This window comes from Chelonia mydas, chromosome 23 (assembly GCF_015237465.2).
Source record: "Chelonia mydas isolate rCheMyd1 chromosome 23, rCheMyd1.pri.v2, whole genome shotgun sequence".
Taxonomy (NCBI): Eukaryota; Metazoa; Chordata; order Testudines; family Cheloniidae; genus Chelonia; species Chelonia mydas.
In genome coordinates, this window is record NC_051263.2 from 2,826,733 (window position 1) to 2,967,588 (window position 140,856).

Here is a 140,856-nt window from a genome sequence, read left to right on the forward strand (position 1 = left end):
AGTGAGTATATGCTTGTGAATGGCTGTATGCCCACACGTGTGAAGTGTGACTGTGCGTGTGATGGGACTCTATTTCTGAATGCGTGTGAGAGAGAGAAGGGTGTATGAGAAATACGACTATATTTATGAATCTACCTATGGGCCTCATACGAACCCTGTTACCGCAGTATCACAATCATCTTCACAAACCCCCTATGAGGTAGGGCAAGGCTCCTACCCCCATTGTACAATGGGCAACTGAGGCACAGAGAGGCTAAGTGACTTACCAAGGTAACATGGTGCCTCCGTTTCTCCATCGGTGGCTGAGCAGGGAACTGAATGAGGGTTTCCCCAATGCCAAGTCAATGCTCTAACCACTAGGCAGTCCTTCCTCTGAGCATGTGTCTGTGAATCTGTGTGTGTTTGTGAATCTGTGTGTGTGTGTGTGTGTGTGTGTGTGTGTGTGCAGGGTGCACAGATGTGTGTGCATGCAAAGGGCCATGACTATGTCAGAGACACAACAATGTATTTATGAATACGTGTGGGTGACAATATGGGGCTTTGGGTAAAGATTTGCATGCGCCTTGTTAATGCTTATGACATACACATTGCGGTATAAACCTATTCCAAGGGGTGACCTCAGAGTAAAACCCACCTCCCCTCCCAGCCACTCAGCACTACCACCACGCCTCAGCTTATTGTCATGCCACAAACTTGCCCGCTTGAAGCCCACATGGGTCCAGAATGCAGCCATACAGAGTTTGCTGTGAGCCCCAAGGGATTGGTCAGAGCTTCATTCCTGGGCCTGCAGCCTCAGGGTAATTGCTGTGATAGAGGGCAAAGATGACTGCTCAGTCACGGAGCCTGATCATGGGAAAACTGCTTCCTTTCTGAGTGCAAACTGCGGTTACAAATTAGGGAACCTGTGGGCAGACCAAGGTTTTTTATATTAAGGCAGTTCCCCTCTCATCATGGCTTGGAGCCAGGCGTGAGCTTGGGTAGGCTACTCGGGGGCAGGGCTATTTCTATTTATAAGGCTGATGGCTGCTTCCGCCCATTGTTCCAGAAGAAGGCAGCTCCCAGGATTCATGCTGGGGCTGGAGGGCAGGAATCCGTCAAAACGGCAAGTGGAATTTTAATGACAATTTTCCATTCCAGTCATTTTTTCTTTGCTCTCGATGAGAGACCTATACACAAGAATGACATGGTGAGAATTAATAGTAAATACCACAAACTGCCTGTACTCACCATTGACCTTGCTGAATGGAATCAGAAATGTCCAGCTGTGCACCATAGGGCCTATACTGACAATTGCTAATGGAGATTCCCCTTCTGCGCGAAAGGCTGGGCACTGGGCTTTCAGAGCACAAGTTTCAGAGTTCTGTTCTTGCCTTTAGCTCTGGCTTGAGACAATCTAGATTAATGAACGGAACAGGGAGCCAAGAGCGCAGCTGGGCTTCGTCCATCCTGCGAACAGGATCCACTTTTCTCTGGTCCAAATACTTCTCTGCTTTCGTGCTGCGGCATGAGCTCAGCCATGCCAACTCGGGGATGAGCTGTTCCATTTGTGCTCACTCTTGCCGCCAGTCTCTTCTCGCACGTATTCTGGTGGGACTTTCTGCAGCTGCAGTGGATCGGATGCTAAGCTGGGAGCCAGGACTCGCTATTCCAACCTCTGCCACTGCTGCGTCGCCGTGTGTAAGGCACTTGCCTCGGTTTCCCCATCTGTCCAATGGGGTTCATGGTACTTGGCCTCCTTCGCCAAGTGCTTGGAGCTTGAAAGCTCAGGGTTATTACGGAGCCTGCTGACCCCTGCCCAGAAACGGCTCGGAAGGGGCCTTGAGGTAGCGGCCATTCTGCCGACAGGAGGGTGGGCGTCGGGCCCACCCGCAGACAGGGGCTCCTCACGCAGGCTCCCTGACCCGGTAGGGCCCCCTTTCCAAGGGGCTGGCTGCGATGCCCGGGCGGAGCGAGGCCGGGGCAGGGGCAGCCCCCAGGTGAAGCCAGAGGCCAGGCGGGCTGAGGGTGGCTTTGTCGGGCTGGATGTTGGAGCCGTGACACCCCCCCGACCCCTGCAGGGCAGGAGGCCGGCACTGTCCAAGGGGCGCTCACCACTCTGGGGCCCCCACATGGGGCAATGTCTGTCTCCTGCCCCCACACACACCAAGGGGTGGAGGGGCACAAACTCCACCCATACTATGAATATTCATGAGGATGAGAAAGTAGACACCCTGCCATCATGAATATGCATAATGCAACATCACCACCCCCCACTATATGCGCACACACTTTATTCCTTACCTGCTATTTCATCTCAACCGTCCTAATATGCCACGAAGGGGTGGAAATACTATTCTGAATATTCATGAGGAAGGTTTAAACTCCACCCACAATATGAATATTAATCAGAGGACACCGCCCCTCCACCTTATGAATGTTAACAAGGGGTTACACCGCACATAAATATAAATATTCATGAGGGAGGTGGAGGAGGGGCTAACCACAATATGAATATTCATGAGGTGAAGACAATGTCACGTGCAACCCCTACTCAGGATATGAATATTCATGAAGCAGCGACGTTGTCACGCCCTTAATATGAATAGTCATGAGATATCACAACAATCCCACCTCTCATATGAATATTCATGAAGGAGGGCAGGCTCCATGAACAATATGAATATTCATGAGAGGGAGGTGCCATCCCACCCCACACATACAGAGGGCATTGATTGTCATTGGCCACACACACACACATACTGAATATTCATGAGGGGAGAAGCAGGCGCGTGGCTCTCAAGAAGCCGTTGCGGGGAGATGCGCACGCGCAATGCTACGGCGCTGGGGGGGAGCGGGAAAGATGGACGCAGGCGCACTGTCGCACTGTCAGACCCCGAGAGGGCGGGAGAGGAAAAGGGAGGAGAGAGCGCAGGCGCAGGGGGGCCCGAGGACGTGGACGGGGCAGGTAGTGACGTCCCGCGCGGGGGGAACAAGGCGTTTTCAGCGCCTGCGCCGTGAGAGTTTGAGCCTGGTGGACTGGGTGAGGTCACCCGTCGCGCCGGCCGGGCGTACGGCGCAGGCGCCCTGAATCTCCCCGTCTCGGGCGCAGGGGGCGGGGCTCGCTTCCGGCCAGCCGCGCCCCGGGCGGGGCCCGGGCGCCGCGCAGGCGCCGCGCGCGCCGGCCCCTCCCCGCGGGGCGGGGCGGCCCCGCGGCGCGGCTCCTCCCCTCAGGCGGAGCGGCGGGTCGGGGCGCTGGGCCGGGAGCCGCGCGGACCATGGTGGATTACCACGCAGCGGGGCAGCCCTATCAGTACGGCGGCAACGGGCCCAGCTCGGGCGGCGGCGGCATCGGCGACTACATGGCGCAGGAGGACGACTGGGACCGGGACCTGCTGCTCGACCCCGCCTGGGAGAAGCAGCAGCGCAAGGTGAGGCGGGGCCGGGGGGCGGGGGTGAGGGGGGGTGGACTGGGGTCGGAGGGACTGGGGGGACCGGGTCGGGGGTGAGGGGCGGGGGGGGCCGAGGGGGGGCAGCGGGAGAGGGGGGGTTGGGGGGACGGGGTCAGGGGGTCTGGAGTCGGGGGTGAGGGGCGGGGGGGGCCGAGGGGGGGCTAGCGGGAGGGGGGGGTTGGGGGGACGGGGTCAGGGGGTCTGGAGTCGGGGGTGAGGGGCGGGGGGGGCTAGCGGGAGAGGGGGGGTTGGGGGGACGGGGTCAGGGGGTCTGGAGTCGGGGGTGAGGGGCGAGGGGGGCCGAGGGGGGGCTAGCGGGAGGGGGGGGTTGGGGGGATGGGGTCAGGGGGTCTGGAGTCGGGGGTGAGGGGCGGGGGGGGCTAGCGGGAGAGGGGGGGTTGGGGGGACGGGGTCAGGGGGTCTGGAGTCGGGGGTGAGGGGCTGGGGGCGACTGGGGTCGGAAGGGGCTGAGGAGGAGGGGAGAGCGGGGTCGGAGGGACTGGGGGGACCGGGTCGGGGGTGAGGGGCTGAGGGGGCTAGAGGGAGAGGGGGGTTGGGGGAATGGGGTCAGGGGGTCTGGAGTTGGGGGTTGGAGGGGCTGGGGGGGCCGAGGAGGGGGGGATTGGGGTCGGGAGGGGCTGAGGAGGGGGGGCTAGGGGGAGAGGGGGGTCGGAGGGACTGGGGGGCTGAGGAGGGGGGGACTGGGGTTGGGAGGGGCAGAGGGGGTGGCTAGCGGGAGAGGAGAGTTGGGGGGATGGGGTCAGGGGGCCTGGAGTCGGGGGGGGGGGTCGGAGGGGCTGGGGGGGCTGAGGAGGGGAGGCTAGGAGGAGAGGGGGGTTGGGGGGACGGGGTCTGGAGTCGGGTGTGAGGGGCTCTGGGGAGGCTAAAGGAGGAGGCCTGGGAAGGCAGGATTCAGACTGGGGGCTGAAGGGGGCTCTGGGTGTGAGGGGGGGACTTGCTCTGGGGGGGTGGCCTGGGTTGCGGGGGCTCTGGGGCTGAGGGGAAAAGCGGGGTTGGGGGGCCGAAGGGGGAGGCGTGGGCTGAGGTGACTCGGGGGAGAGGGGGACTGGGGGAGAGGGAGACCTGGGCTAAGCAGAGGTGCAAGGCGAGGGGAGGGTGTCTGGGGTGAGGAGACAGGGAGGGTCTGTGGGTCTGAGCGAAGAAGTGAAGTCGTCGTGAAAGGGTGCCCGGAAGGGTGGGGAGGGAGTGGCTCTCGGCCTTAGGGGCAAAGGGAGTGGTGAGTGACAGGTTTGGGTGGGGGCTGGGGGTGTCTGGGGAGGTGAGGCTGGGACTCGGGCTGGGAGATGCCTCAGCGCAAGGGGAGGGGTGGGCGCTCCATGAAGTGGGTACTTAATAGTTTGGGTTGTGGGTCCTGACTGGGGAGTCTCTAGGAGGGGATTGGGGGTGTGTGGGGGGGGGGTCGGGGGAGGTTAGGGACCTGCTACTGGACCCTGCCTGGGGAGGCATCAGACAGGTGAAGAGAGAGCTTGGTCTTGCGGGGAGGGTGCTTGTTGCTGACTTTGCGGGGCTGTGACCTGGGAGAAGCAACAGTGTTGAGTAAGAGGGAGATTCAGGAGGGGCAGGGGTAGGAAAGGGATCTCTGCAGGGGCTGAAGACCTGCTGTTGAACCTAGTCTGGAGAAACATCAGCTCAGAGTGACGGGGGTTAGAGAGGTATAAAGGGGGAATGGGCTTTGGTCCTGGGTGGTCGGGCAGAATATAATGGAGAGCCTGGGTGCTTGTGGGAAAGAATGGCAAAGAGTCCTGTAGACCTTATTGACTAACAGATGTGTGGGAAAGAATGGAAGGGGATGGGGTGGGCCTGGGTGTCAGTAGGTGTTGGTTGCAGGAGGAAGCAAGAGTCATGGGGGTTGGGTGGGGCAGGTTGAAATGTATGTGATGTTGGGTGGAGAACAAATTCCTAGTCACTGCTTTGAGGTGCTCCCCTTTGAGTAATCTACCATGGGTGGGGAATGCTGAGAGCCCTGGAAGGGAGGTGCCTGTTTCCCAAACCCCTTCCCTGGAATCTCCTTGAGATCTCACTACGGTGCCACTGGGAGCTGTTGACCTATGGAGTTAGTGGCTTCTGTAATAGATCCCTAATGCATCCCTGCCCCTTTGAAGCAATCTTCTCCACTGGCTGAGTTTCATTCCTTGCTCTTGTCTGGTCAGCTGAGAGAGCCAGATATGGAGTGACATGGAGGTGAAGACTCCAATCTATATGCTTTCCTTGTATGTCTAAATAGTTTTGTGTAAAAATTGATTGGCCCCTGCTGCACCAGCTATCTATACTAATATACAAAAATGCACCTATTGTGATCTCTAGCTGCATGTACAAAAACGCTGCAATGCACAGACATTCATTAATAGGCACATGGTCAACCATGGACAGCCTTAAAAATGCCGAGGGTGTTACCCTGCCTCTTATAATCACTCCTGAGGCCAGCTGTATGTCTGCTAGCAATAACTGATGTGGTTCTGTGAATCCTGCTGGGTTGCAGGAATCCTTCCTTCCATTTCTGTGGCCTGTGATTTGGAAATATTTGCTTGGGTGGACTAAACTTGCTGTGATGGCATCAGAATCCTCTCTGGTTTGTTCAGTGTTCAAGGTATATTGGGGTAGTTGTCGTCAATTCACGCATGGCTGAGCTCTGTGCTTCGGGCACCTTTTTGTGCCCGATGCATCTAAAACCATGCGCACATTTTAATGTGTGTGTGACACTTGCAATTCATGTAGCTTTTGCGTTCCTCAGGATGAGAGGATATATTTGAATGAGAACCCATTTTACAAAACTACACCCTTAAATTTAGCAGGTCTTGTCTTGCAATGACTGCAACTGTGAATTCAGTCAACTGAAGCCAGGGACTATTAGGACTGCAGCAGTATTAACACTTGCCTTCTTATATAAATCTGATCTCCCTCCCCCAACCTCATCTGATTTTATATTGGGAGTGTCACAAAGCTGGGTAGGGCACACCTTTTTTTCCTCTCTCCCTTCAAGTCATAGATGACTCTGGTAATTAAAAAATCCTATCATCACAACAGGGCAACACCTTGCTTGTAAGACTCAATTGATTGTGAAGAACATGTGCCATTTTCTCTGCCAGTTTTTCCATAACCCTGGAAAAGTAGTAATACATTGAGCATTCTGACCTATAGCTGATTTTGCATTCATGTTGGTTAATAATTTGAAGATTATTTGTGTTGTTTCAGATTTGTTTCTTTAGGCAGGCAGCGGAGAATTCAAGGTGGCCATCTGCTATTTTGTTTAATTATCTTAATTGCATCCTATTTAAGACAGAGCTAAGAATATCAGAACAAAATTCAAGGAGGTGGAGGAATTTTTAGACTCCATGCTGGCAAGAGAAGAAACTTTCAAAGGGAGTATTTTATTCTAAATGTAACAAGTATGTGTTTGTCAAAACTATGTAACAAGTCTGTGCTGTCAAGCTTTGTGAGTTTAGGCTGAAATCAGACCAAAGATATTTTAAAAATAGCCAGTAGGCTGTTTCAACAGCATGTAAAAGCCGACTCACATTGGTAATGATTTTTCCATATTTTGAGGGATAGTGAAAATGGCTCACTTTTAAATCATGCTGATGCATTACTATTAAGAAAAGGTTCTGCCCTCTCTCAAGCATTGAACAATAGCTTAGTTCCACTTAGAACACCTGGCTAAAGGTTTTATCACTGTGACGTGGCACCTTAGCTGCTGTTCTTGTGGGAGAACGCTATTAATGCTCACTGTTTCAGGGTGTGTGATTTCCATGATGTAGAACTGCATGAAGCCCATCCCATATTCTCTCCCCCTGCATCCATTTGTCCTTCACACTTCACTGAAACTATTTTACTATATGAAACAAGCGGAGACACCTTTTCGAAATTGGGCTACAGCTCTGCAGTCAACTGGAAATTGTTTTAAATACATCTGAATTCCTCTAAGAATTGTGTGATAAGAAAAATTGATCCTTCAAGGCCTTGTTGATACTGGGCTTTGAACCACCATTCCAGCTAAACTGGCTTCAAATATGGGTTGACTGATGTGAATAGGACCAGATTCTCAAATCAGTTCTCCAAAAGTTGGTTTCCAGTCAAACTTTTTTTTGAAAGCTATCTTAGAGCAAATCTACACTAGAAAGAATTGTTGATTTTAATAATGCTGGCATAGTTAAGCTGGCAAAATCTTCCTATTGTAGATGTAGTTTATATAGGTATGAAATTCACAGCTCAGGGAACCAATATAAGCCATACTACTGTAAGCAATCTTACACCTGTATAACACTTTTCAGAGTAACAGCTGTGTTAGTCTGTATTCGCAAAAAGAAAAGGAGTACTTGTGGCACCTTAGAGACTAACCAATTTATTTGAGCATGAGCTTTCGTGAGCTACAGCTCACTTCATCGGATGCATACTGTGGAAATTGCAGAATATTATATTATATTCTGCAATTTCCACAGTATGCATCCGATGAAGTGAGCTGTAGCTCACAAAAGCTCATGCTCAAATAAATTGGTTAGTCTCTAAGGTGCCACAAGTACTCCTTTTCTGTATAACACTGTGTGTAGTAGGGCATGTAAGTAAAACTTTACTGGACACCAGGCCTTAGGCACTGTGGTTCCATCTATGCAGCTCAGATCATGTTTGGAACCGTATTTAAACCAGATCCAGGCTTTGTTTTCAAATGTGGTTAAAAGCCCAGTGTAGACAAGGCCCTTGGTGTGGGGAAACCAGAGTGAGACTTGACCAAGCAGGATGATTGTTATAACATGATAGAGCCCTGATCATGCGATTTGGCCCTGTTCATATAGGCAATATCAGGGCACTGGTAGCTTGTTTTATGTAGTAAAAGATGAGAAGTCATAGAACTGACTGACTTGGCCTTAAATGTGGCTGTTTTTTTTTAAAGTCATTTTGGCTGTATATTATATATATTAGATGCTTAATTCAATTAGGACCAAGTTAAGAGAATGTTCTAAGAGAACTATGGTGACGGATGGGGAATGTCAAAGCACAGTCTAGACCAGTGCCTCTCAACCTTTCCAGACTACTGTACCCCTTTCAGGAGGCTGGTTTGTCTTGTGTACACCCATGTTTCACCTAACTTAAAAACTACTTGCTTACAAAATCAGACATAAAAATACAAAAGTGTCTCAGCACACTCTTACAGAAAAATTGCTTACTTTCTCATTATTTTTTAATTATAAAATCAATTGGAATATAAATATTGTACTTACATTTCCTTGTATAGAGCAGTATAAACAAGTCATTGTCTGACATTTTAGTGTGTACTGACTTCACTAGTGCTTTTTATGTAGCCTATTGTAAAAGTAGCCAAGTATCTAGACGAGTTGATGTACCCTCTGGAAGACCTTTGTGTACCCCTGGTCAAGAACCAACTATCTAGACTGATACAAGCCCAATAAATGGGGAGGGGAGGTGACACTTCATAGTTTAGTGGTCACTGTGATCTTGATATTTGAACAGTTCAGTTTGGTGTTTCATTTTCACACCTTATAGCGAATGAAAATGCTGATGTATACATAGCAGCTGATGTATACATGCCATTGCATGCTATTTTGGCTGTTGTACTGATTTCTGAAAGTTTAGTACATTGCCTAAAGGTATCTAATCCTTCTCCCTTTAGCTGTATCTCATCTCATTTTGCCAGATTTCAATGCGAGTTGCTGCAAGCTTCACTCAAACTTTGAGGAGATGATAAAATGTAGTTAATACTTCCTTTTACAAAAACAGTTGGCACTTCTAAAATAGCTGGAATGTTTGTGCTTGGAAAATCACAAACAAGTGTTAAGCTAGTGTTTGAGAGCTGAGCTTTCTGGCAGCTGTGGAAGGACAGGGAATCCTGGAGAAAAACGACATTTACTTTTGCTTTGAGCTTGTGCTTGGAGATCTGGTGCCACCTTTGATTAAAAGGAGGTGGAACAAGTGTTGTAGCCTAATTTTGGTGGATACTTGTCCACTATCACACAGTGCACTTGTGCCCAGGACTGAAATAACAGGGTTATATGGCTTGAGCTGCCTCACTGGAGCTGTTTGAGGTAGGGACGGGACCGGAATATTAGGAAGGTTGAGATGAAATAGCAGGTTAGGAATAAAGTGTGTGTGCATGGATTTGTGGGGATTGGGTGCATTATAAGAATAATCGAGGGCACTGAAAATCAAGGATGAGGTGAATTGGAAGAAATTAAGGGATTGTGTCAGGACCAAAATAAAAGGCTCTGGCAGCGCAGCAGTTCTGAATTATGTGCATGGGCAGAGCTCTGCGTGGAGAAACTTAAATAGTGTAGTACCTGCTAAAAACTTAAAACTCACTACATTTACTCATATCCTGTGTTCAGGGATGTTTTACAATTGTCTTCTATTGACCAATTTAAAACCTGAAAACCATGCACTTTTCCTGCATGTGAAAATCTCTAGCAAGTGGTCAGATTCAGGAGTGGTAACTGAAATGTTTGACCTGTTCATCTGAACTGGTGGAGAGTCGGCTTCTTATTCTTGTAGCTGGTGCTGAATCTTGTAATCTGTGGAGGTTTGAAGAAGGTATGTATAGCAGGCAGGATTGAATTGATAAGCTTTTTCAGCTCTATCTCTTCCATGCGCTGTCCTGTTTGCAGCTCTGTGTGTGTGTGTGTGTGTATATATATATATTTGTGTGTAGTGTGGTCAACAAGACATTTGGACAGCATTTAGGTATTTGTGTGCTTCATTATATCATAATGAAACTGCTTAGTCTTAATGTTAGAGTCAAGGTGGGTGAGGTAATATCTTTTGTTGGCGTTTACACAGAACTCTTTTTCCGGGCTTTCTTCAGGTGATTTGAAGAAGAGCTCTGTGTGAGCTCGAAAGTTTCTCTCTCTCACCAACAGAAGTTGTTCCAGTAAAATATATTCCCTTACCCACCTTGTTTCTCTAATATTCTGGGACCAACATGGCTACAACACCACTGGATAGTCTTAATGTTAACATGTCCCTGGGCAGTGCTTATATTTCAGCAACCTAATGTAACTTACCAAGATGCACAAAGAAAAACTGTTTGTCCGATCTTCACTTGAGGTGGTGAGGTTTGCTCAGTAAAGAAATGCTGAATGTTCTTGCGGGTTATGTTTAAATTGGCATGCTAGTGGAAGTACAAGGTTCACTGATTTCAGAGCAGAAGCAGCAGTTTCAAATTCCAGTCTGCTCAAAGGCTAATCTAGTTTAAAAAAAAAAAAAATCCCTTCACCCTCCCCAAAATAGTTCCTGCTTCTTTCTCAAAGAAATCTTTGCTGTATTTAACTGCATCAGTACAGAATAAATCTCTTAACCAGTGGTTTCATCAAGACCATAAAACAGAGAACTCAGCCTCTAACTTATTGAAATACTTTAGCTGTGTGTCCTTTTAGGTTTTTTCTTGCAGCACAATGCTTGGAGCAACTGACTGTACAGAGAAGCAGAGAAATTAGCTCTGCTGAATGTTAATGCTTAGCACTTGTATAGCAGTTCACTTCAAAGTGCTGTACAGAAATTAGTGCTGTAGCTCACGAAAGCTCATGCTCAAATAAATTGGTTAGTCGCTAAGGTGCCACAAGTCCTCCTTTTCTTTTTGCGAATACAGACTAACACGGCTGCTACTCTGAAACCTAACAGAAATTAGAGGCAGTTTGCTCTAGTGGATTGAGCTCAGGACTAGGAGCCAAGAATGGATTCTGCCACTGGCTTACCGTGTGGCCTTGAGCAACACTAAACCTTTGCCTCAGATTACCTGTCCTTAAAAAGGCAATAATACCGAACTTCCTTGTGTGGGGTGAGGACTAATGCTTACAGAGCACCTGCACAATGTGCATTAGAACTGTTAGGTGTTTTAACTTCTCAGTGAGGCTTCAATAGCATGCCGGAACACCCACACATCAGAAACTCACTTTCATTTTATTGGTGTCCGAGCAAAAGGCAAAGACCACTTTGGCATACGCTTCTCTGTATTCTTGGATAGTCCCCTTAGCAACTTGGTCACATTTATTTGAAGAGGGCCGCAGAATAAATATCATGAAGCAGAAACACGCTTTCCTCTATAGGATGCTTTCAGCCATTATTGGTTCGTTGGTCATGTTCATTCAACCATCTTGCATTAATGTCAATCCTTATACTTGTAGTTAGTTTACTTCGTGCCATTTCTACACCTGTTGTTAGTGGGCCCAAGAGTTCAAATTTGTCTGGAGTAGTATATCAGTGTGAAGTGCTTCAATCATTTCTTTAAATTGCTCATTCTGTGCTGCATGGACAGTGATGATTTTTAGTATCAAAGAAGGTTGTAACTTACAAAGTTCAAGACTTTGCCTTTCAGTTTTACGGCATAATCACAGACTTGATTTTTGACAATTTTGGGATTTCAAAGATGAACATAGACCATTCCTATGTGAAGCTGATATTGAAGAGTTGCTGGAAGGTTTGAAACAGAGATATGAGTTGTCATGGCTATGTTTTGATGCAGTTGTCATCAAGTCTCATTTCCAGGGTGATGAGTCATCACTCTTCCATTTCAATAGACAAAGTTTCATTCAGTAGCAAATTTGAGCTTGAAAAATGCAAATAAACTGATTTTTCTGCTGCTCTTGAGACTCTGACTTCCTATTTAACTTGTGATGTTTACACTTTACTGTAAAAGAATGATCTAGTTCCATTATTTCAATTCCTTCAACTGCTTATTTCCCACTATTTTAGCTTTAGCAACTTGAGTCAGATAAATTCATACACTGGTGTGTGATCACTGAATACTAATCACCAACTTGCAATATTGACCAGCAGGTTTCATATTTCCTGTATTTGAAGTGAAAACAACCTCCTGTGTTCTGTCTGCATCAGATTTAAAACCACATTAATTAAACCCATCTACAATGGAATTCCCACTGGTGCTGTTGGGAAACTTTCTGTAAAATTCCCTAGTGTAGATAAGGCTCCAGTGAATTCAACAGTGAAGACTGGAAAACAAGATGAGCTTGGCAACTTTATACATAACCACAGGATTGAGTGCTTTGTCCACCTGCTAGTATTTGCTAGATCCTAGCAAACCAAGTCATCTAGCAGTTCACTACTCCACCCACTCCCCTTTCTTCAACATCTAAAGGCTGAGCAACATCCAGAGTGACAGAATAGTGCTCAATGACTGTTCTCCCTGTGCTTTTAAGGAGCAGCGGTCATTGTTTCTGTTGATTCATTGCTAGTAACAGGCTTCTCCTATGTCTTTTCTGATCCATCAGTAACAATTGAATGGCTTTGAGCTCCTGGCTGACCTGATGTACATTGGACTTCTAGTTTATTTCCTGCCAGTTAAACCACTTACAGGGATTTGGTGGCCAAGGCTTTCCTCTTCAGAAGTCACTTTTCTCTTTGAAAGAGGAAAAAGCTGCAAGTTTTATTTACCGAGCAAAGAATTTTGACTAAAAAGCATCTGTTATAGTGAAATGCAAGTCATCAAGGCTCTCTGGTTCTGAGAGGGAAAACTCTAATACAAAAAATATATAGGGAAGGTAAAATTTAAACTCAAATATTTTGTTGTAAGGATGGTGAAGGATGTAGTAAAGGTGGCAACCTCATGTCTTATTGCTCTGTTGAGTAACTACGGAAAATTCACTGTGTTGTAGCTCCCTGCTTTGGACTCATTTCTAATGAGCAGCCCCACTGTTTAAACATATCTCATCTGTTTTTGTTGGGGGGGTGGGGGGGGTTGCACTAATGAATTCCTTGTAAACTTAAGAAATCACCGTACTAGTAACATGCTAGACTGAATTCAGTCATGTCTCTGAACTAGAAGGAGAAGCAGAAATGGCAGTGGCAGGCCACAGGGCTACTTAGATTGCAGCAAACACTGCAACACCACAGGGAGTCCCTGACATTTAAACACTTCAGCATGCTATAGAAATAAAACTGTCCTGTTAGAGGGTTTACAGTGGATTAATGCATTGCTCAGTATGAATACTGACTCCTGTAGGGAAAGGGCAAGGGATGTTACAGTTCAGCAAAAGACTACATAAGGCCATTTCACTGGTATTGAATAGGTGTATATCTGTGTGCATACACAAGCCATCCAAACAGTTGCGGTTTTACTGCTGGTATGTGTCCAGTCTCTGGGGTTTCTGTGGTGGAATCTCAGCTATGTGACATTAACAGCAGGGCAGAATCTGTCTGCATCCTCTGCGTCGTTTTCCAAACACTAGCAAACAAAAAGCAAATGAGTGCCAGTATTCCGCCTTAATGGAAATGTATATCCTAGCCATATGTTCTGCACACTTATTTCCTGTTGTGTTGATGCTGGAGAGATCACTATTTTCACAAGAAGATGGTATCTTTGAGTGAGTCAGTGGAAGCCATCTCCTTTGCTGCGCAGGAAAGCAAAGTTGGAAAACACTGAGGCTTGTTTTACAAGTTAACTTGGTTTTCTTGTTCTTCCACAAGCTTGGAGTGTAAATCCAAATTGTGTAACATTGGATTTAGCTTCCAAGGTCTTAGGCTTGGAGACATACCATTTTTGTACAAAAGCTACCTGCGTCCTTGAGCTGGTTTGAAGGGCATGCTAATGATTCAGCCTTTATTAAGTTGTCTTGTAACCATGATTTAAACTTCCTTTGGACCAAATCCAGAACGTAAACATCCCATTGATTCTGAAGGTGGTTACATTTTTGTATTGTCTCGATTTAGATGCCAAGTTACAGACAACACGTTTAGTCTACAGTATGATGCTGTGCTGTGTACGGGAGAATGTTTGTGAAGGATTACTGTTAGTAACTACCTTACCTAACTGTGCCTTCTCACTCTGCATCGATAGGGCATTTGCCAGATTGAAACAAGTGCATATGCATAACTTCTGAAGAGAGGATTAAATTGAAATAAACAAAAGCTCTACTCCAGACAAAGAACCTAGGACTTACATAAAGAATGAAGAGACTGTAAACTCCCTTATCCATTAGCAATCATAGAATAGCAGGGATTTCTGTTTCTTCTGCTCCTTGCCTCACCATATCTTTTCATAAGGTTTTATGACACTGTGAATATGATGTAAGAGTGGCTACTTGTTCAGCTATTAAAGATTCTCAATCTTTCGCTAAAAACATTCAGCTAAAAAGAGTTCTGGGTGATGGAAAATCTTCCAGTTTGTTGAGCTCCCTCAGCTCCCATTGGCTTTGGGATCTAGGGGTGCTCAGCACCTCAAAGAATCAGGCCATAGGAAAACTTAATACACGGAGGGTTGACCTTTGAACCATTCTCTCTGGAAGAAGTTACCCACTGCCTGTTTTAAATAGTGGATAATCCTCATTATACTGTCTTCACATATCTTCATCTGTCACCAGTAAAACAGGTCCTCGTGTCAAAGGTATGCTGGACACATAATAGCAGTTATATTTGCAATCATCATGACAAAATCTTGTGAAAGAATGCTGAAATTCAATCTTGAAGAATCGTGCTCTTACAATGACTGCATTTTTGCTTTGAGTCTCAGTGTCCCATACCTCTTGCTGACCAAGTGTAATAGTAGTGATCCATTCAAATGGTGGTGTGATGTAACAGTCAACTGTGGTATCGGTGCCCGAGAGGGTACACGAGATGTAAAAGGTTTCACTAGGAGTACTCTTCTCAGGGCATAACAGCGGTTCATAGTTAGCTGTAAGAAATACTTAAACTGTATAATGGCTTACTTTCTAAATGTATAAGAGAGGATTGCAGAATATTAAACAAGGCAACAGCTTAATTATACCACCACCCATGAGGCATCTACTTTATTGGAGGAGTTGGCAAGTGTTGGGTTTAATAGCTAGCTTTATTATGCTGGATGATCTGCCAAATGCTTTGTGGTATGGCTACATACCTAGCAGAAAGTTAATGGCATTTACTCCACATGGCACCTGTCTGTATACCAGGACTAATAACAAGGCTATCTGATTCCCACTTGGCTCAAATTCCTTTTGCCTCACTTCAGAGCTACAGTGGGAACACATGCTTCTTATTGTAATGCCAGTGTTAAAAGAAATGCCTCAGTCTTGCTCAGTTTGCATTATAGGCCTTGCTGTAAGACATGACTTACCAAATACCATCTGCGTGTGTGGTTTCTGGGGGCGGGAAAGTTCATAGTTTAGAGCATGGCTTAAGTCTGAAAAGGCTGAAAATGGCGTGATGGAGTTCCATGTTTGTCACAATGTTTCCAAATCAAATGTGTTTTGTTCACAAGTAAAAAGCATTTTCTAATTTCCTGCCCTGCTGACAGGGATCTGTGAGTCAAGCTGGATTCTTCCCTCTGGATCTGTAGTAAAGATTCTGCAGGCCAAATCAGACGGTTGACACCTGTGTAACCTCATTGTCTTCAATAGGCATGTACAAGTGTAACAGATTGGAACATAATAAACTTCTCTCAACAAGGAGTTGTGCTGTGTTAGATTTATGGAGGCAAGTTAGGGCTGGTCTGTACTAGGTTGACATAACTACATTGGTTGGAGTGTGGAAAAATCCGCATCCCTAATTGCCATAGCTATGCTGCCGTAATCTCCAGTGTAGACGCAGCTATGTTGATGGAAGAATACTTCTGTCAAGCTACCTACCATAGTTCAGAGAGGTGGGTGGCTTAGTCTCAGTAGTGTCGACATACCGTCAGCTGAAAGCTTTTCACTCTACTGGCAGAAATACATTTCCTGCACAAACAAATGTCAAATTAGACTTTGAATGCATGCAACTTTTTACACAGACATTCTTGAGCCTTTGCTGAAGATGTAGCCAAGTAAACAAGATGGCCATTTCTGACAGCTGCACTTGGGATCTAATCTCTTGACTGTCAGGGGTGAAGAGAGTTGTAAGATCCCTTTCGGTCGGGAGGAAAAGTGGGAGCAGTATAACTTAAATACAGTCTGTCAAACTAATTCACTTTTTTCTTAGAGTCAGAAAAATTTCACTCAGTGAGCGTTTCTTTTTGTTTAGAGAATAAAAATATTCAGTTAGTATTGAACTAGGAAGGAGCATAGAGGTGTATACTAGTACTCTGTTGTAGATGCAAAGAGTTAAATCAAATGCTGTATTTAAAAGATGCAGTAAGTAGCTGTTCTGGTAGTTAGTTGTCCAGCAACAGGAAGATATAAAACAGATACAAAGTTCATGTTACATTAGTATCATTAACTTGAAACTTGTCACATGCTTTTTGTGACAGAGGATGGGAAAGGGTTATGAAATTGTAGGCGGAGACTTTCAAAGCTGCCTATGGAATAATCAGGCATCCAGATTCTCTCTAGATAGCCTTGAAAATCTTTAACTATAATCTTAGTGAGTTTTCTCCAAGTTCTGCCTACATTGGGGTAAAAAAAATAACAAAACAAAAGGCTGTCTTTGTAAAGCATCTATCTAGGAGTGTTACCCTGACCTCTAGGTTGCTACCATAATACAAAAAATAGAAGGCCGTCGAATTGAAAATAGGTGTTCATATGAGCTGTTTGGTCACTTCAGAGAGCACTTACTGAGATGGCTAAGGACTTCTCTATGCTTAAAAGGCTGAAACAAAGACACTACCTATGCTGATGGGAAGGCTTCTCCCATCAGGGTAGGTAATTCATCTTCCTGAGAGGCAGTAGCTATGTCAATGGGAGAAGTCCTCTTGTCCGCATAGCACTGTCTACACCGGGAGCTAGGTCGGTATAACTGTGTTGCTCAGGGGTGTGGACTTTTCCACACTCCTGAGTGGTGCTGTTATACCGACATAAAGTCTAAGGCTTTCAAGCCTGGTAATGCACCCGTGTGAACTTGCAGGCTCTTAATGTTTTTGTGGCTGAAGTTGGGATTTAAATATAGTATAAAACTCCCCTGATTTTAAGACTTCTTCTGAATGAGAGGACTTGAGTGAAGGGGTTGCTGAATGGAAATCTTTCTTGGATTTCTTGGAGTCATAGATACCCCTTGTAGCAATACAGCAGTAAACTTCTATGGTAGGTGGCTTATTGCAAACTAATTGTGGGGCAGAATGCTTCCAGCCTTGCCCTTTTAAATGATAAAAGGTTTTCATTCTCTCCTGTTCAGTAACTTTTCTAATTCTTCAAGGTCTTGCGAAGGATGCAAAATCCTGCAACTCTCAAATGATCTCTGTTAGAATGACAGTCTGGTGCGCATAATAGTGAGCTGTGGTGTCAGTTACTTATATAAACAAAACTTCAGTCAATTCGGGAGTGAATTCCTGCACATGATCATCTTACTTGAAAGTCTTAATCTCCATCTGTTTTTCTTGGTTTCCTTTCCTTATAAGTGGAGTTTGTTTGCAGAAAATGTGGTACTGAGTTCTGTCAAGATGACTGGGATGGGCCACTTGTCATGGTCAAGGTGCATAGCAAACCTGAAATTACAAGTTTCACAGTGATTAATTAAACATTATCCCACTGCATTGCTGAGCAAGTTATTGGAGAAACTGATGTATGCTGGTCACTGTACAAATGAATCTGAATTCTTTGTGTCTATATCCCAGAAGAGCCATAAATTTGTCTCCTTCCTTTGACTTTGTCACCGGTCTGAGCCTCTTTACCATGTAAGGACATGATAGCAACAGCAACAAACTTTAAGAGCAGCGTCTGTTCACAGGACAGGTAGAACAACTTTTTAGAAGGATCAGGTTTGAATACTCTCAGAGCTGAGAGTCTCTCTTTTGTTTTGATGAAGGTTCTCATCTTCTGCAATGTTCGCTGGTATTCAATAGTTTGTTGCAATGGAAGAAACAAAATCTTACCATTGAATTGGGGAAGAAAACAACTGCTAGCAAATCAAGTGACCGATCAGCCTACGTCTCCCCTTGTGGGAATTGAATCTAAACTTGCTTATTAGTACATCTAGTCCTGTAGTTCAGCTTTAATAGCAGTCTCACTTATAGAGGCATTATTTCTAAAATTCCCTGAAGGATAACTTTGACCTAAAAAAGAAAAGGAGTACTTGTGGCACCTTAGAGACTAACCAATTTATTTGAGCATAAGCTTTCGTGAGCTACAGCTCACGAAAGCTTATGCTCAAATAAATTGGTTAGTCTCTAAGGTGCCACAAGTACTCCTTTTCTTTTTGCAAGTACAGACTAACACGGCTGTTACTGAAACTTTGACCTACTGTTCAAGCAAAAGTAATCAGAATGGGTCTCATGGGGTCTCAGCTGAAGAGTCTTGAGACCGTCACAAAAATTCTCTTTAAAAATCCTACTTTTATTGACTGTCCAGTACACCAGAGCAATAGTGAGCAACAAAATTCAGAATAAAATAAAACCAGAGAAGAAATAAGAACAGGAGCTAGGAAAGGGGGAAAAAGATTTGAGTAAAAGTACGTGGAATGGAATGGTATGCCAGCCTAAGTGATGATGTAAAATTGGTTGCAAGGCTTAGGTGTTGAAGTCCTTGGTTAAGTCTGGAGTAACTTTGACCATGGGAGAACCAAACAGTAATAAATGGGATTAGAAGAATCCTGCATGAAGTTGTTGGAACTCATCTTGAGTATGACTTTGGGGGTTTTATAATACAAATATGCTTCACTGACTCATTTGGGTCAGGATTATATACATATCTGTTTCAATCAAATCGACTTGATACCAATCGGAAGCTATTATAATTGTGCTTTTGCCACAAGAGCATGATCAGATCTAGATTCTATTCTCTGCTCAGCTAGGTCTTGGATTACTGATGCTTCATTTTTTACTGAGTGTACTAAAACATTTACTAATATATTGCCAGGTAAGATAAGCAGTGTGAATAGGTCAAAATAGTGAACAGTGTATCTTGTGGTATTCACTTATGATAATTTGCAAAATTCACCAACAGTGTGAATTAGTAAATTGCTAATATATCGTCAATCCCATGCTTTCCAGGGAAAACTCCAATAGACTAAAGCCTATTCTACTAAATCTTTCATAGCTTTGAATTAAACATCCGGCTATCTTTCCCTAGTGCTTTGTAGCGTAAATCTGGATGTAGTTTTTTTTTCAGAACTCAAGATTGCTAAGGCGTAAATTGCTGTTTTATATTGATTTTAACACTTCTGGCTTTTTGGGGGAGGGGAGAAAATTACCTTAATTTCCTGTGACATAAATGGGGCAAACTTATATTTAGATCTAGAAATCTGGCACTGGAAAAAACATCTTGAGGAAGATTGGACATGCTGAGAATTTGGAAGCACAAAAATAAACTTTTTACAGCTCTGAATGTCTGCTTCTGTGCCTCTAACTGGTAATTAAGTCATCAAATGACACAGCAAGCATACCAAGGTTTGAAAGAGGTGTGTCTGTTCAGACATCCGTTCATCCCTAGCTGGAATATACAGTACATATTACATCTATTAGACTATAGTATGAGTCATCTTCAGTGGTGGCTTCATATGTTTTGTATTGCTGCTTCTTTGGATGAAAAGCATACCCATTGCAATAGCATACAATACCAAAATCCACTGCTGCCTTGCAATAATGGATGCCTAGGCATTTAGCCAGAAGAAACATGACTGTGAATGTGCTTTCCCCAACCTTCATGGATCTTGTAAAATCTTTCCCTTTTAAATATTCATATTTTAATTTTTAAAGAGAGCAGCATTAAACCTGTAAGAATTAAGTTGAGAACCTGTAACTTAAATCTCAGCCCTTTTGCCTCCAAAGACTTTGCTCTCAAACACCTAATTATGTATCTCTTCTTCGCTACATCTCTACTGATTGATAGGCTAGGGAAGTGGAATCTGCAACATTGTAATGAGTGCCACTTAAAAGCTAAATACAAGAATAAACTTGCTAAGTGACTTGGCCAGCAGCACTGAGTGCTACCCAAGTGGCATGTCTGAGCTCACAAGTGCCTGTGGATTCAAGCTTCCTAGGCTAAAGGCATTGCAGAGATTCTTCTTGTGAGGAAGAATAGCAAATGGCCACGAACAGGTGACTGCAGATGCAGTCAGGCTGTGCATAAAAATGTGTATCAACTGTAGAGAGGGGAAGTGGTTACAAAAACCTTGAGGTAGGATATAGGCTCATAGGGAAATCTCTGAAAACATCAGCCCGCCTCAGCCCTAGCCCATGTCACTTACGCCACACAGCCTTTAGTAGATCCTGTATATTTATGGTAAAGCATCCTTGCTAATGGAATAGCCCGACTGCCTAATTGACTGATCCTCATAGAATCTTAGAAATGTAGGGCTGGAAGGGACCTCAAGAGGTCATCTAGTCTATCCCCTGTGCAGAGACAGGATTAGGCATACCTAGACCATCCCTGACAGGTGTATGCTTGACAAGTCCTTAACTACCACTACCAATGACAAGTGAGTTGTAGCTCACGAAAGCTTATGCTCAAATAAATTTGTTAGTCTCTAAGGTGCCACAAGTACTCCTTTTCTTTTTACAACTTCCTTAGGTAATCTCTTCAGTATTCAACAACCTTTAACTTTAAGGATATATTCTTAATATCTAACCAGAATCTCCCTAGCTGCAAACTAAGCTGATTTCTTGTCCTACCCTTGAGTTCTCAAAACTCAGCCTGATCAAATAATACAGCTTCACTATTTTAAAATCCTCATCAATCCAGATACTACATGGCTTAATTCCTTCTTCCCAGCTAAGTGTGAAAAGAACAGGAGTACTTGTGGCACCTTTGAGATGAACAAATTTATTAGAGCATAAGCTTTTGTGGGCTGCAGCCCACTTCATCGGATGCATAGAATGGAACATATAGATATATACATATAAGTTGGAAGTTACCATACAAACAGTGAGGCTAATTAGTTGCGCTATTATCAGCAGGAAAAAAAAACTTTTGTAGTGATAATCAAGATGGCCCATTTAGACAGTTGACAAGAAGGTGTGAGGATACTTAATTTAAGGAAATAGATTCAATATGTGTAATGACCCAGCCACTCCCAGTGTCTATTCAAACCCAAGTTATTGGTATCTAGTTTGTATATTAATTCAAGTTCAGCAGTTTCTCGAGTCTGTTTTTGAAGCTTTTCTGTTGCAAAATTGCCACCCTTAGATCTTTTACTGAGTGGCCAGGGTGGTTGAAGTGTTCTCCTACCGGTTTTTGAATGTTATGATTCCTGATGTGAGATTTGTGCCATTTATTCTTTTGCGTAGAGACTGTCCGGTTTGGCCAATGTACATGGCAGAAGGGCATTGCTGGCACATGATGGCATATATCACATTGATAGATGTGCAGGTGAATGAGCCCCTGATGGCGTGGCTAATGTGATTAGGTCCTATGATGGTGTCACTTGAATAAATATGTGGGCAGAGTTAGCATCAGGCTTTGTTGCAAGGATAGGTTCCTGGGTTAGTGTTTTTGTTGTGTGGTGTGTGGTTGCTGGTGAGTATTTGCTTCAGGTTGGGGGGCTGTCTGTGAGACTTGACATTAGCTCTGCATGTGACATAATTGTGCCATTTTCCAGTAACTTGAAAGTTACTCTTTACTAAGGCACCCCTTGAATGACTGTTTCATTCTTAGGTTTGGATGATTTGTCTGAAATGGTTATTCAGCAATGCAAAAGCTTTTAAGCTTTCTGTTAAAGCTTCTGCAGCTTGTATGAGAGGTTAGGTTTGTCTATCAAATTTAGTTACTACATAACCACTGTGGGCTCTCAAAAACAGATCGGAAGAGAAAGTTGTAAAATCATCCGTATCTCAATCCAATATCTTGCGATCAGGTTGGCGTATGGCTGCCTCAAACTGTTCTGAACTGTTCTTTCCCTGCATAGGGAGAATTGGTTTTGTTCAAGTAGGCAGGTTACCTAAACAATCAGAATTGAAAATACTATGCTCAGACAATCGTACAACCTACAGGTAGGTGAACCTGATCCGAGCTATCGCAAGGGTTTGTTATAAAGATGAAAGATTGAAGTCATTCTGAGAAGTGTGGCAGGAAACCAGCAGCAGCATTTATTTAGGTGCTGCTTGTCCTAGACTCCATCCGTCCCACTCCCCTCGCTTCCCCAAAGGCCACTTCCTGCTGTCATTCCTCCTCCAAGTTAGCTTCAGTCTCACCAAACAAAATCAGATGAACAGCCTAATAAGGCAAAAGAATGATGAGAATCTCCCTGGCCGCGCTTCTTCCTAGTTTTTCTGTGTGGCAGCAAATTAGGAGAATCTTACCGAAACAAGTGACTCAGACCAATATGTGAAGCTTCCATTAACTGCCCCAGGAAATTACTAACCAACTTCTGGTGGCTTTGTGCAGCAAAACCCAGCTGACACTAAACTGCTTAAATCAGAATTAACAGAGCCATAGTCTCTAAAACTGGCTGCTACTTCAGTTTCTTTTATACACTGTATTGAAAGCCCAAGGCTGGCTAAATGTGCTGAGTACTAATTTGCATACTTGCTAACAAGGGGCGAAGAGCTTGAAAGGGACTGGTCATTAACATAAGTTCAAGGAAGGCAACATCAATCACAACTGGAAATCCACAAATCACAACACTTCTAATAATTTTGCCTGTTTCCTTTGCCTAGGTGAGCATTAAAGCTTGTCAACACTGGAGCTAAAGCATAGGGAAATGGTCACACACACTTCATCTGATTCTAATCAAGCCAGTGTAATACACAACTTCTATAGCACCTTTCATCCAAAGGCCTTAAAGCACTTTACAAATGTTAGGTAATCTTCACAACACCCTCTGAGGTGGTATTGCAGATCGGAAGTGCGAGGTAAAGAGGAGAAAGACCTGACCAACATCACACGGTAAGTCAGTAGTAGAGTTGCAAGTAGAAACCATTGTTCTCTTCCTAGGCTACTGTTCTAACTACTAAACACCACTTTCTCTACAACCTGAGATAAACCTTGGGTCTCCTGACTCCCCATCCTATGCTTTAGTCACGAGATCCTCCTTCCTCAAACATGAGGATAACAGTTCTCAGGAGTCTAGTTCCTCTTAAGCCAACTTGCAGAAGTTAGTACGTTGAGTGTGCATTTTCCAATTGGTTGCAAAGTTGTAAGAAGACTGTGATGCCCAATAGCATGAAACTGATGCCCTAAATTAATCTCATTATCCAAGTAGTGTTTCTCTCTCTCTCTCAGCTACCTGTTTATCTGGAAGGCCATGTCTTGTAATTGCCTTGGTGGGACAGTTATGTAAATTAATTGCTAATTATCAGTGAAGAGTGAGGTAATGTGTAACTTGATTTTTCAGCTGTGCAATTAAGAATATGTTGAAAAATGTCTTACTCTTATTTTAAGGCCTATGATGAATATTGCTGAGACATCTACGAACAGGCTGATAACTTGAAGCACAGGAGCCGTTTCCTGTCTTAAGAGCTTGCACAGGAAGTTTGTTAAAGATGATGTCGGTGACCCTGCCAAAGGGGAGGAGGTTAATTTTTTGAACTGTACCACTGGTATGTTAGACCAAGAGCTTGGCTACAGGGTTTGTTAAGCCTGTTTGGTAATCCAGTTTTACCGTTAGCCAAAGTGATTAACCTTCCATTAATAATAATCTTCAATTGTCTCGTGAACTGGTAACCCATCCTCTCAAATCATCACTGATTCCTAATCATGTCACTTGCACTCCTTACTGCATTGGGTGGGTTTCTGATCTATAATCAGACTACATGGAAAATCCTCTTTATCCCCTCCTGATATCTCCCAAATGGAGAGATCTTGAAGCACAGAAATCATGGCTTCTGCCCGACTGGAAGGCCAGCAGCTGAACTGGAATCCAAAGGTATTTGAAACGTTGTCTCACTTGATAAGACTTAGTGGTCAAACTAGTAGTCTGTCATGGATTAAAAACTTGTTGACAGTGTTCTGACCCCACAACGAGCTTCCTGCTGTTTACACTGAGTCTTTAAAAATTCCGTAATGGATAATGTGTCATGAAGTCAACTGGCACTTGAATACTACAGTGAATGTGGTATAGGTGCCTAGACAGGTCTTTTGCTGTTCCAGAGCATTGGTTCTCCAACTCTTCATTCCATGGACCACTTTGTAAGAGACCTTTCAATGGGACACATCCCTACTATGTTGCCAGTGTCCCTGTTCTAATGACCACAGGCCAGTTTAAGAGCTAATACTTTAGAGAAGTCTTGCTTGCTGTAAGTGCAAAAAAACTGTTTGGGAGGTGTCAGACTTTAGGTATTGTCAGATGGTTCCATTGGTATCTGGGGAAGAGTTTTCAAAGGCACAAATGAGTTGTGTCCAACTCCCATTGGCTTTCACCCTGTCCACCCAGTTGCCCTTTGTCCCTTTGAAAATTTCCCACAAGGTGTTCAGTTTTTGGAATGAGTTGGTTGAAGGAAAAGCACAGACAAAACATTAGCAGATATCGATGAAGTGAGACCCATGAGGAGGTGAGATTCTGAAGAGAGATCAATAAACTAATATAAAAGAGGGATACAGTTTTGGGAGGGAATGTGGGTGAGGTACTGTCACTGCCCCTCTTTCACATATGCTCTGGTATTGGCTGGAACCCTACAATAACCACAGCACGCTTGTGTAGAATCTTCTCTACCTCTAGGCTCTGCCTGTTGAAAATTTCACAAGAATGGAAGTTTGAAGCAAAATTCTTAAGTGTCCATTTCCTGCCAGGGTGGTAGAATGGGGCATACAGGCATGGTGGGTGGGGATGTCATTATGTGCCTGAACTACAGATGTAGTAAGAAGGTTGAGGATGTTCTTAACAGCTCACCCTGTGTTTGACAGACTACAAATTGGTGGCACTTCCATACCAGACAGATCTTGGCACTTCTCAAAGCAGGAACTGTCTCAAATACAGCATGGTCATCATCCTGCCTCAGTGAGTTCAGCGTGGCCTACCAGTTTGACTTTGCCTTAGGTGACTGTTTACTTGCACTCTTACTATTACTTGACCGAACTTTAGGTATAATGATTAGGTTAAATGTTTCAGCTAAAAGGGTGGTTTGCTCAGTTGGGTAGAGATGATGTGGAAACAGATGAAATACTGGTAAAGCAGGGTTATACATTTGCATTTTTCATAGGATCCACTCTGGAAGAACACCCATATGACAACATTCATCAGAGCCTGCTTATCCCACAGTTTCCCATCTGCTTCCCAAAGCTTTTAAGGGCTTGTCAGGAAATTGATCAGCAGACCCATACCACTGTAGAATTTCCCATGTGGACACTTTTGGAATAAAAGTTTTTTTATGTAGAAGTAATTTATTAGGGAGTTGTATGGTATCGCTGTAACAGTATAATTATTCCGCTGTAGTTTAGTTGGTCAGTTTCTCAGTGTAGACAGGGTTAGCCTTTAAGTATATAAATGGATCTTAGTTTGCATGAATTCTTCTGTCTTCAAGAAGTCAGCATAAAGTCTGCTCTCATACACACTTGACTTAAAAGGAAGGTTACAAAAATATGAAAAAAAACTATTCATGTCTTGTGTCCACATAAAATAAGCAAAACTGTACGCACAGCAAGTTGCATCAATCAATAGCTAAACAAATTCAAATTCCCTCTAAACAAAATACATGGAAAATGATGGCTTTCCATCTGCATATCAGCTCTGTCTACATTTTATGCCAAGAGTAGTGTCTAACAGTTGTTAGTATGTGTACAGACTTGATCCAAATCACTAGATTTTACAAGCAAGCGGCATGATCAGAATCCAAGACTAGAAGCCAAGAACTCTTGAGAGCTAATCAGTCTTCTGAGTCCCTCTATGACTTTGGGTGGTAAGTACCTTATGGTTTGACTCTTAATGAAAGCTAGCTAGTATCCACAATTTACATTGAAAACCATGTCGGTTGAGGCCACTGAGCAACCTGCATATCAGGCACTCAACTTCTGACTCTATTTGCCCATGTGAAAAATGGGGATAAAGTCTGTTGTAAAGCAGTGTTGGCATCCGTGGCCTTTGACGTGTGCACATGCTGCAAACTTTATGGTGTGTTGGGGAGCCACATGAAAAGTCTTCCCTGAACATCATTGGTTGTCGGGCAAATACTTGGCTAAAACAGTGTCTTATTTCAAAGGTCAAATTTAGAGCTCTGGATGGCCTAGTGGAGTAAATTCCACTGCATAGGAAATACCCTGAAAACCTGTAAGAGGCCGATACAACTTGACTCACTTTTAAAACTTTTTAAATTTGGTAGCAAACTTTTTTTTATTTTTTAAAAAAGGTTCCTTTGAAGTCTCATAAACCACAAGGTGCAGTTTATAAATGGATCCATGTTTCCATCTCCTGCGTATTTGAATGGTCTCTAAATTTCACAGCTGTCTTTATAGCACTTCCTGGAATTCAGACAACATTGAGTCTCTGCATGCGTCACTTGCACTGTCTCTAAAACCAAACTCATAATGCCAGTTTTGTGTCTTCTGGCTTTTCTTGCTACCTTTAAACCTGGGCTGTCACCTTGTGTCACTTGACAGAGATGTCACCTTGGATGTCATCGTGTGTCACTTGACAAAAATCAAACAGCTGTGACACAACTGCCACTGCCGCATCAATTCACTGTGGGGCCAAGACTTGTTTTGTGTTAACCCAGCCAATGTTTGTTTTATGGTAGCACCAGTGTTTTAGATCAGATTAGGTTATAAGCCCTTCTAGCATCCATGGGAATGCTTCCAGTGTTTCTCAACCTCTTAATACTGTGACTAAGCTACAACAGAAGAGTTGCGGGGACTGCCTTCCATCTAGCTATAAAGAGGGCGATTATGAATCCCTGAAACCTGGTAACTCATCAGGTTGAGAACCTATGATTTAGTGTACTCCGTTCACACTGCACAAACTACTGTTAATTCTATAGCCACCTCCTCCCCCAGAACAAAGCCAGCTTTGATACAATGCTTGGAAAGCACTTCTCCAGGGCCTCACTGGGAGGGAAATTCTAGGAGCACATGTAGACTCTGCAGTTCCAGTAATGTTTAGTCACAACATAGTGTTTGTGTGGCAGCTCTTTTGTCCGCAAACTGCTCCTCTGTGAATTTAGATATATTATTAAATCTTACTCATCTTGTTATTGTGCATGCTCAGTAGTGTCTGGCCATCTTTAATATTGGTAATTTAAATATTGTTGCAACTGGCAGAAACATATAGTTACGTTGAGATTGGTTGATGTTTTCAAATTATTTTAATGGTTACTGGCTAGTTCATACCTTTATGAACTCTACCAAATTCCAAATACTTGCCCAGTTTGCTGCTGTTTGTGGAGGAAGAGTTGGTTTGTAAAGCGATCAATGGTGTCTTGAACCTTGTTTACATTTGGGTAGCTAATGAAACCTTTATTCCTTAGTGACAGAACTCCTAACCCTAAATGCCCCAGCTACACTCCAAAACTGTGAAGGAATATATTTGTATATGTGGATCTCTGTTGAAATCCTGACAGGGAAAATTAGTGTTTTCTCACTACATATGTTTAGTGACCGGTACCGCCTTCTGGGTGTTCCTAACTACACTCCTCTTCAGACAAGCAAGAACAAGAAGTTGAATTATTAATGTCTGAATAGAAAGTACTTTCCTAGATTCTCAACCTCTGCTGAGGTGTTGTCCTGGTTTTGTTGGTTTTAGGACTTGAAAAAAACCTGAAGCAGTAATAAATACATTGATGAACATGCTCGTAGCTTCTGTTTCTCAGTGGTTTATCTGTCTGGCACTCCTCACAGCATGAGGGCTGGAATTCATATTGCTATCATATGTATTACAGTATACATATGAAAGTGGCTAAAGCCTTAGTTCTCAGCCAAGCATTTCTATTAAAGGTCTTCACTCTTTACATAAAGCACATACAGCCTACTTCTCACACTTCACTGCCGTCAGTGAGACTGAAGTTATATAAAATGTTGTCTGCTTGCAAACTGTCTTGTTTACTAATTTTTGAGTGAGGACCGGACCTAGTATTGTGATGCCAGTGGCTAGTTCAACATGTTATGAAGCTTTCTCCCTAGAAATTGTATGGTGGTGAGCAAGAGAAGCTAAACAAATTGGAACTGCACTATTTAACCACGTAACTTGTGGAGTCATCGTGCATGTTGTTATTCCCCAGTGGACAACTCAGCAGATTCACTTTGTGATGTTGTACAGATTCTATTGCTGCTAGAACATTCATGAAGATGACTTAACTTTGGATAGAAGTTGTCTCCAAACTTCATGGAAGTTGCAGCACCTTATTCTCTGTGTTGCTACTTTTCTGCTATGGTTAGAAAACATTTTGGGTTTAAACATTTTGGTCCCTGTCTACAGTGGAGCTTCTAAAACTCATTTTATGCACAGTTGGGCCCCATCCAATCACGTAGACCAAATGTCCAAATCAGATTAGCCTGAATTGGGTTTTAAACCAGTCTGGCAAACTTTGGTTGAATCCCATTGTAGCTGGAAGCTTGTCACTTTGATTTACAGCAGTGATATAGTAATTGAGTCTGGCCCTTTAATTTTAAACTTAATTTAATTCGTTAGATTAGATTAGTCTAGATTAGAATTTAAAGGTACCGTAACACATAACACTTTGTAAAAATCGAGTGTATGCAAGGCAGCATGTTTAACATGTGATGAGCTGGTCAAGTTGGCTTGAATTCATTCAGCTTTGTACACGTTAAAGCAGACGCTGCTTTTTCTACATTAGAGATTTAAAATATATTCATTAACATGTTCTAACACACACTTTTTCTCCTCCTCAAAACAAAACAACCCTATTTACTGTTTTTTGGCTACATGTTGTGACAATGTTAAGTTTAACATTAACTACACATCAAAGCCAGTGTGCCCATTAAGCTAAATGAAAAGAGCTGGTGCTGTTTTTGAAAGTAAAGGTTACCTTCTGCCCGAATGAGGGGAATGTAACAAAGTGAATGCTAAACTTTGAATAGTGTAGTAAGAAAATGCTAATCTTGAAGAAAGCAGACCTTTGGGGTTCTGGGTGTGCCAAAGTGATTGAGCAGGGAATTCCTGTTTAGAGAAACTGATGTGGTGAATTTCTGTTGATTGCAGATTGATGATAAATATCTTTCAAAACTAGTATCGTAGCTCATTACAAAAGCACTTCAGACTGGTAGCAGATTGTGCTACAGGATAAGAAAAGTAAACAGTTTTTGTCCTGTGCCATTACTGAGCCTGGAAGTGCTACAGTTGTGGCCCCTTTCATCTTGGAAGGCTTAATGGCCTCACTGTTTCCTATGAAATGACTTTGTTACTTGAAAGCTTTGTAGCCACACTGACTTAGATGTTGAATGACATCGCTCCCCTGCTCCTAAGAAAGGCTTGAGTCAATCGTAAAAGCCACAGTACAACTCTTTGAAGAGCTAAGGCTATTGCCTGCAGGATAATGGCATCCTGTTAACCATGTTTACCATTACTTGTGCAAACTGAACTTCCCGCTCATCTTATATTAGTTGTGTAGACACATGCAGCCTTGAGGCAGAGGTGTCAGGAAATCTATATTTAGGTAACGATAAACCAGTAACTGAAGCTAAGCAGACGCCTGTGTAGTTTAAAGGGTTGGCTTATATTTGGGTTTGGCATCAGGATTCGTTTCTCATACAGTGAGTCTCCCCATACAGGCACTAACACATCCTCCTAATGCTCCTCTGAAGCAAGTGTTGTCTTCATTACCTGTCTGTCCATTTCTTCATCTGTGACTTGCCCCAGGCCATAAAAGGAGTGGATGTTAAAACCAATATTAGAACTTGGGGTTCCTGTCTTTGAGTTGTTTCCATGTATAGTGCCTGCATTGTGTCCCCTTTTTTCCTCAGCCTTAATGTGATTCTATTTGTACTTGGATTCTGCATGGCTTTCTTCTCTGGGTTTTCTGTGCTGTAGCAGGATTTTGGCCTGCTTCACTGATGAAGCACATCTGGAGATGGATTGAGTCAATGACTTGAATTAAAGCAGTTGGCCGTCTGATTTGGATAATGAATCTGCACTGTCTAGTGATGGTGAAGGAAGGGTTAAACAAATGCCTCTACTTTTAGATTCTCTAACTCCAGTTTGCATTTGGATGTGGCAGAGCTTGTTTTTGAAGCAAAAGCTCTTCGTGAATGGCATTAGTGATACATTGGAGAACTGGCTGCCATCCCAGTTCATGTGTCCGCACAGCCTCTGCACAAACCAGCCCTAACCCAAAAGGCCTGCTCTCCGGAGGCAAAAATAGACACAATTAGAGGCCTTTTCCTTTCAAATGCAGTCTTGTTAATGTTGTTGCGTGTGTGGTTTGGGGGTGGGTGAGAAGAGGGAAACACAACTTGTTCAACAGAGGCAGTAGACTCACTAGCAGTGCAGACAGGAGCCTTTTAAGACACAACGTTTGTTCTAACAGCTTTTAATGGGTAAGAGAAGAAGGTTGAGTGAAGAAGTAAACAGAGTTCAGGGTCAGGGGATTGAAATGGAAAGAACTCTTGATTACCTCAGAGCAGTATAGGTGGTGGCAGCTGCCTCATTTTGCACCACACCAGCGCAAAAGGACCTTGAGGGCTACATGCTGCCAATAGACAAAAGTTACCAAAGGTACTTTAACCTTCAGCAGCAATTGGCAGAAGGAAAGCTAGAGCTGAGAGTAGGAGAGGCATGGGCTTTTGGTATAAAGGAAGCACTCATGCATCTTAATGTGCCTCAGACACAGAGTGGGGTTTAGGGCCTTGACTGTACTGATTAAATGGAAGCTGGGAATCTAGCTGCCATTAGGTTTCAGAGTGGTGGCTGTGTTAGTCTGTATCAGCAAAAACAAACACAGCTACCACTCTGAAACCTAATGGCAGTTAGATTCCCAGCTTCCATTTAATCAGTACAGTCAAGGCTCTAAACCCCACTCAATGTATCTGAGGCACATTAAGATACATGAGTGCTTCCTTTTTATATATATATAAAAATATTACAGCACATGAAAAGATGGGATTTGCCTTTAGTCATGCACCTTATCTATCTACCGTCACTGCTAATTATCAGGCTAACTATCTAAATGGCTTTCTCCACTTATCTGACTGACCCAGTCAGGAGCTGTCAGAAGGTGGTGTTCTTGGCATCCGTCACTCCCCTGTTAACTGGATGTAATGTCAGACCTCGGTACGTTTCCTCACAGAAGAAACTGGCTGCTGGGCTATGATCCAAAGTCAGAGACTTATCAGACTCTGCCTGCTCCCCTCCCTTCAGAGAGGCTGGCTCAGTACCTGCTTGGCTGGTTTCCTGTCTAAAAGTGGCTGAGGTTCTGGCCAGCCAGTTCACGTGGAAGGAGGGACGGCGGGCGGGCACACACTGAACTGTAATGTGCTTAGAAAAGGGAGTGCTTCTGTTAAGAGATTTTGGCAATCAGCAAGATTGAAAAAGGAAATGAAGCATGCACTAGGTGTAATGGAGTTTCAGTAAATGGATCTGAAGTGGTATGCTCTCACCGCCAGAACCTCAGCTCCACTTGTGGATATCTTGCTTCCTTCTGTTATATAGTAAGTGGCACAGGGAGCTAGGACCTAGGCAGCAAGGATTTTCACCTCATAGCTATTCTTCCTTTTCCCTCCTGCTTCTGCCATGGACTGTCTGGAATACAATTATGTCTGGGTTAAGGGACCAACACAGTTATTACAGTAAAAATCGTAGTGTAGATGGGATCTAACCATGGACTGACAAAGGCTTTAACCAGTGTAAAAGGGCTCTTGAGTAACTATTAGGTGTAGACCCAGACCCATGTAAAAACCGGTCTCATGACTTGGTATAACCATAGTGTTAAGGAATATCTGTGGGTTTCTATCAAGTCTGCTTGGTGGCAGCAGGGAAAGGGATCCCAAACGGCTTAGAACGGAGCTGGAGTCTCTTGAAGAAATAAGATTATAGTGGAGGCTTTTAATTATTCAGCTCCTGCTCTTTATAACAATTTTTAAATCGTATTGGCTGTTTCGTAGTATTTCTGTAATGATCACTGGGTGAGTCCTGCCAGAGAGTAAGTCTAGCTTGTCAGACTATTGTAAGGGTGGGGTTCCTCTGAAGGCAGTTAAAACGCTGCTCAAAAGGTATGGCCAAGCTAGCTGGCTCTTGTACATCTGCTTTGGCAATCAGCAGCCTTACAAGCATGAAGGGAACAAAGACTATAGTGAGGACAAGTGAAGCTGATCAGAGAGCCCTTTCTGTACAACAGTTTGACAGTTACTTGGAGCAAAAAGCCAGTCTAATGTGTAACGCAGCAGTTAGAGAAGTAGCCGCTCTTAAAACTAATATCATGCATGGAATAGTCTTTGTGGTGGTGTTTGGTAAAACTGTAACAAGACAAACTACCATTGCAGTGAACCCAAGTAGTAAGACTAGCCCTCGAGTTGGACAGCAGGGCTAGAATTCTGAAGTCCCAAGTGTATTTTAACCCATGTGCCAAACATAGCTTGAATTAGTCAGAATATTACATGGAAAAATCTGTTTGCATTTTGAATTTTACTCCTTTCTTGTACTTTGCTTAGGGGTTTTTGATGGGCAGTGGTTCCTTGTCTTCTCAGGTCTGATTCAGATTTTGACTCTCCTTTTCCATGTGCTTGGAATAATTTAATTGGAGATGTCTTGGTGAGAGCACTTAGGGTTTTTTTGTTTGTATGCATGGCCATCAAAAAAACAAAAACAAACAATGACGGGGCAGGCACTGGTGCAAGACTGCTTTTAGTTCCCACCTTGTTTGGTGATGAAATTTTGGGTAAGGGTGGAATGGTATGTCGAGCAAACTTCAGGTGGCTTTCTCTAGTGGAACTCTGAATAGAAAATACTTTACTTCCTGCATGAATCCCCAAGACTTGACTAGCTCAAGAAAGCCGTCTGTATCATGAAATGGAATTTATGATGGGCTATAACCTATATCGGCCCATCGGCAGTCAGAATCTGCTTATCGGATGACTTTCGCGCGGTACTGGAACACCTTATTCCACCTTTGTAATTGACTCTCTTGAAATCTGTCATCCTGTCCATATAAGGTAATCTCTGAGTTCCTTTCTGTTGGCACAGTGGCAGGAATGTCAAGGTAATGCAACTGCCTCAAGTAGCCCATTCTCCTCCTCCTCGACACAGGAGCTAGTCACGTGGCTTAGAAATGTTTCAGCATGTTCAAAGATCAGCTACCATTTCACTCTCCACCTTACCCGTAGGAATTTTGGGCTTGATCCTGCAAATGCTGAGCAATTCAGGAATGTGTTCATCTTACTGACATCAATGGAAGTATAGGGTGCACAGCACCTTCGAGGAGGCACTCTGCCTCTCATTGCATCGGGGAAATGGTTAGCAAGTTGCTGCTTTGATGTGGACACACATCGCAAGTTCATTTTTCTCTGCGTATATGCTAGGGGTGTTACGGATCCACAGGATCGGTGCTACATCCCGAATTTTAAACACTCTCTTGGAGGAACCCCTGCTCCAGACCACCGGAAGGGGTCTTGCTCTTCTTTCAGGGTGGGCCACACAGTCTCGCCTCCTCCAAGTCTGATCCTCTGGACTCCAGCACTCCTGCTTCATGCTGTGAGCTCTGCCCAGTAAGTCCAGTTGAAATAGACTCCTTGTTAGCAACTTGTACACTCTTCAGTGACTAGTGCACCTTAGTAAGTTCATGTTTGCAGTGACACCAAGCAACAGTTTAAAAACAGTGATTCATTAGTCAACTGGAACGCAGCATTGTTAGTCCTTGCGTTAGAATAGAGAATGACGATTAAAACATAGTCCATCTGATCAAGCCAGAGGAATCCATCAGCCATGTTGTAGCAGATTCCATGTTGTGCCCTTTCTCTCTGACGCCTTAGTCCTGGCTGAGAGCAGCCAGCTTCTTCCAGAAGCCAGCTCTTTATCCCCTGCCGTTCACCTCCCAGTCCTTTGTCTCCAGGCAGGGCCATGCTGAGCTCACCACTCCACCTGCTGGCGCTTCCTGCTCTTAAGTGTCAAGTGTTCAGTTGTTACTGCTTCCATTGTCTCTCTAGACCCTCTGTTTTGAGTCAGTTTCAGTTAGTTCCTTAATGAGCCTATTCATTGTAGCCAAGACAGCAAGGTGACCACCCACACTGCCCCAAGAACTTCCACTGGGTAGCAATGGAAAGTACAGAGAAACTGAAGCATAGGATTCATAAAAAATATTACAGAAAATTCCCACTTTGTCCCGATGAGCTAACTTAGGTCAGTAAAAGTCTTGTATTAAGGCATACTGTTTTGTAGTGTTTATTTAGTTCTTAATAAAGAACTAAATACCAATCATTGTCTTTCTCTGCGGTTCAATACCTTTATGAAATTTGCAAATACATGGCATAAGATTTAAAAAAAAAAAAAGATTGTGATCATACCACAACTGGCACTCATTGACCCCCTTGCTGGCAGAGACACCAAGGTTTGACTGTGCCTGAAGCTGGAACTGCTCCTGCAAGCCCAGAGTCCTTCCAAGTCAGGTTTTGGGGCGCACTGGCAGGGGTTACCATATGGAGGAAGCTTGTTCTGTCACTGCCTTCCCTGTTCTGGGCCGTCACTCTCCAGGGCTGACAACTTGGCAGTTCTCAGCAGCATTACAATTCAGATTTTTTTGTGGGTTTTGGTGGAGGGAGGCAGTGAATTGAAAAGCTTGACTCTAAAGTTTTACAGCTTTCTGATTGCATCAGTTTTGGATTACCAGTAACAGGCCATCTTTTGCTGGCTAAGAAAGGTGCAGTTATAACTCTCTGCCCCCACACATCCTGTGTTGCAGTTGCTCTTCAGATTGAAAATTTTAATGTGAATGTGTAAAATTAAAATATCCTGAATCGGTCTTCCAGGTTTTTTGTGTGCATTGGCTTGATCCCATGTTGAAGGAGAACACCCAACTTCTACAGCCGCTTGTATGGCTTGGCAAGAGGCTAGTTCCTGTGCCAGGCCAAGCCCTTGTGAAGCAATTGAGTCAGACGTTCCAGTCCCTTTCATCTTGCTCCTCCCATCCTATACTTACACTAAGCAATGTTGAAGGAGGGAGAAGGACTTAGAGTTTCCTTAATATTGTCCCCCTCTTGAGTACACAGCACTTGTATTTGTTTAGCATTACACCCTAATTTGATAGTAAGGACCAAGGCGTCCGAATAGGGATTCTAGTTTATTGGCATTCTGTCCTCCGTGTAGTCTTAAAGGTGTGTGAGGTTGCTGGGAAACCTGAGCTGATTATCGTCAAGCTCCTGTTCTGACCCATCAGGTTAATGACACTTGAATAACGTCAGCACTAAGTAGCATAGCCTTCACTGTCTGGGTTTTCCTTCTTCTCCATAGCTGCTGCTCCAAACTCTGTTCTTAAACCAGGAAGGGTAGTGCCATGCTGCACATCCTCGCTGGGACTTGACCCAGCAAGCTTCAGGGCAGAGAGAGAGAGTGAGTAATGGCAGCAATAAAGGGCTGAGATTAACATGCTGCTCCTCTCATTCTGGATTAGAGTAGGAGTGACGACAGTGTGGCTAACTACATCTACTACACAAACATCTCTGTCTTCCCCAGGTCAGTGGGTGACTGTGTTTCTCTGAGGCCTCAGCACTAGGACAGTGTAGCACATGGTGGCTTTACAGAGCTTAATTCTGTTGAGTTTTTCTTTGTTCTGAGAAATTCAGGTGTTTAACCCGTTAAACTAGAGCCAAACACGAACAGGTCACTTGCTGTATAATAACTGAACTAAGATGTTCATGCAGATACTGAGAGCCCGTGAGGTAATAGGTAAAACTTAAGGTACAGAAGTTAAATGCCACCTGTCTCCATAACCCATAGGATAAATTCCTTTGTTTTTATTACCAGTTTAGGGTTGAAGTGTGGGCATAGAACATAAGCAGTTAGCAGGATTGGGGGAACGACGGTAACAAAGCAAGGCGAGAGCTACTAAATCTAGGGTCCCGAGTCTACTTTAGTTAGGCTTATATTACACTTGGCTATCAGTCAAGTTCTTAACTGTTACAAGGCAATTCCAAACCAGCAGCCTGTGGGATTAGTATTAGGGTGGCATGGCTGTTTGTAACAGCAACAGACTATGCATGTTCACAAATTCTGTGTAAGGCTGTCGCTGCTATGGCCTCCCTAACTTATCTGCAGGCTTCACTCACGTGGTGCTGGGGAGCCCATTTTACTTGTGACGCTGTCATTCAGCAGTCCCCAGTCTTTAGCCACTCTCTGTCCTCAAGGAGACTGACTCATTAGACTCTAGAGTGGCTTTTTACCAGTGTAAATATTACTCTGACACGTCACCTTTGAAGGTGACCCAGCTAGATTCCCATTTAAGGTCAGTCCTGGCTTATTTGTATTTCTGCAGTGAAAATGACATGTGGCACATGCGAAGAGCAGCAAATGGTGAGCGTCCTGATAGCTGCTGGGAGGAAGGTAGCGGGATTAATGTGCAGGAAGAAAGTGATCTTATTTTCCACGTCAGAATCTAGCTCATGGAGTGCTCCTGCCTCCACTGTAGTGCCGAGGAGCCCGAGTCATGGACCAGAACCGCACCATGCTAAGCGTACACAAACACGCTCCCTGCCCCAGAGTTTACAGTCTAAGCACAAGAGCCTACAGATGGGGAGTATAAGGAAACTGACAGTACTTGTCAGCATGATCGGCAGTGGTCTCAGCCTGTCAGCAGCCTAGCCATTGTCAAGGATGCTGATGAAATTGCTTTGAAGATGTTAATGGGGAGCTCTTCCCAAGGGCCTAGGACAGGGGTTCTCAAACTGGGGGTCGGGACCCCTCAGGGGGTCATGAGGTTATTATGTGGGTGGTCACAAGCTGTCAGCCTCCACCCCAAGCCCCGCTTTGCCTCCAGCATTTATAATGGTGTTAAATATATACAAGTGTTTTTAATTTATAAGGGGGGTCACATTCAGAGACTTTCTGTGTGAAAGGGGTCACCAGTAGAAAAGCTGAACATCACTGGCCTGGGAGAAAGCAGGAAGGTGCTTGTTTGAAAGTTTAACAAGTGGCCAATGGAGACCGGCGTCACTGCCCGTTGGATATGTAACTGTAGTTGTAGTGTGGGCTCAGTGGGATTTGGTTCCTGCCCTTGTGTCTCTTCGCTTAGGATTAACTGGTACCATTAAGGAAAAACGGGCGCAAAGGCTCTTTACAAGGTTCCACTACAGCTTCTAATCATATTGTATCTGGCCCCTGTGTCTCACTTATAGTTGCAGTGTAGATGGGGTCTCAACAGCACTGAGTGTATTGTGAGGTTGGCTGTGAAAAATACTTGAGTGCAGTCCATCAGGATTTAGCTAGGTGCTGTACAAAGGGCAGAATGCTAGCCTTAGGGTGCCGCCACATCATGCTTGAACATGGAGTCTGTTGGGAACTCTCTGCATTTTCCCTAATGGTCATTTTTGTCCATAGTACAAAACTACTGGGTGACTCTCCGTCCTCTGATAGTCAGTGCTAGGACTGAAATAGCAAGGCGTCCAGTTCCCTGGCAGTGCTGTGGAAAATTTTGCATGGTACTTGCTCAGACTCAGTCTGGCTGTAACCAGTGCTGCTTAATTCGTTCCCTCACTTTCATAAATGCCAAATACACCCATTTATGTGTGGAGCTGGGTTCCTAATTGGAAATGGTGCATTTCTACAGCTTGGCTTTACAACACAGTTTGCTTGGGAACAAATTAGCCTCTCAGGTTGGTCCTAGTTTGACTCTTCTTAAGGATCAAAGTTTAAACCAAATAGTCTTTAACCTGTCCCCAAAAAGGTATAGGCCATAAGGGGTGGCTTGTACAGGTCAAGCTAAAATCACTGACTGGGGTGTGACAAAATAAATTGAACAGACAAAACCGAATACAGTGGGGTAGTAGTGTAAGGGCAAGTGTTCAATAAAAGAAGCTCTCCGGGTGCTTCGCCTGTGCTACCAAAACACGGAATTATATATTTGATGCAGACCAAGTCACATCTGTATTTATTTCTTTCTGAAAACTTCTGCTTGAGGAACATGTGCATATAGGAGGCATTTTGCTTGCTCCATCTTTTGTCCATATCCAGAACAAATACATCACTATGCAGACTAACAGCACAGTACAAGAAACTGAAAGGATCTTAAAGCATTAGATGGGGCATGAAGATACTTCAAACCTATATAGTCTCCTTTAGTTGGGGATTCTGCATAAATGCAGTGGTGGCCATAATTCATTACCTTCTAAATATATATGGAATATCCACTGTTCCTTGGACCCGTAGCTTCAGTAGCATTTTATATTTTCACAGCAGGATTATTACTTAAAACACTCTATCATGAAAGTAACTTTGTGGAAATTAGAGGTTAATTGAGTGAAACAAAAATGTTTAGAGTGCAAACTGGAGGCTTTCCAGATGCAATACAACTGAAATCTATACCACTGCGCCTCTCAAGGTATTTGCCTTTTACCTACCCAAACACCAGAGCTTTTTCTTGTGTGTAGGAATGACTGAGTAAGAAAACAGGATTCTACTTCTAGGTGCTAGAATTTGGGAGCAGTTTGAGTGAATCAAACTAATTTATGCTATGACTAGGGACTAAAAATCAACAAAAGAAAGTATTATCTAGTGGTTAGAGCAGAGGACTGGGAATAGTCTCTTGAGTTCTGTTCACAACTCTGCCGCTAATCCAGCGTAGGGGATCAGGGCAAGTTGCTTCCTTTTTCTGTGCCTCCGTTTACTAATTCACAACATGACTGGAGTGGGAGGAAAAGGGCAGAGAGCAGAAAAAAGCAACTCTTTATTGATATTGAGGCTTAATGTATGTGAACCATGCTGAGATTTTTGAGACTAATATGCACTGCTATAGTTACTAACCTGCAGTGATAATCACTGGTCTCTTGTAGGGCACATTTTTCTTTGCTTTGTCTAGTGAGTCAAGCCAATTCAACTAGAAGTGTAGAATTCAGGTGTCACTGAGTTGTTGCTGCAACGTGGGTCTCTGGTCAATGTTCCATGACGCCCTGGAGAATAAATTGCTCTTGGCCTCTGGAGCTAAAACCTCACTCAATATGCTTATGTCAAGAGACCTTGAAGCATATCCTAACTGCATGGCCTTCTTAATCTCCCATGAGCAATAACCCTTTGAGCTTTCAGGTTTTACTTTAGTAATGCCTGGATTCAGACCACTGCCCAGAAAGAAAGTGCTGAGTCAGTGGAATCTACCAATGGAGATTTTTCTTATAACTCAGATTTAATCAGTTTTGTTGACGTGCATAGAGTCTGTTTCAGAGGTGCTTTGATTCAAGGTGAACTGGAAGTCCCAGAAGTAACAGTTGGTGGAACAACAACTACCCAAAGTTTTCTGTAGCCAATTTTAACACTCTTAGTTACTTGCAGTAGTTCTGTTGTACTGTACTTGGTGCCATGATTTCCAAGGAGCTGTGAATGGTGGTGCGCTGCCCTCGAGTCAGAATTGAGTTAATGCCCTGTGATTGTGCTATCAGGATGTTCTACTATGGGAACTCCTGTCTGATCTCATGCCAGTCCTTGCAAGTCTACTTACTAGACTAAACTGTCGTTTCACATCCAGAAATCCAGCTTGTGTTCCTCTTGGCCACTTTTAGGACCAAGCATGTTAATTATTTATCCATTGTTGCCAGAATAGCATCCATTGGTGAGGATAGCCAGATCCACTTCCCTCCATGCAGAGTATTTTGGCTGAACCTATCAGAGGTTGTCCCTGACGATGTCATCCATAGGCTCTTGTGACGTGGTTGGCACTAATTTGTTAATAGCTATAACAGAAATTCTGACATCCGTGTGTCTCCATCTGTTGGCAGGAAAGGGTAAATCAGTCCCGTGGTTGGTAGAGGAATGTCCAGGAATGGAAACGTCCCCTCCCCTGCAGATCCCAAGGTTACAAAATGTGGGAGGAGGAAGCTTGAATGGAACACAGATTGGATAAACTTTGTCTATTCAAATCATGTGAAGACCAGATGGTTCTGAAGCTGGCTTTCATATCCTCCTTTTCATTGCTATAACAGGAAATGCAATTCAGTGATTAGGAGCAAGGGAGTGAGTCAGAATTCACGGGTGCTGTTCCAGGCTGCACAGCTAACTTGTGGGGTTCTGTTCACCCCTCCATAAAACTGGGCAATATGTACATTAGAAGGGTTGTGTGGCTTGGTGTTTATAAATAGCTTAGTCAGCGGTTCTCAAACTGGGTTGGGGCCCCAAAGTGGGTGACAACCCCATTTTACGCTTGCTGGGACCCGGGCAGCAGCTGAAGCTCCACCCCCACCCAGGGCAGTGGGGTTCGGCCTGCAGCCCTCTCTTTCCCCCACCCAGGGCAGCGGGGCTTGGGCTCTGACCTCCCCTCCCCCCAGGGTCACGTAATAACTTTGTCAGAAGGTGGTTGTGGTGCAATGAAGTTTGAGAAACCCTGACTTAGATTAAAGATGCTAAGAGTGGAGTATTCTAATAGAAAAATAACTCGTCCTCTGAGTCTAGGCTGGGGCGGGCAAACTGCAGCCTGTGGGACGGATTTGGCCCACCAGCCATTTTAATCCGGCCCTCGAACTCCTGCTGGGGAGCGGGGTCTGGGGCTTGCCCCCTCCAGCCAGGGAGCAGGGTCGGGGGCCGCTCGACACAGCTCCCGGAAGCAGTGGCATGGCCCTGCTCAGGATTCCACTGAACATGGAGGTAGTAATTGTTTACTTGTCTGTCCTCAGTGGCCATGCTAAAATCCCTAGAAATTCAGTGCAAAACCAAATGGCTCTGTACCTTTACTGTGTGGCATAAAGTGTCCCTTTTCAATGCTGTCCTGTGTAACTTCCCTTGGTACTTGCAGTGCTTTGGGAATGCTTTTTTTGAAGGAAAAAAATAAATACTAGAACTGGGTTTACCTTTTTTCATGTGCAGCATCAGAATCTGCATTCGTGAACTTGGCTTGCTTACCATTCCCTTATTTTTCCCAAATTCTAAGTGTATCTTTGGTTCTGTTTAGTTACACAACCGAGAAGATCCTTCTCAGACACTGTTAATGCTTTCAGAGCTGCAGCTGTAGTTCAATGGCTTTGAAGGTCTCCACTCTCCTACCTGAATTAGAGCACACTGTGTTCCCAGACGCTGTCCCCCTGCTGTTTAGTGAAATAAACTTCCATTGTTGAGAGCTTACAGGATTGCTTCCTCATGACGTAGCGCAACCTTTGATTTCTGTCTTTGAAAGTCCTTTCCTCCCTTCACCTCCCCCCATCGCTTTGAAGATCCTTATGAGATGCTGATTTACCTTCCTCTCCTCCTTTGAGGTCATTAAGCACATGTTTCACAAGAGTAAGGTGGGGGGAAGGCACTTAAAATGTATAATTCTTGGTAAACTGTATTTCAGTGAGTGGCAACGTTTGAAATCTGGTGCCAGTTTATCAAGTGGGAAAACAGCGCTAGTGTAGTTCTGGGGTTTCTTTTAAAAGCTTACCTTCTAATTCTCTCATTGAAGGTGGGGGGGGGGGGCTTTTTTTCCCCTCTCATCCTTATCAGATGAATGGCTCATTAAAAACTGTCATTGAAACATTCCCCAGCAATGAACTCACCAAAGCCACCAGGGATTGGCCAGCAATGTTTGGGGTAGAACAATACTTTCCGTTCATTCATTCTGCTTCCTGGCTGTCCAGAGGTGTGTCACAGCAGTTTTAGGAGGGGCTGTGCTGTGACACACATGGATGGATTTTGATCCTCATCCCTTCCCAGCAGCCACGGACTCTGCCTTGGTCTGAGAGCACAATGTGTTGGTTGTGAAAGTTAATCATAAAAGGCACAGCTCCCCATAGCTGGAACAAGAGGTTCAATTGCTTGTGGATGCAACAGGTCTTGGAAAGGGGATTCCACCCTGTAACTTCCCATCCCTTCCAGGAAAATGTGTGGAAGAAAGGTGGCAGGCTTGCCTCAAGCCACGAGGAGGTCTGTTATGAGTCATGCGTTTTTGAAACCTTGTCCTTGGAAGCAGGTTTAAGTGCTAGTGTTAAGGAAAGGGTATGGGGGAGTTGTAATTGATCTGCAGGGAGGCAGAATAGAATGTCACTTGAAGGAAATAAGTGATCAGTGTGCTCTTAACTTGCCAAGAATCATTGATATTTCTGCAAATTTCCCTTAAGACCTAAGTTATATTTGATTCAGCTGAACTGGTGGGTAGCATCAGAGGGATTCCCCCGCAAATTCTATGGTAGAGACAGGACTGGGAAAGCAGGTGTGCTGAGAAATCTAGAAGAGGGACTAATATATCTATTTTTATGGTGAACTGAGTTCTGTGCTAAACCTTTTGGAGAGGAGGACAGTGGGCCTTAGCTATAGTAAAACGAGGCTTTTCCACTGTGGAAGTAACTTTCTCCAAAGCAGCATAACTAGTGGCTTATTCTGAAAAGTCTTTAGGGCATCACTTCGCAACTGCTCTGAATAAGTACTGTGCTACTCACTTCCTGAGAAGGCAGAGCAGTTTGTGAATTTGATATCAATGGGTGTAACTCTGTATTACAACAAAAATGTTTGCCATTAAATCAGAGAGTAAACTTCCAGGAGGAAAGGGATGGCTTTTTATAGCATCAAACACGCTGGAGTTCAACAAATATTAAACTACAATGAGACAGCGGCTTCCTGTGACTACAACTCATCACCCCAGCTGAGGAGGCAGGCTGGGGGGTGGGTGTAGTTACATGACCACAATTTGCCACTTGCTTAATTGCCTTTCTTTAGTGTTCCAGGAAGTGTAGCCCATGTGCCTTACCCTGGCCTTTAGCAGTCTTAACTACTAGGAACACAGAGTCTGAGGTTAGTTTTTTACACTTGTAATAAAAATGATAAGTTCAGATCATAATTCATTTGGGTAAAAGGCAGCACGAATGAGTTTAGACTAAGCAGCAGGAGATGTTTCTTACATTAGATGTGGTCTGGGTATTTAGAGGAGCTGGAAGTTGGGCTGAAGAGGTGCCTTTGTATCAGGCTGAGTGTCAGACTAAAACAGGGCAAAACTCATGGGAAGGGGTCTAAATTGTAGGCCACGCTGTAGTAAAATGGGAAATGGCTGCATATGAAGAAGAAATTACACCTCAAGCATTAGAGCTTCCTGTGCCTCTGTTCATGATATGTGGGGATCTTCACTGCACTAATTCTCTAGAACTACAGCTTTCAGCTGTGATAAGAATTTTGTGTATCTAAACTAAAAATACTTGTAAAACTGCATGGAGTCTCGCTAACTGCTGGTAAAGCGGAGTCGCTTTCTATTCCGTTACCTGGTTGCTTCAGGAAATGCACACTTATATCTAAAGCACATAGCTGATACCTAAAGCTACAAGAATATGAAACATGTTCCATGTTTAGTGTGTCACATAGTTTTCATTTTACGCTCTGAAGAATGTTTTATGATGCTGAGTATCTAATTCCTGGACAAAGAATGACGTATGGTCAACAATCTTGCATAGACAGTGGGGGGGAATGGAACATTCATTTTACTTTGATTGTGTGAGTGTGCAAAATGACCAAATCCTCTTCTTCCCCACAGTAGACTCTCTAGTAATTCCTAATGCATGTTCTTCTGTCCCACTCTATGCATTGGGCATGCTGTCCTCTGGATGAATGGAGGAGAGCTGTTAGAGTGAATTGCCATTTCTAGATTGTAAATTTCTACCATTGGTTCCATTACACTATTGTTTCCAAGCGCACACAATCAAGACGGATGGCTATGTAAGTTCTCAGACTTGCCAAAGATCATTCTTCATCCTTGCAGTCTCGCTTCCTTTGCTATATAGTCGTGTCACTTTCCACTTTCCAAGTGCTCTTCATCAGATAAAGAGGGTAAATCTGTGGCAGCTCTTGAAATGGGCATATCTAAATCCTTAGAGTTTCACATTTTAACCTTGCCATATTTGCTGTCTGAAGGCTGTGTGTAGGGTAGAGTGTCAATTCAGCAGCTACTGTCTAGGAGTTTTTGAATGAACAGGGTTAGTAACAGTTGCCAAAACAAATGGTGACTGGCTTGAACACTCTTTTGCCTACTGCTTCTGACTTTGCAGCTGTTCATTGTGTTCGTCTGGTGGCACTAATCTTGTTTTTTTGGATATGTGGAATTGTTAATGTAGTGTTCCTAGTGACAGATCGTAACATCTTCACTAAGAGCGTCTCCCATCTGAACAACAGCTTGCAATATTGCATGTGTTTAATATTGTTCCCCATAGCAGGGGTCGTTGTGATGTTTGTGTGGGGGCTAATTAAATTGACACTAAATTGGAAGGATTGAACTCCTACAGCGCAGGAGCTAAGCCACACCGTGCCATTTAGCGTGTGGTGGTTTTCACATCGGAGTTTTGGTATGTTACACAAATAAACTCATGCAATTTTAAGCTCCATAGCTCAGTGTTTAATTGTTTGCCACAGCGAGGAGGCCACAGGAAGCCAAGAATAGACCGAAGGCGTCCAGCTAGAGCCAGAAAGATCTTTCTGTTGCTCAGTGCAAGAATTGCTTGGGCGCTCTGCAGCAGTTTTTTCGTTCCTGTTAACCACATACCTCAGCAGCGTAACAAGGACCTGGTCATATGTATTTAGAAATGCTCACCATATTTAGCAATGTCCGCTAAATGCGATTCTGTCTTGAAAACCACTCAAGCTCCCTCTGGTTCTACAAACGCCATATTGGTACTTGGTCAAGTCTAAAAGGTTGGGTCAGGCTGTATTCTACTGCAACCAGTTAGTCTTGCCACAAAGCAGAATAAAGTGGTGGTTCTTGGAATAAGTTTAGGGAAACGATAGCAGAGCTAAAATCTCTGTAAGATGGTTATGATCCTGAAAGGGGGAGAGCTGACCTAGAGATGAAGAGTGAGCCCAGTGAATATAATCACCAAAGAGAGTGAATTAATGTACATGTGCATTAATGAAACCTGCACCACGTTTTGGTGTATTGGATCCAAATAGGTTAGTTCGTGTAAAGCTGGATGGCTTGTCCATTTCTAAACTGAATGCTGCAATATCACACCCTCCTTATCTTATTCTTCCAGACTTTTACAGCATGGTGCAATTCTCACCTGCGGAAAGCTGGCACGCAGATCGAGAACATAGATGAAGATTTCCGCGATGGCCTCAAACTCATGTTGCTCTTGGAGGTCATTTCAGGTGCGTCCCTGACACTCTACTGCTACTGTACCTGGTACTTAAAGAATCCCTGGACCTTGTGCTCCCTCCCAATCTGTCACTTATGCTTGGGTTGTAAGTTTTTTGGCCTAGGACTGTTACCTTGTTTTGTGTGGAAAATGGGGCTCTTCTCTTCTCTTAGGGTATGTCTACGCTGCAGTGAAACACCCATGGCTAGCCCCTATCAGCTGTCTTGGGCTGTGGGACTATAATATTTCTGGGGTGTATGTTCAGGTTCAGGCTGGGGTCCCACAGCTCGGGGTTCCACAGCTCAGGGTTCAGCCTGAGCCCAAACATCTACACCGCAAGTTTACAGTCCTGCAGCCTGAGAGGCACCTATCACAATGTAGGTTAAGTATAATGCTGTCTTTGTAAATATTTGTATTACTGGAGGGCAGGGGTGGGCAAAATTTTTGGCCCAAGGGCCACATCTGGGTATGGAAATTGTATGGCGGGCCATGAATGCTCACAAAACTGGGGGTTGGGGTGTGGGAGGGGTTGAGGGCTCTGGCTGGGGGAATGGGCTCTGGGTGAGGCCAGAAATGAGGAGTTCAGGGTGTGGGAGGGGACTCCAGGCTGGGGCAGGCTGTTGGAGTGGGGGGGGGGGGGAGCTGAGGGCTCCGTCTGGGGGTGTGGGCTCTGGGATGGGGGGGTTTGGAGTGCAGAAGGGTGCTCTGCGCTAGGATGGAGGGGTTCGAAGGGCGGGAGGGGGATCGGGGCAGGCTGGGGGGTGGAGCTCAGGGGTGCAGGCTCCGGGTGGTGCTTATCTCAAGCAACTCCCGGAAGTGGTGGCATCCCTCCTACAGCTCCTACGCAGAGGCGCAGCCAGATGGCTCTGTGCGCTGCCCCATCCGCAGAGGTCGTCCCTGCAGCTCCCATTGACCGTGATTCCTGGGCAATGGGAGCTGCGAGGGCAGCACTTGGGGAAAGGGCAGCGTGTGGAGCTCCCTGGCTGCCCCTACGCGTAGAAACTGGAGCGGGGACATGCCACTGCTTCCAGGAGCCACGCAGAGCCACAGCACGCGTGGAGCAGGGCAAGCCCCTGACCCCGCTCCACAGCTGGAGCGCCAGAGCAGGACAAGCCCTGGATCCTGCTCCCCAGTGGGAGCTCGAGGGCCAGTTTAAAACATCTGAAGGGCCAGATGCAGCCCCCGGGCCATAGTTTGCCCACCCCTGCTGTAGGGCCTAGGAGCCCTAATAATGGAATCAGGACCCCTTTGTGCCAGGCATTGTACAGACACAGAACAAGGAGACAGCCCCTTCCCCAATAGTCAGGTTTATAATGCATGTTTTAACAAATTATTCAAGTATGAGTAACCTTTGCAGCAATCTAGAAACAGATCTTCTGCCCTTGACATCATGGTAAAGGGACTAGTTTCATATTAAACTTCTTCACTTGTCTTTCCTACCGGTGATTTTAGCTCTCACCTGAGACTGTAAAGAGAAGCTGTAACTTTTCTGTTTCCTTTAGGAGAGCGATTACCCAAACCAGAACGAGGGAAAATGAGAGTGCATAAAATCAACAATGTGAACAAAGCTCTAGACTTCATCGCTAGCAAAGGAGTGAAGCTGGTCTCTATAGGAGCTGAAGGTATGTAATTTAGGCTTCTGAATGTATCAGCAGCCAGCCTCAACTCGTGACTACAGTAGAACCTCAGTTACGAACACCTCAGAAATGGAGGTGGTTCGTAACTCCGAACAAAACATTAGGGTTGTTCTTTCAAAAGTTTTCAACTGAACATTGACTTTATTCAGTTTTGAAACTTTACAATGTTGAAGAAAAAACGTTCCTTTTAACCCTCTTAATTAAAATGCAATGAGCACAGAAACAGTTTCCTTACCTTGTCAGATCTTTTTTAAAGGGAAAGGGTTTTTTAGTAGCTTATGTTTAACACAGTACAGTACTGTATTTGCCTTTTTTATGTTTGCTGTCTGATTGCGTAATTCCAGTTCCAAATGAGGCGTGTGGTTGATCGGTCAGTTCATAACTCTGAGGTTCTACTGTATTAGGAGTCACAGGTCATACCATCTAATTGGAAGAGTTATTTTCTCTATGCAGTAAAGTGTTGGAACATTTCAGCCCTCCTCTCTGTCAGGAACTAAGAGGAGACTGGATTATGCAAATAACTTGAATGACACCAAACGCCTATAATTCAGTCAATAGAAAGAGAGAAATTGGGCCAGAGGTTCATATTACTGGGAGCCTAACTGCATTCAAACAATGGTAGTTGGTTGCAATTGCTGTAGTTTTGCTAACATGCGGGATAAACACTTTTTAGTAGAACTCATTCATTTCTAAAATGTAACTTGATGCTCACCATGCCTGTTTCTTAGATGGCAAGAATAACACTTGGAGAATAAGAGTTATAGACAGCTACAGTCAACTCCAAATTCTGGGTGTCCAGACCTTTGGTAGGCAAATCACCAGGAGTGCAGTAAATGTCAATTCTGGTGTGGGTTCATCCATCTCATCAGTGGTGGAGTTACTTCTCTCCTCCCTCTATTTTGGATTAATGCATTAAGCTAAAACTCACCCCCTAGGTAAAAAGAGCTATCCTTCTGTTATATGTACAAGAGCATATTTGGCGAGGGAGGGGACATTTATCAGGAGTTATTACCACAGTTGGAAATAGATGCTGCTCTTTAATAGATGAATACGGTATGCATGGGGCTTTACAGACAGACATGGCCACAAAGCAGGGCTTATACTTGCCATGATAACCATAAATATCATCAGTGTTGATACCTGCCATAAAAATACTGAAGAGACCTTGATCCCACCTTACTGTTGTCTGAATGCTAACGGGGTGGGAAAGGAAAAAATCTCAAACTTATGGCTCATCCTGGGAATTGTTATGCAGTCAAGTGTCAGTGGAATCAGCAGCAATGTTGGCTTAGAGTATCTGAGCGTAATGCACATGGTCTTAGCCCTGGGTGAAGAATGTCTTGTACTGAACAAGGCTTGTAAGTATCTCCTCTTCTCCACGGTTAGGTCCATCCAAGGGAAATCAAGGATGCTCAAGGCAATTTAAAAGCTTTTTGGGAGCTTGGAAATTAATATTGAACCGTGGTGACTGCCTATAAAGCCGTTTGAACAGTTAGTTCAAGGCATAATTCTTTCTCCATGGTCAGTTGAATGGCGGCATGCTGCTGTTTTTTAAACTAATTGCCATTACTTCTTGGATCAAAGAAAGTGCCCAGAAAAGCAAAATATTTGTATTTGCATTGTTCCAAGTCTCCAGGCCTGGTATTTCTTTGAGCTTTGCCAAACATATATATGCTGGCAGTCAACTTGTTATGATTTAAAAAACAAAATTCCTGCTCTCAGATCAGAACCTCAGATTTTCTTTAGTGGTTCTTTACAGCTGGACCCACTCCTGGCTCTGCCTCTCCTAGCTGCATTTATTTAATTTGTCCAAAGAAAAACACCCTGGTTAAACAGACCCCCCAGAGGAGCTTCACAGAATTGCAGAATAGTGAGAATTTCCAGATAGATGATCCATTAAAATGCTATTAATGGTGAGTTCACTTTGGAAAACTATTTCTCCATTTACACAGACCAGAGTTTTTTGGATATTTCCATAATGAAACTTTACAATAAAGCCTGATAGCATGAAAAACAAAATAGTTTTTATCCTGTTTTTTTTACATTTGTCTGTCTCTCTGCAGTTTCTAAATGAGAAGTTTGAGGGAGAAGTACTGTATTTTCTCTCACTATTGCAAATAACTTAAAATCTGTCAGTTTAAGATAACTAGTTTGAATGCAAAGTATCTCTCCTCTCTTCCTTCCCAAGAAGGATAGTCTAGAAGAGAACTAAATTCTTCCATCTCCGTATTGGTGGTTTCTGTACGTGCATCAGTACTCATCTATTTATAGTTCTCTACCTTTAGATTGTCCAGGCTACTGCCTTTTTAAATGTTTTTTCCCTTGATATTTTTCTTGGAGTTTAGAATGTGGGACTAAATTTGGTTAAATTAAACACTGAGGAATATAGTTACGTTAGACAGAAATATTTTATTAGCGTATTTGAATCCCTTATGCCTCAGGGTATAAGCAAACCACCGAGTGGTGGTGGTTCGGAAGAAACTCCCCTTGGAGCAAGAAACCTCTGCCTATTTCCTCCCTCTAAAGCATCTGGCACTGGCCACTATTGGATAGGATTCTGGGCTGATCTGATATGGCAGTTGGTTCCCCAGGAATGCAAGCTGCAGCTACTTTCTCTTTATAGAACCTGTCCTTGCTCACAAGAACCATGACCTGTTCCTTGGACTTGTGAAACTCCCACTGTTGCTTAGACACCGAGGGATGTTGCTAGGACATCACTTGGCACTAGGCTACCTTGCAGAGCCAGTTTGAATTAATCAGGTAACATGGCTTGCACTGAGGTTACATCTCTAAATCTAGTGACTGGTGTCTTTTCTCGTGACTATACCTGAAACCAGTGCATGTTCCAACTAGTGCCATGTTGCAATTCAAGATGTAGGGGTGGGGTGTTCAATTTACAAAAGCCAACTTATCCACTGAGCTCTCCTCCTAGACATCAGCTGTTGCTGTGACTGTTCAACAGCCCCCTTGGTACCAGACTTAATTCTCCATGCTTCCAAGGATTTATTTGGTTTGGAAGAGGCTTTTAGCTGCTCAAGAGACGTGAGAAATTCCATGTCTAGTTGTTCAAAGAAATCATCATCTTGCTATCACTGTTTAACTAAAATAGGGTCTCTTAATCTCCATAATCACACAGGTTTCCCACTCTCCTTCATTTCATACGGTTGAAAGTAATGGCTGCAAACTCATTATTTTGAGGGGGATTGAAAGAGGCTTTCTTGCTGTATCTAGATGGCTCCTGGCATTGACTAACTAGCATTGTCACATGCTGAGTGCAGATGTAGTTAGCTTTGTCCACATGGCAGTGGGTGTTGCAGCCTATTACTCTAGAGAGCTGGGTTTAAATATAGGTTTGTGGTGAGGTCATTAATGAAATCTCATGTGTCCTTGCATGGTGATGCTGAGGTGTCAGTTTTGTAGCCATTAGCCTTGGCTGCTCATGGAATCTGGGGGAGTGGAGTTTGAGTGGGGATGAACTGTGCGTGACAAGCTTGTGCTGTCGGGGTGTCCCAGTGCTGTCTGACTCTTTGAAAATTGCCAAATGTACCCGGGTATATTAGACACAAAGTCTAAAGTCTGGATTCCAGAAACTCCATGAGTGTTGCTAGTGAAGCTTTGAACACTGGTCTGATACCTCTGCTCCACTGTCTAGTATGGGAATGCAAAGTGGAGGCCTTCTCTCATTGCTCCTTATTTGTCCTTCAGAGATTTGAATCCTCAGATGTGAGCTCCAACTTTGAATGAAAAGATGAGCCTCCATATATCCTTTATTCAAGTGTTGTCCCTCTGTCCTCTCTAGAGTAAAATGTAAACTGGTTAAGGACACACCAGAACTTAAAATCCTGAAGTGTTTGAGTCAGAAAGCAATAAACTCTTTCTGGATATGCGGACAGTGCAATGAGCTCAGTATTTGGCTTTAAACTGGACCCCAGGAAAATTCTAGGTGTTAATGGCTGTTTACTGTAGTGCCTCTTGAAATCCTTCTCCTAGCTTGCTTGCACCTGGAAGTTGTTTGCTGATGTGTCTATATTAAGAAAGTGAGGTTTTCCTCCATCCCTGGTGAGTTTAATGTCAATGTTCTTCTCTCCACTGTTGCTTTCACAGAGATTGTAGATGGCAATACAAAGATGACATTGGGAATGATCTGGACAATTATCCTTCGATTTGCCATTCAGGACATTTCTGTGGAAGGTAAGAGCCAGGCGTGTGCAAGCTGTGTTCTTACGGTCTGCTTCTTTGCTCTCCAGCACATTAGAGGGATCTGTGTAACTACAGCACAAAGAATGTATGATGGGGAAGATAAAACTGGTGCAGTGAGTTGATGCAGTTTTATGGTAATCCAGGACAGCTCATGCATCTGCAAGTCACGTTTCCTATGCATACTACTTTTGCATAGCTGTCGGTTTCAGTAAATCAGTTACTGTGCTTCTGCTTCACTTGGTCTGTTGGCCGTTAGTGCTAAATACCCGATCCCTGTGAATCTGGGACTGCGTGGTGGGTGGCCGGTGTTTTTCCCCTGTGCTGTTCCAGATTTTGGGATAGTCCCGCCAACCACCTAATGGTAATAGAAGGAAGATGAGCTTTTTTTACCCCATACTTGCAGCTGTCTTGACTCAACACGCCAACTGGAGACTGTCCTTCCTAGTTGGAGACAACCACAGTGGAAAATAAACTACCCTGAGATCACCCTGAATATGAATTGCAATACTTGACTTGCATGTTTGTGACCAGGTTGGCTTGTGACTCAGACACATGCTGTAACACTAACACTAAACAGGGGGCAGGTTGCATCCTTTACTGTCTGTGGATAAGTCTGTCATCTGTTGCACTCTTGTCTCATGTTCTTGGCTTAAAACTCTACCAGGAGAGAGATGCTCCTGGGCACAGTCCCTTAATTGCCCTGTGCCTTTTGCAGAGACCTCTGCCAAAGAAGGCCTGCTGCTGTGGTGTCAGAGGAAGACGGCGCCCTACAAGAACGTCAATGTACAAAATTTCCACATCAGGTAACTGCCTGTCAGACCCCCTCTTAGCAAGTGCTCGACTCTGTCTGCTCCTTTACACACTTCAGAAAGAGCTCTCCATGTTGGCAGGCTCTGCTGCGTGTCTTGAAGACAGCAAGAAATAGCCCATTCCCTCGGCCTCACAGGCATCTCCATGAAATATTCAATGGGTCTGCCATTAGGGAAACGATGCTTGTAGCGTGGTTTGGCCGGAACAAAACCCCCAAATTCATGCATGTTTTGCTCTTGTTAAATCTGCAATTCCAGCCATGGCTGCCTCTTATCTGGGCTGTTATTCTCAGGAGGGCCTGGGGGTGGAAGAACCTGAAATGCCCGATCTAAAGGAAGCATGCAGTTAACTGTGCATAGTATTCAGTCCTGCTACTTCTAGAGGCATTAAATCAAGGTGAACGGAAAAAAAATAATCTGTTGGACTCTACTGTGTATTGGTGATCGTTTTCTGTAGTGTATTATACAGATACATGTATCTAACCCCACGCACCAAAGCCATCTAACTCTGATCTCTTTTGTAGCTGGAAGGACGGTCTTGCTTTCAATGCCTTGATCCACAGACACAGACCAGAGCTCATTGAATATGACAAGCTCAGAAAGGTACATCTCTGCGGTGGCCATGTTATCCTTTCTGCAGAAGCTAAGCTGTGCTGCTAGACGCACCCCAGGGAAACACACGTCCCACTTAACCTCTCGGACCCCATTGTCGCTGCGAGCTGTGTGTCTTATTAGAAGGCGAATTCAATGCTAGAAGGCAGGATTTGAAAAGATCGTCCTGTCACAAGTTAGACTCTGTTCCATTCAGTGAGACAGGAATTTGAGTCTGGCAGGGAATGGTCAGCTAATGGGAGCAGGTGACTAAGGAACTTTTGGGTCATTGGTGGAAAAGGTTAGACATGAATGCTACAGCAAGTCTGCCTTCAAGAGGAAATAAGGGAGATGTTAGGCCTCCTGCCAAGCAGCCCTTGGGGCAGCCATGCCATCTGTGTTAGAGGGAGCTGTCAGAGACTCAGATTCATAAAACCCTCACTCGACTTTTTACAACTGTCCTTTTCCCAGGATGATCCTGTGACGAACCTGAACAATGCCTTTGAGGTGGCCGAGAAATACCTGGACATCCCCAAGATGTTGGATGCCGAGGGTAAGCTTTCCAGGCACTCGCAGCAGGAACCACCTGGGTCAGTGGAAGTTCCTGCCATTGTGGTGGAGATGACCCAGTCCCATGAACAACTTGCTTGTCAAGGCAAGAGGAAAGTGCATTTCCTCCATTGCTGTGTCACGTAGGACTGGGCATCAGGTGGTCTGATCTGACAGGGCAGCCAGCCTGGCTTGTGTTTAAAAGTCAGAATTGGCCTTCCATACAGCATTCACATCTCCCACCCTTTCCATGACTAGGCTTATCTTTGAAAGGCCACGTAAGGCTCTGTAAACACATGATGGACCAGAAATTTGTTGTCAAATGCATCTTGCCATATTCTGTTTTCACTAGCAGTGAAGCTGTCCCAACCGGAACAAATTGCCCTCTGTTACCTTGGCCTTTTCCAGCTATTCATTCACATTTGTGAATGTAATGCTCACGGAACATAGTGACCTTTCCTGGGTAGGGCCGTGGTGTGTACTGAACAAGAAGTGAGACCACAATTGAGAAACAATTGGTTACTTTGGGTAAAAGTGCACCCCACTTCCTGTTTTGTGTGGTGGTAATCTCACTTGACCATCACCACCACTAAATCCTGGGGCCAACATTCCCTTTTTAAAACAGTCGCAAAAACAGTAATAGCTGCCCTATGTAAAATGCAGTACCCATAGCTGCAAATGGCTTGTGTTCAGTCTTGGTTGACAAGCTTATCTTTCACGTTCTGTAGTATATCCAGGACAGTTTTGATGTCCTCTTCTGCCCATCCAGATATTCTGGCACTTCTTTTTTTAGACAGCTGCTTATCTACAGGACTCCAGAATGGTGAAGAGCGGGTTTCTTGAGATGATGTGCAAGATGTGCCTTGGCAATCAAGTCTGACTCAGTGTGAAACCAGGCCCTGCCCGTGAGGGCATTAACACTTATTGTTCGCTTGCAGACATTGTCAACACAGCTCGCCCTGATGAGAAGGCCATCATGACCTATGTATCCAGCTTCTACCATGCATTTTCTGGCGCGCAGAAGGTACCGGAGGCAGCTGTGTCCATCTCGTTATAACTCTTCGAACTGCAGCATCCTACGCTGACCCAGTTTTTCTTGCAGATGGCAGTGGTCTCTTGCTGACTGGAAAGCAAACCTCAGCTAGTTCATACATGCTCCGGGAGCTGTCCAGCTTCCATGGCTCCAGCTATTATGTAACACTGGAGGGACCAGAAAAATCATCTTTATAGAGTAGGTGACTGGGCTATATCATTAGTGGCGGGGGGAATTACGTAGCAATAAACAGCAGGAGAAATCAGCTTTTCAACCAAGAGCTTTGTGAAGCTGAATACCAAGACCGATAGCCAGTGTCTCAAATCAAGGGCTGCTAGAGGAGTGTAGCTACTCATCTTGGGAGAGTCTCAGACTTTAAGGGACAGGAACTCTGAACTGAGTGGGAAAGATTTAAAGCCGCAAAATAGCCCATTTGGCTGAGTCACGCTCCAGCTTAGGTTTGGATTCCAGTCTGAAGCAAGTGCTTGTTCCCCCTCAGCTGCATGCCAGAGGGGCTGGGAGGTTCCCACGCTGCTCTCTTCACTCTCTCCTCCCTTTCTTTCTGCGCAGATATTGTAGGCACTCTCAGGCCCGATGAGAAGGCTATCATGACATACGTTTCCTGCTTCTACCATGCTTTCTCGGGGGCTCAAAAGGTGAGCTTTTGGCAGGTGGAATTGCTTCTGCTTCTACGCATGTTGTGTCTGGTTCAGCTGCCACTAATCTTGCACACTAAGCAACTCACTGAGGCTTGTTACACTGGCATGAAGGGCTTATGAGAAACGTGACGAGTGAAAACGGCTGGAATGATCGCTGGCCACTGAGATTGGTGGAGAAACAAAAACATAGTCACCGGCAATAATAAAAATCTGGGGTGGTTTGTACTTTGTACGTAGCGCGGCCAATGAAGGGTCACTACTTCCAGCAGCCAATGGGGGTGAGAGAAGAGAAGTAATCACTCAGTTTTTAATTGATCGTTTCACTGTCCTCAAAACACTGGTGTTAGATTCAAGATCTTCACAGTAGCATTTTATGGAGCTGGAAGGGAGTAAGCTAGCACTGTACTGGCTTACGTTATGGCAAGCCATTCTCTGTGACAGTTACAGGGCTGCTTGCCATAATCCCCTGGCTGAGACTCGTTTAACACGCTTGATACAAAGATGTCTAAACTCAAACTGCTGGCCCAATAGAAATTTAAAAAAAATATTCAAGCTGGGGATGTGGGGAAGAGGCATAATTAAGTGCCCAAATAACAGCCCCCAGTGGCTGTTATGGTGCAGGAGGATAGCTGACAAAGTGCTCAGCTGAAATTAGCATGCAAGTATTTATGATCGTAGTGGGACTCTTGGATCGCTAGCATAATGAGCACAAATCTGGATGACTCTGCTGACTTAATCAAATTTGATTCTGCATTAGGCTTTTCATTTCCCATGAAAATGCCATGTCTGTGCAAATGGCACTGCTGTCAGTTGATTGGTGCGTAGGATAACGGCATCACCAAAATCATTTGAAAGTCTTTGTGATGAGTTTTAACCTTGTGTATATCCCGTTTGCTTTCTCATCCCCTTCCTGAACTCTGTCTCATGCGCGGTTACAGTTCTTATCCAGAACTCTTATCACTGCTGTTAATATGCCTCTCATACTAGGCACGGCAGCAAAAGTCATGCCAAATGAGATTGGCATCAGCATTTCTATTAAATGCTGGTTTCCCTTGTTTAGCTAGAATATTCTTCTCAGCCCCATTTCATCTTAAATATTGCCATTTGGGGTGGTTTTGTTTCTTTGGTGGTGGAGAATATCACTAGGAAGGTTAGGTCTGGGAACACAGACTTGTTAAAGAGTTCTGTCAATCAGACATTGCTTAAACACTGCACAAGCAAACTAAACACTCAACTCTTTGAAGAGTTTACCTGACAATGCCCAAATCCATAATAGGTTAGCCTTGCTGTTACCCTCTGCTATTGTAGGGGAAAGGACAGATGTTCTCTGAAACCAATATGGCTTTTAATGTAGACAACTGATTGGGAAGAACATCTTTCAATGGCAGCTAGATACCGCCACTTGATGACTTTTACTGTCATACCATTTTCAAGAGCGTCTAAGTCCCATTTTCAAAAATGACTTTGGTTCTGGGGTCCTGACATGCCTCTTAATTTTCAATGAGACTGTCTCCCAAGTGCCTAAGTCACTTTTGGAAACGGGACTTACGCTCTCTGGAAAATCTTACCTTAGACTCTGGCATTGCCCTGGCTCACTATGATCTCAATTGTGGTAAGTCATTATACCTCTGGTTCTTGGAATCAAGCACCTCTGTTAATATCAAATCTACTATGGTTACACTCTTGCCGGGACTCTGCTGACTAAAATCTGAAACTAGATTACAAGCAGGAATTTCTGTGCTGCTTCCGCTCTTGGTGTTCTTAAACTGTGGTTTTGCCTTCCTTCCCTTACCACACTAAATGCTTGCATCTTTTTTAGCATTTAGAATGCAAATCCAGGTCAGTTGGATTGTCTTTAATTGCTTGTGTAGCTGCTGTAGTTTAGACGTTCGAAACTCATCTTTACTTGCTGATTCACTTTAAATGCCATTTTAGTGCTAACTGGGTTTCAGGGGATGAATGAGCCATTTCGATGCCTTGCTGCAGACCAAGGGTGTCTGTCCGGCTTTGATTTTTAAAGAGAACTGTTGAGTAAACTCTTTGGGGGCAGGGACCATGATTGCCCTCTAGGCTTGTACAGAAGCCAGCACCACTGGGGCCTTCTGATGCTACTGAACCAAGTTTTACTGTAGGATCTGTATTACTTGTTAAACCAGTACTGGAGCAAGGCTGAAACTAGTCTCCATTCTGACATCAGTAACTGAGGCCCAAGTCCAGATTAAGTGCCTGGCCATTACACCCATGTAAAATGGCACTATTCTAGTTTGGTAGTGTTTCCTCCCGCCTTTTCACTGGTGTGAATGATTACATGCAGCACAGGGGAACAGAGAATCTGGCTATGAGAGTCCAAGAGGGGCTCAGGCAGAACTAGAAACATTCAGTTTCAAATGCGAGGCACCAGACATGCTACACCTGGGAGTTCTTGGACCAAAGATGGGGGGTAGCTTCCTTTATTGCTTGTTACCCTAGTTCTGAAGAGCCCCATTGTGCTAGGCACTATACAAACACAGAACAAAAATGAAAGTCTGTGCCCCGAAGAGCTCACAGCCTGAGACAACAGATGAATACAGACACATGGGGGAGTACAAGAGAACAATGAGACCGTATTAGTCAGCGGGATGGGCAGTGGTCAAAGCACACTAGTAGCCGAATCATTCATGTGTTTTGTAGGCATCATGGCTTCCTTGAAATGCATTCTGGATTTGAATGGTTGTTCTCTTCGTTAGGAATTGATTTGCCCATAGTAGCAGATATTGATCTAATCTGTTGTATAGTCTAGGGAAGAGCTGGGGATCCTTACGAGGGCTATTTTATGCAAAGAGTAGCCGCTTGCATCTTGACTGCCTATCAGTTTTGAAGGAGTTTTACTCAGCTAAAGGCAGAATGGCATAGCTGTACCTAATCAGTAAATTACCTCATCCACAGGCACTCTGATGACTGATGTTTTAAGGTTCATAGATTGAGACTAGAGGGGACCTTTGTGACATCGCGTCCAACCTGTGTAACACAGGCCATAGAACAGGGGTGGGCAAACTACTGCCCTGGGGCAGCATCCGGCCCTTCAGACGTTTTAATCTGGCCCTCGAGCTCCTGCTGGGGAGCAGGGTCTGGGGCTTGTCCAACTCTGGCGCTCCAGCTGGGGAGTGGGGTCGGGCTTGCCCCGCTCCGCACGGCTCCTGAAAGCAGTGGCATGTCCCTGCTCCAGCTTCTATGCGGAGGGGCAGCCAGGGGGCTCCACACACTGCCCCCGCCCCAAGCGCCGCCCCTGCAGCTCCCATTGGCCAGGAACCACGGCCAATGGGAGCTGCAGGGGCGGCACCTGCGGACAGGGCAGTGCACAGAGCTGCCTGGCCGCACCTCCGCTTAGGAGCTGGAGGGGGGATATGCCGCTGCTTCTGGGAGCTGCTTGAGGTAAGTACGGCCTGGAGCCTGCACCCCTGAGCCGCCCAGCCCAGATTCCCCTCCAAAACCCTGCATCCCAGCGCAGAGCACCCTCCTACACTCCAAACCCCTCATCCCCAGCCCCACCCCAGAGCCCGTACCCCCGGCCGAAGCCCTTTCTCCTGTCCCCTACACCCCAACCGCCTGTCCCAGCCCAGAGCCCCCTCCCACACCCTGAACTCCTCATTTCTGGCCCCACCACAGAGCCCGCTCCCCCAGCCAGAGCCCTCACTCCCTCCCGCACCCCAGCCCCCAATTTCGTGAGCATTCGTGGCCCGCCAAACAATTTCCATACCCAGATGTGGCCCTCGGGGCAAAAAGTTTGCCCACCCCTGCCGTAGAACTTCCCTATAGTAATTCCTAGTGCAGATCTAGGATTCTGGCCTAACATTTTCCACATGCTGCATAAGTTTGTCAGCACTAGATCCTGTTCAGCTATAGGATATGATTATTAAAGATCAGGATTAACTTGGTTCGTAAAGTGTGAAACTTTTATAGGCTGGAAGCATTAACCTTGTTTGTTAGCCAATGTTTGAAAAACACACTGGATACGTATTCCATCTGGACTGAAATTTTTCTATTAAAGTCTGAAGTTGAGTGTATTAGCTAGCACTTCTCCCAGGCGCTCCCTGGGTGGGTGTAATGTGTGAAATTCTGGCCTGGCCAGTATTTTTTATTGTTCTTTGTCTGATCCCAATCTTTAGGAGCACAGCTGGCATGTTCGTGGCATCAGCTGGTATTTATTAGCTTCTCGTAGCATGCGGTGGTTTTTCCAATGTTCTTGTGTGTCGTGCTCTTAATTCCAGTCCCAAGTTTGAGGTGGCAACTGATGTGTGCTGCATCGTGAGCATGTCTAATATGTTTAAGTGGTACCCAGCAGTGTGAGGAGAAGCATACGGCCTAGAATCCAGACTGCTTATCGCTTATGTTTTGATGCTAAAGGGAATCAAACTTCTGATGTCTAGTCTTTTTGGCAATTCATTTCCCCAGCTCTGTTTTCCTCTCCCCATCCTCCTATAGACCCTCTTCACTATTTCTGTTGATGTCTGGCTTTCAACTCCTCCTCTTGGACTCTTTCTGTGCTGCCTACAAGGTACTTGATCTCTTGACTTTCCTTCTTTGCATCCACGTATCCCACTCTCCTACCTAATACACAGGGGAATTTCACCTTACCCCACCTGCCTCACAGATGAGGAAGGGGCAGAAGGAAGGCGTGTGTACAGTACGGAAGGCTGCAGTGAAATCACAGTCAGCAAACAGGGGCTTGTTCTCATTCTCAAAGAGAAATGATTGATAAACACGTGGATGCTTATGGCTCAGTGCCGTAGTTCTGGGAAGACCCAAACCCAAAATGCAGCTGCTGAAATGCTGTGGAACACTACCCAGGCAGTGACTTGACAAATAGCTAATTCTGGAGCTAAATCCTGAGTTTGTTAATTATTAGGAGTCAACGGGTGTTGAATAAGGAGTGGAATACACAAAGTGGAGGGATTCTGACACTACTACAAACACACTTACTTGGCAAAATACTAATTTACGAACTCTGCGTTAGTCCAGCCAGTTAACACTCCAAGTGAGAATGCAGCAATCTGGTCTTGTACTGTTGGCGGGTGCAACTGACCATGTGCTCCATTCTTATAAACCAGAGAGCCAGGTGCGGTGCCTAGGGGAAGATATGGGAGTCTCAGATGCTGGGGAGGGGTTCTGGGAGCAGCAGTGGGAAGGTGCCAAGTCAGAGACTTTCACAATTGGTGTAGGCTGGCGCCAGAGTCTTGCAGTGATGGGCAGATCCTCACTCTGGTAGCTAGCAAGCTGCTTTCACAAGGCCCTGGGGATGGGTGGCCTTGGAGATACAGGCACATGAGGAGCAGTCATGAGATCTAGGTCTTTCTCCTTGCTTTGCCCCAGTCTCAGTGGCATGTCACTTCCATTTCCCAGTCTGTAAAATGGGGGCATGCCTACCTGACTGGGGTGCTGTGGAAATGCACATTAATGTGCAGAGGGCTTAATCTTCCCCCTCAAGGCAGTGGAGGGGCTCTGGCCAATAGCCATTCAGATATCACCTGCTTATGCTGAGCTTGGAAAAAATCTTTGATCAGTTGGATCCAACCGAGCCCGAAGACCCAAGTGCTGTTGGAGGCTCCCAGGGCAGGTGAGGACGCAGGGGTACATCTGTAACATGGCACCTACATTCCAGTTAGTCCCACTAGCACAGGCAATGCCAGTCTGGGCTTTGGGAGCCGGAGCTACGGGAGCCTCCCTGGTGGGTGAGTTGCGCTGTCATGGCAAGTTATGCAAGGGGCATCCTCTAGCTGATGAAGCCTCAGGGTAAATCTTCCACATGACATGGCAAGTGCGGATTAAACCTGTCAGCAAGTCCTTCTGAGGGGACTGGTCTAGCTTCAGAGTGGCTTTCCTTTCCTCTCTGTGGGGGCTGGACAGATCGTAACACTGCTGGCTTCTCCTTTCATGCATTGTCCTTGCTGCTCTGCTGCAAATGGGTCTAAAATCTCCCCCTCCTCCCCTTTTGCCTCCCCCCCCAGGCTGAGACAGCAGCAAACCGGATTTGCAAAGTGCTGGCTGTGAACCAGGAGAATGAGCACCTGATGGAGGACTATGAGAAATTGGCATCTGATGTGAGTCCCCCTGCCTTCTGATTACTCTCCTGTGTGGAGGGGAGCTCTGAGCTGGAGGCCGACAGGGATCCTGGCGGTTTATTGTGGAGGGTGGCCTACGCTTCTGGGATGTGAGAGATCAGGGATGTCAATAGCCGGAGAGACATGGCTCCCTGGCACATTCTGTGTCAGTTGGTACATTCCCCAGCATGACTGCGACTTCCCCCTTGAAGGGCCAATGACAGGTATGTTGCTGCTGTTCCTCACGTCCCACTTAACCAGTGTCTGCTCGCCCCGCAGCTGCTGGAGTGGATAAAACGCACTATCCCCTGGCTGGAGGACCGGGTCCCACAGAAGACCATTCAAGAGATGCAGCAAAAACTGGAAGATTTCCGCGACTACAGGCGTGTCCATAAGCCTCCCAAAGTGCAGGAGAAGTGTCAGCTGGAGATAAACTTCAACACCTTGCAGACTAAACTCCGGCTGAGCAACAGGCCTGCCTTCATGCCCTCGGAGGGCAAGATGGTCTCGGTGAGTAACGGTGTTTGTCTGAAGCAATGAGGCACTGAGGGGAAAGGGTAAAGCAGAGTGAGGCCGTTAGCACAGTGGAGTGAGCAGAATTGAATTTGGCAGAGATGAGGAGGGAGCGGTCTGTACCGAAGGCTGACTTGAGTCTGCTTACTAGCTCCTATTAACAGTCCAGAAGCAACTTCCTCTTGGGTGACCTGCTTATGGGGTACTGCAGCCAAATGTTGGATGCCTTGTGGGTGGTCCCTCCGTACTCTGCACGCTTCCTGGCAGTGCTAACACGAGTGTCTGGAGGAGAAGGACTTGTGTGCTCATGCTGGAAGATTGAGGGCCAAATCCAAATCTCACTCTCACCTACAAAACCCTGCTTGGGTGTGCATGGGTGTAAGTGAGGGTCCTCAGCAGTCAGCTTCTCCCTTCATGTGCGTTGGCTACTATTTCAGAGCCTAGTGTCTCCTCAAGGCCTGCAGTGTAACCGACCTTACTGCATACTCCTTGCCTATGCCCAATGTAACAAAGGGTACGTCGGCACAGCAGAAACTGTGTGTGGATGGGTCAGCCTACCCGAGCTAGCGTGAATCCCGCAAGCACGGCTAACGGCCGTGAAGACAGCACAGCTTGGGCTGCAGGCCAAGTAGAACAATCCCAGCATATGCCCTGAGTGCCAACTCTGCTCGCTCTGAAACCTGCAGGGCAGTGGCCTTCCTCTCCTCATTATCTGTGCTAGTCGGGTTCAGGCAAGCTCAAGTGGGCTAGCTCTGGAACTGTTTTGACCATGTAGTCGTACCCTAAGCCAGTGGTTCTCAACCAGGGGTCCAGGGCCCTCTGGGGTCCGTGAGCAGGTTTCAGGGGGGCTGCCAAGCAGGGCCAGCGTTACTCACTGGGCCCAGGGCAGAAAGCCGAAGCCCCACCACATGAGACTGAAACCCCTGGGGCTGAAGCCTGAGCTATGGGGGCCCCTGTAGTGTGGGGCCCCAGGCTACTGCCCTGCTTGCTAATGCCAGCCCTGGCTTTTATATGCAGAAAACCAGTTCGTGGGCACAATGGGCCATGGAGTTTTTATAGCATGTTGGGGTGGCCTCAGAAAGAAAGGTTGAGAACCCTTGCCCTAAGCAGTGAGGTCTCAGTCCCGTTTCTCAGCTGTATGTGCCAGAGATGCACATGCTCTTTTGTTCCTGGTAGCAAATATTGTGTGGCATTTAACTTCCCCCAATGACTGGTGTTGCTGGTCTGCCAGTCTCCCAAGGGTTAGTTATTACATATATACATGCATATGGCATGGCAAACGCTAATGTTATAACGGAGATGGTGTTAACATCCAGAATGGGAAAGGGAAAACCTGATGATGTCACCCTGGAAGTATGGGCCATTCATAGATTCTGAGGCCAGAAAGGAACCATTGTGATCATCTAGTCTGACCCCCCTGTATTACACAGGCCCGAGAACTGTCCCAAAATAATTCCTAGAGCAGATCTGTTAGGAAAACACCCCATCTTGATCTAAAAATTGTCAGTGATGGTTAATTACTTGTACTGTTAAAAATGTACATCTTATTTCCAGTTTGAATTTGTCCAGCTTCAACTTCCAGCCATTGGACTGTTCGATCTTTCTCTGCTAGATTGAAGAGCCCATTAAATATTTGTTCCCCAAATATGTTCCCCGTCATGTTGAGATTCCCCTTAGGTGCTTCATAATCTTGCTGGCAGTCTGACACAGCCGTTTCTTGCTCTAAACGCCTTGTTTCCTATATTTCCCCTTCCCCCCACAGGACATTAATAATGGCTGGCAGCACTTGGAACAGGCGGAGAAAGGCTATGAAGAGTGGCTGCTGAACGAGATCAGGAGGCTAGAGCGACTGGACCACTTGGCTGAGAAGTTCAGACAGAAAGCCTCCATCCACGAGTCCTGGACTGAAGGTAGTCACCTCTTTCTGAGGCCAGAGAAAGGCTGAGGGCGAGCTAGGTCTGGCAAAGGAATCTTTTTAAAGCAGGCTGAATGGCTGAGAACAGTTGCTCCTCTGGCTCTGATAGCATGGCCCAGGAGACGGAGGCCTGAACCCCAGCAGGGGTTGGGAGCTCTGAATTCTGATTCTGCACTATTGACTCATATGTCACTCTTTGAGCAAGTCACCTGGCACTCAATCCTCCATTTCTGGAATAGGGAAACTGATCCTTGGCTACCTTTTGGTAGTATTGGGGTCTGGAGATGATATGGCCCAAGGAATGGTATTAGCTGCATTAGCAAGTCACTTTGTGCCTTCCAGCTGTCAGCATTATGGAGCCGTTGTACTGTACTGCAGCTTGGCCGTGTTTCCAAACAACTCTCTGGGCATTGGGTGTGTGCGCGTGGGACTAGTTTAAGAATAGAAGCTACGGCTCTGTACTCAATTCCCCACCACAGGCAAGGCCAGGAGAACACTTGTCCTGTGTTTTGAACTCTGAATGAGCACTCCAGGTGTGGTTGGACCCTAGACTAAAGCTGACAGGTTCCCCGAATGCATAGGCAGTATTATTCTTGACAGCTTCGTCATTTTGTGCAGGCGTTTTCAGATGGGACCAGGTGAAGTTTAGACACTGGCAGAACCTTTACTTTCAGCTGAAGCTGTCTGTTTAAATGGTCCCCTAGCCAATCCCGTAAGCAAATGCAGGCAGGTTAGCAGTCTTCCTCTTCCTCAGAGGCTGTGCCCTTTGACGCAGTCACTGTGGCTTGTTTACGGTTTGCTCGGGCTTTTTTGTCTCCCCTCCCTAGCCAGATGGCTAAACGTGACTGCTAACCCTCCGAGCCTTCCAATATGGCAGCTGCATCTGATTCCATAGAAAATACAGTAATCCCCTCTCCATACTAGAAGGAATGTTCTCATCGCCCAGGCTGGGAGAATACCACACGGAGCATTAAGGGGAGAAAGGGGCTTGCTCTGTCTTTGGGAGCGGTGCTTGCAGCAACTCAATCTGGTTTTGCTTTTTCCTTCTTAAAAACGTGGTTGCAATAACTGAATTCGTAGAACGGATCCATATGGTCCCTTTGGGCAAAGATGGGGGGACTCTGGGGTGGTGAGGAACAGGACTGATGCATCAGGCAGGAAGCCTGCTTTTTGGAGAGGTGACTGACGGGAGGGTGTAGGATAGCTGAAATGCTGCTTTGACGGTGTGGCAGTTAAACGGTAGCGTTGTGCCAAAGTGGTATCTGACTGGCACTGAAGCTTCCTGTAAGTTGCTATTAAACTCCACCTCCCCTGGAGAAGCTGACATGGGCGGGGGCAGACAAGCAACTAAATGATTTAGGCTCTGTTTCTCTGGAGAAACTGCCCTCCATGATGACTAACTTGCCCCTTGGTCCTCAGCAGTGTGAAGTGGATTTTCCATTACTTATAGTAACTTTCCTTATTGTGACCTTGCTGCGTCCTGCCAGTACACAGGAGCTCAAGTCCACCAGCCCTCCCCCCACACTAGTCCCTGACTGCTTGGACAACGGAGACCCTAGTCCTTTAGTGCCTAACGTTCCCTCGTCCTAAAACAGCTTCACGTGCTCTGCACAGCACTGCTGAAATGCAGCCAGCTCTGGGGTCGAGGGCAGCAGCGAGGTGCTCAGCATGCTGCAGATCCCTTCTAGTATCTGGTAGATCTGTGGTTTAAAACAGCCATTCCTCTCTACGGATTGGTGAGAGGGCTCAAGTGGAAGCTGGCAGTTGGGGTGGGGAGGAGTTAATGGAAAAATTTCCCATTATATTTCCCTCACTTTGTCATCTATTTGGGGCGGGAGTGGGGGGAGAGAGAGAGAATGTGAGCCAGGAGAAAATTTAGGATCCTCTCTTCTGCCAGTCCAATGTAGACTGGCTGGGGCTACTGCAAGTCTCCAAAACCTGGCTGTTGAGAAGGCACATGGTGTCCGTCAGTTTGTCTGATGGCTCAAGCTTCCAACAAGCCGGCTGTCTCCTCCACAGCTGAGCTTATATTTGGTCTTGTCCTTTGTCACCATCCCGCGTGAGGGCCCAGGAGGTGTTTGTCAGCCTCAGTACAGATTCCTGATCAGCAGCTGTATAGCCCGTTTTGCTGCAGCAAAGATACGGGACTAGTCAGTTACCTGCCACACCCTGCTACCGCATCCATCAAAGTGGAGACCAAGGAGCTAAGTTACCATGGAGGTACGGAGTCCTCGAATTGCAGCTCTAAGGGGGATGGTTCTTTGAAGTCCACAAGCTGTTGAGCTTGGTACTAGAAATGCCATTTTAAGATCCCACCTTGACTCCAGAATAAAGCTGTCAGTGCTCAGTAGTGTTTGGGGAGCTGAGAATATAATTCCATTCGTGTCTCCAGACTCTGCCTAAAGTCCTTGGTCCCTGTGTAAAGATCCTTGCAGTATCCCGTAGATTGTGTGTCTCCTTCCTTAGTGCAGTGTTGTATGCTGGAAGCATGAGAAGGGAGAGAAGTAACATGTCCCTTTGGAAGACAGGAGATCTAGATGCCTGTTCTTATGACTAGGGCCTGATACTGTGCTCTCTGGAAACAGTCAAGCTCTGAAAATGGTGCACTGTTTGGAGGGTAGGTGCCCCTCCTTCAGGGATCAGAGGAGGACAGTAACTTGACTTATTAGCTAGTAAATTATGTTGGTGTTGCCTGGAAGCCTCAGCCAAGACCAGGACCCCATTGTGCTCATTGCTGTACACGCACATAGTGAGATAATCCCTACCCCTAAGAGCTTAGTCTAAATAGGCAGGATGGATAAATGGTGTTGGGGGAAACTGGGGCATGGAGAGGGTCTTGATTTGGTCCTGGGCACCCAGAAAGTCAGTGGCAGAGCCAAGAATCAAACTCGGGATTCAAGTCCCCGTTGTGCCCTCACCACTGGAGGCACTGCCTCTCCTGCAGATGCTGGTTACGCTAATAAGCAGTTCTGTGCAGCTACTTCCTGCCTGCCTCTGCAGAGAACAGTCTGGGAGCCATTAGCAGAACGCAGACTGTAGCCACTGCCAGAGGGCCCAGGCCGGCTGCTGGCAGCCCCTCCCAAGCAGAACATCTTGGGGAACAGCTGACTGGAACCAAAAGGCATTTCAAGCTGAACAGACTCGGCACTCCCAACTCAAATAGCTTTCAGATTAACACAAAAACGCCAATTATGTGGTAGGTTGCCAACAAACGTGGCTTGCTAGCCAGACCCTGATGCTGGAGGGGGATGGAAGCTTGCCTTGCAGAGCAGGCTCTCTCTCCAGCTCCAAAATGTGCCAGGAGGAATAAAGAGCATTAAGAATATGTAATCAGCACCATTGTCTTAGTTCCTGGCACTTTAATTACACCCCAGTCTGATTGGTCCTTGTGCAGGAAGGCAATTTGGAGCACACTTCCTGTGTCTGGCTTCATGCTGCAGGCTTCTCTTTGACAGGGGCTATGGAAGGAGGGGCATGTTGCGAAGCTCCCCAGGAACTGAGGGTTTCAGCTCCTTCTAGTGGCCGTGGGTGTGTCTTTTCCGAAGCACTGAACTGCAGCGTCCCCATGAGCACAAGTAGAAACTAACCAAAGTGAGGCAGGGCTGTCCCCGTCTCCCCGTGTTAGTGACCCTTCATCGTCATTCCCTCGCCTCGCCGTCGCTGCACTGCAGAACTCCTTTCGTGGCAATCCCCTTCGTTTGGGGCCAACCTGCACTTAGCTGACTTCCTGGCCAGTCTCCCCATCGTTTGTACATCACTCTGTTATCCTGTGTTGCATCTGTCAAAGCTGTAAGCTTTTCAGAGCAGGGGCCATAACGCTGTGGGGCTGCTTCTGCTCCGTTAATATCCTGCAGTGGCCCTGGCCTAAAACGTGTGAGCACTTCATCGTGCAAGCCGAGAGGGTGGGGCTAGAGTACGTAGGGACAAAATCTGTTCAGGCCAAGGCAGTGCAGGTGGCGGGATGCTCTGTCAGTCCTAGGGCCAGCTGAACCAGGGAAGGAAGGGGTGCAGTGGGAAACTGCCACTCTCCCAGCCTCTTCTGCAAGGTCCTCGTCCTGAAGCTGGAAGGGGGAGGCAAAATTATTCCTCCTCCTGGTGTCTGACGACGGGCTGCTCCACGTCTCATTAAAATGATGCAATGCGTCTGGGCGGCAGACCTGCCTCTGAAACCCTGCTGCCGCATCCCTCCCTCCCGCACCAGGGAATCAGCTCAGCACGTTCCTGATGTCTTTTGAACAGCACGTGCTGCTGCTTGTTTAGTACCTACCCTGTTCCCCCGTGTGTATCTTCTGTGCTGCGGTGTGGATCTGGGGTGTAATGGGCTCTGTTCCTTTCCATCCCCCAGGGAAAGAAGCCATGCTGAGGCAGAAGGACTATGAAACCGCCACCCTGTCAGACATCAAAGCCCTAATCAGGAAGCACGAGGCCTTTGAGAGCGACCTGGCAGCTCACCAGGACCGTGTGGAGCAGATCGCTGCCATTGCACAGGAACTCAAGTACGCTAGCCTTTCTCCCCTGGTATTCCACTGCGGGGACGTCAGAGACCCTGCCCCCTTTGGCCCAATCCTCAGGGTATTTAGGCTCCTAACTTCCACTGATTCCACGAAGGTTGGGGGCCTAAACACCTCTGAGGATTTGGACCTTAGTACCTAGCCTTCCTTACTCCTAAAACTGTCAGCACAGCGCCATCAAGCTACAGTGTAGCCACCTCGGGGTGGAAGACAACAGTACCCTGCAGACAGGGCACAAAGACAAACCCCAGCTTGGTGTCCTGTGGGGGGTTTGTCCAGATAGAGCTGTCAGGGGCTGTCACATCGATCTCACCACAAAAAACGCGCACACAGTCCAGTGCATGGATCTTATTCTGCCTATCCCACCCCAATCGATTCTGCTCCACTTCCCCCTTTGTTGATCCTAGAATGTGATCTTAGTCCACTCAGTGTTGCCCTGAGAGCCTTTGTGCTCCAAACAGGCCGCCTGTACCCCATCTGCAGCAACTCTGGCTCAGGCTTTCAGGCCCTCTTGGTTGTTTGCTGTGTACCCATCTTACACGGGCACAACATTGACACGAGCAGTACTCTCCTGCAGCGAGGGGCTGGGACAAAGAGACACTGTACGATATTTTTGGCAGAGTTAAAATAGTTTTTTTAGGCTTTGTCATGATCTTTTTTTCCAAGAGGACTTGGCTTTTGCAACTGGACTGTTGGGAGCACCTCTGTTTGAATGGGGTTCTAATAGGGTTTTTCTCCCCAAAATACACACAGTACCCCTATTGTTCTCTCCCTGTCCCCTCCCCCTCTGTAAGAATGCAGTTATTGTAAGAGATTCCACGGAGCTGCGGTCTCTTTTTCCAGCCAGATAAACTTGCACACAATTAGTACACTGAGTCGAAGGCAGGGCGAAGTTGTGAATGGAGCCCTTATTCCAGCGGCCTGAGGAGCAGAGAACCTGGGAACGGAGCTGTGTGGCTTGGAGCATTACTTAATGGAGAGAGCCCTCCCAGTGCACAGCCCACGGAGTGGGGAGAGCGCAGAGGCGGCTCTGTGTCCTGGAGCACAGTCTGTTCCCATGCACGTTGGGTTCCTTGGACAAGCCACCGGGCCGCCTTCTGTAACTCCCAGCTCATCGGAAAGTGGGAGCACTCTGGAGTGACTTGCAGTCCTCCTGCCCTTTCAGCTGGGCCTTAGTCACTCTCTCGGGTGCTTTTAAAAAACAAAGCTCTCACTGCTAGCTCTGCCACCATCCCTCAGTCTCCAGGACGTTCCACCCCCCCTCTTTCTCTCAGCTTTAATCTCTCCTCCGGCCCTGCCTTTGAAGCATCCTGGACATGCAGCAACTTGTAACCTTCCAGCAGCACTTTTTGAACTTAGTGTATGGGGCGGGTTGAGTCTGTACCATCATGGGGGCAGGGCACGGCCTTGGCTAACTCCTCTGTGGGGAGTTGGGGGACTTTGAACCAGCAAAGCTGCTAAGTTGTCATGCAGGTTAACCTCCCCTTTACTAACTGGCCATGCTGAAAGCGGCTGCCTCCGAAGAGCAGTCACTGGGTATGTCTACACCGCACACCCGCTCACGGCAGGGTGTAGAACACATACACTGGGTAGAAATAGCAGCGTAGATGTGCGCTGTTGCTTAGGCCATGTTCCCAGTGTGGCTCTCTCCACGCCCAAGCTGTGTCTCCTGTCTACACTGCTGTTTTTTAGCAGTCTCCTGCTGCTTCCCCGCCAGAGAGAGGCTCCAGCAGAAAGACAGCGGAGAAAGGCTTCGGCAGCTCTCTGCTGCTGCCTCCCCCGGCCAGAGCCCTTCACTGCTGCGTGTAGCTACACATTGCCGTGTGGACGCAGCCTGCTCTTCCCCGTGGTGTGTGGCTACTCGTATCCTACGTGCTACTGCCAGTGTAGTCAGGGCCACTGTGGTGGGATCTCTTTGGGAGAGGAGGGTGGTGTTAGCTGGTGGGGTTGCTGCCTTTGCCACCCTTAGACACACCCCTGCAACATTCTCCCGGATTCCCCAGCCAACTAGGTTTTGCAGTGCCCTGACTGGGAGGCTGGAGTTGGAGAGGAGCCAAGCCATACAAAGGTCTATGAAAGAATGAGCCACTGGGGAATGTCAAACTATTTTAGCATGGAAATTACTGCACTTTATGCAGCCCCACATCAATTCTGATCTGTACTTGGCCATGTCGAGTCACTTAATACCTGTGTCCTTCCCCCTCCATCCCAGTGAGCTGGATTACTACGACTCTCCCAGCGTGAACGCTCGGTGCCAGAAGATCTGTGACCAGTGGGATGCTCTGGGATCCCTGACCCACAGTAGGAGAGAAGCCCTTGAGGTAAGCAAATCTCTGCCACCTGCTGGCTCTGTGCTCGACATCCCAGAGGCAGAGGAGGAGGAAATGGAGGCCTCAGTAGCACCTGGTGGGAAATTCATCTGTATCTGTTCCTAACTTAGCTGTGCCCTGTGTGTCACCCCTGCAGAAAACAGAGAAACAGCTGGAGACCATCGACCAGCTGCACCTGGAATACGCCAAGAGGGCAGCGCCGTTCAACAACTGGATGGAGAGTGCCATGGAAGACCTTCAGGACATGTTCATTGTCCACACCATAGAGGAGATCGAGGTAGGAGAGGCCAGGCGTGTCGTGGATGAGCTGGTGGTCCAGTGAAAGCAGAGATGCTGCACTCTGCGGTTTTCTCCCCAGGTCTAGAAGGCTGGTCTGTCTGGCTGTGCAGAGCATGTGCTCCTTTTTGGAGAGGCACTTTGGGGTTTTTTTGCTACTCGGTTTCACTACCAGGTTCTCGGGCATTAGCCTCATGCTTCTGCAGTTAGGTTGGGTTGCTGGAATCCAGAGCATCTGTTTTCATTGAAAAGAGATTCAGACATTTGAGCTTGGGTAAAATCTTCTCACCCAAAGCTTCTGTTGGTCCCAAACTCCCAGATCCGTGTGGAATGCAAGATCAGCGCTTTACCGGGCCGCAGGGGCTCACTGCACCAGGTGGGGTTGGGCTGACAAAAATTCTCTCTCCATCTTCTTGGTTTTCAGCAGTTTGTCTAACTGGGATCCTGTGTCTTCCAGGGCCTGATTGCCGCTCACGCTCAGTTCAAATCCACCCTGCCGGATGCTGACAAAGAGCGCGAGGCCATCCTGGGCATTCAGAACGAGGCTCAACGGATTGCAGAATACAACAACATCAAGCTGCCTGGGAACAACCCGTACACTTCGGTTACCCCGCAGATCATCAACTCCAAGTGGGAAAGGGTGAGTGCATGCTGCACGGTGATAGCAGGCCCGTGCTCTGCTGCCAGGGTTGCCTGGCAATGCCCAGATTTACAATCCGCTGTTGACATAAATGGGCCGTTATTGGCTTTTTTGTAAGAGATTGCAGGTGTCCCAGGCTGCCTGTTTGGAAATGGCCCTGCAGCTGCCTTAGAAAAGTGACCAGGTAAAACAGGCTTCTGGGGATGTCCAAGGAATTCAGGCTAAAATTGACCCCCCAGCTTGATCCTTCTCACATGGGGAGTGCTATGGACATTCACCTTCAGATGGTTCCTCTAAAACGTCCTGTCCCACTTGCTGGCGGCGAGGGCTGCCATAGCATGGCTCTTCGGTGCTTATCGTGGCCGATCTAGAAGCAGCAACACCCTTGCTGTGGAGCAGCAGTTCTCCAGCCGCGGTCTCAGGACTGCAGCGCTGGGGTGACTTGCACTGCTGGCTCTGCATTTGCGACCCCCGATGCGTGTCTAACGCTGCTGTGCCATGCGCGCGATGGCTGTTGTGGCCATTCGGATCGTGGCTGTGAGCAGGGAGGTAGGTGTGACTGGGAACGGCGGAGGTGCCCGTGAAGCTTTGCTGCGGAGCAGTGGGCAGGTTGGGAGCAGGTGCTTTGTCAGGATCTTATTGCACAATTCAAACAGTTGCCCCGTGAGTGGCGTTTCACATGCTTCGTGTGGTGACTGCCTGGCCTTCAGTGGCTGTTACAGCTGAACTTCTCCCTGCTGCCAGTCTCTGCTCTCCTGCCAAGTGAAACTTGGCTCCACAGGGCTGTCAAGAGCCCAAGGCCTGGGCACATCCCTAGGCCAGGCAGGCACTTGGCACATGCTGCTTCACCAGCACTGACCAGTGCAGAGATGGATCAGTTCCATGGGCGTTCCTTGTTCCTCACAGGTTCAGCAGCTGGTGCCAAAGAGGGACCATGCTCTGCAAGATGAGCAGAGCAAGCAGCAGTCCAACGAGCACCTGCGTCGGCAGTTTGCCAGCCAGGCCAACATCGTTGGGCCCTGGATACAGACCAAAATGGAGGTAGGAGCTCAGTTTGCAAGAACTGCTTCCAGCTGCGGGGCAACCAGAAACTCCAACCTCTGTTCCTGAGTGCGGGCTTATTGGGTCATTCCTGCTCCACAGAAGCCGGCACTTGAACTCCAGAATGACCCAGCTGATCATCCATTTTCATCCTCTCAGCATTAGAGTTAAAGTGCCACCTAGTGTCCAAACAGCTGCATTCAGAGCCATTGTCACCCTGCTGGAGCAAACCGTACTGACCTTGTCCACCTGCCTCTGGCAGGATCCGGCTGCAGAGAAAGCTAAAACTTCCCTCTTCACTGCAGATAGCCAGTTCTGTGCTGCCTCACCCCAACTGTGCTAGGAAGAAATTTCCCTGCTTGCGATAGCGATGTCCTCAAGCACAGCTGCTTTCCCTTATACTGCACTTTTAGGGCACGCCTATTCCAGCATAAAATGGGTGTGTATTTAAAGCACTCTAGCTATTCCAGAATGAGAGTCCACCCTGGGGTTATTTCATGATAGCTATTCTGGTTGATTTCCCCATAAAGCGAAGCCCCAAACCTGACCTGGGTTGGCTCTTTTTATACTTCAGTCCCCTAAACTCCCATTAGTGTCTTGAGGCGCCATATAAATGCAAGTTATTTCCTGGCCTTACAGTGCCCTGAGAAGGGGCAGTATATGCAACTGGCACCTTACTCGATAATCAGCTCCCTGTAGTCTGTGTTTGTACAAACAAGTTCATATTCCCGTGAGTCCTGCAGAGGCAGCCCATCTACGAGTGAACTGGATTTTCTTCCTGTTCTATCAGCTGGATTGCTTCCTGATTTCCAGTCGCACACCTCTGCGTGCTCCCTGAAGGCAGGAGGGCTGCACAGGTGCCACGGAGGGCAGAATTAGGCCTGCAAGCCCTTTAGTATGAGAGCAGGAAGGAACCCAGCTTGGTTCTCGGGGGGCACCAGGCTGAGTCTGCAGGAATGGCCCAAAAAGGGCGTTGCTGAGTACACCATGGAGCAGAGCTCAGCGATGGAGAATGACGGCTGTTTTCCTCCCCAGGAAATAGGGCGCATCTCCATCGAGATGAATGGCACGCTGGAGGACCAACTGAATCACCTCAAGCAGTATGAGCAGAGCATTGTGGACTACAAGCCCAACATCGACCTGCTAGAGCAGCAGCACCAGCTCATCCAGGAGGCGCTGATCTTCGATAACAAGCACACCAACTACACCATGGAGGTAGGGTCAGTGCTTAGCCTGCAGCCAGAGACCCTGCACAGCTAGCCTGTTGCCGGGGGGGAGGGATAGCTCTGTGGTTTGAGCACTGGCCTGTTAAACCCAAGGTTGTGAGTTCAATCCTTGAGGGGGCCATTTTGGGATCTGGGACAAAAATTGGGGATTGGTCCTGCTATGAGCAGGGGGTTGGACTAGATGACCTCCTGAGGTCTCTTCCAACCCTGATATTCTATGATTCTGTGATCATGGTAGTGGTTTGTTAGCTAGCACTCAGTGTTAGGTCCTGCCACAGTAACCATCACTCAGGTAAAGCCCTCAGCAGTCTTCATTAAAGATCCCACAATTTTTTTTTCCCCAAGGGTCAGGGTGTAAACCCAGATCCAGTTTGGGTGACTGCCTTCTGCCGGCAGTTGTGCATCAATCCAATATTCTCCCTCCCGTCTGTGTGATCTTTATAAGTTGCATATCAGTTTAAGTGTAAAAGGCTCCATATAAATGCAAAGTATCTGCATTAACCTGGCACATCAGGTGCTCCTGGCTAGAGGGAGGATCTTTCTTTAGGCATTGGAGGCAGTGTACAACTTGCATCCATCACTGCCAGCAGGAATCGGCCCTTTTAGAGCTGTATAACTGGTGCCTGTTTGAAGAGGCTCCCAACTTCTCTGGGGTATTGTCAAGTCTCCTGGAGCTAGGTGCCCTATTAACTGCCTCTCTCCTGGTGACCTCAGCATATTCGCGTTGGCTGGGAGCAGCTCCTCACCACCATCGCCCGCACCATCAACGAAGTGGAGAACCAGATCCTAACCCGCGATGCCAAGGGAATCAGCCAGGAGCAGATGCAGGAATTCCGGGCTTCCTTTAACCACTTCGACAAGGTAGCCAAGGGCCCCTCACACGTGGCTCTCAGCTGGGCATGGGACCAAAGGCAACTAGGGTGCTAATGCTGGTGATAGCTGCAGGATTTGGTGTCATCTCCTCCCCTCTTACATGCTAGCCTAGTGCTTGCTTTTCTCCATGTTGTCCCAGGAAAAAGAACAGACCCCTCCCACGTACTCACTGACCACCTCTATTACTTCAGCAGGAAGGAAGGTTAGATGGGGGGGAGGGTTGTTTTAAAAAAAAAAAAAAAAAAATGGAAAAAAATTAACTGCTTCCTAGCAGAGGGGGAGTCCCAGCTGTGCAGGAGAGATGGAGCCATGGGCAGCTGTTCTTCCATGAAAGAGAAAAGTGGGAGGTGCCATTGGCTTGGAAGGGAGGCCGGGAAGAGAACTGTCCCACATAAAATATCCTTCATCCTCTCAAAACAGCATTAATTGCTCCAGCAGCTGATTCAGCCCCTACCCACTCCCAGCCAGACTCTGATTTTGGAGGTGCCCTGGTACAAGTGAAGGAGACTTGTTCATAAGGAAGTGGCTTTAGAGTTTTCCTCCCCGGGAGCCTGGTGTATTACGAGAGCTCCAATTTTCAAACTAGAGAGCAAGGGTCAATGTCGCAATAGCGCCTAAATCTGCTTTCCAGAAGTGACTTTAGGAGCATGAGCCCAACTGAGTTTCAATGAGACTTAGGTTCCTAAGCCACCTGGGCACTTCTGAAACCATTCTCCCAGATTCCATGGTTGATGGATCCATCCCAGCACTGCTGCTGTCTCCTGGGGGTTTAGCTCTCGTTGGGCCCCTGTCAGTACAGGTGTGCACTGCAGAGCCACCTGGGTCATAGCTCAGGAGGAGAGCGAGCGTTGGAGCTCGTTGAGCATTTTATACATTGCTTTCATAGCTGAAGTTCCTTGATGAAGTGCTAGCTTTTGGCATGTGGCTGCTCCATCCTGGGGTAGGCCTGTCTTGGGCATAATGCCTAGGATGTAGCGCGCTCCTTCTGCATGGGGCAGGCTGCATCCGGGGTTACAAATTAGAATCAAGTTCGGTCTTAAACTCCTTCCCTCCTGAAGCAGAGAGTTGATTTCAGTTCAACTAATGGCGTATTTTTTCCCTTTTCCCCGCCCCTCTCATGTGCATGTTGTTCCTCCCCACCCCAATGTGCATGCCATCGTCTCTGTGAATCCCGGTGCGGCCGCCACGCCACGCTCTGACCCCCCTCCATCCTGCATGTTGTGTGGTTCCCCGATGGCAGGACCACGGCGGTACCCTGGGACCCGAGGAGTTCAAAGCCTGCCTCATCAGCTTGGGATACGATGTGGAAAATGACAGACAGGTACCGAGCGTCATTACTGCACAGCCTGCCGCTGATAATTCAATTAACATGATCTCCTTTCTCTCTTCCTTCACCACATTCTTCGCTCCTCTCCTCCTACGCTCCTCCACCCATTTGTTTGTGTTCAATTCTGGCGTTCAATCTCCACTACATCGCCTGGTCACATGCGGCAATTTCCACTATGCCTTCTTAACTAAACTTCTCTCTGCCTCTCTCTCCGCCTCTCTCTCCCTCCATGGGGCCCTTTCTTCTCTCTCCCCACTCCCCTATCTTCGTGTCTTTGCATGCACCGTCCATCTGCCCCTCTCGGGGCTGGCCCACTCCTCCTCTGTCATGCCCTCGGAATAGAAGCGCACAGGAAGCATGGACACAGATGACTTCCGAGCTCTCCTTATCTCCACAGGATACAGCCTGGTATGCTATCCGCTAACTTGTTCCCTTCTCTCTCTCTGATCTTCTCTTATGGCGTGAACCTCAAGCCGTGCTCTTGCCGAAGTGTGGCGCTGATACACTCAGCGGTGACCGACCTGCTTCCGGGGGCATTGTCTGTTAAAAGGCAGTTCTGCTGAGAGGTGATTGCGTGACCAAAGGCCCTGCTTCCTGGGTCTCCCACGCTCACCTGCAGAAATAAGTTTTCACTGCTCTGCAACTACTGTAGAGCCAACCTGGAGCCTCCCACTGCAGCAAAGCTTCCTGTCGAGAGATCTGTTTCCTAGTGATGTACAAGGCAGAGCCCAGCTAGGTTTTCAGATCCCAGGTGGAGCTGGCAGCATCCCCAAGTTTGGAAAATCCTCTCATAAATTGAGCTGCTTTGCTCAGGGAATCAACACGAGAGCCCACACTGCAGCTTAGTCTCGCTCTGATCGAGCTGGGTTTAAGGCATCTGTGCCGGGGAGAATTTATGCTTCCACCTTCCTGTGCATTGAGGGTAGAACTGCCCCTCCCAGTCATGCGTGCTGTGCAGCAGGTCCTGGCCAAACTTCGGCCATCTCATTAGATGGGTGGTAGAGTCCTGGTCCTGGTCCCTGGGGTGCAGGCCCAGCTGAGCCCCTCTGCCAAAGTGGGATCGGCTCACTGCCAGCTGTTCCTTGCCTAAGATCTCCTGTGTACAGTCATCAAGGATCTGCCCCCTGGCAAGCTGCATAACACATCCACTGCTTCTGCCTCTGTTAGCTGGAGTGCTCTAGTGTGGAGCAGAGAATCGCAGTGGCATCTAAGTGTCCCCCAGTGCCTCTGTATGAAGAAGGGGGTATAGCCAGAGAAAGTTGGGAGGCCTGTAAAAGCAGACTGCAGACAGGCATGTGCTTCCCAGTGCTAGTTGGGGGGGTGGAGGCCAAATGATTCCAGCTGTAAAAGGAGCTGGGGTGCAGATAGCGACTCTCCAGTTGTTCTACGCCTGGAAAGATGAATGCCGTTGGAGCTGGTCTTGCTGCCCAGGCATAGGAGCTCTATGGGCTGCGGGAGGCTGAAAGATCTCCATCCTCGAGGGTCTGCTGTTTACGTCCCCACCGGGTGTGTTCGGCGTCACCCTTTCAAGTACCACACCTGCAGCTGTACCTGAGCTGGTCTCTGAATGTCCATTAAAGCTTCTCCTCCCACCCGTGCAGGGAGACGCTGAGTTCAACCGCATAATGAGTGTTGTGGATCCCAACAACAGCGGGATTGTGACCTTCCAGGCCTTCATCGACTTCATGTCCCGAGAGACGACTGACACGGACACGGCTGACCAGGTCATCGCCTCCTTCAAGGTCCTGGCCGGAGACAAGGTGAGCTGTGGCAGCGGGAGACAGCTGGGGGTGTGCGCTCCGCGCATGTGCTCTGAGCCCTGGCCTTTCTGCTGCTCTGCTGAGGCCAGCGCTGGAGTGGGCGAGCAGAGGGGTGGGGACCGTTGTATCTTTGAGGGGGTGCAGAAGCTAAGCTGGGGGCAAGGAAGACATCTGGCAGCCCCTAAACCCTCCCCTCGGAAGCTAAACTGAGCAGCAACAGGTGCCTAGTAACAAGCCTCTCACTGCCATCCCCAGCATAGCTTAAGACATCGGGCATTGGGAGAGACCTGCGTGCTCACCTACATAGCCCACTGGGAATTCCCATGAGCCTGGGTGAATTTCCAAATCTAGCATCTGCTGTGCTCATTTACCCACACACTTCAATGCAGCCATCTCTGTCCCAGCATGGGTGTTTAGGTGGGGACATAGGAGCAATGCCTCCGGGAAGGGTTTGTGGAGAGATGGCCACTTAGCCAAAGATCTGTGTCTGTCCTGGGGAGTGGGAAGCTACTCAGAGTGGTGGCTGCTTCAGCCTGTTAAAATAAACCCTGTAAGCGGCTCCAGTGACCCTTTCTCTTCTGTAGCTGGGGCTGTCATTAAATTCAGCGCCGCTTTGTGTTGCGTAGACTTTCTTACCAACGCTGCACACCCCAGAACGCTGTGATGTTACATGGAGGGAGAAAATGGAAGGGAGTAAAGATGTTTAAATCTGAGCTATGATCTGGAAATGTATCAGGAAGGCTCCTCCTGACAACAGGAGACGAGGTGCAGAGGAGAAGGCCCTTGAAAGGACAGGAGAGGCTAGTGCTAAGCGAACCCATAGCCAGAGCAGTGAGCATGTTTAAAAACAAGGCAGGCGGCTTTGGGTCCGGAAACAGAGGGAGCCAGAGGAGCTGGTTGAGGATCAAGGGGACTTGATTGCGCTGCTTTGAAATGCATTTCAGTGCCAGTTTGAGGACATCGTCGGAGACTAGCTTCAGACGTCTCTTTCCCGGTGGGCCTGTGCACAGGGTGGGCTGGCAAAGCAGCAGCCCCTGCACTACATCACTCCCTGGGGCTTCTGGCTCGGAGCCTAAATTGAGAGAGCAGCTGTCAGTTTTGCCAGTGCTCACGGGGCTCTGGGAAGAGCACAGGCATTCAAGGGATATTTATCTCTTTCCACCCCAGAACTACATCACAGCAGAGGAGCTGAGGCGAGAGCTGCCCCCAGACCAAGCGGAGTACTGCATCGCGCGCATGGCACCATACCAGGGTCCCGACGCCGTCCCCGGAGCCCTGGACTACAAGTCCTTCTCCACGGCACTGTATGGCGAGAGCGACCTGTGAGCCGCTGGCAGCGGCAGCAAGCGCTGGCGCTTTGACGGCCGGAGCGAAGGCCTGATTCTCTGCTCTGCATTTACACACACAAACTGTCCCGCGGGGATCGCCCCTCCTCGCCTCCAGAGGATGGAAAGCCACGTTCGCACCGGGTGATCCTGGGAGTTAGCCTCCATTCCGGTTGCTGTTGCATATTCTGTGAACCATGTACCTATGCAATGATTTTTTTCACTTTGCTCTGTTAAACAGGTTGGGAGGGCGGGCTTGAAATTTTTTTTTCTTACATTTAATTGCTTTGGGATTTCTTGGCAAGGAGGGAAAAGGGAGAGTCTGAAAACATGCCAGTGGCTCTGGTTCAGAGGGTTATTTTTGTTCAATGTATCCCCTTCTGTTTTTTCAACTGAGCTTAAAAAAGAAAACCAACTGTCGACTGGTATGGTTTTGAAATTGAGCCTTTTCCCTTTGTCTCGGTCTCTCTGCCCTCTGTAATTTATGCCACTGTGTAGCAGAAATCCGAAGAGCTTTGTCTGTCTCAGTCACCCTGGCAAAATCCATAGACGGAGCCTTTTTCAGGGATTCCCTGTTTCCTAAACCTGCCTCAATCCAGATCTCATGCGCCTCAATCCAGTCTCTTCCTCTTCCCCTTCATTTCTACAGCAGTGATGGTATCTTGCAAATCTCCAGTTAGCTGGGCTCGGCCGTATGTGGGATGGGGTGAAGTGACGTAGCATCCCTTTAACGCAGGTATCCGCAATGCCTTCCCTCCACTCCCAGACGGTGTGCATGCAGGAAAAGCAGCTCCCTGCTTGGTAACATTATCTGCTGCCTCTTCCTGGTTATTTCCTTAGTGAAACTAACTGGACTCCCAAGGGACTTCAGTTCTGTCTCTGAATGCTGATGTTGCTATGCTGATCCGGCCTGCAGACGTGTCTATGTTGGCGGCTAACACAGTACTAGTTGTCTAGTAGCCGTGGGCTTTTTGTGGTTTAATCTTCACTACTCACAAAATAGTAACATTCCCTTTTTAAGAAATTTGGTGCTTCCATTTTTTGGACTTTGTGGGGAAGCGTTTGAATTCCTGTTACACAGCCCAAAGTTTCTGAGATCTGGAGGCAGAGAACTCTGTGCCTTTCCTAGGAAATCTTGTGTGGTGGCTTTTAATTAACCGGCAACATTTAGCAAGAACAAAGCAATAAGGTATAAAGACACAACCTACTTTATCACTGAACTGTAATCCTGTTTGCATTGTACGTACTCAAGTGACCTCTGGCTGTCAGGCAGGGAGACGTCGCAAGGGTTGGGGTTTAAATTCTGAACAAGCTTGTATGTGCGGGAGGGGATTGGGGTGATCCAAGTGGAGTCATTTTGTATTCACATCACTCAACACTCGTCACCAATTCACTGCAATCAGCTTCATACCAAGCCATAAAACTTCACTGTTCATTATCGCAGCAAAGTTGACCCAACTCTATTGAAGGCTACTGTGACTTACAGTGGAGGTTTTCCCATTAGGGTGAGGCCCAGAGCTGGTGTGGGTTTGCCAGTAGCTATATTTACACATAGTGGAAAGTGCTTTTCCCCTTCACGTGGTTTTCTGGCTCTTCAGGATCCTTTAGCACACTGGAGTGAGTTGGAGACTTTGGGTGAAGAAGAAAATGATGACAGCACTAGTTTTCAAAGCTGTTTAAGGAGCTACAGGCCCCTGCTGCTGTCTCCTCGTCCTTGGATCTCCGCCGCCCTTAGCCACGGAGTCAGATCCCCATTGCACATATTGTAAAGTGAGCTGTTTAGCAAGAGGATCCTGGAAAAAGGCAGCTAAGCACACTTGGCTGCATGCATGTCAGGCACAGGCCTGTTAAACTAACCATGCTCTCAAACTGCAGCTCCGCAGGGCTGGGAATCTCTTGGGTTTTGGAGAGGGATGATAAAATATCTCTGTACACCAGCAGCCTTACCCAGCCAAGTCAGAGGGCCAGAGCTTTCCAGTCAGAGGGAGGGAAGCCAGGAACTCAAAGCATATAGGAAATAAGAGTTTCAAAGGCTCTTAGCATCTTCTTTGAAGAGCAGGAATGCTAGCACACCCAGTCTGTTCGGCTGTCAGAGCAAGCACCCTCGCCAGTTCACTGCTGGGGCATCTCCCGACACCCTTTTTCACAACTGTCTTGGAGCAGGATTTTCTGAGGACCAAAAAAATCACCTTTTTTTTTAAAATTAAAAAAATTCATAGGGTTCCTATTTACTTTATTAACTTACGGATTTATTATATAAATATATATTCACCTAGCATCGTATATTACAGTTTTTCTTTGTCATGTAATTAAAATATTGCTGATTATTGTAACAATGGAAACTGTAACATTCCATGCCTTTGTCATTCATCCTTCCCCTTCTACCCCCCCTTTTGGCATCGGAGAACGGTAGTCATGGAAGCATTTTACTGTGTTCGCTACTGAATGTCCTTCAACGGCTGGGGGGGGATGCAAATGTCCGCAGGTAGGAAGACAGCAATAGGCAGTAGTCCGCTTTTATCTGCCTCTGTTATGTTCTAAAAAAGCTTTGAGGTTTCTGGGAAACCAGCCCTCCTCCCTCTTGGGACAGGACAATAAAATGTGTAATATTTTTAAGGATGATCATATGTATCCTTTCTCCCCTTCCTCCTAAGTACACTTTACACTTCCTGTTGGTCACTCCATTCAAAGCCAAAGGAGAATTTCAAGTATGTCTCTGATTGAATCTTCTAATCAGTGATAATCACTTTGAGTCTTCAAAGCATCTTTCAAACACTGCTCTCCCCTCCCCCTGCATGGGGACTGGAAGAATGTTCTCCCTGTGTTGTAGGCAGGGAAGCCGAGGTGCGGAAGGTAAGTCCATGCAATGAGTTGGGAGCAGAACCAGAGTCCTGATTTTGCCAAAAGCTGGGAATGGGTGACGGGACGGATCACTTGATGATTCCCTGTTCTGTTTGTTCCCTGGCACTGGCCACTGTCAGAAGACAGGACACTGGGCTAGATGGACCTTTGGTCTGACCCAGTCTGGCCATTCTTATGTCCTGTACTTGGATCTGTATACCACTCCTCTCCCTTGTTCAAGTCTGATCCAGATTCACATCGACTCTAAGCTGATCCATCTCATGGGTATTCAATATCTTCTAAGTGAAATTAATTCGTTCCCAGTGCTGTTGCTATTGGGAAATATATATTGGATCCCTCACATCTAGGGTCCTCTGCATGGGACTGGGGGACTCTCAGAGCTGGGAACCTTCAATGCTTTGTGAATGCCCATTGAAAAACCAGACACAAGTGCCTTGCTTTCCAGTGTCTGCCGGCCCTCTGGAAGAAGTGGCTGGAATGGGATTGTGTTGGAGGGCTCATCGTAGAAGAGAGGAAGCTGGAGAAAGTCTAGCTTGATTCAGTGGTGCCAAAATCTCATTGGCATACTGCCCACATGGGGGACACTTAATTTCATTTGCTCTTGTAAATTTGAGCAGAATCCAAACTTGAATGAGGGACAGCAGACCAGGCTCCTGCTGAGTCTGGAGCGGCTTTAGCACCGTGGGCAGGTTCTGATGCGGTGAGTCAGATCTGACTGCTCTGAAATTGGAAGTAGTTTTACGTACATTGGTTTTTTTTCTATGACGCTTGTCCCTGTATCTGGATTTAGGTCATCCCTATTCTGAAGGCGACTCCTTTCTCCAACAAGGAGTGTGTGCTGCTGTAAAATCCCTTCAGAGGCTAAACTGCAGGCAGGACAGGAATGAGACATCCAACTACTCCACTTGTGTGGTCTGTACTTAGTAAAACGACAGCTGGTATCACCGTGCTAACAATTGAGTCTTCAGAGACAAAGAGGAAAACATGCTATGTCAGGAAACATTCGCTACCGGTGCTAAGCACAGGGGAGCAGACTAGCCCCTGCAAGCCCTATAAAAGTGCCATCTCTTAGCCCACTTGGAACCAGGCAAAATGGATTATTGGGAACAATCCCATGCTAGTCTCCAGCTTCCCAAGATGGCTACCTGTTATCCTACTATGTTCCGAATGATTTCTAAATCGCTGGTATCCCAAATCCAATCTGCATTGTGCAATCAGGCTTCAATCAAAGATTGCAATTGAAGCTGTGGTAGTGACTGTTCACAGCCTCCCCGTGGCTCTCAGCATCAAAAGCCCAGTTTCCTTCCAAGGGGCCTGTTATGGAGTCTTGATGCTCCAGAGGGTTGGTATGAGTCAAACCCAGCTTGGCCAAGTGACTCTTCTAATGCAATTACAGCTCCTCAGCAAGGAGGCCGTGAATGGGCCTTGAAGCCTGAGAGAAGAGGGTCCCTCTGGCCGGGACAGGGTTGAAAGTATTGGTGGAGTGAGTGTAGGAAGCGTATCCTGCTGCCTCCTGGGCTCAACTCGCTTTGGATCACAAAGGCTCCAGGGCTGTCAAGGCCAAGACTAGATTTATGGTTTCCATTATTTATAAGCTCCCAGACAGCCTTGGGAGTTGGAAGCTGTTTGCATGAGAGGAGGATTACTTGCTAAAACCCTGGGATTATTTCTATTCTTATCCTGCTGCTCTCTTAAGGAAGTACCTTGTGTTCTTTAATTCACACCTGTTCAGCAACAGAAGGGACCTGGATTTCACATTTCACTAGGAATGGCTCCTCCTGTAGTCTGCGCTATTCAGCTTGGCTTCTGAGCCAGTAGGGCTGCTGGGCCATAGCTATCTGCTTTGGTCCAATCTGTAACTGCATAGCGCCCATCTGTCCTTAAGATCTGGACCAGGCTTCCAAGGGAGCTTGTGCAATCCCTGTCATTGGAAGTTTTTAAGAACAGTTTGTCCAAACACCTGTCAGGGATGGTCTAGATACTGTTTGAATTCCCTCAGACAGTATTCACCCAAGAGTTCTGAAGGAACTCAAATATGAAATTGCAGAACTAACAACTGTGGTATGTAACCTATTCCTTAAATCAGCCTCTGTACCAGATGATTCGAGGATACTGGGCTAGATGGACTATTGGTCTGACTCAGTATGGCCATTCTTACGTTCTTGTGTCTCAGCACAGGGGGCTGGACGTGGTGAGTTCTCCAGGTCCCTTCCAGGCCTACGTTTCTGTGATTTTGTGAACTTCGCTATCAGCAGTGGGTACAAATGCACCCAGCTTCCAGCCCTGTTGTTTCCTGCTTGATCCATACCTACTTTCCATTGTTCAATCCTCTTCCAAAGCTGCTTGAATTCCTCCAGGGAGAGCTGCCCGTCCTTAGTTTCCTGATCCTCAGCGTGAAGGGAAAACAAACACTTGGTGCACACAGAAGAGACGAAGTTGCCTTTTCTCTTTCCCATGTCAGGCCTAAATACTCTCCTGTCCTTATCACATCTCCCTCTATCTGCCTGGGCGAGCACAGCCCTACAGCCTGGGACTAATTGCACCTGGAGCATGCAGCGAACAAGGACTATCATTGCTAGCTCCTGGCTCTGTCAGATGGAGGTAGCGGGGATGTCTCTTGACTCCTCTGGTATTCCAGCATCCGTGTGCAATGGGTAGCCAACTGACTTTTGCCATCACAGACCGGGGAGGTGGGGTTGGGTAAGGGAGCTTGTGAGAACATATTTGCCACCTCGTTGTTTTATCCTGGCATCCTCATGAAGAGCCAATTTCCCCTCCTGAGTCTCTGCAACCCTGTGGGGTTCAGGAAGGCTGGCTGCAGTCCCCATGCTTTCTAGGCCTGTGTAAGTGAGGTTGGAGAGCGGGGAGGATGGCCTTGTGTGTTAAGCACTGGTCTGGGCCTTGGATCCATGTGCACTTCCTGCCTCAGATAGACTCCCTCTGACCTTGGGCAAGACGCTGTGTGCTGAGGTAGGTTTTAAACGTGGCGAAGTCAGAGCAGCGTAGACTGGACACGTTAAATGGCGTGTCAAAATTGGGCCCGGACCTACTCCCCAAGATCTCAGATCCAGATTCCAATCCAAGCTTCCTCCGAGGTCAGGGCTATTCAGGGCCAGGGTTCCACTTTGAACCTATCGTCACAAAGTCGGGACCACATCTGGGATGTGACTTCAAAACCGTCATAATGCAGCGTGGCCTCTTCACACCATCCAGACAGAACACAGAACCTAGGTTCGCTGGAACACTTCCAAGCTGATTCCTTAACTTTTGGTTGGAACTCAGTGTTGACTTGACCCAAAGACAACTTTGGCAGGTGGGCAGCAGAAGGCAATTTCAAACTTTCATCAACGCCTCCCACTGTTCAGAGCAGCCCAAAGACCTTCTTCTGGTGTTGCCCAGCATCCAGGCCTCAGCCATGTGATGATCTTAACATCTGTGTAACTTTCCTTTTCCAAAGGATGCGTCAAAGAGGCAGATCATTTGCTGACATCTCTCCAGTCGAAATTCCTGTGTGTTTGAACCAGCTTCTGCAGCAAGACATGGGGGGATGGGGTTTATATACATTTACACCTGTCATTGTGCCTAACGCAGATATTAGCACAGCAACAATCAGGAATTTCGCTTTTGCTTTTTGCCTTGACGCTTGCTGGGCAGGACAAGACCAGACAGATCAGCCCCACATGCCCCTGCTTCTAAACTCGCTTAACCCCTGGATTTCGGCATATAGGAACTGACTCTTTATTTCCCATGGCGTCTGTAGGGCCCAGATTTGAAGAAATGATAGTTGTGGTTAACCTTCCCTTTCTTGCAGGGGAAACCTAGATCTCATTCACATGAACAGACTGGAGAACATAAACGAAGGTAACACCTCGCCCCTCTAGTGCTCTGTCATATTTTGATGGGCATATAGTTTCTTGATGTTTCGTGTCCCTTGTAAGGTGAAAAAAGGCCTAATTCTGCTCTTCATGCATCTTATGCTCCCATTCCCCTCTGAGGGATGGCTCTGCATCCGATGCAGTGAGCTGTAGCTCACGAAAGCTTATGCTGAAATAAATTGGTTAGTCTCTAAGGTGCCACAAGTCCTCCTGTTCTCTGGCTAGACTACATCTCCCATGATGCATCACTTTCTCTCCTCTTCCTGAGGGGTGTCTGTATCACAGGATTCCATGGCCATGGTGCATCATGGGAGAGAAAGAGACTGAGCCTGCCCTGGGAAATATAAGATGCTTAAACTACAACGCCCAAGACTCTTTGCTTCTGTTGGTAACCAGCAGTGGTGTAGTGGAGCAGGAATGTGCCAGAACAGCTTTCCCCCGCCACTGTCGCCCCTCGCAGCGGGGGGGGCAGGGAGAGGCTGAAGTTTAGGACTACAGCGCTGGTAACCAGAGCAAGAGGCAGCCTTATCTCAGCCAATTTAGTCTTGTTCACTGAACACTCACCCCTTGCTAAGGTCACGGTCAGTATCTTCTGGAGCTCAGCGGCGTTGCCTTGCTGATCCTGCAAACGAGCACAAGTAGGGGACTGGATGATTATGACGACAGACTCCTGTTTTCTCCAGCCCCCAGACAGGTTTTGGCTGGAAACGTTGTAGATATTTACTTGAGACACAAAGCGTCTGAGAGCAGCACTTCTCAAACAAGGGTCTGAGGCCCCCTGGGGGGCCGCGAGCAGGTTTCAGGGGGTCCATCAAGCTGGACCAGCATTAGAGTCACTGGGGCCCAGGGCAGAAAGCTGAAGCCCCACCAGCCTGAGCCCCATCACCTGGGGCTGAAGCTGAAGCCTGAGCAACGTAGCTTTGTGGGGCCCTGAGTAATTGCCCTGCTTGCTACCCCCTAACGCCGCCCTGGGCCGTGGAGTTTTATTGCGTTTTGGGGGGGGCCCTCAGAAAGAAAAAAGTTGAGAACTCCTGCTGTAGAGAGCTACATTAGTCCTCATTAAAACACTAGAATTCACTTTAAACCAAGTGGGCGGAGCAAAGCAGGCAGAGATGGACGGCATCCCCTTAGCGAAGGAATCCCTCAGGCTGAGGGAACTCCCCGGGAGCCTGGTGCCAACACGTCTTAGGTCCTCCTCTGGTCCCATCGTATCTGAGCACCTCAGAACACCCATTGCTATCCCCATAGTACAGATGGGAACTGTGGCCTAGACACACATCCAAGGTCACGTAGGGTTTTTTTTAGCAGAGCAGGGACTTGCACTATGGTCTCTCAAGTCCTAGGCTAGTGCCTTGATTGCAAGGCCATCCTTTGTCTCTGTGCCGTCCTTCCTGCAGCCCCTGGTGCAGGGATGGGGGAACAGGCAAACAGCCATGTGATTAGAGCATGCAGCACCCTGCTGATGCTCAGCTGGCTGATTGTCCCTTGGGAAAAGCTGTCGACTGGCACAGGCTTTAGCAGACTCTAGGCCGCTCTGATCTGCAGTTGGCTTCCTGATGGGTTTCCCCCACACTTCTGTGCCCAGCAGAGAATCTGGACCCAGGTTTGCTTAACGGCCCTCATTGAAATCTGTTAGCAAATTAACTGACTCTCCACGACAGAGGAAAATTTAAAGGCCTTCTGAGAGCCCTTGCTGGGGTGCTTTCACACCCCCTATATGCCAAGGGATAGGTCTATGGGCTGGCCCCACATAGACCAGCAAGGAAGACCACATTGGAGGAATATCCAGTAGTCTGTGCGGGCAGTGCAGATGGTCTGTAGATCCCCTTGGGTCCAGCCTATATTCGGGCATGGCATAGGTCAGAGTGGAGTATGATTTTTGTCCTAGCTGTAATAAATTCAGCTACAAACAAATATTGTTTGTCCATCGTACATCATGGAGACAGTTCATCTACCCCTGGTATTAGGAGCTGTGGTGGGGAAAGGGACCCAGTGAATCACCTTGTTAAAGGATTCTCTTCCATTTACCCATCCTGCATACTTCATAAAGATCCTCTCTATTTCCTTCCCTAGTTCCACTCTGGGTACCATCTGGAAAAGGAGGACTGGAGAGTGAGTTGCACTTTCAAGCCATTAGCCAAAATGTTTCCATCCATCTCAAATCTTTTCACCCTCCCCCCACTTATGTGGAGCTCGCTACAGTATGGGGAGGAATGTGTATACACAGCGCAGTGGATCCAGTCCTGGTCAGCATCAATGCAAACCTAATGTTAGCTTGACTAGGGAAGCAGCCCTCTGCAGCAATTAGATACCAAGAGCTCTAAAAACATAAAAATTAAACACCTGAACTCCACTGGGAATTCAGGTTTGTGCCCCTGCCTATTGTGGACTTTGTAGAGAAACATATCAGGAATCTGACAGATAAAGATCGTAGGGAAGGAATTCTAGAAATCAGTGCTGGTGACCTCTTGGCTCATCTAGACCATCTCTCCAACTGTGGCCAGTACAGAATTGTTCCCTACAGCATGTTCTCCAAAGCTTTGTCCTGTCTAGATGCTCTGCGAGCTGCTCCCTTCCAAAGAGGGTGAAATGGAGACTCCTACAATACACATTTGTTACAGAACTGTTACCTGAAGGGCTTCTAGATCTGCGCTGATTTCATTGTCAATTTCACTAGAAGACAGAAGGAAATTGCAGAGTAATTTTTAAAACGGACTATTCCTGGGGCATTGTCTAACCTTTTCTTACCCTTAAAACCCACCACCACCACCTTTATTTACCATTTCTCTTGTCAATTAAAAATAATCAATTTCTGAAATAAGTTAGTTACAGAGATTCACAGTGTATCGGTGCATCTTAATTGGACAATGACTGATGCTGGTGGAGTTCCCTGGGTTTTTTAGCAGATGGTGCTGTTGCACAGGGCAGTGTCTGCTTTCCACCCGCACAGAGCACTGACAGCAGGAGTGAAGCTGAAAATGTTAAAATCTATTACTGAACAAGAGAAGAGAAATACTGCCAGAGGCACAGTCACTAAGTTTCCAGATGATCAGGTTGTTGGAGTCTTAGGATTTAGGAGAGTTGTTTGTTTGTTTTTGTTTTTCGTGGTTGGTGTGGGGGGAAGAAGAGTTTGCTAGTGTTATTGTGTGGCTGGAAATCTGATGAATTACTGGATGGTTGTGGGGTTGTTTTGTTTTAAATTAATGTGAGAGTCTAGGACAGGCACCAGATGTAGCCAAGTATTTAAAATGAAATAAGATGAGAATTGGGGTGGACTTTATCCTGGCCATTTTCAAAATAAGGTACCAGAACCAGCTTTTGTCAGAAGCCTTCCCTGATAACAAAGGCTTAAGAAGAACTGGTATGGCTTCAAATGGACAGATACTGAAAAGGATGCAGCGAAGAAGTAAGAAAGGGAGAAGAAAAAGAAAAGGAGAAACAAACACTCTAAGTAACAATGGCCAAAGCAAGTTATGCAGGACAGGAGACTCCTCTCTGGACACTTTCAGAGCAATTCTCAGTTCATATTGGCACTTAGACACACTAAAAATACTTCAGGCTACAATATCCTTTTGCTTGCTACATTTTTTTCAGATCCTCTATGGCATTATGGGTGCCAGGGATTCACAGACTCACTAGGTGAGTTCAGGTCTAAGGGGATCAATTCAATCACAGCTGCTGGGAACACTAAGTTATTCTCCAGGCCTCAAATCCCTCTAAAAAATTGAGTAGCTCTGCACCTGCTAGTGAAGAAGAAGAATTACAGCGCATCCCACTGCTGGATGTGAGCTCTCAAGGCACTTGGCCACACCGGACTGACATCACAGAGAAATAATCACACGGGAGCATGCCCAACATGCTCCATGGCCCAAATTTCCAAACCATATTTAGGCATCAATAAAAGTGGCTGGCTTTTGAGAGGTGGTGAACACCCACAGCTCAAACCAGGCCATTTTTATTTAAGTGCCCACATGTGGGGTTTAGGATCTGACCTTGACATAGCTAAATTGGAAAATTTTAGCCTTTGGCTTGTAGTTTTTAGGTTTCAAGGATCAATTCCTGTTTGTAAAGCAACCCGGATCTATTTCAGAGGGCTATATAACTGCTAATTATGAATCCTTAGCTTTATTGTTTTTTCTGTGCCCTGTAGGAAAGCAGAACTCACCGAAAGGCATGAGTCTTCTCTGTGAACACCCAGAGGATGAATTCAGCTTCTTCATCCGGATGGTACGTGGTGGGAATGATGAGCTGGTCCCCCACGGAGGAGTTTAAATCACTTTGTAACATCCTTCTTATTCTCATATTGGAAAGGGGCCACACGATGGAGAGGTGAGCCTGCTTCTGCTCCAGGAACTGCAGAGAGATGAATCCAGCTCTGACTCGGGGTATGTCTACCCTGCAAGTGAAGGTGTGACACTAGCACAGGTTGGCATGTAACAGGTGACCGTAGCAGTGTAGATGTGGTGGCATAGGAGAGCAAATAGAGTGTGTGCCCTCGCTCCCCAAAAGGCGTGTACTCCGGTTGCTAGCCTGTGCTGAAGCCCACGCTGCCATGACTACACTACTGTTGTTACCAGCGCTAGCTAGCTTGAAGCTAGCACAGGTACACCTACCCACGCTACAATCAGACCTTCACTTTAGTGTAGACCTACCCCCCCAGTGAGGTGCTTCTGCCTAAGGTACATTCCCAGCCTCCCCTAACCAGCTGCCACTGGCCAGGCTAGAGCTTCCAGTGGGATTTCGGTTCCGAGTATCTAAATTCCTTTTGAAAATGAGACGCAAGGCAGGTCTACGCTTAGAATGCTGCAGGGGCGCGGCTATAGCGCTTCAGTAAAGACGTAGGTGCTCCACCTCCCCGAGGGACGGTAGCTATGTGGACAGGAGAAGCCCTCCCCTTGACATAGAATCATAGAATATCAGGGTTGGAAGGGACCCCAGAAGGTCATCTAGTCCAACCCCCTGCTCAAAGCAGGACCAAGTCCCAGTTAAATCATCCCAGCCAGGGCTTTGTCAAGCCTGACCTTAAAAACCTCTAAGGAAGGAGATTCTACCACCTCCCTAGGTAACGCATTCCAGTGTTTCACCACCCTCTTAGTGAAAAAGTTTTTCCTAATATCCAATCTAAACCTCCCCCATTGCAACTTGAGACCATTACTCCTCGTTCTGTCATCTGCTACCATTGAGAACAGTCTAGAGCCATCCTCTTTGGAACCCCCTTTCAGGTAGTTGAAAGCAGCTATCAAATCCCCCCTCATTCTTCTCTTCTGCAGACTAAACAATCCCAGCTCCCTCAGCCTCTCCTCATAAGTCATGTGCTCTAGACCCCTAATCATTTTTGTTGCCCTTCGCTGGACTCTTTCCAATTTATCCACATCCTTCTTGTAGTGTGGGGCCCAAAACTGGACACAGTACTCCAGATGAGGCCTCACCAGTGTCGAATAGAGGGGAACGATCACGTCCCTCGATCTGCTCGCTATGCCCCTACTTATACATACCACTGTCTACACCGGGAGTTAGGTCAGGTTAACTCCATTGCTCAGGGGTGTGGATTTTTCACATTGCTGAGCAACGTAGTTGTATACACACAATTTCTTGGGGTAGGCCTGGCCTCAGGCTTCTCAATTGTTTACGTGTTGCAAAGCTGCGTGCAGCAACACTAAGATACTTCTAAAAATCTGGACCATGTTAATAATTCACACACACCCCCACCCCCACCCCCGAGCACCTTTCACCCCAGGCCCTAGTGCCAAATGTTAGCTGAACAGCAGACACGCTCCTGAGATGCAAGGACAGCACTCCCGGAAAGCAGGGGACTCTGGGGTTCCCCTGTGGCACCGAACAGTCAGACTCCACCCTGCATAGGGAGCCACAGCCCCACTCCTGCTGCAGCTCCTCTTGGCCTGACAGGGAAGAAGACTCAGAACCAGGCAGCTCCTTCGCCCCTTGTAGTCCTCTGTCCTTCAGCTAGTTGGCTCTGAGGTGGGTGGAGTTACTACTCGGTGTTTGAATCCCCACAAACCCTGTGGGTCTGACAGTCTGATGCTCGCCTGAGCTGTTGCACTGTCTGATCAGTGCCCTGTTCCAACGGCTGGTTCTGAGGAGCTCTTTATGGGACTTACATGGCGCCCATCACTTTAGCATCTGAGCCCCTTGCAATATTTAGTGCCTTTTTCCTCATAACCCCCTGGGAGGCAGGGTGGGGCTATCTTCCCCATTGTACTGAGGCACAGAGAGCTTAAGGGACTAGATCGAGGACATACAGGGAGTCTGTGGCAGAACGGGGAATTGAATCCAAGTCTCTGGCTAGTGTCCTAATTGCTGGCCCACCCTTGCTGTCCAGGGATCTATGATGCTATATGCCCCACTGGGCTACAGGCTCTCTGCCCCTGAAATGGTGACATTTCAGAACAGGAGAGGGGAGGTGTTTGCTCCGTGTGGCTTAAGGGTGATTGAAGGGGGAAGCCAACAAGTCTCTAGTCTTCAGTTCCTCAGTGGGATGAGCAGCCAAGAGCACGTCCCTCCTGCGCTCTGCACTGGCTCCAGGTTCTTATCTGATGCCTGTGCAAGGCCTAGGTCCTGAATTCCAGAGCCATTAACGTTTCAGCACCCAGCTATATTAGGGACGGGCTCGCCATCCACAACCCAGAGATAACAGCGCTCCTCAGGGACTGGGCCCAGGACAAAGCCTCCAAGAGTCATGTTCACGGGGAGATGTTTGGGGAACAGGCTTGTGGAGGAGAATAGACAGAGCCAAAGACATAGTGCAAGGCCTGTCTCCCTAGCAAAGCTTCTCTGCCAGATTTGAAGTCATGAGCAAGCCGGGAAGAAACAAGCAGCGCATCCACTCGCAGGGGTGGGATGGGTCTGACAATAACTCTCTTAGTCTGATAACGGTTAACGCCAGGTTGCTCAGTGATATGGGGCCTGAAGGGCCATGTCCCTGTCTCAGAGGCTTCGCAACGTCTTGCTGGGAACGCCGGGTTCTCTCAGGCAGGAGCCACCCTGGAGCCTGACACAGGCCCATCTCCCGCGCTGCTGGGAGCCGGTACGTCAGTCGGGATCTCCCAGAGGGAGCGTCGCTGGGCTTGCTAGAAATGCTCCGTCCTCCTCAGTCAGGCTGCAGGGTCCAGGCTGGTTCCGAGGGTCCGGCCTGGCTCGTGCCCCTCCGGAGAGACTCTTGTGCCAGCCCCAGACCAGCCGTTTCAGTGCCCTGGGGAGCCGCCAGCTGCAGCTGGTGGCGCTGGGGGGCATCCGTGGGACGTTTGTGTAGAAGCAGTTTAACGAGTCGAGTATTGAACTAGAGCGATGGGGAGAGGAAACTTCCCAGGCGACAGCCAGGGGCAACGAGCGTACAGCATGGAACAGCGGTAACTGACCCCGTGCTGCATGAATGGTACAGCCCGACTGCCGGAACTTTCCATATCCCCCCACCACCACCACACGAGTGGAAGTGGTACAACCCAACTGCCGGAACGTTCTGTATCACCACCACCACCACCACGAGTGGGAGTGGTACAGCCCAACTGCCGGAACGTTCTGTATCTGCACCACCACCTCGAGTGGGAGTGGTACAGCCCAATTGCCGGAACGTTCTGTATCTGCACCACCTCGAGTGGGAGTGGTACAGCCCAACTGCCGGAACGTTCTGTATCTGCACCACCACCTCCAGTGGGAGTGGTACAGCCCAATTGCCGGAACGTTCTGTATCTGCACCACCTCGAGTGGGAGTGGTACAGCCCAACTGCCGGAACGTTCTGTATCTGCACCACCACCTCGAGTGGGAGTGGTACAGCCCAACTGCCGGAACGTTCTGTATCTGCACCACCACCTCGAGTGGGAGTGGTACAGCCCAACTGCCGGAAAGTTCTGTATCCCCCTCACCGCCACCCCCCCGAGTGGGAGTGGTACCGCCCAACTGCCAGAATGTTCCGCAGTGTCACCACCAGTGGAAGTGGTATGGCCCAACTGTGCTGCTGACAGTTGAGGGGCTCCCTGGCAGTCATGCCCTGCCCATGAGGGCCAGGGCCCAGGCAGAGCCGCCCCGCTGACCCCCCCCCCCCCCGGTGAGGGGCCGGGGCCCAGGCAGAGCCGCCCCGCTGACCCCCCGCCCCCGGTGAGGGGCCGGGGCCCAGGCAGAGCTGACCCCCCCCCCCGGGTGAGGGGCCGGGGCCCAGGCAGAGCCGCCCCGCTGACACCCCCCCCCCCCGGGTGAGGGGCCGGGGCCCAGGCAGAGCCGCCCCGCTGACACCCCCCCCCCCCCCGGTGAGGGGCCCAGGCAGAGCCGCCCCGCTGACCCCCTCCCCCCAGTGAGGGGCCAGGGCCCAGACAGAGCCGCCCCCGCCCCCCACCCGCTGACCCCATGAGGGGCCGGGGCCCAGGCAGAGCCGCCCCGCTGACCCCCCCCCCCGGTGAGGGGCCGGGGCCCAGGCAGAGCTGCCCCCCCATCCCCGCTGCCCCCCCGGTGAGGGGCTGGGGCCTAGGCAGAGCCGCCCCGCCGACCCCCGCTGACCCCCCCCCCCGGTGAGGGGCGGGGCCCAGGCAGAGCTGCCCCCCGGCCTCAAGGCGAGTCTGGTGGTGCAGGTCACGGTTCTCCCCAGAGCAGTGTCCCTACGAGAAGTGGCACCAGGCCAGCTGCATCGGTGAGTAAGGACCCCGCACGGACAGAGGGGAAGCGTCTTCCCAAGGCTACGTGGTGAGTCAGTGTCAGAACTGAGAGAGTGGCTCCCAGCTCTCCTGCCCCCACTCTAACCAGTCGACCCCTGCCAGAGCGGGGTGAGAACCCAGGAGTTCTGCCTGCCAGTGCCCCCTGCTCTAACCACTAGACTCCAGTTCGCTCCCAGAGCTGGGAGAGAACAATTCTAGCCAGAGTTATAACAGTTATTGCAACCAAAGAGTTTGGAAGCAGGGATATTAAGCCTCCTGCTTCAGAGATTAAGCCAATCTCTGAGTACTAGAGACCTGAACAAGCCCTAATGGGGGTGGGGCAAGGGAGATTATCCCACAGCTCACCACTGTGGGGTCATACGCGCTCCGCTGGAACATAGGGTTGGTAGCTGTCTTTGACAGGATTCGGGCTAAGTGGGCCTCAAGTCTGATCCAGGGACTTCGATCTGGGCATTCCTGTGCCCCCGGAGATTCTCTCCAGTCCCACCTTGGAGTAGCCCAGTGGTTCTCAAACTTTTGTACTGGTGACCCCTTTCACATAGCAAGCCTCTGAGTGCAACCCCCCCCCCCCCCCGTTAAAAACACGTTTTTATATGTTTAACACCACACCCGACTGGAATTTTAAAGACACCCGAGACTATCAGTTCCCATTGCTCCCTCTCCTATTTGGTATTTGGTGCTGCCACCCACTGTGCCTTGCATGTGTGAACCTCCTCCATTCAAATGTGTCTGTCTAGAAATCCCAAAAAGCAGGAAGTGCCTGCAGCATATGTTGATCAAGCCAACAACTGGAATTGTTTTTGTTATGTTAAAGTCTATATCTTGGGTTGGAGTCTGAAGGTGTCCAACAGGGGTAAAGGGGAGCAAATGTTTAGCACCATCTATTATATAAAGTGTTGGTAAAATAAGGAAGTGTTGCAAATCAAAAGACTGATACGAATTGCATGTGTTTAAACTCAAAGAACTGATTTGAAAGTTTCAAGGCATTTGGTGGGATCCCACTATCATTTTAGTACTGGATGACAAAGTTGCTGTGACGATGGGAAGTGTCTGTATATTGGATCACTAAAGCTGTGTTTTGATTGGTTGATTTTGAGGGAGCGAGCCTGTCTTCCCTTTCTGGACATTGGTTTTTGGGCGCTTACTTGACAACCTGCTTAAGCTTGCAGGGAGGAGCAAGGAGGTGCGTACTGCATGTCAGCCAGCATCACCATCGTGGCTGCCACCCCTGCCACCAACTGCTGGGACCCCAGGATTTCCCACCATAGTGTGCCCCTGATCCTAAAACATGTCCTGGGCAGGCAAGGAAAAAGGACCAGGTGGCAACAACACCTCCTTCCCACAGGGCAGCTGGACCCTGGACAACCCCTGCAATATGAGCCTGAGGTTCCTGCTGTCACCTCCCCCTAGTGTACCATTTTCTGTCCTTACCTTTCTGGTTTTCTCCTTCTAACCAAAAAGAGTCTAGTTTGGCTTAGCCAGCTGGAACACATCTATACATGTTACATTGCTCTAATAATAATAAAAAGACTAGAACCTGACTAGAACCAAAATATATATTAAAAAAAAAAAATACCCACCTCAGGTGCTGAAGTGATTAAGAAGGTTGTTTGCTGTGTGAGCGCTGTGTGATGTCGCTCAGGTTTGTAATCAGCTGCATCATTTTTTCTGGGATACTCTTTCTCCTTCTGTATCCCAACAATAACTCAAGGCCAGCTGTTCCTGCCTTTCTTTTCTCTTAATAAAGGCCTTCAATACCACCTAAAAGACTGGCAGCAAGGGGGGTTTCCCCTACAAAAGCTCTAGAGACCAGGTTTCCAAAGAACTCCATGGTTTGGGTCCATGTTATTTGGATGCTGAGTTCGTTTGAAAATCTGGCCCTAGCTGTGGGTGCAGAATCTTTGAAAATTTGACGCTTAGCTTTCTGGATGATGCATGAACCAGAAAGAACCTCTCAGAGCGCAGACTCTTTGTGGGACTGATGATTAGAAAACACATTTTGCCCTTTTATTACATGTAAGATAAATGTATTTGGTCTGGAGTCCTTGAGACAAACACAGAGCCCTGCAATTCTTGCAGTCACTTTTCATAGGGTAACTGCACTTTACACCTCAATTTATTTATGACAGAACTCTAAGGTGGGGTTAAGGTTGCTCCTGCACAACAGGGCCTCCTGCTCCTTGTATTAAGTTCCAGAACAAGAGGCTTCCAGCCACTAGAGGGGGACTATGACACACAGACATACACTCTTTACCAGTGTGTTACACCAGCCAGCTGCAAAAAGCACTTGGGCAAATTACTGACCAAGATGAATCATCTGGCCCCCCAGCGGGCCCTGGAGGACAGAAAATTTATTTCTGACAGAAAAATATAGAACAAACCATTTCTGAGAAATGACAAATTTATATCAGTAATCTGCATCCAGTTACTGATTTTATAAACTCTTTGGGCTAAAGACCATATTTTCACAGTGTCTGTACAGCACGCCTAGCACAGTGAATCTGTAGAAGGGTGACAAAGGAAAGGTTATTATTAGGGGACTATTAGGAGCCAGGAAAGATTTCTATATAAAGAGAGATTGGAAAGATTAAGATTATAATTTAGAGATTAAATTAATAAGAGTTGATACGTGAGAGGCATACAATGGAATGAAAAGTTTAGAAAAGGTAAATGGAATGCTCCTATTCTCTCTCATAAGACAAGAACAGGGAGACATTAAATGAAATTAGAACGTCAGCAAATTTAACTTTGATACAAAGAAACACTTTGTTTTACGTAAGACACTTTGGGGGAAGAAAAGGGAGAGATCAGTGTGACGAAGTGGGACTGTTCTTAATGTTTTCTCTGAATATTGTGGGGGTGCCTCAGTTTCTCCTATGCAGTTCTTAAGTATGTAGGTGGTGGGATAAGGGTGTATGATCGTTGCAGAGCTCTAGAGAGCAGGGGTCTGTGTGCAGGGGTCTGGACGCAGAGAATGGCCGACATCCTGTTTCCTGGCAACTGATGGCCTGGGCCCTTCCCCCCTGCAAGGTGAGAGCTAAAGGGTTGGAGAACAAAGGAATCCGGTGACCTCCTGGCCCGGGAAAGGGACAAAGCCCAGAGGAGGAGGGGCTGGAGGGAGTTTCAGTTTGGGGCTGGCTGGGGACGAGGAGTGAAGGGCAGACGTGGTTGTCTGGCTCACTGCCCCCCAAAATGGACCCAGCTGAGGGGTCCTGTTCTCTGCAACTACAAGCTCTGTGTTAGACCATGTTCCTGTCGTCTAATAAACCTCTGTTTTGCTGGCTGGCTGAGAGTCACGTCTGACTGCGAAGTTGGGGAGCAGGACCCTCTGGCTTCCCCAGGACCCCGCCTGGGCAGACTCGCTGTGGGAAGCGCACGGACGGGCAGAGGATGCTGAATGCTCCGAGGTCAGACCCAGGAAGGTGGAAGCTGTGTGAGCTTTGTGTCCTGCAGACAGGCTGCTCACAGGAAGGCGACTGCCCCAGAGTCCTGACTGGCTTCATGGGGAGCAGTTTCAGAGCATCGCCCAGGGACTCCGTGACACAGGCTTCTGAAAGCGACCCCCCCCTTATAAATTAAAAACACTTTTAAATATATTTAACATCATTATAAATGCTGGAGGCAAAGCGGGGTTTGGGGTGGAGGCTGACCGCTTACGACCCCCCATGTAATAACTTCGCGACCCCCTGTTTGAGAACCCCCATTCTAGCCTATTGCTCCTCGACTTTTTTTAGAAGCCATGAATAAATTATCATTACTCACAATAACAACAGGCGTGACTGCATTTGCCACAGCAGAATTTATTGTATTTGGAATAATGCTTCCCTGATTCTACAAACTGATTTAAAATCAACACACACCATTGTTTTTATTTTATCAGATTCAAAAAGTGCCCCCGTTGGAGGTGGGGAGAACAGAATGGCCTGTTTGTTGGCACATCCTCAATCCCCAGCAACCTGACTACATCTGCTCAGTGGTCACCTCACATAGTTTCCTGCAACTGCGTGCTTATTGTGGGTGTCACCTACATCACTGCCAGAATCACTTTATTTGGATTCAGGGAATGTAGAGCTGCTGATGTTGCTGTCTTTGAAGATCTCAATTTGCTGCAACTCCACAGCCCCACCCACCTGGAGGAATTACACGATGAGAGTACTCATAGAAGGGCTTGTTGTCCACAATCACCTGGTAAGTAAAGGGGAGCGTTAGAAACAATGACTCTCGGCCAAGCCATAGCACAACGGTTCTTTTGGGGGTTGGTCAGAGGTTCCTTGACATCTTAGGTAGGTCAATGGATGTTCGCCGAGTGGAACCAGTAAATCAGTCACCAGTACGGAGCAGGGTGAATGCAGAGCCAGGAGTTTGTTCCCACCGTATTCAACCACTCTAGCTGTTGCTCACCCAGGCTGGCAGGAGATGGAACAGAGGCAAGGACCGGGTGTTCATACCACCCTGCCGACAGAACCAGCAGGGACTGGGGTCTGGGGGCACGAATGGATGGTGCTGTCTCCAACCAGGAAATGGATTGTGTTGAAAGAGGGGTACCTGTATTCATGCCAGGCGCACCCACCCAAAACATTCTCAAAGGAGACAGGTCGTTGCCATTTTAAAACTGACACTTTCCCTGATTAAGGCAGTTCAACAACCCTCCTCGTCCTCTGAAACCTAGGTTAGACACAGGCACAGCTGCAGCTCCCAGCACAGCATTGTACTAGGCTCACCATTCCCTCCCCACCCCTGGCCTCACTTTCCCCTCTTCTTCCAGGCCCAACTCAGTAAACTCTGAGACACACTGTTAAAGAAAAAGACCCCACTGTATTCAACCCCTGACCCTCTTCTCCAAACTCCCCAAGTTATTTCAGCCCTGCACCAGGCTCAGTCATGCCTGCTGACCTTTCCCCAGGCCTTCCTCATTCCCCTTGTCTCAGGGCTTCACCACATCTCCATAGCCAGGCCTCCTGCTCCTCTAGCTCCCAGTCTCCTGTCCGATCTCCCTGCTATCCTCCTTCCCAATTTCTCTCCCCCAGTCCAAATGCAGAGTTGTCTCCGGTCCCCGATGCAGAGGCTCTGCTCTGCTTACATCCCTTACCTTGTAGCCGTTTTTAGTAATGACAAACTGCAGCTGGAAGTTCTTCCCTTTGTAGAAAGGGCTAAAACACCTCTCTTCCTCTTGGCCCCACTCGTTGTTCAGCTTGCTGTTGAAAACGGCCCTGGCCCTGTCCTCTTTGAAGAGAGTTTTAAAGTGAAAGGCGATTTCATTCATTCTGTCCCCGCCACAGAGAAAGTTCACCTCAAAACTGGGCAGGAGGAATAGGAAAGTAATGACCAAGTGGCCTGTGAGGCCTTTGGGAAGAGCAGCTACTCCCCTTCCCCTACCCTTAATATAAACTGGGGAATGGATTAGACCAGGGGTCTCAAATTCAAATGGCCACGAGGGCCACAGGAGGACTAGTACGTTGGCCCGAGGGCCACATCACTGACCGCCCCCCACTGCCCCGGCCCTGCCCCCACTCCACTCCTTCCATGAGACCCCGTCCCTGCCCCACCTCTTCCCACCCCTCCCCTGCCCCCATTCCAACCCTTTCCCCGAAATCCCCACCCCAACTCCACCCCCTCCTTGCCCCCAGGGGGTGCAGGAGGGGTGCAGGGTGCGGCATCGGGCTCAGGGCAGGGGGTTGGGATGCAGGAGGGGTGTGGGGTGCGGCAGGGGGTTGGGGTGCAGGGGGTTGGGATGCAGGAGGGGCTTCGGGGGGCGGCTCCGGCCCGTCGCACACCGAGGGCAGGGCAGGCTCCCTCTCTGCCTGCCCTGCCCCCGCGCTGCTCTGGGAAGCGGCTGGAACCTGGGGGGGTGGGGGGGGCACAGGGATCTGTGTGTTGCCCTGGCCACGCCTCCAGGTACTGCTCCCCGCAGCTCCCATTGACCGGGAACAGGTGGGGATTATAATTACCATTAATCATGTTTATTATGACAATATGTAGGGGCCAAGGAGTTAGCAGACCTGGGTTCAATTCCCTGCTCTGCCGCAGGCTTCCTGTGTCCTTAGGCCTGTCACTTAGCCGGTCCGTGCCGCAGTTTCTCCAGGTCACAGTTTCAGGGTAGTGGCACCTGTATTCTCCATCCACAGTCCCTCAAGGGCACCCACTTAAAGGTTTCTGGCTCCCGGCTGTCACCTCTCTTGTGCAGAGACCTGCATGCGTCTCCCTCCTGACTGCGGTTTTTAGGCTGCACAGCTCCCTGGATTTACACTATGATATCTCCAGCAAGCCAGACTGCCTACGCAGGCCAGTGACTGTGCTTTGCTGTCTCCCCAGAGCCTATGCTCAGTGTATTGCTATCAGTTACCACCCAACTTCTTCTAAGCAAGCACATTTATTCTTCAGGGAAAATCTTTAGAGAGAAAACCCATTAAAAACAATAAACGTTCCTGCATGCAACCAGCTTACCAGAGGTCACCATCAGTCTTATGGGGCCCTAGTATGTCAAGCCCTTTCAACCCTTATGCAAGGGTCCCCCCAACCCCTCAGGCAGAAAGTCCTGTCCATTTGCTGGCTCAGAAGGAAGGCCCCGAGTTTAAACTAACTCCGGCTCTTTGTCCCAAAGGCCTTTCTTTGTCTGTTGCTCTCTGGAGAATCTACTTTAAACTAGTATATGTGAGTCTCCCCAGGAAGTCGTACCTTTTGGAGGGGAGGGGGGTTTGCAGCCTGGCTGATTTGCCTTAATGACCACCCCGTTTTTAGTTCCTGGAGGAGCTGTACATAATTATACATAAGCCATTCACTTAAAACAAGGGACCCCAAAGATACTGCATGGAGTTGCAAAATCTGTCACATCTCCCCGCTAGAGAGGTTACAGGCAACCCCGGCCCACAATAATATATAAACTTTATGCAATGCGGTTTTTTAAAGCTATTGCAGGAAATTGCCACATCTAGGGCTGATGCGCCAGGATGTCTCCCACAAGTGGGGGCAGTGTAAAGGGGAGCAGTGTTTTTGGGAGAGGGGGGCTTACACTGTATCTACCCAGCAGATAACGGGGGAGGGGAATGAGGGTGTTTCACTGAGGGGCATTGAGTTTTTTTATTTTTCAGAGCGGCCTTTTCCTAAACCGTCATGGGTGAAAATCTTGTAAATATGTGAAGAAATCCTTGTGTCGGGTATCTCTGGCTGTCCTTTGGCACTGAGCCACAGATATTCACCAACATCCCAAGGAGAAAGCCCCCAGCGACAGAGATGTTGCAAGGAGTCCCCTGGAAGAGAGAGAGAGAGAGAGAGAGACATCTGAGGAGAAGAGGTTTGCAGCACTGACAAGTCACACCCTTCACATCCCATGTGGATCAAACTAAAGCAGATCTGACAGGATCTCTGAGAACCCCACACCCACCTGACCCCACCGGGCTGGATGTGGCAGCAGCATGACACTGGGGAGTCTGAAAGCTTCCCACAGCCTCATCTCATAAAGGGTAAGTGTACACTGCAATCATGGTGGATTGTGAGTCATGGTGGATTCTCCATCACTGACAATTTTTAAATCAAGCTGGGAAGTTTTTCTAAAAGATCTGCTCTAGGAATTATGGTGGGGAAGTTTTCTGGCCTATGTTGTACAGGAGGTCAGACTAGATGATCACAATGGTCCCTTCTGGCATCAGAATCTATGAATCGGGACAGCACGTTTAGATGTACCCGAGCTAGCTGTGATCAAGATAGCTCACAACAAACAGAAGTGTAGCCACGGTGGTATGGGCAGTGGCATGGGCTAGCCACCCCAGTATGCATCTAGGGTCATGGGCGGGATTGTACTCAGGAGGCTAGACCCTGTCACCAAGGCTACTTGGCTAGTTTTAGTACAGTAGGTCGATCAAAGGTATTTTGGGTGCATCCACACCTGCTGCAATCCGGCCTCCCAATTGTTGAGAAGACTAACCTATAGTAACATGATGGATGCAGAGCAGATGCCGCGGGAAAAAGCAGTAGACAAAGGATTAACATGAATTTGGGTTTTAACTTCCCCTATCAGAGGCTTAAACATTTTTCAGATTTACAAACTTGCTTGTCACGTTCCTCTAAGGGCAGTGTGTGAAAACAAAATGCTCTATACTGAGGCAAATGCACAGAACTAGGTGACACCACACACACAACATCCCTGGCACAGTCTGCAACTGTGAAATTTTTCAGTACAAACAGTGCTGATGCTTCTCTTCATAATGAAGCTTGTAGTAAAAGTTTCGTTGCATGACCGCTTCACAAACTCACCAGTGCTGCTCTGCATCCCTTTACTTTATTCCTGCCCCGGTCTCTGGCTGGCCTGAGGCAGCAGCACCTACAGGAGCCTGAGTGGAGAGAGGATCAGTACTCACCAGGTTGGTGATAGAAACGAGAGCCATTGGAGCCGTCATTCTTCCTGTGCAGTGAAGGAGCTGCTGTCTGTTGAAAGCTCACGGCATAGGTAGCACCTTATATACAGTCCTGGCTCCTGAGAGGTGGGGCCTCCACACTCAATTCTACAGTTCCTCTTGCCTCTGGATTCCACCCACTTTTGTTGGCAGGACTCTGCATGTCCGTGTGTGACGTTATTGACATAAACTGGGACCGTATAGATCATTGTTGCAACCAAGGTCCTGTAAAAAGAACAGGAGGACTTGTGGCACCTTAGAGACTAACAAAGTTATTGGAGCATAAGCTTTCGTGAGCTATAGCTCACTTCATCGGACGCATAGAATGGAACATATAGTAAGATTATATATATATTGTGACGGGGCAAGGCCAGATGGCTATAGAAAAGTAGTGGGAGATAGATATATTAGCTCCAGGCTAAACAAATCCCTGGTACCAGGTTAAGTGAAATGGAAGCTGCTCCAGGTCAATTAAGACACCTGGGGCCAATTAAGAACTTTCCAGAAGGCAGGGAGAATGCTAGGTTTATTGGGACACCTGAAGCCAATCAGGGGCTGGCTGAAACTAGTTAAAAGCCCCCCAGTCAGTCAGGTGGGTGTGTATGTCAGGAGCTGTGGGAGGAAGTTGTGCTGTTGGAGAGGCTGAGTAGTACACACCATATCAGGCACAAGGAAGGAGGCCCTGAGGTAAGGGTGAAGTGGAGCTTGAGGAAATGAGGGCTGCTGTGGGGGAAGTAGCCCAGGGAATTGTACATGTCCTGTTTCTAAAAGGTCAGCTACCATAGCTGATACTATTAGGGTCCCTGGGCTGGAGCCCGGAGTAGAGGGTGAGCCCAGGATCCCCCCCGACCTTTGCCTCCTGATTAATCACTGAGACTGGGAGACAACAGAGACTGTGCAAGGAAGGATAACTTCTCCTCACCTCCCTTGCCGGCTTATGATGAAAATGGCTCGGTAGACTGTGACCCTTGTCTCTAGAGAAAGAAGGGTTACGTGGAGGGTCACAGTGAGCCTCTGAGGCTAGCGAAATCCACCAGGCAACGCGGGACCCATGGAGGCAAGGACAGAGCTTTGTCACAATATATATATACATACAGATAAGTTAGAAGGTCCAGTTTGGCCAATGTACATGGCAGAGGGGCATTGCTGGCACATGATGGCATATATCACATTGATAGATTTGCAGGTGAATAAGCCCCTGATGGAGTGGCTAATGTGATTAGGTCCTATGATGGTGTCACTTGAATAAATATGTGGGCAGAGTTGGCATCAGGCTTTGTTGCAAGGATAGGTTCCTGGGTTAGTGTTTTTGTTGTGTGGCTGCTGGTGAGTATTTGCTTCAGGTTGGGGGGTTGTCTGTAAGCGAGGACTGGTCTGTCTCCCAAGATCTGTGAGAGTGAGGGATCATTTTTCAGGATAGGTTGTAAATCTTTGATGATGCACTGGAGCGGTTTTAGTTGGGGGCTGAAGGTGACAGCTAGTGGCTTTCTGTTATTTTTTTTGTTGGGCCTGTCCTGTAGTAGGTGACTTCTGGGTACTCTTCTGGCTCTGTCAATCTGTTTCTTCACTTCAGCAGGTGGGTATTGTAGTTGTAAGAATGCTTGATAGAGATCTTGTAGGTGTTTGTCTCTGTCTGAGGGATTGGAGCAAATGCGGTTGTATCGCAGAGCTTGGCTGTAGACAATGGATCGTGTGGTGTGTGGCACCAAATCTTGTATAAAGGGGGTCAAATGAGGTGTCTAAGACAAGGTCATGGTTTGCTGGTTATGATTATGCTGTCTGTATGTGTGTATCATTTTTATAGTTGAAGTTATGAATATTGGCTCTATACTATCTGTATTTCAAACTTACACTATGCTTCTGTGTGACACTCCGGACAAGTTGGTGTCAGCTCTGCCTAGCCTGCTGGATGGCCATTAAGGACCATCAGCTATACAATTGACCCATTGAGAGAAGGCAGACACATCTTGGGACTCAGCAAGGTATGCAGGGACATACCTATGGACAGAACTCTGAGGTTTTTCCACGCCATGTGATGGACAGCTTGTCTTTGGGACAAAGAAAGAAAGACCACATGGCAAGATAATATAAAAAGCTGCTGCAGCCTCTCCATCTTGTCTTCAATCTTGCTTCTTATCTCTGGAGGGACTTTGCTACACTGAAGCTTTGAACAAAGGACTGGACTGAAAGACCCATCCCAGCTGTGGATGTTCTCCAGAGACTGGATCTGAACCTGCAGTTTAGTCCATCACTGCTGCGAGCCTGAACCAAGAACTTGGCTATGACTGTATGTAATTGATTCCATGTAACCAATTCTAGCTCTCATCTATATCTTTTTCCTTTTATGAATAAACCTTTAGATTTTAGATTCTAAAGGATTGGCAGCAGCGTGATTTGTGGGTAAGATCTGATTTGTATATTGACCTGTGTCTGGGGCTTGGTCCTTTGGGATCGAGAGAACCTTTTTTCTTTTAATGGGGTATTGGTTTTCATAACCATTTGTCCCCATAACGAATGGCACTGGTGGTGATACTGGGAAACTGAAGTGTCTAAGGGAATTGCTTTTGTGACTTGTGGTCAGCCAGTGGGGTAAAACCAAAGTCTTCTCTGTTTGGCGGGTTTGGTTTGCATTAGAGGTGGAAAAACCCCAGCCTTGGGCTGTAACTGCCCTGGTTTCAGCAATTTGTCCTGAATTGGCACTCTCAGTTGGGTCCTGCCAGAACCAGCATCGTTACACCGTGTTACACGGAATCTCATCCTGGTGTCTGCAAACCCAGGGTGTCTAGTGTCTGGAAGCCCTATCTCTCCCCGATACTGCTGAGATGTTGCCAATTGGCCCTAGAAACAAATCTCTGATTCTTACAGAGCTAAGAACCCAGGAATTGCCATGTCCAATGGCAGCCGGTGCCAGAGTAAATGGTGAGGCCACAGGTCGCAATTGCTTCCCCCTTGTATTTTGAAAGAGTAAAATTGGGATGCTGTGGTTGGGGGGGTATCACGGGGAACCATTTTGGTGGGGATGTGGTAAGAAAAGAGAGGTGGATGCCCTCTCCTCTCTCCCTCCAGTCCCCTTTTTAGGATGAAAGTCAGGGGCACTTTATAGTGAAGGGGAGGATGGGAGAAAAGAGCATTTAGCCCTGTGCGCCCCTTTGCTGTTCTCACCTAGGCATTGTCTAAATTAGGAGGATTTACTGGTTGCCTTTGTTCCAGCATGCTTCTTCCACCAGTGATATTTCCCGAGAGCACATGCACACTTGGCTGCCTCTGCCGGCACGTCCTCCCAGTGAGAGGTTGTCAGCAAAAGATACAAAACTTTCCAGTGTGCCCTGCGTCACTGTCTGGTGCACTAGCTTGTGGGACATTTTACAGTGCATTGTGGTGTAACCCTTCTGCCCATCGGAGTTGGCAGCAACAAGCAATCTAGGGGTTCCATTCCAATAACACAATGCAAAACCAGCTCGAGCCCCCACCCAGTGACCTGGAACAAACATACACCACCCCCGCTGGGCGCCTCTAAGAGGCAATACTTCCCCTATCGCAAGCACAGAGTCTGAGTGAAGCAAAAGCCTTTTAATAACAGAGAGAAACAATGTGGCATTATGTTGGGGAAACACCACCAACAGGATTCATAACACAACCCATGAGCCAAAACCCACCCCAAGCAAATTGGGCCGTGTCCTTTCCCTTTGGTTCTTGAATCCAGCAACCCAAAAGTCACCCAAAGTCCCAAAAGTCCAACAACCCAAAAGTCTCTGTCCCTGGTCAGTGCAACCCCAGAGTTTGAAAGTTTATCTGCAGAGTTTTACCTCCCAACCTGGGTGGAAATGGGGGGGTTTGGGGCACCTTACATGGTCCGAAGCCGACTGCCTAACCTCTCCGTGGGGCTTTGCTCCACTCTGCTCCATCAGCCACCCCACAAATTGCTCTGCTCTGCCAGTCGCTCCGCCAGCCGTCCCGCGAGCCGCTCCCGCCATCCCACAAACTGCTCTGTTCCACCAGCCACTCCGCTCTGCCAGCCGTCCCACAAACTGCTCCGCTCCGCCAGCCGTCCCACAAACTGCTCCACAATATATCTTCAGGCCCCCCACTACTTAACACAACACTCAGTGATTTCAGCTCTTAGTAATTTTAGCTCTTTAGTGATTTCAGTTTGTAATAGGGGAGCCTCAGTGTTAGCACACCATTGGCCCAAAGTGAATTCAACTCAGTAGCCTGTAACTAGACTCCTAGTGGAATCAAAACTAACTCTGATATTCTACCATAGAGAGAAGAGACGGTGTAATTAGCATGTAAGGCCCATACCACCAGATATTAATACATATCCCCACCCCCTCTCGATTCCCTGGGTTTTGGAACCCATGACCCTTGCCTAGCGAGTGCTGCTTAATTGATGGTGAGTCCCTCCATCATAACAAAAGGGCAAGTACAGTTCCACTGTCCTTGATTCACAAAATCAGGATAATAACAGTTTATTCTTCCTGCCTCAATAACAGAGAAACTGGGGCTTCTACAGCAGCCAAAGTGACCATCTAAGCGGGGTGGGTGTGCCTATGCAAATGAGATCAGCCCCTGAAGTTCTTTTCCATAACCCCCCAGGACTCGCCACCAGATGTCAGGGTAGAGCTCATCCTGACCAGTGTTCCTCTCAGGGACTTCTGAGAGCATATATCCCATAATCTGCTGTTTTCTTGCCTCTTTTAAAATGACCGATTTCATTGTTATGTCCCGTATTGTGCTCTTCTCTTCTGGGGTCATGAACTGAGCAGTGAGTGGTTGGATGCGATCACGATGCAAACCTGGGATGACCAACACTGGCTGCAGAACTTCTGGACGAGGAAGCCGTGTTCCTGGCATTGTTTATCAAGCTCATCCCAGCCCTCCAGAACAGACCCCAGATTGAGACCCCTTTTGACAGCGGAGAAATGGGTCCGTATCACGCACTGGTAGCTTGCAACCCTGGACTGCTGTCAGTCAGCGGACAATCAGTTTGATGTTGGAAAATCAATGGTGGGAGCTGTTGTCATCCAAGTGGATGTAAGGCCAGTAAGTTCACCCTGCTCCACAGGATTGTGACTCTGGCAGTGTGCAGGAAGTCACAGAGGGATTCAATGCCGTGGGATTCCTTAATTGTGGTGGGGTGATTCATGAGATGCATATCCTGATTCTGTCCTCCTCCCACTTTGCCACTGCGTATATAAACAGAAAGGGGAAGATTTCCATGGTTATGGTGGATCATCAGGGACATTTCAGTGACATTAGCAGTGTCTGGTCAGGAAAGGTGTGTGATGCTCACATCTCTAGCAACACAGGACTGTTTGAAATGATGCAAGCAGGGACACTTTTTTCTGACCTGGCCCATTAACATAGGTGAGGTTCAATACTAAAAGTTATTCTTAGTGGCGTGGGCTACCCTTTCCTTTCCTGGCTCCTGAAGCCAGACACAAGATACGTGGACACCAGCAAGGAAAGATCTCATTACTGTCTGAGCAGGTGCAGGATGGTTGTGGAATGTGCTCTATAGACAGATTTATGGAGCCATGGTCCCATACATAGCCCAGAACAGGGTCACGCTCACCAGGAGATGCCCTATTAAACTTTGAAGCAAGCATAATTACTATGTCTGGGCACTTCCCAGAAATACACCCCATACTCCAGATTGGAGCAACTCATTGGCTTGAGTCAAACTAGGACTGCTGGGACATGGGCTTTGTTTCAGGATCTGCAGGGATTAACACTGAACACCAATAACTCCCCCACCCCCCACCCCAAGAGCTAACTAGCTAACGGAAAATAGCTGCAAGGGAAGAAGGAGGAGGAGGTGGTGCCTGGCTCTGAGCCTTCGTACCAGCAGGGCCAAGAGGAGCTGGACTAGGAGTGGGGCTGTAGCTCCCCATACAGCATGGAGTCCGTACGTTCTATGTGACAATGTAGCATGCGCAAAGCCCCAAGGGCCACTGCATTCAGGGAACTCCAGCCTTGTATCTCAGGGTCCCCAAAGAAAGGTGTGTGCTCCTAGATTCTGGAAGGATTCTTTATCTGGCAAGGGGCCTGGCCTGAGAGATTCTTGGAATGGGAACAGGGAAATTATCAATGTACACAGAAAGTTTCATGGAAGGCTCACAGCTGGTAGATGAAGGTGAGATACAAGATAAATTGACAGGTCCTATGTGCAGTAATAGATCTCTCTGTAAATAGAACAGCTCCACTTGAACTTTAGTTGTTTCCTTCCTGGAACAGAAATTCAGTTCCTCAGAACTTTAGGACATATTTACACTACAAAATTAAATTGACCTAAATTACCTCAATGTACAGTCATTACACAAAGTAAAACTATTTCACCATGTTTATCCCCCACCCCCCACTGTTCCTCAGACGTTCTTGTCAACTGCTGTAAATGGCCCACCTTGATTATTCAAGGCTGGTGCGAAGGTAGTGGGTTATCTCAATTGATTGTTCACAGTCAGTTACAGAATTTGTCAGACCACTCTGTTTATTAGCAAAGCGCTTTGCCAGTGCACCCAGATATGTGAGCCCTCTGCAAAAGCTCAAGCTAACTTATTTATACAGATAAGCCAAAGCCAATTTAACATAAGAGACAAAAGGAAGCAGAAACTGACAAATATACATACATACCTTATTTGCATACTAACATTTACCAATCTCCTAGCTCAGTAGAAGCTCTAAGTTAATTAGTTTGAGGACCCATTGTCTCACACTCCTTAATGTTTCTCTTCCTGACAACTATATTTCAACAAACCCACCAGATGCATTTCTTTAATGAATTATAATTTCAATATAATCCATTCTACTTTCACAGCGTGTATGGTAACACCCATTGTTTCATGTTCTCTATGTATATAAATCTCCCCACTGTATTTTCCACTGCATGCATCCGATGCAGTGAGCTGTAGTTCACGAAAGCTTATGCTCAGATAAATTTGTTAGTCTCTAAGGTGCCACAAGTCCTCCTGTTCTTTTTGCAGGAATTAAATTGCTTTTGCATATCAACACTACACTCCTTGTGTCAGTGGTGCACGTCCTCACTAGCAGCGCTTGCATCAATGCTGAGAGCCGTCAGCAGCAGTGCAGAGGTAAGGATGGCCCGGTGTGGGATGGGAACGCTTACTTCTGTGCTGCTGCTGGCAGAGCGCTGCCTTCAGAGCTGGGCACCTGGCCAACAGCTGCTGCTCTCTGGCTGCTCAGCTCTATAGGCAGCCCAGAAGTAAGGGTGACAATACCGTGACCCCCTAAAATAACCTGTGAGCCCCCCACAACTCCCTCTTGGGTCAGGACCCCCAGTGTGAGAAATGCTGGTCTCCCCCATGAAATCTGTATAGTGTAGGGTAAAAGCAGACAAAAGACCAGATTTCACGGAGGGAGACAGATTTCATGGTCCGTGATGCATTTTTATGGCCGGGAATTTGGGAGGGCCCTAGGCATAGGTAGGGATTTTAATACTGAGCACCAATAACTACCCCCACCCCAAAAGCTAACTAGCTAACAGAAATGGCTGAAAGGGAAGGAGGAGGAGGAGATGCCTAGGCCTGAGTCTTCATACCAGCAGGGCCAAGAGGAGCTGGACTAGGAGTGGGTCTGTAGCTCCCCATACCGCATGAAATCCCTATGTTCAGTGTGACAAGGGAGCATGCACACAAGGGGCCACTGCATTCAGGGAGTTCCAGCCTTGTATCTCAGGGTCCCCAAATGAAGGCATCTGCTCCTTTTAACATCTGGCAAGGAGCCCGGTGTGAGAGATTCTTAGGGTGGGGATAGAGAGAACTTATTGACATGAACGGAGAGGGCCATGGAACGCTCACAGCTCGCAGGTGACGGAGACACCTAGGATAAGCAGACAGGCCCTGTGTGCAGTAGAGTGGTTCCACCTGAACTTTAGTTGCTTCTTTTCTGGAAGTTCCTAGTGAAAGTCACTGGGCAGCTGACTCCTATGTGTGCTGTTGATAATCTTCCCCCCTCCGTACAGCGGGGAGAACAGTCCCTCCCTCCTCCAACGGGTGGTGAGGATCAACGCACACACGGGTGTTTGCGGGGCTCAGGGACTGGGGGGAACAGGCCCTCCCCATGGTGGCTTCCTGCACATTGTCCAGCTCAGCGACCTCGGTGTTTGCTGCCTGAGACAGGTTGGATCACAGAAATTTTCTTGGGGCTGCCAACTGATGTGCCAAGACTACTTCTGCCCCTGCTTTCCCTGCCAGCGTGGGACTCCAGCACCCTGTCTTGTCCAGCGTCTGCTCCAGCACAGACCCAGGGTCAGAACCACATGCCCCAAAGCTGCAGACTTAACTGAAAGCAACTTAAGAAGTGTTCCTGTCTTTAACACTCCAATGCCCAACTCCCAATGGGGTCCAAACCCCAAATAAATCCGTTTTACCCTGTATAAAGCTTATACAGGGTAAACTCCTAAATTGTTCACCCTCTATTACACTGATAGAGAGATATGCACAGCTGGTTGCCCTCCCCTCCCCCCAGGTATTAATACATACTCTGGGTTAATTAATAAGTAAAAAGTAATTTTATTAAATACAGAAAGTAGGATTTAAGTGGTTCCAACTAATAGCAGACAGAACAAAGTGAATTACCAAGCAAAATAAAATAGAAAACTCAAGTCTATGTCTAAGAAAACTGAATACAGATAAAACCTCACCCTTAGAGGAATTCCAGTAAGCTTCCTTTTACAGACTAGTCTCCTTCTAGTGTGAGTCCAGCAATCACTCATACCCCCTGTAGTTACTGTCCTTTGTTCCAGTTTCTTTCAGGTAGGCTCCCGGCTCATTGGACTGAACCTTCCCCGCCTGCACAGCAGCCTTGGGGGTGGAGAGGCTCTCTTTTTAGCCAGCTGAAGACCAAATGGAGGCGTCTCCCTGGGGGTTAAATAGACTTTCTTGTGTGGGTGGACACCCCTCCCTCCCCCTGGGTAGAATCCAGCTACAAAATGGAGTTTTGGAGTCACATGGGCCAGTCACATATCCATGCATGACTCAGAACTTATAGGTAGCAGCCATGGGTCACATGCTACCTTGACCGTCCTCAAGTAGACTTCTTATGTGGATTGGAGCATTCCAAGATCCGTTGTCCCTTAAGTGCTTCTTGACTGGGCGCTTAATTTGCACATTCCTTTCTCAAGAAGCTGACCAAATGCTTCAGAAAGGCTACTTAAAAATCAAGCCAGTACACACCCAGTATTCATATCTTTGAATACAAAAATGAAACATGCATACAAATAGGATTAATAGATTCAGTAGATCATAACCTTTACAGAGATATGTTACATGGCATAATTATGTCATATATACATTCATAAGCATATCTCCATAAAGCCTTATGGGAGGCACCATCACACCGTCTTCTTGAGGGCGGGGCGGGGGGGGTGCGCCGTCTAATACACGCGGGAGGCTCCCCAACTGGGCACCGGCGGGAGGCAGTTCCAGTAACTGCCACCCCCTTCCCAGCTGACAGCCTCCAGCTTCACGTCGCCGTCCACCTCCAGGAAGCGCACGCGCTCCGGCGCGAGGCGGTGCCGGAACTCGTAGTGATGACGCTCGTTCAGGGTCACCTGGAAGGGAACGGGCAGTGTCAGACGAGGGGGCGGGGGCCCCAGCCCCCTAGACGAGGACGTCCTTCCAGGGCAGCAGGGGCTGGGCCAGGGCCTACGTCTGGGGCTTGTTGGACGTTTGCAAAGCGGGGCCTGTTCCCCACAGGGTCCAGCAATGAGTGGGGTGTGGGTCACGTCCCACTGAGCCCTTGCTCCCCCTGGTGGGGAGAGGCTGCCGTGCAGGCGGGGAAGGTTCAGTCCACTGAGCCAGGAGCCTTGCCTACAATAAGAGGACAGTTCACCCCCAGCAGAGCGGCCAGCACGAGGCCTGGGCACCATTTGAGTTCCACTTACTCCCTCCAGAGAATGGGGCTGGCCTTCTGCACGTGAACAATTTCATCCAGTCCCTGCCCAGGGATCCAGGGAGCAACGAGGATGGGAGGGTGGGCATCTCGCCCTGCCTGAGCAAGGGCTTCACAGTCCAAAAGTTATTTGGGAGGCAGTGCAGCCTAGTGTATAGCACTCTAGCCTGCTTGGTGACCTTGGGCGAGTCACTCCCCCTCCCCGTGCCTCAGTTTCCCCAGCTGGAAAACATTGTTATGATCAACTCCTGACTAGGGCCGGTCAAAACATGGAATTTCTGTTCTGCAGGAGATTCTGACATTTTGGGGGCAGAAAAAATCCATTCCGGATCAGCTGGAAAACTCAAAACTTCCGAAACTCAAATTTGCTTTTGGGTCAATGGGAACATTTTGTTTTGGCTGGGGTTTTAATTATTCATTGCTCGATATTATATATTTTATAATATAAATCTTTTTAAAATTCTAACTGAAAAGTCGTTTTGAAACGTTTTGATGCTTCGTTTCAATTTCCTCCCCTCCCCCCCATATTAAATGTCACTGAAATTGGTGCATTTCCCCAAAGCGTTTCCATTTTGACACATCGGCATTCTGCGGGGAAATGCTCTAGATGCTCCACTCCTGATCCAACATGCCTCAGCAGCAAAGCAAAGGAGACGGGGAGGTCTGTCCCAAAGGCCACGCGCTCACTACGCACCAAAGCCCTGTCAGGTGTACGCGGCGATGTGGATTGAAACGGGACACAGCTGTCCCATGTGTATGCAATCACTGCACTACGCCCCACATAGACGAACCCGGGGATGTGATGTTGCAGCTTTCTCTGATCCAGCTGGATGCAGTCCTGACCCTCCCGGTGACTGAGGGTAGGGTGTCCCCCAGAGCCCTGATGGAGAAAGGGTGTCCCCTCCCCAAGCTTCACCTACCTCGTACCCTTTGGTGGTGGTGGTGAACCTCAGCGTGAAGCTCTTCCCTTTGCGGAGGGGGATGTTTTCCTTCCGTTCCTCCTGGCCCCACTTTCTCTCCACCAAGCTGTTGAAGATGATGTGGGGGGAGCCCTCAAAGCGGGGGTTGAAGAGCAAGGCCACGTTGGCCCCTTCATACTGACCGTAGATGAACTTTACCCGGAAGCTGGAGTGGAGATGGCACAGGCTGAGCGCAGAGCCAGCTTCAGGGACCGCGCTCCCGGCCCATTAGGGATCCTCTCTCCTGCTTGTAGGGCCCCGTGGCCTGAGCAGCTGTAACCAACCCTGGCCCTGACACACCTTGGTTTTGCAAAGGGCCTAGTGGCTGGAGACTGAGCTGGGGATGTGTGCCAGGAAGGGAAACCCGGGGCTCCACTCCTTCCAGCCAGGTTGCTCCCATCTGCTCTGGGGAGCATTGGGTGGGGTGATCTATCCCGAGTGTGGGGAGAGGCACTGTCTCGGGGGCGTGCATGGTGGGGCGGGGGGGGTGCACAGAGCGGGAGCTCACACTGCATCAGATCCAGGGGGATGGGGCTGAGGGCGTCTCGCTGCCTTGGGGGCGTCCCCCCTTCCTACCCGAGAACCAAGGGGAATCCCCGTGTACGGACGAGCTGGTTGCTCACCCTGTGCTCGTCGCTGGCACCGAGCCCTGAATCTTCACCCACGTGTGCGGGCGGAGTCCTCCTGGGATGGCAGTGCTGTACGGGATGGTCTGACAGACAGAGACTGCTGGGTGAGTGCTACGCCCGGGCCGGGAGGGACCAGGCCCCTGGGAAGAGAGCTGGGGAAATCCCAGTCTTGGGCTCCGACTTCCTGCTGGGAGACCCCCCGTAGCTTGGCTGTGCAGCCATCCCTCCTCATGTCCACTCCTTCTATCTATCTTTGGACCGGCCCGTCTCCCAGGGGCAGATGGGTGCTGTCCCCCCATCACAGCCCCACAGCTGTCCAGCCGCCTGCATGCTGCACACCTTTCCTAGGGATAGCCCCCTGCAAGAGACCGCTGTCCTCCCGCTTCAGCAGCTCCACCCCTCCTGGCACTGCCAGCACCAAGTCCAGGTACTCGCTTTTCACAAGGGAGTGACCCCTTGGGTTGCATGGAAGGAGCCTGCTTTTGGGGCAGTCAGATCATTTTCTAGGGGCGCTTCTGTGAGTGTGTGTGTGAGGAGATGGGTGTGTGTGTGTGTTTATGGAGGGGATTGTCTGTGTGTAGAGGATTGTCTGTGTGTGTGTGTGTGGGTCTGTGTGTGTGTGTATAGGGGATTGTGTGTGTGGGATTGTGTGTGTGTGTAGAGGATTGTGTGTGTGGGTCTGTGTGTGTGTGTGGGATTGTGTGTGTGTGTGTAGAGGATTGTGTGTGTGGGTCTGTGTGTGTGTGTGGGATTGTGTGTGTGTGTGTGGAGGATTGTGTATTTGGGTCTGTGTGTGTGTGCGGAGGATTGTGGGGGAGGTCTGTGTGTGTGTGTAGAGGAGTGTGTGTGGGTCTGAGTGTGTGTGCAGAGGATTGTAGGGGAGGTCTGTGTGTGTGTGTGGAGGATTGTGTATTTGGGTCTGTGTGTGTGTGCAGAGGATTGTGGGGGAGGTCTGTGTGTGTGTAGGGGATTGTGGTGGGGGTGGTCTGTGTCTGTGTGTGTGCACCTGAGCCTCTGGGTGTTGGAAAGGGCGGGTGTCTATATGCGGCTGCCTCTGTCTGCAGGCCTAAACAAGCCTCTACATGTAGAAACTAGACACAAAACTACTCTGTGTTAATCCCAAAACCCCAATGCAGCTGCTCCGGCTTGACACCCTCTGATCTAACCGGTCCGCCACCCCCCCAGCTCCACATTACAGAGTCAATTCACTTCCCATTCCCCACTTGCCAGCCACCAAGCCTTCCCGCTCCCAGCTGCTGAATGCCCCTGGCACGTCCAGGGAGAAAGCCGCCCTGGGCACGTCACAGATCTGCCCTGTGATGCCCCCCTGGCTCTCTGGCGCTCCTTGCTGTTCCTTTGCTTCGCTTTAGTTCCCATCCCAGGTCTGGGGCAGCAGCAGGAGAGGAAAAGACGACTCAAGGGAGCCAGGAACTCACCGGCTTGTCCGGAATTAGAGCCATTGCTGCAGTGCAGGGGATGGAAAGCCCAGGTCAGAGGCAGCACCTTATGTATAGTGCTGGGCTGGTCCCTGAGAGGTGGGGTTGGTCCCTCCCAGAAGCGTTGTCTTGCCTGCACATCCTGCCCAGGATTGCGTCAGAGATCTCTGTATTGGTGTCACCAAAAATGTTGTCATGCGCTGGCATTTGTCAGCTTGGACTCAGAACCACCTTACCGTGTGTCATAGCCCCTACATTGCTAGCAGTGGGTGGGGGGTTTTACAGGGAATTTGCATACTATGTGTTTGTTTTGGCCAAACTTTGCTACGCATGAGGTATAACAAACGCCTGTCTCTCTGCTGGAAAAATGATAAGTATTTAATTACAAATGGGAAGGAAATCTTGCAAGTTCCTGTTCTTGGCCTCTCCAGGGTGTAAGGCAGTGTGGTCCACGGGCCCCTGAGGTTTGCAGACTGCGTCTAAGATTTCCACTTCCATTTAAAATTGTTTAGGGGTTCGCAAATGACAAAAAGGTAAGGTGTAAGGTACAGATCCAGGGTTAAAGCGTTGTGTGTTGTTTTTTCAAAGTTGGGACAGTATAGCTCGGAAACGCCTTATTTCTATTCGCCTTGTATTTAATTTTAACCCTATGATAAAATATTATTTTGCTAAAGCTCCGTCTTAGAGGAGAGGAGAAAGGGGCCTGGGGGGACATGTGTCTTCAGATACCCGTATTGGAGGGGGCCAGTTTTAATCTCTCTCCTTGATGCACTCACAGAAGTAGAGCTTGTCTTCTGAAACTTTTTATTGTTTGTTTTTTTTTATTGTAAAACACCTGTGTTGTAAAAGATGGGGTTTACTATCCTGCCCCCGAAACCTTCACACTTTACTAAGGGTAGCCTGCGAACAGGTGAAACAGAGCTTAACTTAACAGGCCTCTTTACAGCTAAAGCCAATAGATGCTAATTACCAATCAACAGAAAAGGCCGTGAAGAAATACATTACTTTGTGCACATGGGCTGTGGGAAATTGGTCTCAAAGTTAGGCGTTGGATCTGTCTCGCGTTTTTTAAAGACACACGGTGGATGTTCTTATGTCGAAAGAGGAAGTTTGGTTCTGGGGAGGGAATTAAAAACAACTCCGGCTGTCTGCAAAATTGACCCAGCTTTTGTAAACAGCCTGATAAAGCAATTGACAGGGCATGTGCCTTTTGATTGGTGTTTTAGGTCAACTTGACATTTTAATACGCTTCAGTAAAGTGCTGTGTTCAGAGCGACTCAGGAGAAGAGGGGGGGATTCAGTCTGAACGGATACATCGCTAAATTGGTGTGCTCCAGCTGAGTCCAGAAAGTGTGATGCGTTTTTATATTCTAGGACGTTTGATTCCCCGAGAAGCACCATGGTGAAAGAAAGGAGTCAGCCAAGGGGCCAACGCGGATTTCCGCCATTTGACCAGGAACAGTCAGTGGAGAATCAGCCTTTTTTCCTTTCTTACCGTTTTACAACTTTCTTGGTCATCTCTGACAGGTGGCTGTCCCCTCCAGTATGGAGCTAGCGCTGTACTTCCAGTTTCTCTCTCTATCGCTAATACTTTGTGACCTTGGTGTAGTTGTTTAATCAGCTTTATTTAGAAATATATTAATTGCATGACGTGTCTCTTTCTAAAAAGGCGTGGTTCTATCGATGAATGAATGAAGAGTTCACCTTGATTCCTCTGTCATGAATAAGTCGTACAAGTATTTAATGACTTTATTTAGCCACCCTCCTTAGCATACCCATTGTTGGGTCAGAGTGCTGTCATTACGGTTAACGATTCTCCATTGCCCCTTGTCTGGTAGGGGCTTTAGCCTGTGTCCGCAAATGGTGGAGTCCATAGCCACACCGAGTTACTCCATGAGGGGATGATTTCATATAACAACTTTGTGACATCAATAGGGACACACTCCTCAAGTCAAAATAACGAGGAGTCCTTGTGGCCCTTGAGACTAACACATTTATTTGGGCATAAGCTTTCGCGGGTTAGAACCCACTTCATCAGATGCATGAAGTGAAAATGCAGGAGCAGGTATAAATACATGAAAGGAGGGGGTTGCTTTTCCAGGTGTGAGGTCAGTCTAACAAGATAAATCAATTAACAGCAGGATACCAAGGGAGGAAGAATAACTTTTGAAGTGGTAAGAGAGTGGCCCATTACAGACAGTTGACAAGAAGGTTTGAGTAACAATAAGGAGAAATTAGTATTGGGGAAATTAAATTTAGGTTTTGTAATGACCCAACCACCCCCAGTCTTTATTCAGGCCTAATCTGATGGTGTCCAGTTTGCAAATTAATTCCAGTTCTGCAGCTTCACGTTGGAGTCTGTTTTTGAAGTTTTTTTGTTGAAGAATTACCACTTTTAGGTTGTTACTGGGTGACCAGAGAGGCTGAAGTGTTCTCCTCCTGGTTTTTGAATGTTATGATTCCTGATGTCAGATTTGTGTCCATTTATTCTTTTGCATAGCGACTGTCCGGTTTGGCCAACGTACATGGCAGAGGGGCATTGCTGGCACAAGATGGCATATATCACGTTGGTAGATGTGCAGGTGAACAAGCCTCTGATAGTGTGGCTGATGTGGTTAGGTCCTATGATGGTGTCCCTTGAATAAATATGTGGACAGAGTTGGCACCGGGGTTTGTTGCGGGGTTTGGTTCCTGCGTTGGTGTTTTTGTTGTGTGGTGTGTGGTTGCCGGTGAGTATTTGCTTCAGGTTGGGGGGCTGTCTGTAAGCGAGGACTGGCCTGTCTCCCAAGGTCTGTGAGTGTGAGGGATCATCCTTCAGGATAGGTTGTAGATCCTTGATGATGCGCTGGAGAGGTTTTAGTTGGGGGCTGACGGTGATGGCTAGTGGTGTTCTGTTACTTTCTTTCTTGGGCCTGTCCTGTAGTAGGTGACTTCTGGGTACTCTTCTGGCTCTGTCAGTCTGTTTCTTCACTTCCCCAGGTGGGTCTTGCAGTTGTAAGAATGCTTGATAGAGATTCTGTAGGTGTTTGTCTCTGTCTGAGGGCTTGGAGCAAATGCATCCCAGGCAGCAGTGGGAGGTGATGGGCGGGGGCGGCCTGTGGAGATTTCAGTGGAGGAAAGAAAGAAAGTTGGGAGAAGGGAAGAATCAGCAGCTGAGAGGGGCCCAGTCGGCCAGAGGAGTGGGAAGAATGGTCAGTATCCAAAGGGATGCGATGTTCATTAACAACCAAACTGCTCAAAAGGACGCTCCTGGAGAAGTTGTCCGTGTCTGTTACCTACCAAATGGGCACTAGAGGGCACCCATGTGTTGGCTGAAGTGTGAAGAGGCCCAAATCAGGGATCTCAGAACAGGCCTGATGGGCCCAATTCTCAGTCACGCTCAGGTGCAGTGAGCTGTGGCTATTCTCTGCCCCCCAGGGCCCATAGGGGGTGGATCGGGGGCATGACCAGAGTGCACTGCGCTGTGGCTATTCCCTGCTCCCCCCCCCCGCCAGGGCCCATACGGGGTGGATCGGGTGCATGGCCACCTCCCCCATCCCCACCTCAAGTACAGGATGGGGGAACTGGGAATCCCACCTGCTGTTTCTGTCTGTCTGTCTGCGGTATCTCCCTGTGCCACCCTCTCCACTCACGAGTCTGATAAGAACTAAGCTGCTCCGCTCGGCTTTGCCTGCCCCTCCAGCTCCATCCAGCAACCAGAGCCCCAGGGCCGTTGCTGTGCGTGGCTCTCCCCACAGAGACCTTCAAGCTTCAAATGCCACCAGCTCGGTCTAGGCATCAACGCACCCATGGGCCTCCTTTCCTAAGAGATGGATTTGTCCCTGCATCCTCGACCTGGATTTCCCATTCTCCCACGGCTGTGCGCTTGGCTGCCACACACCTCACCAGAGGTGGCTGCATTTCAGGGTGGGGATGATGTGCAGGGGTCCCCTGCTCCTTCACACAGCACATGCAGGGCCTGATTGGCAGAGATGCTACTCCCTAGACCGGCAGGATGTGCCGGTAGTAAATCCCCTCTCAGGATCTTCTAGTCAAAACCCTCATCCCCCGGCTCAGTCCCACTGGTGCCTCCTCCAAAGCCCAGGGCTAATAACCCTCATGCCGCAGGGCCTGATTCCCAGGGACAGCGTCGGAGCTCAGCATCAGCACAGGGTGGGGAGGGCCGGCTTTTGGATTATGTCACATGCCCGCTGAACCCTGGGAACTGGCGTTGGCCAAGAATTTCAGTGACCTGCCCGGACGTCCTCAAGTGTCTCCTGCCCCTCAGGACTCAGGGTCAAAAAGCCCCCCAGACATGACTGCGGCTTGCAAGCCAGATTTTCGGGGCTGCTGAGGCTGGAGATTGGGGACGGCTGCTGGGGCGGGGGAGTTTGTGCTGGACATTTCCCGATGCCCTTTGGAAGGAGTCGCTCAGGGCTGGGCGTGGGTGTGAATGGGACCCTCCCTCATATGCGCGACCCTTCAAAATGACTCCCAGGGTACTCGGGTACCGTGGGGGATAAATCCCTGCAGAGCCCGGCAGCCCTAGGCCCATAGGCGTGTGTACGGGGCGTGTTGGGTGTGCCTAGGCACACCCTAGTGCAGGGGTGGGCAAGCTCATCCTGCCCGAGCTCCCGGGCAGGGAGGCTCCCCCCGGCGCCACCCCTGCCCTCCCCCATCCCCCAGAGCCTCAGCGCGCCGCGGCCAGGAGCAGCCCCGAGCTCCTGCCACTCGGAGCTGCGTGGTAAGGGGGCCGGGGCCGGGGGGTTGGATAAGGGGCAGGGAGTCCCGGGGCCGGGTGGGGGGGTTGGATGGGGGCAGAGGTTCTGTGGGGGGCAGTCAGGGGCCGGGGAATGGGGGGTTGGATCGTGGGAGTTCCAGGGGTCTGTCAGGAGGCGGGGGGCGTGGATAGGGCTCAGGGCAGTCAGGGGACAGGGAGCGGGGGGGGAGGGGTTGGTGGGGTGTGGGGTCCCAGGGTGGTGGTTGGGGGGGTCTCAGGGGAGATGGTCAGGGGACAAGGAACAGGATGGGTCGGGGATTCTGGGGGGGGCAGTCGGGGGGCAGGAAGCAGGTGGGGGTCAGATAGGGGGTGAGGCCAGGCTGTTTGGGGAGGCACAGCCTTCCCTACCTGGCCCTTCCTACAATTCTGGAACCTCGATGTGGCCCTCGGGCCAAAAAGCTTGCCCCCGCCTGCCCTAATGTCTCAAAAAGAAAGTGGCTAATTGAATGGCACGATACGCTCTGTCTAGACAGCCCGCGGTCGCGCGCGGTCCTCCCCTCCCCTCCCCTCCGACTACTAGTCTGGAAAATCTCTGAGCTAGCTAAGCGGCCGCGTCAGGCGTGCCCAGCGCAGCGTCTGCAGTGTTCATAATCTTTGTCGCGTGTACGCTACTGAATAGCAGAACAAGCCCGCGGCTTCCCGTTTTAATTCAGCCGTATGACACCCCCTTTCAATTTTAAAATATGGATCGGTTCTTTGGGAAGCTAAGAAAAGGAGCAGGCAAGCCGGTCCTGTGAAGGAGCCTTTCCGAAACCAGCCCATGGAACAAACAAAGAGAGCGGAACAGTGTCCCAACAGCGCCTCGGCTCACGCGTGACTTTGTACATCGGACAAGACTTGGCTTCGTCAGTTCGTTGCAATGCCGGGATTGAGGCATTTAAGTCCATAACACCTGGTGAGCGACGTCTCCTTCGCTGGGACAGGAAGATGAAGAAACCTCAATCTGGTTTGGTCAATTTGGGTTAGCTCATTATCTGGTTAAAGATAAAGATCATGAAAAGTGACTGTATCTTTGTCGACGCCTGGGTATCCCGGCAGCAAACATTTGGCGTTTTGTGTCTCGTTTTGTAAGTAAAGTTTCGTTGTTCATTTAAAAAAAATTAAGTTTAGTTCAGTGTTAGTTTCTTTCGTTAGTTTGATGAATAAAAGTGGTGCCCTTTATGGCTGAGTATTCAATAAATGCTCGCCTTTCAAAACAAACCAAAATCAAATCCCCTGGGTGCACACCCCCTAATGATATGTGCCCCTCACGCCTGGACCGACGCCCCAGCCCCGCAGCAGGCAGGGCGCGCCAGCCCTCAGCCGAAATGCCCGGCCCACGCCAAGGATTTCAGATGCTAATGAGTGTTAATTTGCATGTCAGGGGCGGAGCTGCCCATATCTTACCAGGCTGCTATGCCAGCTCCACCTGGAGCCAGCCAGGTGCCCGCCAGAGGCCAGGCAGTTTATGGCAGATCCAAGGCTGGCTTGGTTAGTGTCACACCCCTTTGGGGGGCTGGTTTGCTGATCCTCCGCCCTCCTGCGCCTCAACACGTGCGACCCCCTCCCATCTCCAGCATCTGGGGTCCAACGGGCAGCAAGGAGGAGGCTGGGGGAGGCGGCGCATGGGGCGGTTTCTGGTACTGGGTGGGGCAGGCCGTGGGGACTGGGGTTTGCAGGTGGTGTGGAGAGTGTGGTGGGGCTGAAGGCCGCCCCGAGCCCTGCCCTGCTAACCACACAAGGAAACGACATTTCCGCCTGCGAGCGTCGGGTGCAAGGTGGAGCTCAGACTCTGGATTCCTGCGGGTCCTGCCTCGGTGTCTGGGCAGCAGCCTGCAAAGCGTTAAGGGGGAAAAACCCAAGAGGCAGCATGGCCTGGAGGAATAGGGCGAAGGTTGGGTGCCAGGACTCCTGGGTTCTATCCCAGCTCCGGGAGGGGAGTGAGGTCTAGTGGTTAGAGCAGGAGGCTGGGAGCCAGGACTCCTGGGTTCTCTCCCTGGCTCTGGGAGAGGAGTGGGGTCTAGTGATTGGGGCTGGGAGCCAGGACTCCTGGGTTCTAATGATGGTTTTGCCATTGACTCCCTGTGTAACCTTGCCCAAGTCCCTCCCCGGCTCCGAGCTGGAGGAGGAGGATCCTGCCCCAGCCGCTGCGGGGGCCGTGTGGCTGGAGCAGGCAGATTGCCCAGTGAGCTCCCGAGTGATTGGGCTGGGCCAAGCCAAGGTAAGAGCCCAGCTCCCTTCCCCGCCCCCACCCCGGCCTGACGAGGTGATGGGGCCCAGCTGCCTCCAGCTCGTCCTACAGCTCCCCAGAGCTCAGCCCCTCGCTGCTCCCAGGAGCTGAGCTTTGGGCCCCAGAGCTGCAGCAACGGGGGCAGGGGACTTTTGGTCTGTGCTCCCAGTGGAGCAGAAAGTCCCCGTCCCCCCCATGGAGGGAGGTGACCCCGGCAGGAAACGGGTCGGCTCCTGAGAAGAGCTGCAGAGCTGGTGAGTGGAGGGCTCCAGGCTGCTAAAATAGGGGGGAGGCAGGAGCAGGGGACCTGGGCGTCCTTGATCCTGTTTTTAACCCCGATGGGTTGGTGCAGCCCGACCCGTTCCAAAGGCGAAGCGTGGGGTGGGGGCGGGGGGGACGGGGAGAGCCAGGTGGGGCGGGCGGGCTGCGGGGGAGTGAGGTTGCCGGCTGGGGAATGGGGTTTGTAGGGCTTGGCTGTAGGGTGGCTCGAGTCAGCTGGGCAGGGTGTGAGCAGGTGGGGGGCTTCTGGCAAGGGGGAGGGTTGCTGTGGGGCATCGGGGAGGGGGTTTCCTGGTCCCAGAGGAGGGGTTGGGGGTAGACTGGGAGGCTTAATTTGGTGATGTTTGCCAGGCTCTGAGGGGGCGGCCTGGGAAAGGGAGGGGTCAGAGGGTCATTATAACATCACAACGGTTCCCTGCGCGGGCCTCAAACTCAGCTCCACCTGGAGGAGAGTCCCCAGCAGCTGTGAGCAGGGGGGGGTCTATGACACACAGGGGAGAGGCTCCGATTCCACCCCGCAGCAGGCGGTGTGGGGAGGGGAAGGCAGCTGACACAACAGCGTCGTTGCGTGAACCAGAGTAGTTTATTGGGTCTGCGAGGCCAGCCGGGGGTGGGGGGCAGCGTTGTGTGTCCCTCCCGTGCTGGGCGGCGGGGCCGGGCTCAGAACTGGACGTAGGACAGGACCACGTCGCCGTTGATCTCCAGCGTGTCGATCTGCTGGAAGTTGTGGAAACGGTGGCTGTAGTTGAAGAGCGGCTGCCCGTTGGCGAAGACCTTGAAACGTTTGTTCCCACAGCGGATGGAGAGCTGGGGAGGGGGGGAAGAGCGGCCGTGAGACGGACCCAACGGGGACAGCCGTGAAGGAGCTGACCCTTTATGGGACCAGGCAGGCAACATGCGCTAGTGGAGACCGTGCTGCCGGAGAATCCCCATGAGCTGCTAACTGTATAGGGGCTATGACACACAGACATGCAGTTCTGATGCCAACCAGCAGAGGGCAGCATCACGCGCACACTCTCTCTCTCTGCTCTAGAAGACCCTGGGCTTGAGCTAAAGGAGAATCCCCGTTCATTGCTAGCAGGAAAGGGTGTATGACACACAGACGAGGAGTTTACTCACATCAAAGTACTGGCCAGGCTGGAAGGGGTTGTGAGGCAGCTCTCGCTCCTCTGGGCCCCACTGTCCATTCAGGAGGCTGTTCCTGACCACGGTCTTCTCGTTCAAGCGAGGGTTAATATGCAGGGCGATATCCTTGGAGTAGCCCATCTTGAAGTTGATTCTGAAGCTGGGGAGGCAGAGAACCGGTGAAGCTGGAGGCTAGTGGGTGGGGGGACGGGGGTCATCTGCCCTTGAGTGGGGTGTGGCTTTGGGGAAGGGGGCAGGGCTGGACATACAAGCCAGCTGAGCCTGTGGCCAAATATACAACGCCACTGCACTGGGATGGGAGAAGCCTAGTCTGGGCTAGAAAGCACGGCCACGGGGTTGGAACACAGGGCTGGGAACCAGGACTCCTGGGTTCTATCCCCAGCTCTGGGAGGGGAGTGCGGTCTAGGGGTTACAGCAGGGGGGGCTGGGAGCCAGGACTCCTGACTTCTATCGTCAGCTCTGTGCAGAGTCACCATGAGACCTGGGGGTGGGGCAAGTCACTTCCCCCCCTGCTGGTGCCTCAGTTTCCCCTGCTGACAGCAGTGCCATAGCTGCATACCTCTTAGCGCCCTGCGGGACTAATCCTTTCACCACCACTGTCTTCTTGGATGTCAGCCCGCCTGGGAAGTTAGCCACGTAGGGGACTTGCTGCAAGAGAATGGAGACCTCCCAGCTAGAATGGTCGTGTCCGGTGCTGGGGTGAGGAGCGTCCCAGATGTGTGGCAGGGAAGTGGCTCAGTGGGGGCGCTCTCCCCTCAGAGTCAGTGCAGACCCCCGTGGAGCACTAGAGGGTGCTGGTGGGGCCCCGGATTTGGATACAGGGGTGCTAACGCGGTGCCCAGGTAATCCTGCCTCCCAAACCTCCCCCGGCAGGTCCAGCCGAACGGGGGAAGTGAGATGGGCGGGGGGGGGGGGGAGGGGCCCTTTCTTCCTGCCACCAGCTTCATTCAGCGTGGCTCTTGGCCAGCTGGCATGTTCCACCCCAGAGGTGGCTGCACTCCGGGGCTGGGGGAAGAATTGTGGGAGAAACCATAAGGTCAAGTCTGCTGCACTTACCGGGTGAAAGGAAGCGGGGCCAGCCATCATCTGTGGGGCAGAGAAATCCAGGAGTTATTAATCTGGCCAGCTGTGGTGTGGCCCAAACCTCCATCCCTAAGGCCTTGGGGGTGTCTCTGTCCCTGCGGTCCACAGAACTGGCCGTCACCTGATGGCTCCTCTCTAATTTTCCAGGAAATATCTGGCCTTTCCTTAGCTAAAATCCTCCCTAGCCCAGCAGTTGCCAGGTGGATACAGGATTCGCCTCCACTTCCCGTCTTAAACTGCTGTGCAGAATTGCAGTGCAGCCGTTAAATGGTAGCTGCACCCCACCCCAGAGGTGGCTGCATCTCGGCGCTGGGCTTTACAAACCGTTCTCAGTAATAAGAGGGTGTTTAACAGGGAATTTCTTCCTCCCCGGGTCCCAGTGTACTTACCGGCAGGCTTGTGGGTGGCGGAGGCATATTTGGCTGCATGCCCTGAGAGAGAGAGAGACAATATAAGGGGGGTTACAGGGTCTGCGGCTGCAGGGTTGGAATTGCTCTCCTTAGAGAAGCCCGGGCGAGCTGGGGCCGTGGCTCTGATCCAGGGAGGAGTGGGGCCGGGGATCCTGGCTAGAGGGGCCCATAGGATCTCTGCTCCCCAGGGGAAGTGGCTGCTCAGCAGAGGGAAGGTCCCTGTGACTCTTCTTTGTGTGTGGGGGGGGGGGGGAGGGGAGGGACCCCGTGCAGGCCCCCCAGTCATCCCCTCTGGGCTTGTCACACTGCGGCAGGCGAGGGACTGCGTGGGGGCCCAGCGAAGCCCTGCTGGCTTGTGGGGTGGCGTGTAGCTGCGATAGTGGACTGGGTGCCCCTGAGTTGCCCACCCCTGAGCTGGCATCTCCCCCAGCCCCGGGCAGGTGGGTCTCCTGGGTACTTACATGCATCCCGGGTTGCGGGTAATACATCCCCTGCAGGAAGGAAACAAGTGTGACACTGGGCACAGGGAGGGGAGAGGTATTGTCGAGCCCGGACTCCTGGATTGTCTCCCCAGCTCTGGGAGGGAAGTGGGGTCTAGTCGTTAGAGCAGGCAGGGGCTGGGAGCTAGGACTCCTGGGTTCTATCCCCAGCTCTGGGAGGGGAGTGAGGTCTAGTGGTTAGAGCAGAGGGGGCTGGGGCCAGGACTCCAAGCTGGCCCCCATCCAAGCTCTCAGCTTTTCCCCTGAACCATCCCATGCACTAGCGATTTGGCTGCGGGGCCGGCCCTGTGCGTGAGTGTCAAAGTCCCGCATCCCCCTGGGGAAGGCCTGTCCCCTGTCTCCACCACCCACGTGCGCCCCCACCCCCTGGTCACTCACCCCGCCCCCCATCATGCCCCCTCCGATGACGTTGAGCGACTGCAACTCGAGGTCCCCGTCCACGTCGACGACCTGCACGTGCTCGGGTGGGATGCGGTGCCGGAAGTCGTAGCAGGGGGTCCTGTTCACCATGATCTGGGGTGTGAGATGGGCAGCATCAGGACCTGGCCCCCCACCCCACCCCTCGCAGAGCAGAAGAGCCTCTCTGGGTGGGGGAGGGGAGACCTGATGTCTTGGGGTTTACCTTGGGAATACAGGGGGGACGGCTGCCAAGCAGACTCTGGGGATCAGCTGCTGATGTAGGAATTGGGGGGGGGGTCTTTTCTCCCCAGCCCCTCTGGCTTCCTTCTGACCCCTGCTGGCAGGGCTCGGCTCACAGGCAGGGGGGGCCAGACTGGGGGGGGGCAGGAAATTGGGGGTGAGGCCTCCTGGCCCCCCACGTTAGAGAGCAGGTGTTGGGATGTGTTTTGGGGGGAATAATTCCCCCTTTCAAAGCCATCTGATTCCCCCCACCCAGATGGGGGGAGCGGGGTGTCACCCCCCACCCCTTTTCCCAGGCCATTGGGGAGCAGCCCCCAGCCCGCTGGCCTGGAACATTCAGCTGCAGATGTGGTATCGTGCCCCCCCATTTGACCCCATCCTCTTGATCCAGTGGGGCCCACCCTCCCCATGGGTTTCTCCCCACCCCCCACATTTCCCCTGCCACAAATGGGGGATCCCTCCGATGGCTTATTATCCCTCTGCCCCCAATTCAGAATGTGACCACCCACAGGCCCCCTGCCCCCCAATATCCCTTGTGCCTCCCACAGGCCTCCCCATACCCCTTCCCCCCACCCCGATGTCCCTTGTGCCCCTCCCCCCCATCCCACCCCACCTGGTAGGCCTCGGGGGTGATGGTGAAGAGGAGCTCGAAGGGCTCCCCCTTGTGGAAGGGCATGTTGTGCTTGTGCTCCTCCTTGGCCCACTTGCCCTGCTGGAAGCTGTTGAGGACGATCTTGTCCCCGCTGTCGAAGCGGGGGTTGAAGTGCAGGGCGATATCGGCCCCCTTCTGCTGGCCGCAGGAGAAATTCACGCGGAACCTGGGGGGGTGGGGGGGGTGAGCGAGCTGCGGGGGGTGGGGGTCACGGATCCCACCCCCTGCGTCGAACGTCTAAATCCAGACGGGCTGTTTTCCTAACGGATCCGCTCCAGGAGTTACCTCTGGCCTGGGTTATCCCGGGGGTCAGACTAGCTGACCCCCGCGGTCCCTTCCGGCCTGGCTGCAGCTCTTACAAAGAGCTGGGCGCCCCGCTGGGGACCTCGTCCGCCGGCCGGGCGCGGGCAGGCGGGGAACGGGCGCCGCGCAGGGGGGCTGGGCTGCGGGGAGCGGACTGCCGAGGAGATGGAAAGGGCTGGGGGAGTCTGGCCCAGCTGCAGGCTGCGGGGGGGGGGATCGGGTCCCTGGCTATCAATACCTGGGTGGGGGGAGTGGCTGAGACCCAGGGTTGGCTCAAGGGGAAATAGGCCTGGCAAAAAATTGCAGCTGGAAATTCAGGTGGTTTCTAGCCATCTAGCTGCACTGCTGACCCCTCCTGGGTGGACTCGGGGCTGCTGGGCTGTGTGTCATAGGCCCTATACTGCCGAGTTCAAGGCGCTGAGTCCTGTTCCCATGAGGGGAGGAGCTTGCCCTCTTGTGAAGGAGGGATCCGCACCTCCCCCCCCCGTGGGGGAGGGGCAGTCGCTGCAGGGAGGGGGTCAAAGAGGGAATGGGGTGGCAATGTGAGGCGAATGCCCCAAACCAGGGGCCGGTAGCCAGATCTAACTAGCCCTCAGCTGCTCCGAGCAGCGATGGGTCCGGGGGGGGGGGGGGGTGACGTGACTTTCTGGAGTTGCCATGACAATGGCACCTCCCCCCCCCGCCCCCAGTGTAGGGGTGTGTCAGGTGTACACGCTGCACATTCTGGTGCAGGCCCTCGGATCCGATCCCCTTTCACCCCGTCTCCCCTCCTTGCTCGGCCGGGAGCTCCGGGCCTTTCCCCCACATTCCTGTGTCGGCAGGTTCCTCTTTCTCTGGTTTAATGAGCCACAAGCCCAAGGTCATCACCCTCGTTAAACATCCCGCCGTGCTTTTTGCTGCGTCCTGGCCAAACTGGACCCATCTGCCTCCCGAGATCCCCTCCCCTGGGTGACTCTGCTCCGTGCTGCCTGTTCCACCCCAGAGGTGGCTGCATCTCTGCACTGGGGGAGAGATCCCTGTATAACCAGCCCCCGCGCCCCACATAAGCGCAGCTGTCCCCCTCGCCTCCCCCACTGCCCGAAGTGTTACCTCTTGGTGTGATGGGGCACCGTGCCCTGAACGTAGATGGACATCCCGGGCCGCAGCCCCCCGACGATGGGGGTGGCATGAGGGAGGGGCTGAGAGATGGGGAAGGAGAGAAGATGCTGAGGGGGGAATTGACCGGTGACACTGCCGAACCCGTAGACACGCAGTGCTGGGTGCCAGTCCCCTCCCCACTGCCCGCTCCTGGCTGCTTTAGGGATGCCGGGGGGATTGCCCCCCTCCACTGCCCTCCAGCCTTGCCTCTCCCTGATTTGCCTGCCCTGGGGCTGGGATCTGACCAGAGCCCCTTCGGGAACCAGGCCGGGGCTCCAGGCCGCAGCAGGGCCTGGGGAAACTGATCGCTTTGCAGGAGGAGTCTGGGGGGACACATGGCCCCTTTAACATGCTTCTTGGCTAGCATGTTAAAGATTCCCCCCACCCCAAACCAACTGGGGGGGGGAGACACACCCCAGCCTGCAAGCTCTGCCTTTTCTGCGGCTGATTCTAGTTAGCGGGCATCTGTACTGCCCTTTGGGATCCTTGGGGAAAGGAGCCGTGGAGGGACCGTGCTTTAGTTATTAATGGATCCCACCCCACCGGTGAACTGGATGGGACCGCCCAGGGCTCCGGCTGGACTGGCTGAGAAACACACAAGGGATCGGGCGGGTTTCCCATGCCCCGGGCCTCGCCCCATCCTAACCCCCCTCACCCCTGGGCTCTTAGTCAGGTGCCTTCCAGAGCGGATCCCCCAGGTCCCGGGGGAAAAGCCGGCTGGCTGGCGGGGACGGGATCCGAGCAGAGCCGGAGTCCGTCGGCAGGCTATGGGAATCTCTGCTGTTTGGTGAGCTGAGCAACCTGTCCCCGGGGTGAGTCTAGAACGTGCCCACCCCAGCCCCCCCTGCAGCTCATCTGCCCCAGCGTCCTGACCCCCACAGGGGCCCCTCTGTTTGTTTTTGCCTTGGTGGCATCGGATCTCGGGCAGGTACTGATCCCGGCTGCCCATGCCTGCCAGCTGCTGTCTGTCGGCATCTCGGCGCGGGGTGTAAATTACACATCGGTTTGGGGGATTTTCCCATGGTGTAACTGACCCACCAAGAGATGGGGCCGGCAACTAACCAGAGTGCCAGACGAGGGGTGCCTTCCCTGAGCGGGGAAGCAGAATCAGGCCCCTGCTCGCCACCAGCCAGCTGGGAAACTTTCCAGCGTCGCCAGCCAGGCGACCCCGAGACCCAGCCAAGCATTAGGGGCAGGGGGGCCGGATGCAGCTAGCCGAGGGGGAGGGCTGTCTTGCTGGATATCAGTAGCCACCGTCCATCCAGGGGCCAGCCGGGTGTAAACCTGCAGCGACTCCACCAGCTTTGGAGACGCCACTGGATTCGTGCCGGTCGTCATGGAGATGGAAGTTATTTAGGTGCCCAACTCCCATGGGTTTCAATAGGAGTTAGGCGCCTAAATTGAACGTGGGCCTCGTTGTGCATCTTTTATTGAGCTGAGCTGCTGCTGTTTCACGATGCCTAGGAGAGATTTGGCCAACGGGCCGGTGAACGAGGGGACGTGCAGGGCCGTGGGCCTAGTGAGATTCAACCGAGTCTGTGGGGCCAGGCGTAGGGTTTGTGTGAAAAATGTCACACCCGGTGCCCGACCTTGCACCCGCTCGGTGGAGCCCTCCGGTGGCGGGTGCGGCCAGAGCTGGGTACCTTCGTTAAGAGGCCATGCACCTGTCTCTGGGGAGCAGCGGGTGCGACAGGCACCCCCGAGCTAGGCTGAAGCAAATTCTCTGCCAATTGAGTCGGATCGGCCTGAAATTTGCTCAGATGGGGCTGGGGCCCGGGGAGGGTCCGTATTCAAAGTGGTTGGAATGAGGGGTTCCGGGGGAGGGGGGAGGGGGCGTTAAAAATACAGACTTCGCCCTTGGGTGCGAAACGGCTCCAAGCGGTGCCGTGCTCCCAGCGGGCAAACAGGTCAGCTCGGGCGAACAGCAGCGTGGAAATCTTTCTGGGCCTGCCACTTGCTCTCCTCCGCTCGGTGCTGTTCCCTTCCTTTGCTTTGTTCCTGGCTGGCTGCGGGGGGCCTGGGGGAGCCCAGAGCCAGGCCGCGGGGTGTGTGGGGGGGTGACACTTACCGGGTTGTAGATGGGCTGGTAGCCGGGTGCAGGGACGTAGGCCATCGGGGCGCTGGGGTCTCTCCCTGTGCAGCGAATGGGCAGGGCGGAGCACAGGGAGAGCAGCAAGAGGATGGAAGGGAGTTTATAGTCCTGGATTGGGAGGCGGGGCGGCCATGCCACTCGGCCGGCCTCCGCCCACCTGCCCAGGAGAGGTGTCGCCCTGCCCAGCCGCACCCAGCTCCGTGGAAAATCCTCATTCTGAGTGGAAATGGCAAAGCCAGATTTCTGATGATCTAGTGGTTGAAGCTGGGGACGGGGAGGGCTGGGAGGCAGGACTCCTGGGTCCCATTCCTAGTCTGGTAGGAGATGGGTTAGGGCAAAAGGGGTTAAGAGTCCGGACTCCTGGGTTCCATCCCCAGCTGTAGGAGGGATTGGGGTCCGGTGGTTAAAGCGGGGTGGGGGGCTGGAGCCAGGACTCCTGGGTTCTATTCTGGAATTGTTCACCCCACAACATGACTGGAGCAGAGCCCCTGTCCAGCGTCACATGCGCTCTGTAACCATGGAGCTGGGCCAGTCGGTTTTCCCTCACGTTCCTGGTGACAGCCCCCTTGTGGTGACTGGGCCCTGCAGAGTGGGGTGGGGATGTGGGGGTCTAGTGGTTAGAGCAGGGGGGCTGGGAGCCAGGACTCCTGGGTTCTATCCCCAGCTCTTGCTCACAGATTTTCCATTGACCCAATCCCAGGGCTGACAGCTTAGATTGGGGGAGTGGGGGTGGCGCTGGGCAGGACTCAGCTGCGCCCCCCCCCCCGGCTTAGGCCTAGGGTTGCCAATCTTCCAGGATTGTCCTGGAGTCTCCAGGAATTAGGGTCACCTTTAATGGCATGTGACGAGACCTCCAGGAATATGTCCAGCCAAAATTGGCAGCCCTCCTTTGGGCCGATCCTTTTCCCTCTCCGTGCCCACATTTCTCCCCCACCATGAGACCAGCTGATCCCGGAGTCCCGGGCTCAGGGGGCACCTGCAGCTTAGGAAAGGCAAAGGGCCGGGCACTGGGCCGCATGTCCAGCTGGAGGCGAAGGTCCAGCCATCATTGGAGCCAGCACATGGGTAGCGGGTGACCTGGCTTGGAGCTGGGGTGCTGGCACAAGGCAGGGGATCTGGGTCTGGGGGAGCAGAGGAGGGGACTCGCTGCAGGAGACCAGGGCACGGCTCCTCCCGGTGCCCTTTCCCCCAGGAGGTGCAGCTCTCCAGAGAGCCGTGCCCAGATGACAGATGGGTGCCGGCCCGGGGCTTTGTTTGCTGAGAAGGGGAGCGTCCCTGCCTGACCGTGGGCGGCTGGCTCAGCACGGCAGAAAGCAAACACGGGGGGCAGAGGGGGTGCAGCAGGCAGGGGAGGGACTGGCTTCCTCATTCCTAAGCATTGTGGCGGGGTGCACGAGGGAGGCTGTGGCGTTGGTGTTTCGGATTCTGTGGTTACCAAGGCCAGATCCTGGGCCCTGCCCGCTCCCCCACGGAGCCAGTTCCCTGGAGCTGCGCTGGGATGGGCAAGCTCTGCTCAGACAGGGGCAGGCTGAGCAGAGGGCGGGGAGCCGGGAACCCCAGCCGTCCTGTGCCAGTTCCCCAGGGGCGATGTTCTTACGGGCCTTGGCACTGGTGTTAGGGCAGCACCTGGGGCCCACCCTTCCCACAATGGGGCTTCATTGGGCCGGGCGCTGCAAAGACCCAGCGTGAGGGACGGGGGTCAGGTCTGGCGTTACGAGTGTTGTGCTTATTATGTGTATTACGGTAGCAGGTGAAATCCGGGCCCCATTGTGCTCCCAGTCTGAATCATTAGTGAAGGGGAGGGGAAACTGAGGCACAGAGAGACATGACTTGCCCAAGGCATGAATAGACCCCAGGCATCCTGATTCCCAGTGCTGGCAACTGCCTCCCTGTGGGCAGGCTGAGAATTAAGTCCCATGCTCTCAGCCCGCTTGCAGGGGTTGGGGGGGGAGACCAGGGCCCTGGGTCACTCCCCACCCCCAGCTCCGGCTGGAGTGGGGGCCGACCAAATCCAGGCCATTCATGCAGGCTGGCACAGGTCAGAGTCTCTTCCGAGGGCTGAGCCTTCCTGCACAGCAGGGGAAGAGGTACAGACGGGACGGTGCCGCAGAGCCGCATCACGCCAGCCCAGGCCAGAGGAAGTTTAGCCCCAGGTTGCAGGGTGCCACCTTGGAAGGAGGGTGACTGGCCTGACCTCAGCTGTCCCCCAGGCACCGAACCCAATAGCCTTTCCTCGTCCTAGCCTTCACTGCTGTTTGCTCAGCCTGCAGGCCCATGCCACGCAGCTAATTTAAATGGGCCAGAGGACAGGCCAACAGAGATGGGGCGGTTGGAAGAGCCAGCGCCCCTTGGCTCTGTGCCTCATCCCCACCCCTCCCCACCCAGAGCTCTCCGAGGAGTTGGGTTTTATGGGCTGATTGCTCGTTAGGTTGAGTGGGAGGGTAGCAAAGGTCACAGCTGACTAGGGCAGGGTCTGTGGGTGTGTGGGAGTCGGCCTTACAGGCCCCTGCGACATCGGGGAGCGGTGGTGCCGAGAGAACATTTTCAGCTGCAAAAATGCAGCTTTGGCGACCGTGGAATTCGCGTCGGTTTCACCAGATGGGTCGGGGTGAAAAAAACCACTCCCCCCAAAAGGCTGGTGAATCGCTTCCATTTGCCACATCCTCCTGTTTAAACCAAGCAAGCCAACCCCCTCCCCCCCCCCGCTTCCAACAGGAGGAAAAAAACAGCTCAATATTTTTGCTGCCCTGAAGCTTTTTAAAGCTTTTCAATGCAGCAAAAGGTCAACCCCATGAATTGGTGGGTCAACCCCAAGGGGAAACCTCAGAGCTGCGCCAGCTCTGGCGATCACAGCGCACGTGGGCGGCGCCAGCCTGGATGGCTCGTGGACTTCAGCACCAGTGGGAGTCCAGGAGCGCTCCGTGCCAAGGAGCAGCGGGTGCATCACAAGGCTCCCTGGCGCTGGTCTCGCCCTACTGGGCGCTTACGGTCTCGGCTGAAAGCCTGTGGCAGATGGGGCATCGTACAGGAAACGTGCGAGACGTGTTGTCTGTAGGTCTGTGCGTTTGGGGTGCACAGACACCCGTCAGGCATCAGGTACAGCCCCCGTCCCGCTCTCAGGCCGCTCCTGTGCCAATTTCACAACGGTCACCCACTGCCACGCGAAGCAAAACTGCAGGGAGTAAAGCCAATGAACTGCAGGAGCTATAACTGGGGGGTGTGCAGCAGTTCTTCCCTCCCCCGTTATCCTTCACCCAGGCTGGTTACTGGGTTCGTTTCGGGAAAGGGGGCTCACCGCCAGGCGTGGCTGACACTGGTGGAAGGACCGTGGGCGGAGGAGCTGGCGTTAGGCTCGTACACAGACTCGTTGCTGCCAAGCTTGCGACTTACCGGCCACTGAAGCCGTTTGTTAAATAAACGTGGCCTTGTTTTCGGTGCTATGTGTTCAGCGGTGCGGCTTTCGATGGTGTAAGGAGCAAGGGCTGGCACCTGTTCCCGTGGGAACAGTGGGGATGGTAGGTCTGTGAGCAGCCCGGGGCTGGACACTCCAAGGAGACATTGAGAGTTTGCAAAGTGCCCATCTCTGGCCGGGGTGGGGCGAGGGAAGCGCTTGTGTGACCCATGGAGGCAGGGAGCTGACCCTGGCAAGGACCCACAAGGCTCCCTCACGCTAAGGGCAGGTGGGAGCGAGTTGCCTCTGTACTCTGGGACGCATCAAACCCCCTTTCCCCTGGAGGGCTCCCCTCCCACCAGCCCCCCGCTTTAGCTCTGGTGCCTGAGCCAGCAGCCGGGGGCAGAGAGCACCTGCTGTATGGCCAAAGCCAGGGCAGGGTAAGCCCTACTGCTCCCCTGGGACTGGTGCCCCCCATCTATACCCCCTCCTAGGGGCAGCATCGCTCACACCCCACTTCAGCCTCTGCCTAGCGTAGACCTGAGAGTCCCGCCTTCCCCCTCCACCACCTGGGGTGGCTATTCCCTGCCTTAGCCTCTGCCCCTTGCCACTTTCCAGCTGCCACCTTGGGCTCCCTTTCTCCCATGCTGCCTAGTTCAAACCCTGGACCCCTCGGCAGTGAGCCCCAGACTTCGTGCAGCAGAGGGCAGGTTTGCTTGATTTCAGTTTATTAATAACTCAGCTCTGGGTTCATCTCATTGGTGGCTTTTTCTGCTATGAAACAAGCTTTAGGGGCCAGCGCAGACCCCGAGGCCTGACCCAGACAGGGGGTCACACTAAAGGCACGGTGGGCTAACAGTCCGATTGAGCCGCAGCTACATCTTGGAGTACACGATGTCCTTGGTGCTCTTCTTCTCCATGGCAGCCTGAGCAGATTTCACGAGGTCCTCGGTCTGCAGCATGCTCATGTTCCAGGTGGCCTGGGGGGAGGCACAGCAGGTAAAGGGGGGGCAGGAGAGCCACTGAGGGGAGGGAAATGCAATGGGCCTTTCCCCTCTAGCCACAGGAGGCCGCAGGCAGATTTCCAGGGCACAGCTGCGTCTCAGGGGCTGGGATAGCAGGGGCTGCGGGCTGGGGTTGAGGGGCACCGGCAGAGCTCTGTGTGGGGAGCCTGTGGGCTGCGGGCTGGGAATGAGGGACACCGCAGAGCTGTGGATAAGGAGCCTGGGGGTGCAGATCAGGGTTAACACCAGCAGAGCTGTAGGTGGGGAGCCCAGGAGGCTGGAGATCTGGATTGAGGGGCACTGGCACAGCTGCGTGTGGGGAGCCCAGGGGCTGGGGGTTGGGAATGAGGGGCATCCGCAGAGCTGTGGGTCAGGGCTAGGGGGCAGCAGCTTGGGTGCTCACCATGTACCGGAGGCCCTCAGACACGGAGTGGTCCCTGGAGTACACTAGGTTGACCTTGGTGCCCTGCACAGCCACGGGGCTCTTGCCAGCGATGTCGGCCGCCAGCTCAAAGGCGCCCTCCAGCATGGCCTGCTTGTCCTGGAAAACCCGGCTGGAGAGAGGGGAGGAGCCATGCGACGCTAAGGCGGGTGCTCCGACCCCCAGAGCTGGGACACCACACCCCCCACCTTGCGGATGGGACAGAACCAGTTCGCAGCAGCAGGGTCTCCAGCCAATCGCAGTGCACATCACGACAGGGGGCGTGGCCCAGACCCCTCCCAGTGGCTCTACCCCATAGACCCATGCAGGGGGGAAAGGAAGCCCTCAGCCTCATGGGCCTGTCTGCTCTCGGGAGCAGGACCCCACTCCCCACGCGCTCAGGAATTGGGAGAAGGTGGAGTCACACGTAGGACGACTTGGTTCTGTCCCCAGCTCGGGGAGGGGAGGGGAGGGGAATCTAGTAGTTGGGCAGCAGGGAGCCAGGACTCCTGGGTCTCCTCCCAAAACCGCCAGACTTAGGAGAAGCCCCCAACCCCTCTCTGTGCCTCCCTTTAGCCACAGGCTGCTTCGCCTCTGGAAGGCGGGGAGCGGGGGCATTCGCTCCCCTGGGTAACATGCTCATGGGGGCAGCTACCTGACCAGGCCGCTGCTCTCAGCTTCTGGAGCCATCATCTTGCGGGCGGTGAAGGCCAGTTCATTCACCAGGCTGGGGAGGGAGAGCACAGGGGTGGGTGTGGGTGTGACACACACACACACACACACACACACACCTCCCTCCCTGGGAGAGGCTGCACCTTGCCAGTTATGCTGTACAGATCCCTCCTGCACGTCTCCCCTCTCCCTCTGCCAGCACAGCAAGCCTGCAGCCCTGCCCTGCCGGAAACACAGCTACTCCCTGACACCCAGCCAGCTTCCAGGGGCGCTGGGCGGCCAGTGGGGAGCACGGATCCTAAATCCTCTTGCTCTTCAGCTGGGCCAGAGCTCCCTGCAGTCTCTCTAAGCGCCACGAGGTGCCATTCCTGCCTTGGGCTGTTCCCACTCCCCTCCCCAGCAAGGTCCCGTGGGCAAAGACCACAGGGTGACGCATGAGCCAGCCTAAAACGTGGCCAATTCAATTAAAGGAGCCTGGCCAGGCAAAGCCAGCAGTGCTCAAATTGCAAGGCAAAGATGGGGTCAAAGGTGGAAACGACTCCCCACGATGGAGCGTGGGCCCGGAGGAGCGTGAAAGGGGCATTTTTCCAGGCACTGGTGCTCAGATTCTGTGGCACACAACATAACCCCCAGGGCTGTTAGCCTACCCACGGATTTGCCAGCTCTCCATCAACTGACTGCCCCTTTTAATGAGGTTGGGGAGAATCTGGGCTCTGACCCATCCCCACGTTTGAAACCAGCTGCAGGCACATACCTCTGGTTCCCGATGATCTTGGGCAAGCGCTGCAGCGTGCCCACATCTGCTGCCAGCCCGATATCCACCTCCTGCAAGGGGGGAGAGAAGGGCAGGGATCAGACACCCTCATGCCTAGACGCGAGGCTTAGAAGGGGCATCAGCTCACTGGGCCACACAACACAAGGGAGCTGTGCCATGGGGGCGGGGGGCAGGGTGTGTGTGATTCTGTTACCATGATCCGCGGGGAAACGGCCCGGCTACACAAAGGCAGCAGGGACAGAACCCAGGTCTTCAACCACAAACCTCTTCTGCCTCAGCTAAAAAACCCAGGTCTGCTGGCCAGGGCTGCAGAAGGCAACGTATGTGGCCCAGCCACCACCAGAGGGAGCCACGTGGAGCTGGGGTAAGGAAGGCAGCTGTAGTAATTGTTGCAGAGGGAAATGGCACATTTGCCAGCCAATCACTCTGCTTCTATCAGCCACCCCCTTTTTTGCCTTTGACAACATAAACTCTTCCGAACAGCAACTGTCTTGCTATATCTGTCCAGCACCCACTACCACAATCCTGAGATGGACTGAAAAGTGGGTTACAACTGTGATCTGTCACTTTAAATGTTCTGGGGTTTTCCTGGTCCTGCTGGCAGGCCAGGGGGGCACTGTAGGAAAACGTGAGATCAGACTCAGTCAGCAAAGAGCCAGCACAGAGCAAACTTGGGTGAGCTGAGCCCCTCTGCCTCAGAGAGCAGCCTGCTTTGTCTTGCTCTGTTTTGGGGCGCTGGTGTGTTAGAATTGTGAAGTCTAAGAAATAAAGTGTTTTGCAGCAACCTTCCAGCGAGAGCATTGTGTGTTTTTATTTAACTTCTGTGTGTGTATGCCACTAACATAACTAACGCATCGTCACTAAGCTACAGAGTTGGCATAAATGGGTTCTCTGGGCTACTGGTTCAGGCTCTCAGCATACTCAGGCATCAGTTCAAATTCCGAAGGGGTTTGGCAGAACCATGAAAGGCAACTGTGACTCAGGGACCTCTTGATGCCACCTGTGTCACACTGATCATTGCAATCATTGCAAGATTTAAGTACAGAAAATAGTGAGGAGTTAAATATATATGCTGAAAATTCTGTTTTTTCGGGCTGTAGTTGTAAGCTGGTCACTCAAACGTAGCGTGCCTTGAGACAAATGTCTCCAGACAGGGGATGGGAGACTCTTCTCTCACTGTGTGTCACACAATAGGCGTCTATTAGCATGCCAATGCCAGTGAAGAGCTGGCAGAGATGACAGAAGGAAATTAACAAGAAGAGGTAAACAGTGGGGGAAAAGAGGAGGTGCCCTGTTTTGAGGTGAACATCACAGGTCTGTTTTTGGTATATTTGGCATCTTTCACCTACGAAGTAAACTGGTTGAAAACACTGGGGTTACGCTATCTTACAGGAGACAGGGGAATGCCCTGTTAGTGAAAGGGAGGCTCTAAGAAGCCTTATAATTTTGTTTTATATGTAACCGTAGATGTATTCCAATCTTCTGACTTGCTAGCACTTGAATCTCTGTTTGACAAACTTATTCTCACTCTACGTAATTGCACTGAGTTGTACAAGCTGGAGTGTATTTCTCTTTTGGGAACAGTGGATCTGAGAGTTCTGCAAGCGTTCTGTGCTGCAGGGACTGGGGACTCCAGAGGGATGATCCGAGGGCTCAGGAGTTAGCGTGTGCCTATCACTACCTGTATAGAGAGAGCAGGGCCAGAGGCTGGTGGTTTCAGGGCACTGATCCACAGACCAGACTGCCTCATGGTAAAGGCAGTTGGCAGCGAGGTGCCTGAAAACCCTGGATACCCCTGGGAAGCATCAAATGAGCTCGGATTCTGGAGGACAATTGCACAGCTGCGTAAATGCCTTATATTCCGCGGTGTTGAAAACACAGAGCAGTGCTGCTGGCATGTTACAAGTAACAGAGCCAGAAAAGCACACTGCTGTCACCAGCATGCCCCAAAACTTGCTTAAAAAGCCAGCAACAATCAGATTTCTGCCCTCAAGGGAAGGGCAGCAGAGGGCCCAGGACATACCTTCACTTGGAACCATGCATCCTGGGTGCAATACCGGATATCACAGGCAGAGATCAGGTCTACACCTGCAAAGGGAACCGACAGTCATTCTGGTCCTGCCGCAACATTCCCACACCTCCACTTCCCTGTCCTTGTTCTCCCTCTCTCTGGTGCCAGGAGTCTCCAGGGAGATTCAGGCAAGGCTTCCCCTTGGGGCATCCCCTATACGGATGGGTGCATGGCACCCCCTAGTGCTGCACGGGGTTCAGTACTAACTCAGAGGGAAGGGTATCAGGGAGTAGCCGTGTTAGTCTGGATCTGTAAAAGCGGCCTAGAGTCCTGTGGCACCTTACAGACGAACAGACGTATTGGAGCATGAGCTTTCGTGGGTGAACACCCACTGCATGCATCCGACGAAATGGGTGTTCACCCACGAAAGCTGCTGCTCCAATACGTCTGTTCGTCTATAAGGTGCTACAGGACTCTCTGCCGCTTTTTCAGAGGGAAGGGTGCCCCCTACTGATTCACTGATATAACTGCTGGCTTTCTCCATGGCCCGATTCGATCCCTCGCCTTGCTGTGAGGCTGCCAAGGAGTGTCAGTTCTGAGGGCAGTTTGGACGCCACTCTGCTGGGAGTTGAACCCTCATCGCACACAGGCTACAGAACAGCCAGCGTCTTCGGTCCCTCACGGTCTGTGCCAGTTTAGAAACAGGGATCTAAGAGGTGAAAGGCTCCGCAGCCTATTGCTGATTCCAGCCCCTCTCACCCCCATGAGGAGCCCTGAACTAACATAGCCCTGTCCCATTCCCAATCCGATGGGCCTCACCTCCCCCAATGCAGGCTCCATGGACAGCAGCAATCACGGGCTTCGGACACTGGAAGAAAGCCAAGAGGACGTTCATCACAGAGGAGCCAAAGCAAATCATCCCCTGCCCAGCTCAGAAACCCACTACTAAGGGTAGCAGAGACCCTGGCTCATCGGGGCTCCAGTCCCTTCTAAGCCCTGCTCTGTCCAGATGGGCCAGGTTCTTGCTCACATCCTGATTTCAGGGCTGACAGTGGGGCCACGAGAAGCTCGGGGTTGCAGGGAAGCCCTGATACAATGGGAGAAGGGCAGGTGTACACCACACACAAGGGCAGGAAACACTCCCCCAAGGAGGGCTGGTGCAGGGAGCTACAGTGCTAGCCAGGGGCCAGGGAGGTAGAGCCAGGAAGATGCTGGGATGCAGTTCTTGGTGATCCTGGACACGTTACTGTTATTTGTGTTATCGTAGGGCCATGAGCTCTAGTCATGAACCAGGCCCCCATGGTGCTAGGCACTGTATATTTTTATTGCTGTTAGGTATATTACGGTAGCACCCAGGTGCCCAGTCATGGCCCAGCCCCCATTGTGCCAGGCACTGTATATTTGAATTACTATTAGGGGTATTACAGTAGCATTGCCCCAACTTGTCGCACAAATATCTTGGGACCAACATGGCTACAACAATACTGTAAGCGACGAGTGATGAAATTTAAGAATGTATTATATGATCATGTTAAAGGAAGCATGCACAAAAGACTTTACAGCATAATAATTCTATATTTATACTTGCATTTTAAGATGAAACAACATTAAGGGGCAATTCATTTTTTTGATGAAGAAATGGATAAAGGGTTTTTTCTTCAGCTGTGCATGAAGCTTTCTATAAATTGGAAGCTACCCTATTTATAATGAATTCTAAGCTGATTAATATTAAATTTACTTTTTTTGCTATTATATTTAATTTTTGTACTCAGAGATGTTATTGGCTGTTAATAATATTATTTTAATCATCATTTGCATCAATGCAAATTTTGCAAACCATGTAAAAATTCCCCTTATACCACTTGTTAAAACGAAAACATATTGATGACCACGACCCGAGGTTGTGGCTGGAGTTTATTATACTTTTATACTTTTTATTTACTCCTCCTAACAAACTTAACTTTAGCTAGTCTGAAGCCTGAAGTTTAGACTTTAAGGCCTGCTTTCTACTTGCATTTCCTACACACTTGATTAGCAT

General features: G+C 49.5%; 4 protein-coding genes across 8 annotated transcripts in view; 1 reads left to right on the forward strand and 3 right to left on the reverse strand.

Moving 5' to 3' along the window:
* The first annotated feature begins 3,144 nt into the window (after positions 1–3,144).
* Positions 3,145–81,224, forward strand: ACTN4 (actinin alpha 4). 3 transcript variants are annotated; one of them, XM_037884335.2, is made up of 21 exons: positions 3,145–3,407; positions 45,215–45,329; positions 46,819–46,938; positions 51,058–51,144; positions 51,869–51,956; positions 52,487–52,565; positions 53,025–53,106; positions 54,706–54,791; positions 60,779–60,871; positions 61,151–61,381; positions 63,147–63,294; positions 67,645–67,795; positions 70,023–70,131; positions 70,277–70,417; positions 70,874–71,056; positions 71,963–72,097; positions 73,133–73,312; positions 74,038–74,184; positions 75,437–75,517; positions 77,125–77,283; positions 78,451–81,224. In XM_037884335.2, the coding sequence occupies exons 1-21, from the start codon at positions 3,255–3,257 to the stop codon at positions 78,607–78,609; spliced, it is 2,727 nt and encodes a 908-aa protein (XP_037740263.1). In that variant the 5' UTR covers positions 3,145–3,254; the 3' UTR covers positions 78,610–81,224. The 3 variants fall into 3 exon arrangements, with proteins under 3 accessions (XP_037740263.1, XP_037740262.1, XP_043390771.1); XM_037884334.2 differs by lacking the exon at positions 54,706–54,791 and adding an exon at positions 54,041–54,126 and having other exon boundaries at positions 3,174–3,407; XM_043534836.1 differs by lacking the exons at positions 3,145–3,407; positions 45,215–45,329; positions 46,819–46,938; ... (2 more) ...; positions 52,487–52,565; positions 53,025–53,106 and adding an exon at positions 54,105–54,126.
* A 30,394-nt stretch (positions 81,225–111,618) lies between these two features.
* LGALS7 (galectin 7) lies at positions 111,619–115,475 on the reverse strand. 2 transcript variants are annotated; one of them, XM_043534790.1, is made up of 4 exons: positions 115,336–115,475; positions 113,894–113,982; positions 113,232–113,337; positions 111,619–111,970 (listed from the first exon to the last, which is right to left on the reverse strand). In XM_043534790.1, exons 1-4 carry the CDS (start codon positions 115,357–115,359, stop codon positions 111,794–111,796), a joined length of 396 nt encoding a protein of 131 aa, XP_043390725.1. In that variant the 5' UTR covers positions 115,360–115,475; the 3' UTR covers positions 111,619–111,793. The 2 variants fall into 2 exon arrangements, with proteins under 2 accessions (XP_043390725.1, XP_037740589.1); XM_037884661.2 differs by having other exon boundaries at positions 113,232–113,436.
* Positions 115,476–123,155: 7,680 nt separating this feature from the next.
* On the reverse strand, positions 123,156–130,565 carry LGALS4 (galectin 4). Its single transcript, XM_037884532.2, has 10 exons — positions 130,521–130,565; positions 128,405–128,493; positions 126,974–127,178; positions 126,100–126,234; positions 125,683–125,712; positions 125,201–125,242; positions 124,785–124,814; positions 124,288–124,376; positions 123,702–123,867; positions 123,156–123,389 (listed from the first exon to the last, which is right to left on the reverse strand). Exons 1-10 carry the CDS (start codon positions 130,563–130,565, stop codon positions 123,243–123,245), a joined length of 978 nt encoding a protein of 325 aa, XP_037740460.1. The 3' UTR covers positions 123,156–123,242.
* A 4,081-nt stretch (positions 130,566–134,646) lies between these two features.
* ECH1 (enoyl-CoA hydratase 1) overlaps positions 134,647–140,856 on the reverse strand; it is a 12,145-nt gene continuing 5,935 nt past the window's right edge. For both annotated transcript variants that reach the window (XM_037884538.1, XM_037884539.1), the window contains exons 5-10: positions 139,638–139,686; positions 138,831–138,895; positions 136,787–136,857; positions 136,016–136,087; positions 135,343–135,493; positions 134,647–134,915 (exon numbers count right to left, since the gene is read on the reverse strand). In XM_037884538.1, coding sequence (XP_037740466.1) covers positions 134,811–134,915; positions 135,343–135,493; positions 136,016–136,087; positions 136,787–136,857; positions 138,831–138,895; positions 139,638–139,686 — 513 coding nt within the window. In that variant the 3' untranslated portion in view covers positions 134,647–134,810. The remainder of the gene's footprint in view (positions 134,916–135,342; positions 135,494–136,015; positions 136,088–136,786; positions 136,858–138,830; positions 138,896–139,637; positions 139,687–140,856) is intronic.

Coding starts and splice junctions, on each gene's coding strand:
- ACTN4 (XM_037884335.2), top strand. CDS start 3,255: ATGGTGGATTACCACGCAGCGGGGCAGCCCTATCAGTACGGCGGCAAC. Junction 67,796..70,022: donor GCCATTGCACAGGAACTCAA/GTACGCTAGCCT, acceptor CCTCCATCCCAG/TGAGCTGGATTACTACGACT. Junction 72,098..73,132: donor GGATACAGACCAAAATGGAG/GTAGGAGCTCAG, acceptor TTTCCTCCCCAG/GAAATAGGGCGCATCTCCAT.
- LGALS7 (XM_037884661.2), bottom strand. CDS start 115,359: ATGGCTCTAATTCCGGACAAGCCG. Junction 113,437..113,893: donor GTGCCAGCGACGAGCACAGG/GTGAGCAACCAG, acceptor TCTCCACTCCAG/CTTCCGGGTAAAGTTCATCT. Junction 111,971..113,231: donor CCACCACCAAAGGGTACGAG/GTAGGTGAAGCT, acceptor GTTCCCTTCCAG/GTGACCCTGAACGAGCGTCA.
- LGALS4 (XM_037884532.2), bottom strand. CDS start 130,565: ATGGCCTACGTCCCTGCACCCGGCTACCAGCCCATCTACAACCCG. Junction 128,494..130,520: donor ACCAGCCCATCTACAACCCG/GTAAGTGTCACC, acceptor CCCATCTCTCAG/CCCCTCCCTCATGCCACCCC. Junction 127,179..128,404: donor GTGCCCCATCACACCAAGAG/GTAACACTTCGG, acceptor CCACCCCCCCAG/GTTCCGCGTGAATTTCTCCT.